At 39.2% G+C, this 144,179-nt stretch overlaps 1 protein-coding gene and 1 pseudogene across 1 annotated transcript; both read right to left on the reverse strand.

Moving 5' to 3' along the window:
- Positions 1-17,996: 17,996 nt before the first annotated feature.
- Positions 17,997-22,296, reverse strand: LOC149144439 (acetate--CoA ligase CCL3 pseudogene; annotated as a pseudogene).
- A 593-nt stretch (positions 22,297-22,889) lies between these two features.
- Positions 22,890-116,871, reverse strand: LOC149144440 (protein Iojap, chloroplastic-like). Its single transcript, XM_089449470.1, has 5 exons — positions 116,457-116,871; positions 86,665-86,782; positions 86,011-86,149; positions 85,816-85,904; positions 22,890-23,656 (listed from the first exon to the last, which is right to left on the reverse strand). The coding sequence occupies exons 1-5, from the start codon at positions 116,670-116,672 to the stop codon at positions 23,535-23,537; spliced, it is 684 nt and encodes a 227-aa protein (XP_089305596.1). The 5' UTR covers positions 116,673-116,871; the 3' UTR covers positions 22,890-23,534.
- Positions 116,872-144,179: the final 27,308 nt, after the last annotated feature.

Here is a 144,179-nt window from a genome sequence, read left to right on the forward strand (position 1 = left end):
AGTTAGCTTATGAATTTGACATGAATGATTTTGTCTTAATGCATTATTATTTGAGACTGAAAGTATGGCAGAAGCCCAATGAAGTCGTCCTTGGTAAAGGAAAGTATGTTAATGAGATCCTTTACAAGTTTGGCATGATGGAATGTAAATCCATGGCAACTCCCATGGTGACTAATTTGAAGAAGTTGAGAGACTAAAAGCAATTTGGTGGATCCATCCATGTAACCGCAATTGATTGGCACATTGATGTATTTAATTTAATACCAAGTCATACATTTTCTTTGTAGTGAACAAGTTGAGTTATTTCTAGGTGGAACCAATACATGAGCATTGGATTGCACCAAAGTACATATTGAGATATCTACAAAGTACTATAAATTATAGTTTGAGATATGTCTCAAACAGTATTGTACAGTTGCGGGGATATACATATTCTAATTAGAAAGCGAGTGCAAACAACAAGAAGATTACTTTAGGAGTATGCTTCAGTTTGGGATCTACTATAATATCTTAGATGAGCAGGACGTAGAGACCTGTCGCACTCAGTACTCAAAAGTAGAGTATATCGTAGCCAATGAAACTTGTATCGAAGCAACGTGGCTTCAGAATTTGTTTGTTAGATTATTTGACTAGGAGTTGGAACCTAAAGTGATATATTGTGACATTTAAAGTTTTCTGAAGCTTTCATAGAATCTCGTGTTCCATGAAAAGTCAAAGCACATCGAAATCAAGTACCACTACATTTGTGACATGGTGCAGAGAAGAGCAATAAGGCTCTATTATATCTCCTCTAACGAATATACAATAGATATTTTGACAAAGCCATTGTCCATATTGAAGTTTGTATACTTTAGGGACAAGTAAGGGCTTGTGGAGATTACCCCTCTCATTGAGAGGGAGTGTTGATATGATAGCATCATGGACATTTATTCTCCCTGTGTTAAACATGTTGACCAATTGGGGAGAAAATTCCTAGAAGCCCAAGTTCACTCAATTGAGTGTGTGGTTTTCCAGCTTCAGGCTCAATCTTTCCAGTTTGAATGAGGAACTCATTTAGCATCAGGCCCAGTTTCTCAAATGGAGTGTGGCCTTTGGATTTTTAACCAGGTTTGTGAACCAAGACTAGTTTAGGTCAAGTGTACCAATCAGTTGGGTTAGTGGTACTGACCAGAGTTATGATGACTAGTTGATGCTAAATGTTGTGCCATGTGTCAGGAGTACCGACCAGATGGGTCAGTGGTACCAACCAGTGGTGGCTACTAGTTGATGCTAACTATGAGAATCCAACTAGTTGATGTTGATGGCAATGATGATGTTGATGATATTAGAGATGCTGACAAGATGTTGAAGATGATTTTGTTATAACATTTTCATAGCAAAATTTGGTAACTTGAGAACACCTATGATGATCCGGATCTTGGGGAGGGCCCCAAGATCTGGGTAATTGCCACACCTAGAAAAGAACAAAATTAAACCAAACCAAAAAATAATTCATGAACTAACTTTTATTAGACCAGAAAATGATAATTGCGACTACATTGTGGACCCCCTGTCCTCTTACAAAAAGAGACTCGTTATTTATAACAATTTTGAGTGACATTACCATGGGTAAATACCATGGCCATATTTCCATTTGGTTCATTATCATGGGTAAATACCATAGGCAGATTTCCATCCAGATCATTCCTTACTCCTTAGGAAATAATGGTCCCCGTTGTATGAAGTTCCCTCCGAACAAGCTTTTGTCAAAGATGATTTGTGGATGACCAAGTGTTGTTGAAGACAAGGGTTTTGCGTGGTTGACCCATAACCGAGGGTTTGTGGATGACCTGTAACCATGATGCACGAAGATCCAAGGATAGAGATACCCTATAATGCTTGTGAGCCAACTATGATATTGACAATGTGTGGCCAAGAAAATGGATTTCGCTGGCAAGGGTTTTTCATGGCTGACCCATAACCATGACGAACAAAGAGCTAAGGATAGAGATACCCTGTAATGTTGGTGGTCCAACTGTGAGGTGGATAGTGTTAATCTAGGTTGTCATTGATGTCAATATAGTAGTGTTTGTGATGGCAAATTCTTTAATACATGGTTGCCCGTTGATCATAATGCTCATAGTGATGAAAGTTTGATATATGATGATATGATGAGATGGAGGACCCAAGTGGAAGCAATGGTCCCCATTGTGTGAAGTTCCCTTCAAAGAAGCTTTTGTCAAAGATGAGTTGTGGATGACCAAGTGTTGTCGAAGACAAGGGTTTTGCGTGGTTGACCCATAATCGAGGGTTTGTGGATGACCTATAACCATGATGCACGAAGATCCAAGGATAGAGATACCCTATAATGCTTGTGAGCCAACTGTGATATTGACAATGTGTGGCCAAGAAAATGGATTTCGCTGGCAAGGGTTTTTCATGGCTGACCCATAACCACGACGAACAAAGAGCTGAGGATAGAGATACCATGTAATTTTGGTGGTCCAACTGTGAAGTGGATAGTGTTAATCTAGGTTGTCATTGATGTCAATATGGCAGTGTTTGTGATGGCAAATTCTTTGATACATGATTGCCCATTGATCATAATGCTCATAGTGATGAAAGTTTGATATATGATGATATGATGAGATGGAGGACCCAAGTGGATTGAATATATATATATATATATATAGACAGAATAGAAGCAGTAGATCCGTGAAGCAATAGGAGCAAGAAGCCAAAGAGGAGAATCCATCGTGAAGCCAAAGAGTAAGATGAAGAGTTTATCGAAATCCATCAAAGAAGCAAGTCATCGGAGCAAGAGAAGCAAGTTATCGCATATGCCCAAGGGTAAGTGTTATTGAAAGAACAAAGAGCAACAACGATAACAGAGTAAAGAAGAAAACATCGGAGGAGCCATATCGGAAGAGCGGAAGAGTGAAGAGAAGTCACAGGAACAACAGTTATCAGAAGAGCGGAGGTTTGGAGTGTACGGATTTTTTTATCGTGGTTAAAGGCCCGCGCTAAAGCCGTCGATCTCAGCCTGTGCTAAATCCTAGCCATCGATCTCATCACGTCACACTCAACGGCGAGGGTTAGGCCTGTTTTTAACCCGTGTACTAGTTGAAGACCCGCAGGCCGTAGATTTGATGACCTCGTGTATCCAATGGATATCGGGTCATAAACTGATCAGACGTTAATCTCAAACTGGACCCGAACTTTTATAGATCAAGAATTCATAATCCTTATCGGCTCCGTAAAGGTGGTTAAGTGTCGCGTAAGTTCCCCAGCCGATATCGTTGTGAACCATTGGATCCAGCATGCCTTCATCAAACAGTGGAGGACTGGTGATTGGGTTTGTTGATTAGGTGGATCAACAACCATCGAATTAATGATGAGATCAACGATGGAGAATTAATATGATAAGACTTGGGACTGAGTGGACCTGAGAAGTTTATGAACACAGGTTTATTTTATTTGGGGTCCAGTCTTGTGCATTTAGGTGGGACCGACGTTCATTTGCGGGATTAAAGTAATAACTCCAATTTTTTCATGAAGTTGTGATTGCGATTAAAGGTGATGACATGGCATGTGGGACCTCCATGTGGGTATAACAGCTCTTATATGGTTTCCGTGAATAATCAAGTCTATGGATAAAAGACTCTCCGATATATATTTTTAATATACAAGTCGGCCTCCCTCCAATAGACGTGTCCTTTGGTCATTGGTGAAACTCATATAAAAATGAGTTAAAACACTTCAGTTCTGAGTATCTATCTCGGGCACAAAAATATAGCATAAAGAAGTTCACAACTCATGAACTTGAAGAGACAGAGGAAGTCGAAGGAACAGTAGAAAGAAAGAAGCCAAAAGGTTCAGCGGAAGAAAAAGGAAGCCGAAAGGTCCAACAGAAGAAGATGAAGCCGAAAGGTCCAGCGAAAGAAGATAAAGCCGAAGGTCTAGCTAACGCAGAAGAAAATGTAGAAGATGAAGGCCAAGCTAAGAAGGAAGCTGAAGACAGAGTGGGAGGACAATCTTTTGACCTGATTCATCTTGAAAGATAGGGTCGGAGCCCTTGGGGTTGATGCCTCAGAATTGGAAGGATTGGTGTCCTTGGAGTTGGTGCTCCTAAATCCAAGGTTGGTGCCTTGATAAGATAGGGTCGAAGCCCTAGAGGTTGGAGCCTCATCAAAACCAAGTTGGAGCTTGGAACACATTTATATTGTATTTATTATTTTATTCAATAAAATTATACTTATACATTTCTCTATTTAAATTGTGAAGAATTAAACTAGTAATAATAACAATTGAAAGAAAATATTGATTCACCCCCCCCTCTCAGTATTTCCAACAATTGGTATCAGAGCAGGCTTCTTCATATTAGCCTAACAGCTAGAAGAAGGATTCTTAGTCACAATGAGAAATCAAGAAGTGTCAAGAAGGCCTCCTCTGTTCGATGACACAAATTTTGGTTTTTGGAAAAAAGAATGTCCTACTACTGAATGTCCCTTGGACCTGAAGTTTGGCATTCGGTTTTAAATGAGTACACAGCTCCTTCCACTCTTCCAACAGATCAAGATGAAAGGAAAGCTTACATTGAAAATGCAAAAGCCTTAAATTCCATCACTATTTGAATCATTGATTCTGAATTTACAAAAGTCATGAATTGTGACTCGACTAATGAAGTATGGGATAAGTTAGTTAGCTTATACGATGGGGACTCCAAAGTTAAGAAGGCCAAGCTTCAAACTCATAGAAGGCAATTTGAAAGTCTAAAAATGGATGATGAAGAAGATATTCCATCATACTTTCTCTGAGTAGTTGAAGTGGTCAACTCTCTTAAAGGATTGGGAGAAAACATTGAAGAAAGCACTATTGTTCAAAAGGTCTTAAGATCTCTCCCAGACAGATTTGACTCCAAAGTAAGTGTTATAGAAGAAATGAAGGACCTAGATACTCTCAAGATGGATGAACTTCATGGAATCCTCATTGCCTATGAGATGAGAAAAGGAAGCCCAAGTTCCAAAGATGTAGCATTCAAGGCCTCAAAATCAAAAAAGGGGAAAGAATGGAATACCAGTAGTGATGACTCCGAAGTTGAATCCGAATTGGCACAATTTGTACGAAGACTAAAGAAAGGATCTAAGCTAAAAAGTAAGTACCCTCTTATTTGTTTCAAATGTGGAAGAATAAGTCATTATGCTGCAAAATGTTCTCTTAAGCATGATAGTGATGGTGAGGAAAATTCTAAAAGGATGGTATACAAAAAGAAATGGTTCAATAAGAAGAATTTCTTCTCTAAGCAAGATGAGTCTGATGAAGGTGAATTTGTAGTCATCAAAAAGAAATCAACTAATCAATTCCCTCACCACAAAGGAGGTAATGATGAATCAGATGAAGAAAATGACCATGCTACAAGCTAAGAAGTATTATTCATGGCATTCACAAATGATGATGATTTAGGTCTAGAAGGAAATGTAGATGAGTTGTTAATGAGTGCCATTGAAGAAAATGAGAAATTACAAAATAAAATCATCTCTTTCAAGGTAGAAAACAAGGAAACAAAAAGAAAGGAATACCTCTTGAAAAATAAGCTAAAAGAAAAAGAAGAAATTTGTGAAGAACGTGAAACCAAAATAGTATCTCTAAGGAAGGAATTGGAGAAAGTCAAAAAGGGTTGGGAAAGCTCTCAAATACTTGACATTATCCTAAATAATCAAAAACCTCAACATGACAAATCTGGAATAGGTTTTAAAGGAGAATCATCAAGTACTAAGAATAAAGTGAACAGTTATGCCGACATACTTTCAAGCAACCCAAAAGAAGAAAGATTATTTCATCAAAGGCCCATCTCAAATCCAAAGAATGAAGAGAGAGTAACTCTAAGGAAGAATGTTGATTCAAATCATGGCTATTACAACAGGTACAAAACTATCTTTTTTGGGCATTGTTTTTATTGTAAAAATTTTGGTCATCAAGCTAGACATTGCATGGCCTGTAAGAATGAAACACCAAAATTGAAGGATCAAACAAACAAATCATATGGTCTCAAAGGGCAAGGACAAATCAAGACCTACAACTCTTTTGATCCCTTGGCCAAATTTGATCCAATTTTCTCATTATGTAATGATTATGGACATAATGAACAAAATTGCCCCCTCAAAAGAAGAAAAGAAAAAAATGAGAATTCCAACACGGATAAATGTGGCCTAGCTCTATGTGCTCACAGTGATTAAAATCATTGGTTTGTGGATAATGGGTGCTCCAGACATATGACAGGGGGCAAAAGGAAGTTTGTCTCATTGAACAAAAAGGAAGAAAATGTATCCTTTGGAAGTGGATCTGCCAAAATTGTTGGAAAAGGAACTGCTACCCTTATTAATGGAAAAGGAAAGGCTCAAAATGATTTGCTCGTAAACGGGCTCAAACACAATCTCATGAGTGTTAGCCAAATATGTGATCAAGGACATAATGTTGTCTTTAGCACTAAATATTGTGAAATAAGGAACTCTTCCTCAGGGGAACTTGTGGCAAAAGGAGTTAGAACATCAGATAACGTCTACATTCTAAACGAAATTTAAGAAGATAAATGTTACTTAAGTCAAACATATGAAAGTTGGTTGTGGCACAAGAGACTTGGACATACAAGTTTCAATAATTTGATCAATATCATCAAGATTAATGCAGTACGAGACATCCAAAAGTTATTCAAGCCAAATCAAGGAGTATGTAGTCCATGTAAACATGGAAAGAAAACTAGAACCAGCGACAAGACCAAGGAGTTTTCTACATCAAAACCTTTGGAGATCATCCATTTTGATTTATGTAGACCGACTAGAACTCGGGCACTCCAAGGAGAAAGGTAGTTTGCTTTATTTGTTGATGACTATACTAGAATAATGTGGATATATTTCATAAAATATAAATCCGAAGCATTTGAGTGTTTTAATAATCGTAAAGCTCTTGTAGAAAATGAAAAGGATTCTAAGATTAAATGTCTTAGAACAGATAGAGGGGGAGAATTCACATCAAAAGAATTTGATGAATTCTGTAAAGTACATGGAATCGAAAGAGAACTCTCTGTTGCCAGAACACCCAAGCAAAATGGGGTAGTTGAAAGAAGAAACCAAATAGTTCAAGAAATGGCAAGAACAATGTTAATAGCAGCTAACTTGCAGCCAAAATTCTGGAGAGAAGCAGTCAGGACAGCTGTTTATACCTTGAATCGAACTCAACTAAGACCAAATAATGTGAAGACTCCTTATGAATTATGGAAAGGAAGACCTGCCTCAGTAAAATACTTCAAGATTTTTTGAAGAAAGTGCTTCATAAAAATCAATGATGACTCACCAAGAAAGTTTGGTTCTCGAGTGGACAAAGGAATATTCCTTGGATATTCTACAAGAATTTTATAACTGATATAAAACTGGTAATTACAAGAACACTTAAAGAGTCATCTCTCTCCCGAGAAATTACAAGATTTAGAATGACTACATGATCCTTACTGAAATTGACTGCTGTGGCATTTAACAAATAAATATCCTTGCATAGCAAGAGAAATCTGTAGGCTACCTAGCACACAAAGCAGACTCAGTCTAAAGATCGACACAGACAGAAACACTCATCCTAAAAGATCCTGCCACTTTAGGTTCTTCCCTATGCTCGCACATAGAGACGCGGGCTTCTCAGATCCTTACTCTAGACTTGACCTGAATGCCTTCATCTGGGCATTCATCTTCTTTATATAGCCAATTCCTTGAGAAAAATCTTCCCTCGTGAAATCCATGACTTCAAAAGTAAGATTCCTTCATATCGATTATCCGTGCAAGGAAATCGTCCGAAAAAGAAGGATTTTATAGTCCCGTGCAAGGGTATCAAAATCCTTACAATTATTAAGTGACATAAAGAAATTAAAATGTCAGGAATCATTGCTTTCGATTAACCTTGGAAGGACATCTGCACAAAGATTCTCAGACATATCTAGTATTATGTGCTGGTGTGTACAAAATGGAGATTCTTTTACGAAGAACCCATGAAAGAAACGTCTAACACCATTGTCGGTTAGAAAGACTTTACAGTACAAAAAATGACACTTGTGGGTGGGTATAGTAACTATGTCGGAAATGATCTATGAGACTTGTGGAAAAGAATTGGACCGTAACTTCTTTTTCAGATTCCCAAATCTGATCTTCATGATTTTCTGGAGGTTGAAGAAAATTAATTTCTTCAAAAGGATTATCGTCTGGATCTGATTGATGATGAAAGTCATTGTATTCCATTCTGGTCCCATCAGTGCTTGAGGCAAGTTGTCTCGCACAAATCCTTTGGCTTATGAACCAGTGAGTATGACCACATCTCCTTATTGCATTTAGGAAAGTGATATCTTCTATTTCCATGACATCTTTAAGACTTTTATACAAAACTCTAGTATGGAGTGAGCCGGGTATAGAAAAACCATCAATTTTCAACCATGTGAACTGATAGGGCATGGTGAGGATAGCACTGAGACCATAGATTTTCCACCAATCTATAAACCAATCTGGGAGAGGATCTTCTTGATTCATTCTTTCTGTTGGCCAGTCTTCATAGCTGAAATCAAATTGGAGATGATAGAAGAAATTGGATGAGATATTTTCTAAATTCATCATTTGGAAGAAAGCAGACTTTTGTCTTTCTGGATCAAAATTAGTCCTTCTAAGAGGATTGTTTAATTGTGAGTCTGCAATTTCCAATTTTGTTATCATCTTCATAGTAAATTTCATAAGGGATGTTTCCAATATGAGCCAAATAATCAAGTTCTTGAATGGCCAAATCATTTTCAACTTCTTGATCATCCCAAGTCCAAAGATTGGGAATACCTTCTCTCCACCTTATCTCTTTTACTGGGTACCATTCATCATCATGATCAAATAGCATGGTACGACTGATATTGGGATACCTGACCCATCCATAAGGGGTTTCTATTTCAACACAATCTTTGACTCTTCCTATGAAATTGTAGGCTAAAGAATGAATAGAATTCTTTTCTAAGAATTCCCTAGATAGCATATCAGCAAAAGAATTCTTGTGGCCAGGAATGAATTCAATTTCAAAATTATATTGACTGAGTGTCATCATCCATCTTACCATTGCAGCATCTTCAAAATCACATTTTTGGATGGTGAATTTTAATGCCTGACAATCAGTTTTTACTAAAAATTTTGTATAGATAACAAAATCTTTGAATTTTTCAATTCCCAGACAAACTGCTCTGAGTTCTTTCTTGAGTCTTGCCCAGTTTGTCTGAGTTGTAGACCATAATCTAGATGCGTATTGGCAGATTTCTAGAGGTTCTTTCTTTTTCTCTGGATTTTCTTGACAAAGAACAGCTCCCCATCCAATATTACTAGCATCTGTCATGATTACCTTGTTCCAGTTTTCTTGTATTGGACTTAAAGACTGGATTCTGCGGATCCTTTCTTTGATTCTCCGGATAGCTTTGGTTCAAAAGTTTTCTTTCTTGGGCACAATGCTGAAGAAATTTAGATACATAATTAAGGCTTCCTAGAAACCTCTGCAGCTGTGTTTTATCTAAAATTTCATTAGGAAATTTATCAATAAAATCCAGACTCCTCTGGATTACTTGGTAGGAGCCAAACTGTGTATTGTATCCCAGAAAGTCTATCATTGTCTTAAATAATTTCATCTTTGATTCAGAAAGAACTATTCTTTTTTCTTTTACTCTCCGGAGGAACATCTTCAAATGCTTGATATGAGCAAGAATATCTTATGAATGAATTAAAATATCATCAATATACTTTTTAAGAAAATCTTCCATACCTACAAAGGTTTCATCCATGATGCACTGAAAGGCCAAAGGGGCATTTATCAATCCAAAAGGCATTATGTTCCACTCAAAATGGCCTTCTGGTACTGAAAAAGCAGATTCCATTTGTCTGATTCTTTGATCCCTACCTGCCAAAATCCTGATTTTAAGTCAAATTTAGAAAAAATATTTGACTTAGAGATTTGTGCCAAGATGGTAGATGGTTTTGGAAGAGGATAGGCATCATAGTCAAGTAGATTATTCAGAGGTTTATAATTTACTACTAATTTGGGCTTTCCTCTGGCTACTTCAGCATGCTTGTTAACATAGAATGCAAAGCAAGCTATTGGACTCTTACTTTTCCTAATCAAACCTTTTTGTAAGAGTTCTTTGATCTCTTTTTTGCAGAGGGTTAACTGCTCTTGATTCATTGGAATGGCCTTTGATCTTCTGAGTTTTCCATTAAAATCCTTTTTTAATGGTAGCTCAACTTCATGCTTATGTACATGCCAGAAAGCATTAGGATCCTCTGAGCAACATTCGAGAAACTTATTTCTGAGATTCATTATTTCTTTATCAAACTTTCCTTGTTCCATATTTTCATCTATCCTTAGGATTTCTTTCTTCTTTTCCATCTTTGCCAACAAATTCTCCAATCTTTCAATTTGTTTTATCCTATTAGGTGAGCTTGAATTTATGAAAGGGAAAAATAATTCCTTACCTTCCAATTCCAGAAAATAGCCGAACCTCTTTGTTTGTTGGTCAAACTTTGCACCATGTTTCTGGAAATTTTGAAAGAAAGGTGTTCCCAAGTACATAGCACAATCCATACCTGTGACAATTGGACAAACAACTTTGATTCCAATGGATTCTGTAAGAAATATATCCACTGAAACTTCTGAAGTGGCCTTGATATCTCCACTAGTCGTTGTGACTTTTGGACAACTTGTAGGTCTTAAGAGATGAGATTCTACAGCTGAATTATTTACAATATTATGCCTGGAATTAGTATCCATGAGGACTTCCCAGTATGCAAATCTGGTACCAATTCTACCTTTGATCTTAATGCAATACATCACATCTCTAGTAATTTGATTGCATCCTAGACCAGTCTGATATGTTTCTTCATCAGAATCATGCTCATGAATTTCTACTCCTTTAAATGGTTTCTGATGATAAGTATAATTTTGTGTTTGGGCTGAGAAAACGGGTTGTTTTGAACTGGATCCTTGTTCATTTTCGGCTTTCATTCTTCTGAGTTGACAGTCCTGATGACTTTCAATACAAATCCTTTGGTTCTCCTTCACTATCTTTCTCAATTCCTTTATTGTTCTATGGATGCTAAGCAAGGTTTGTGGTAGATCTTCACCAAAATCTTCTTGCCTGAATTGCCTTGTCAAATATTCTACTGAGAAAAGAGATGCTGGTGGCACATATCCTCTGTTAGGATTATTCTGCTTTGCTGGTTTTGAACTTGACTGATTTACCAGCAATTCTTTATACATTTCTTTCAACTGGGGATCTGTGGCTGCCATCATTTGTGCAAACAAATTTCTTGTTTGTTCTTCTGTCTCGCGTTGTTTCATCATATTTAGAGAATGACACTGGCAAAAATCTGGATCACTGCAATCACAACTATCTTTAAAACATTCTACACAGTGGGGATCATTACAATATTCATCCTCAGAATCAGAAGTGTTAGAGTCAGAATTAAATCTATTTACATAATCTGATTCTTCTTCACTAGTGATTTCTTCACAACTTTCAGGAAAATTCAAATAATTTACCTTTCCAGATTTATTTCTGTAGAATATTTTCTTCTTACCTTTCTCTGATTTATCTTTCTTTCTGTATTTTTGTAAGTCTGGACAATTTGGGGAAATATGTCCTTTCTGGTTACAATGGTAACACTTGACTTCCTTCTGTCTAGAGTATAGTTGTGTCTTTTTGTAATCCTTTGGTTTTTTCTGATGGATGATTCTTTTGCCAGAAAAATTCCTTCTAGAGTGCTTCTTTTTCTTGTAAGCACTTTGTTCTCTCCCCCCTGAATTTTTAGGGGCAAAAAGATGCCATCGTTTGCATAGTTGTTGATAACCATGCGGATTTCTTGGATTTGTCGCTGCTCGAGCAGTTTTCATTTGTGAGCAGAGTTCAACAATTATTGCTTTCACTGCTTGCCGAATAACTCCAAATTTGTAGGCACCAATCTTTCCAGGTAATTTGGTGACTATGGCTTGTGAAACCCATAATGGTAAAGAAGATATGTATATTTCTTTCCATTTTGGTTCAAGAATGAGTTCAGGAGATAAAGTATGCAACCTGTGTAGGAACTCATTAAAATATTCATCAAAATGTTGCATATTATGGAGTTTCATAGCAACCAAAGTAATCGCAGTTAAATCATTGTTAATCTATGGAAACCCAATGAAATTTACAGTGATGCCATAAAGTAAACAACCAATCATATTGTTTATAGGGAGTGATGTTGTCAGATCCATGTATACACTTCCATCTGCATTCAAAACTTGTGAATTTTCCCATGTTAATAGAGCGAGATCTTTCAATGTTTCAGCTTTTAACCATGAGTCTAAAGATCCTTCGAACCCACCAATAATTCTTCTGGTAGAATTAATGGGTCCAATATTGTCAGCGAAATAAGTTCTATAACAAACAAGCATAGAATGCATAACTGACAAAACTTTTGCCTCAGTGCAATTGTCTATATTCCACGAATATGTGGAAGATGCAGACCAATCTTTATGATATTCAGATTTCATCAAATCTCCTATGTCTGGGGCAAGGCTCCAGGTAGAGTTCCAGGTAGATCTGGATGTGGTTGCATGGACCATATGATCTTCAGGAATGTTAAACTGAGCTTTGCCTTGAAGAGAAAAATTTTGTACATACTCCTCAAGTTTTTCTAGGGAAGGTTCCTCATCATCTATCTCTATCTTATGCAACCTATTATCTTCTTTGTCTTCCTCATCATACCACTGTTTCCTTCCTGTTTCTTCTTCTTTTACATTTTCCTCCTTTGCTTTCTTCATTTTGATCCATTCTATCAGAGAGGAACTGGTTGATGTACTAGAATGTGAGGATGTTATGGGATTTGATTTTAGATGTCCAAAATAACTTGGGGCAGCAAAAAGACTGTATGGATAAGAGGTTCCTGGTTTGGGAAACTCTATTTCTACAGGCTGCTTTATAAGACTTGATATTGAACCAGAGATAGTGTAGGGCATCTGTGATGAAGGTTCACTGAACAAGGTAGTGGATTTGTAAGAGTCTGATGAAGGCTTCTTCTTCAATAATTCAACAGAATTGGAAACATTCAAAACTTGCTTCTTTATAACATCAAGACTGGAATTTACTCTAACAATTTCTTTTCCATGAACTATAGCTGCATCAACTATCTTCTTTTCTGTGGATATTCTGAGTTTATCCAAACTTTTAGCTATATGTTTATCATTTTCTGCTAAAGTCTTGACATTATCATTCAAACAAACCAAAGCATAATCCTACTTTTGCAACATTCTATTCATTAAGTCTTTCAAAATGTTATTCATTTCTTCTGTGGATTTATTCCAGTTTCTCAAATATTTTTCCAAATTGGAAAGAGCAAGATTAGTCTAGTTTGTGGCAAGGACAGAGCCTTTCACTGAGTCCTCTGTCTGGATTGGGAAAAATTTGAAGATTTTCCCATCATTTTTTCTGATGACAAAATTTTTCCAAGGTGGAAAATCATTGTCAATTTCATAGATCTGTCCATCAAAAAGTTCCCATTTATGTTTTGCAGGGGAACCAGATCTAATCATGTTTACCTGCAAGCAGCTGCAGATATATTTTATCAATTTTTCTCCTTTCACCCTTATGGCCTACAAATCTCTGGGAAAGTTGGGTTTGGATAACATGCTTTGTATTTTTGGAGAAAATTCTGGAGTCACAAGGGGAGATGGAATAGTAACAGGATTGGATTCCATCTTTTCTGCTACAAAATTATCAACATTCAGAAAAATGAGGAATGGAAAAAATGGATGAAATCCAACAATCAGGAGCAAAGCCTACAAGTGCTACAATAATCGACTAAGGAAAATAGTGGAAAGCATTGATGTGAAGATTGATGAAGACCTTCCAGAAAAAGAAATTGAAGATCATGAAGTTGACCCTCTCATTGAAGAAGAACCTGAAAAAGATCAAGAAAAACACAAGGAAAAAAAAACCATCTCAAACCCCTTCAAAGATGAAGTTTCTCCAAAAACATCACCCAGAGGAGCAGATTATTGGCAATATAGATGAAGGGATGAAAACCCGAAGAAGGATGACAAGTACACCAAAGAAAAATGATGTTGCTCTCCTATCTATGATAAAACCATGAACATTTAATCAAGCAAGTAAGAATCCTCATTGGGTAAAAACCATGGAAGAAGAAATGTCTCAAATCGAGAAGAATGAGACATGGGCACTGGTACCTCGTCCAAAGGATAAAAATATAATTGGAACCATGTGGGTATTCAAAAACAAAATGAATGAAGATGGACAAATCATCATAAATAAGGCAAGTCTTGTTTGTAAAGTTTATTCACAAATTGAAGGAATCGACTTTGAAGAAACCTTTGCACCAGTGGCTCGTGTGGAAGCTATAAGGATGTTCTTGGCATTTTCTCAAAATGATTTAAAATCTATGAAATGGACATAAAATCAGCATTTCTGAATGGGGAACTCAAGGAAGAAGTCTACATGGAGCAACCACAAGGGTTTAATCTAGCAGAAGGAAAAGACTTTGTTTGTAAGTTGAAAAAGGCATTATATGGCTTGAAACAAGCTCCTAGAGCTTGGTACGCAAGATTGGATCACTATCTACAAAAACAAGGCTTCAAGAAGGGGGTGGCAGGAAGTAATCTTTACATAAAGATGGATGAGGATAAGTTACTAGTCACTCTTGTCTATGTTGATGATCTGATTTTTGCTAGTAACAATGATGAAATGAGCCATGATTTTGCTCAAAATATGTCAAAAGAGTTCGAAATGTCGATGATAGGAGAGTTATCATACTTCCTTGGACTACAAGTATCTCAAACCATGGCAGGCATGTTCATATCTCAAGCAAAATATCTTAAAGACATGCTTAAAAGATATGGAATGGAAGACTGTGCACCCATGAGCACACCTATGACCAGAGATTGCAAATTAAGCAAAGATGTTACACTCCTCCGATAGATGCAACTCATTACAGGTCAATAATTGGAGCCCTCCTATACTTCACTGCTACAAGACCTAACATTATGAAAGCAGTAGGAATGGTGGGAATATTTCAATCAGCTCCTTAAAAATCCCATTTGTTGGTTGTAAAAAGAATTTTTAGATACTTAAAAGGAACTCCTGATTTTGGTCTTTGGTACCCTAAGAGCTCAACTCTATTGCGACTGCATACACCGATGCTGATTAGGCCAGAAGTGTCGATGATCGAAAAAGTACTAGTGGAAATGCATTCTTCCTGGGAGATTGTCTAGTATCTTAGCTCAGCGAAAAACAAACATCCATATCACTATCTACAGCCGAAGCCGAGTATATAGTTGCTGCAGATTGTTGTACTCAAATATTATGGATGAAGGAAGCTCTAAAAGATGTCAACATATGTACCAATCAACAAATCACCATCTATTGTGATAACACAAGTGCTATCAGTCTCAGCAAAAATCTAGTGATGCACTTAAAGACCAAACATATACCAATCAAGTATCATTTCCTTCGTGAACAAGTAGCTGAACAAAACATCAACCTGGAATATATCAATACTAAGGAGCAGATAGCTGATATTTTCACAAAACCTCTTCCTCGAGAAGCATTTGAACATCTTCGCCAAAGAATGGGGGTTATTTCTCTAGCATCATATTAAGTTGATTCACAAATATGTTGCATGACAGGGAGAGTAGTGCAACAGGGGGAGCCCTTGTGCACTCCTTTGCCATTGATGTCAAAGGGGGAGAGAAAAAGAATATTGTCATCAATGACAAAGGGGGAGATTGTTAATCTAGGTTGTCATTGATGTCAATATAGCAGTGTTTGTGATGGCAAATTCTTTGATACATGATTGCCCATTGATGCCCATTGATCATAATGCTCATAGTGATGAAAGTTTGATATATGATGATATGATGAGATGGAGGACCCAAGTGGATTGAATATATATATATATATATATATATATATATAATAGAAGCAATAGAATCGTGAAGCAACAGGAGCAAGAAGCCAAAGAGGAGAAGCCATCGTGAAGCCAAAGAGTAAGATGAAGAGTTTATCGAGAGCCATCAAAGAAGCAAGTCATAGGAGCAAGAGAAGCAGGTTATTGCATATGCCCAAGGGTAAGTGTTATCGAAAAAAGAGCAACAGCGATAACAGAGGAGTAAAGAAGAAAACATCGGAGGAGCCATATCGGAAGAGCAGAAGAGTGAAGAGAAGTCACAGGAGCAATAGTTATCGGAAGAGCGGAGGTTAGGAGTGTACGTATGTTTTGATCGTGGTTGAAGGCCCGCGCTAAAGCCGTCGATCTCATCATGTCACAGTCAACGGCGAGGGTTAGGCCTGTTTTTAACCCGTGTGCTAGTTGAAGACCTGCAGGCCATAGATTTGATGACCTCATATATCCAATGGATATCGGGTCATAAAGTGATCGGACATTAATCTCAAAACGGACCCGAACTTTTATAGATCAAGGATTTATAATCCTTATCGGCTCCGTAAAGGCGGTTAAGCGTCACGCAAGTTCCCCGGCCGATATCATTGTGAACCATTGGATCGAGCGCGCCTTGATCAAACGGTGGAGGATCAGCGATTGGGTTTGTTGATCGGGTGAATCAACAACCGTCAGATTAATGATGAAATCAACGACAAAGAATTAATCCGATAAGACTTGGGACTGAGTGGACCCGAGAAGTTTATGGACACGAGTTTATTTTATTTGGGGTCCGGTCTTGTGCATTCAGGTGGGACCAACATTTGTTTGCGAGATTAAAGGAATAACTCTGATTTTTTCATGAAGTTGCGATTGCGATTAAAGGTGATGACGTGGCATGTGGGACCTCCATGTGGGTATAGTAGCTCTTATATGGTTTCCGTGAATAATCAAGTCTATGGATAAAAGACTCTCCAATATATATTTTTAATATACAAGTCGGCCTCCCTCCAATAGACATGTCCTTTGGTCATTGGTGAAACTCGTATAAAAATGAGTTAAAACGCTTCAGTTCTGAGTATCTATCTCGGGCACAAAAATAGAGCATAAAGAAGTTCACAACTCATGAACTTGAAGAGACAGAGGAAGCCGAAGGAACAGTAGAAAGAAGGAAGACGAAAGGTTCAGCGGAAGAAAAAGGAAGCCGAAAGGTCCAGCAGAAGAAGATGAAGCCGAAAGGTCCAACAGAAGAAGATAAAGCCGAAGGTCTGGCTAACGCAGAAGAAAATGTAGAAGACGAAGGCCGCGCTAAGCAAGAAGCTGAAGATAGTGGGAGGACAATCTTGTGACCTGATTCATCTTGAAAGATAGGGTCAAAGCCCTTGGGGTTGATGCCTTAGAATGGAAGGATTGGTGTCCTTGGTGTTGGTGCTCCTAAATCCGAGGTTGGTGCCTTGATAAGATAGGGTCAAAGCCTTAGAGGTCGGAGCCTCATCAAAACAAAGTTGGAGCTTGGAACACATTTATATTGTGTTTATTATTTTATTCAATAAAATTATGCTTATACATTTCTTTATTTAAATTGTGAAGAATTAAATTGGTAATAATAATAATTAAAAGAAAATATTGATTCACCCCCCCTCCCATCTCAATATTTCCAATAAACATTGTGTGGCCGAGAAAATGGACTTCGTTGGCAAAGGGTCTTGTGTGGTTGACCCATAACCATAATGAACAAGGGTTCTAGGATAGAGATACCCCGTAATGAACCTTGAGATCACTTGTTGATCTATCTGGTAGAGATCTGGTGGCTTATCTTTGTAAATTCTCACCATCCAATGAGATGATGTAAATATTTCATTTCCACAACCTATCTCTCTCCAAAGATATATCCAGCCTCTACATTTACATCTTCCTTTGTTGAAAAAAATAATGAGGCATTCCTTGTTCTTAAAAAGATACATCAATAATATAGTGCTTTTGTTCGACAAAATTGGCAGATTCCAAAACAGAATGGGAAGGGAAACAAGAGGAAAAAGAATTGGATGAATCTGTGACTGAAGGTGGGGTGCAAAACTATTTAAAGAGGTAGTATTTGTCCTCGTCAAAGGAAATGTCACATGGCCAAGGATAGTACCATTAACCGAAGAAGTCCCATTTGCACCAACATTGCCTTGGAAAATACAAGAACCATGACTTGGATCAGTAGTGGTTACAGTGGCGACTCTGTTGAAGTCACAGGACCCAGAGGCCCTGTTCATCTTGTGGTAATAACTGTCAAAGGCATAATAGGCATGGTCTACAACGGTATCCAAATTATAATAGCTATGACTGGCCTGAATAGCAGAGCAATCAGCCTACCCAGAACCGCAGGCCAATCCAAAGCCACCTAGAGGAGTTAAGTATCGGCCCCGGACATGGCTACATAGAAGGTATGGGCGGGAAGTGTCGTTGGTCAAAGTCAATCCCACACCATTGAGGTGGAGGACATACACGGGCATAGAATTGGCACTAAAGAGCCCCTAGTTTCCTCCGAAGTCCCACCAGGCCTGAGGTCCTCATTAAAGAGCTCGTAGATGTAGGCGGGAAGTGTCGTTGGGATCACCTAGCACCTTTTAGGGCTACGAAGGCAAACGAAGACTCACCCCAACATTCATCGGGCCTTGCGACCACTAAGGCTTCCAAAACCCTGGGATGACCATACAGCACATTCTCCACCTCCACGCTACTGATATTCTCCCCGCCGGAGATAATGATGTCCTTGGACCGGTCCTTGATTTCGATATACCCATCTAGGTGCTTGACCACCAAGTTGTCGGAGTGATACCACCCGCCGCGAAAGCTCTCCCGGTTGGCCTTCGGGTTCCTGAGGTAGCCCTTCATCATCATGTTGCCCCAAAACACAATTTCCCCGATGGTGATACCATCGGCCGGGAAGGGTGCCATGTTGTCTGGATTCACCACATCCAACCCCTCCAGCAAGGCATAGCGCACGCCCTATCGGGCCTTCAGTCTGGCTCGATCTCGCGGAGGAAGCGAGTCCCACTTATCCTTCCATGCGCACACAACAGACAGCCCATAGGTCTCACTAAGGTCGTATGTGTGTGTCACACGGAAACCCTGCTCTTCCATCTTCTCTAGGACGGCCAACGAGGGCGTCGATCCAGTGGTCATGACGTTGACGCCGCGCGGAATGGGGACTCAATCTAGGGGGTCGCAGTTAACTATCGAGTTCAAGACCACCGGCGCAGCGGCGAAGTGGGTCACCTTATGTTTGGCTATGGCAGCAAAGATCGCCCGAGCAGTTACCTGACGCACGCAGATATTTGTATCGGAGAATGTTGTCATACCCCATGTGTAGCACCAACCGTTGCAATGGAACATTGGCAGAGTCCACAGGTAAACGACATCGTCCTTCATTTCGCAGGTTTGAGAAGCGTCGAGCGCCGCAACATACGCGCCTTGGTGGCTCAACACCACGCCCTTGGGACTCGTCGTGGTCCCTGAAGTATACCCCGACAAGATACTCTGCCACTCACCATCGGGTGGTTGCCACTTGAACCTAGGATCTCCTTCCTGCAAGAAGTCCTCATACTCCATGGCTCCACTAAGTAGGGCCCGCATCAAATTCCCCTCGTCACAGGTCTCATACTCGTACACAACCAGTAATGGAGCTTTGAATCCACTCCGTTTCTTTTTTGCTATCAACCCCGACGCCTCTTGCAAAAGCGTAAAGAAATCACGATCCACTAGTATAGCCACGACCCTGGAATGTTCAAGCAGGAAAGCGATCGTGTGGGTGTTGAGGCGGATGTTGATGTTGTTCAGCATGGACCCCGCCATGGGGATCCCGAAATGGGCCTCGTAGGCGACCGGCACATTAGGTGCGAGCACCCCAACCGTAGTGCCAGGGCCAATGGAGCGCTGGGCCAAGGCGAATGCGAGGCACCTGCATCTTTCATACGTCAGATCTCACATATATTGTCGAGCGTCATGGATGATCGATTTGCGCTTCGAGTGCACGAGAGCTACATGCTCTAGGAACCAGAGCAGCATCAGAGCCGTGTAATTTGCAGGGTTCCTGGACAGATCGTCGATATCCTTACCTTCCAGGTGTGCCATGATTCTTCACAGAATCCAAGAAGTTATGACACTTTTAGCCACAGACAAAATTTCTAGCCGAAACTTGACATCAAACAACTAGATCTGCATATCATGAACTCATCAAGAACTCATTCAAAGTCTACATTAAATCGAAACCATCATCACCAAATTAGATCTGTAGATCTGGAGAAACTTAGGTCAGGAAACGCCTGCTCTGATACGACTGACCTGGATCTTGGGGAGGACCCAAGATCTAGGTAATTGCCACCCAGAAAAGAACAAAAGTAAACCAAACTAGAAAATAATTCATGAACTAACTTTTATTAGACCAGAAAATGATAATTGCAACTACATTGTGCTGGACCCCCTGTCCTCTTTACAAAAAGAGACTCGTTATTTACAACATTTTTGGGTTACATTACCATGTGTAAATATCATGGGTAGATTTCCATTCAGTTCATTAACATGGGTAAATACCATATGTGGATTTCCATTCGAATCATATGAAGATCATTATGAATACCTCCCTAGTTAATAGAGAGTGTTGAATTTATTACGTTTTTTTAGTCATGTCCATTCAGAGTTTTTAAAAGTAGAAAATTTGAATTTTTAAATTTGAAATTTTAGTTCCAAAATTTGTCAAGTCGGCCTCCCTCCAAGTCAAGTCGGCCCAAGCAGAGTCACGCCCAATTGACCTAGGCATATCACTATATAAAGGTAGTTCAACCTCCCTCCTCATGGCACCAATCCGCACTCTCTCAAGCAAGACATTTTTTGGGCATTCAAGTGAAGGACAAGAAGGACAAAGAGGACGAAAAGAAGGATGAAAATCATCTCTCTTTTCTAGCTCGCATGTGTGGAAGGATTCTCTCTCTCTAGTTTGCACTTTTTCTAGGCAATTTATGTTGCAAGGACTGAAATTTTGCGAGCAACTACAAGGGTCGAAATTCTGGGTTTTTGGGCAAAACAAGGAGGTTGAAATTCAACCTAGGGAAAATCATAAGAGCAAGTTGTTGGATCAAATTGGAAGGCTTGACCTGGAGGGTTTGACCAAATTTTACCATATATTTGTTGAAGGTCATTTTGACCTAGTTGTTGACTAGAAGTCTAGGTGTGTCTCTTGTTGAACAAAAGAATCTCTATTGAAAAGGTTGTTGGGTTTTTCCCCTTAGTGGGTTTTCCTAGGGTAAGTCTTGCTCTCTTTGTGCATTGTGGTCTCTATTGTTCTATTGTTTTTGTATGGTTGAATATCTACAATATAATTGCTTAATCATTTACTAGAAAATTTTAAAACATATCAACATCATTAGGAGTAATTATTAGATTTCAGGTATATTGTGTTTGTATCTATTGCACTTGAAAAATCAGCGTTCACCAGCACACAGGATATTCTTGTTAGTAGGTGGAACAAGAATTGCACACATTTGCATTACCTGATTCACTCATTGAATCCTAAATACTACAGCAACATGTGGCTCATAGGGAACCTTGAAGCAGAGTCCTTCACATGGATATTGAGATTTCACAAGGGAAGAAGGATGCATTTAAATAGATATTCCAGGATAGAGCATACCATGATGCAGTGGAGGATGTTTTCGTGGAGTTGCCACTGGCATTGGGAGATTTGCAGGTTGTAATGTGACTAGAGACGAGGGAGCTAAGAAGCTCTATGCTTGGTGGGAAACTTATGGGGCAACATGCCCTCTTCTACGATAATTAGCCATGAGGATCCTCTCTCAGGTTACTTCATCCTCATGTTGCGAGAAGAATTGGAACACATATGGGAATCTATATAGTTTGAAGAAGAACAGACTTGAGCAATCCAGGGTACAAACAATGGTGTATGTGCACACCAACCTTCGTCTTATTTACAAATAGAGGGAGTGGTTGAAGGGAAAAACAAAGATGTGGGATGTGTTTCATGATAATATGGGTTTGGAAAATAGTGTTCAGTTGGCATTGGCCAACATGGATCTTAATGAGCCAGTGCAAAAGCCTATCACTTTGATGATGGTGATCCTCTTGAGGGGTCATCCTCCACACCAGCAAATACAGAGATTAGATTAAATATAGAGGAGGATGTAGGGGAAAGTAATGGTGGTATTGTTATTGATTTTGATGTTGATGAGCTACAGCCAATGAGATTATTCTGTCCTTATCTACGGTCTATCCTATTTTGTATTTATTATTTCCATTTGGCATTCCCACCTATAGTAGCAGTGACTCAGGACTCAATCCCTATGTAATACATTTTGATTTTGATGATTTAATGAGAAAACTGCAGTTTATGGTTCATTTCTGTGTTTGTCAATTTATTGTTATTGATATAGTAAGCACCAGTTGTATCATTGATGATTGTATGTATAATGTATGATTGAATTTGTATCATCATCATGTAAATGTTTTAGTTTCTAAATTGAATCTGTCATATATATATATATATATATATATATATATATAACGTGTGCTCAGTGTCATGTTCCGGGGATTCACTGTCACATGTTGGATACTCATGTGCCACGTGTCCTCATGTCATGTGACATAGCATACAAGCAGGATTTAGCCTCTTATATAAGTCAGATGAACAAATTTTCTGTACATTCAAATCAAAATTAAAAAGGAGCCTTTGTTCACAAATAAAATGAAACAAATAGCCATTGGTCAAATAAAACAAGTGCTGAATTCTTAGTTTTACAAGACCAGCAATAGAAAATCTCAAGCCTACATGTTTTAAATTTATAAAGCTTGATGTCAATTTAACAGTCTTCTTCAGATGCAACATTGGGGAATTAAAAAATCATTTGTAAGTCATCGTTTGTCCAGAGATTATTAAAAATCCAGAATTTCCAATAAAATTGTGGAAATGCCTCAAATGTTTATTGATAATTTGACCGCAAAAGCAATGGTGGAGAAAATGTAAAATCACAGAAACGCTCATCATCAATGATCAGTCTCAGAGAGCTTCCTGAAATGTACTTATCAATTACAATTTGACCACAAAAGAAATGGAGAAGAACATTGAAAATCACAGAAATGCTCCTCATCAATGATCAGTCTCAGAGAGCTTCCTGTAATGTACTTATCACTGACTTAGACTGGTACATATCAATTACAATAACAGATTGTGCATACAAAATACATTGATGGATGTTTTCATTACTTGCAACCATCTCTGTTCTACTATGATGAATGCTAGAGAGATTGCATCACCTGTTCACAAAACATTGATATGACTATTAACATGGTCAAACCAAATGAACACAACCAACATTGTTCACTAGTGAACAATGTCATCAATATATTGTAAGCCAGATTCTTTTCCCACATCAATCATTTCCATCATCTAGACAAGTAGAACAACCTTGATGTCAGGCATTATATAAATGGCATGTGCTGAAAATAAAGGAAGCTTTTGATCATCAATTCCGTAACAAAATACATTTAAATCCAAGTGTCTGTCAAGTCCAAGTGTCATCCTTGACGAGTCGTCTGTGTCTCAAACGGCAGTTCTACAAGGGTAGCATTGCCATAAAACTCTTCCAAATTATAATACGCACGTTGTGGAGGAAGGAAAATGTGTACAACTACATCACCTGCAATATCCAAAACATTTCCAATTCATTTTTCTGTAAAACAGAGAACTATTTTAATCAAATATGAATAAATCTTCAATAATAACTACAATCTTAGCTTTGCATAGAAAACCAAGGCAGTGATAGGAACAAAAACAAAACGCTCCTTTCAAGTTGAAGAGGGAAAGAAAAAAAATAAAACACCAAAGTTCCTAAGCATAAGAAAAGTTCTTAAAGCCCAATCAACAGTAAAATGGTCCACAAGATCAAAACAAACCCATAATAAGCTGTGTTCTTTCATGCATAATGCAAGAATATACCTAAATTTGATTAGCTAACACATGGAAAGGGAAGGCATATGTTTTCCTTTAAATAGTTAAGGGTCAGAAGGCATGGATAACACGATATAGAATGGCATATACGCTGCAGAAATAGATGAGAGATGAATGCATCCAAACATACTCAAGTCAGTTGGGTGAATTACTTATCTCAGTTAAAAGTAGCATGAAGACTGGAAAACGCTTTTGACACTTTAAAGAACATGAAAGGCTATACTGATCCATACAAACTTCCTTCAAGAAAATAACATTGCCCAGAATTATTGTTTTATCATATATTTAGTATGGGTTTATCAAAACAAACCCATAATAAGCTGTGTTCTTTCATGCATAATGCAAGAATATACCTAAATTTGATTAGCTAACACATGGAAAGGGAAGGCATATGTTTTCCTTTAAATAGTTAAGGGTCAGAAGGCATGGATAACACAATATAGGATGGCATATACGCTGCAGAAATAGATGAGAGATGAATGCATCCAAACATACTCAAGTCAGTTGGGTGAATTACTTATCTCAGTTAAAAGTAGCATGAAGACCGGAAAAAGCTTTTGACACTTTAAAGAACATGAAAGGCTATACTGATCCATACAAACTTCCTTCAAGAAAATAACATTGCCCAGAATTATTGTTTTATCATATATTTAGTATACATACCTTGTTTTCTTAAGCTATTACATACACATGACTCATCTATATTCAGAAAATTAATAAATTTACAAATCTGTAATGAAATAAAAAAACACAACTGAATTTAAGCACAAGTACCCATTGCACACTCGGATATGGTCATGTAGAATAAGAACATAACCAATGAAAAATAAATGCAGAAATATAGGACAAGATAACCAATTCCTATAGATAAGATGATCATGTGTAGAACTATAAATTGCAGTGAGAAGGCAGAGTCCATCCTATTATCACCAAATCCAGCACCTTAATGCACAGCCATCATCTTGGCAACAACCTCCCTCATTTTAATGAAGGATAAATACAACAAAATGGAGGCTTCCCTACTAAGACTTGGAACTCCAAAGGGAAGACACAATCAAGTCTAAGGCCTCGTAAATATCTACCCAATCCACCATCAAAAAGATGCATAAAGCAAATCAAGGATAAGATAGCTACTCAAAGTAAATTCAAATTTGGTTTAAAATGTTCTATGATTAATTTAGGAGTTTATCAAGTAGAAATCTCATGCAAAACAATCCCCAAACTACTTAAATACGAAAATCACAAATGGATGTTGTAAAGCTTGCATAAAAGACATGAAATTTGTCATGTCCCTTCTCAAATATATTAGTCACCGGGTGCAGCGACACAATTTTGGCATCATTTTTGGCTTAGGAGGAAGACCCCACACGCAGAACTTAGGAACTATAGGCAATTCGACTTTATTTCTGGCAGCTAGTGGAATGTGGGAGCTGTTAGGGTCTTATAATTTATAGGATCTCAAGGTGATTGAGTATTTTATCTCAGAAATCTTATATTGTAAATAATTGTCAATCTGCAAATGATTTCCAAATAAAAGAAAAATAGAATAAAAATGAAAAGAGGGTATAAATAAAAAAGAGGAAAACAAAAACATTGAAAAAAAGAAAAAAGATTGAACCCCATCAAAAGAAAGAGAAACAAAAAGAAATAATATTGAAAGTGTTGCAAGTCTAAATGCCACTACTGATAGATAGTTTTCTTCATCATTGATAAATAAAGGTTGTGTGTAGCTTGTTTAAAATGCCACAATGACTAGTTATTTGTTTAATCATACAGTATAATCATGGTTAAACATGTTTAAATTTCTGTAAATTAGACTAGAGAATAAAGATTTGCCAAACAGTTTAATCTTGGTAAATCAGTAGTTAGGTAGAAAATGACATTGATTCAATTGTTTAATCTGAATCAATAGGAGAAATAAGTGATAAGATTTAGATAGTTTTTCATTTTTCATTAAAAAAAAAATATGGATTTGCTAGTCTAAGTGCACCCTTTAGAAGAATAAAAATGTTAGTTTAGCTAAAGGGCAGGCAGAAATAGTTGATTTATAAATATGCTTATGTGCCCTTTTATCCTACGTTTTAATCACATTGTAAAAGGGGCATGATGGGATAAAGTGTTTTTACATGTTTTATATTTCTAACCTTTATCCTAAGTTCAAAAGCAAGAAATAAAGGCGCATATGGACAAAGCTTTGTTTTGTCATATTTGGTTAAAGGACGCTATTGTTATAACGTCAGGATCCTCTTCCCCTCATGATCCACGGCCCTCATTTGCTTTCGGCCCCCCCTCTCCATCCTACCTTTACCGTTGGGGGGTGGGGGGGTCTGAAAAGGCAGTTTTCCCCCACCTGGCCCCATTCTAACGTGGCACTTTCTCCTCAATTCGCACCCCCCCAGCCGATACTACGTACCACCCTCGGAAACCACCTTCCCCTCCTTCGCTTTACCGTGTCCCTACTTTGCCACCTCCGCCACGTCACATACTCGTTGCCCAATTAAATGCTCTCCCGGCGAAATTACCGTTCGGCATTCAATTCACCTTCCTGGGTAACCGTTCAAACTTTAACGTTCTCGCGCCACCTCCAACAGAACTTCCCATCTTTGTTTAAAAGCTTTGGAACCATCCTTTTTCTCCTTTCCACTGGCTTATCCCCTGTAATTCAAAGTTTCTTCAAAGCAATCATTTTCAAAGCAGTTGTCGAACCAGACCAAGATCGAAATTGACAACCCTTTGTCTCCTTCCCCTGACAACTCATTACTTCAAACTGTTCCCAGTAAGCTATCCTGTCAATTACTGTTATCTTTCACTGAACTAATCATGCCTCCAAAGAGCAAAACCTAGGAGAAACCTGTCAATCCATTGATCCCTCCCTCCATAGATTTAGATCACATTCCTTTGGCTGACAGGGATTATCGGATCAGTGAAACACAATGCGACTGTGAGATTTTTGAGCTCTACTGTTGGCTGGAGGACAAACATGCCGACAAAACTAGTGAAATTAGACTCTGGGAGTCCAATCTTCCTCATTACGTTTTCCCTCTAACCTTCCATGCCCTTGAATTCACCAGAAAATGTCAACCTTGTTATGTCCCTGACCAAAGAGCTATTATGGCCCCATCCGATGACATCCTGTTTACAATTACTGCCCAATCTATAAACCAAATGATGTTGGCTCCCCCCATGGAAAACAGTACCCCTTTTTCCTTAGAAGCCCTCACCCAGCTTTATTAGAAACTTGATTTCACTACAAGAGCCAAAATCTTCGAGATCTTCTTGTTTAAAAATGCCCAATTACCCAGAAGAACCCTCCATACCCTTCCTCAATCTTCCTTGATCAAGCTAAACAAATTATAACCATAATTTCATACATTTTGGGTTATTATTCTGATCAATGGGTAGATTAACCCATTTTAGGCTTCCTTTCCATCTTTTTCACATAGAGCAAACCATCCATTTTGTTCAATTTCAGTGAATTTTCCGCTGATAGCTTCCATGAGCAGTTTCTGAAATTTCCAATAGAGTAAGTGTTCAATTACATTTCAATTTTAATTTACATGTTTCTTTATTATCAAGCAGACAAGATCAAATTTGCAATGCAGAAGCTAGATGATGAAGGAAACCAACAACCTTTCATATTTTGGACTTCATTGGTCATGAAAGAGCAGCAAGAATTCTCATACAAAAAGTTTATTAAGTTTGTTCACCTAGCTATGAACATCCTTAACAGTTCCATACAGCCCAGAATCAGAGAAGATATCAAAAGGATTTTACATCTAACAGATCAGGCCAAGACTGGAGATTGGTATTTATACCAAAACTATACAGAAATCAGAGTTTATGGATGCGAATTGGCACCATACAGACTCCCAAAATACCTCCCCATGAGGATTTTTGCCCTAGAATACATCAAACAAATGTTAAATTCGGATGATATTCACTTCGTGGTGGCTAAGAAGAAATCACAATTTCGCATAAAGACACAAGTGAGCCCATCCATATGCAATCCCAGCACAGCAGGAGAAGAAGCAAACAAACTTCTTAAAGAAATGAAATTCAGCTTGAGTTTTACATGGTCTTATGACCCTTGGGGTATCATTTTCAAGCTAAGAGTATAAAACAAAACTACTCCCTACATCCATACCTCAAGGCCTAAGATAGAAAAGTATGCAAATCAGTTGGAATGGGCAAAGAATACTTTGCAGGAAGTTGAAGAACAATTGTTTTCTACTTCAAGTTTACAGACTCCCACTCCTCAGGAGAAAACAAGTAAAAGACACAGAGAGGAGGGATCATCATCAACAACAGGTAGTGAGGCCAAAGAGTTCAGGATCAATTACAGGAAAAGGGAAAAAGTGACTCCTAGGACAGATGTTGAAAAGGAGACAAAAGATCATGTTGCCATTATAATTACAGACTCACCACCTACAAGCAGCAGGAAACAAAGTTGGATTCACAGAATGTCCAAGAAGAGAAGGAAAACATTGTTTTTGATAGGTTTCGAGAGATTAAACTTAAGAATGAGATTCTTAAGAACAGTACCTAGGAAGCAGACCTCCAGCTCACAACGCAGATTGTTATCAGTTTTTTATACAGAGCAGGGAAAGATGCAAATGACCTTCCTTGAGGCCCAAATTCCACATGCAAAAACATCAGCAAACTACAAGAGTACTACCTTTGAGTTCGGCGCCAAAGATATCCATCCCATTGATCAAATGGAGATGCATAAGAAGACTGGTGAGATGATTTCTTCTACATTAACTAATACTTCCATGTCATTGTCTAAGTCGCAGGTTTCATATGCCAACTTTCAGTCCCAGTTGAAAATGGAAAAGGTATCCTCCTCAGCAAAGGATAATAGGATCAAAACTTTGAAAGATTTGGTAGTCAAGATAAGATATGATCCTAAAGATGTAAATGTTGCGAAGGAGATCATCAAGAAGAAAAGTTTGGATATTGTTGCATTGAGAAAGCAGCTTAAGCTGCCAGCCACAGAGGATCCCTTGACTAAAGACATTGAAGAAAATGAGGCACAAAAGCTGAAATAATGACGTTGATTATAGAGAAGAATATACAAATCAGGCAGATGGAGGCAGAAATGCAAAAGATGATAAAAGAGAAAGAACAGAGTCAGAAGATGGCCATAGTTCCCCTGGATGCCATACCCATCACTCAACTCCCAGCAACAGGAATAGCAACTGCAACCACTTCTTCCACTCAAACTACAAGTGTTGAACAGGTGACAAAGACACTGGAGAACATGTCAATCTAGTTAGAAGAAATCAAGACATTGCATGGACAACTCAAAGCTCTAGAAGAATAGAAAGCCAGAGTTGAAGCTTCTTGTCTAGCTGAAGTGCAGAAATCACAGAGACTGTTGGAGAGATTGCAGAAATTAGAAAAGGATACATCAATTGGTCAGACCTTGGCCCAAGCCAAGGAAACCATTTGGATGGGTATTCTAAACTCTATGAATGAGATTTGGTCATGCATCCAAATCATTTTTTAACAGAAAAAATTGATAGAAAAGGCCAGAGACCGTCGTTCGGGTAAGGGAAAAGTTGGGAGATATGCCCACAGAAGCCTCCAAGATTATCAGATTCCTAAATTCAAAGAACAAGTATGAACTTGAAGAATTAGGAATTAGTGACAGAGCTGCCACCATCTTGGAAGTCAAGAAGGTTTTGACTAAAAGAAACCTCATTGATCAATTGGAGGAAAGGTGTGAAACACTAGAGCTGGGAGTGAACATGTTTTCCAGTAGAATTGAAACATTAATCCAGAAAGGACTGCCCAGCATATATGTGATTAATGATAAATTGATAACTCAAGAAGATTATGTTCTAAAAATGAAGGAAGTGGCCAGAAGCAGTGTCAAGTTTAGTGGTATAAAAGGCAGTATGACAGCAAGAGCATTTTTAGAAACCATGGCAAATGATTTCTATATCCAGAATGAAGTAAAACATGTTTTTACAGTAAAACCAACATTTGCCAAATATATTGAGGTTGATGAGATTTACCGGAGGGTAATTAAATTAACCATACCAGATGAAAAAAGGTGGGAAGAATTATGTGATTTACTAGATTAAAGGGTAATTCAGATGCAGTAAAACAACAGCCAGCACAACAGTGCAGCACAGTTTTGAGGTTGATTCATCAACCGAATCCACCAAAACAGAGCCACCTTTCCATGCAGCTGTCTACATTGCCTATTTTTATGCTAAAGATAAATTTTATTGTTTAGATAGAATAAGGCTAAAAATACGCTGTCGGTTGAGACAACAATTTTTGTAATGATTTTGTAATTATTTGTATAAATACTTCACTATTTGAAGTATTAAGGGTTGATTTCTAAATATAATTTCCTCTGCAATTGTAATTTTGAAGTTGTTGGAAGCATCAATAATACAGGGACATTTTCATAGGATTCATGTGGTGTACAAAATGGTGATGTTTTTCTTCAGTTTATGTGTTTGATCATTGTTTTCTTTCTCTGTTATTTCTGAAAATCTCAATTACATAACAGAAACTGTGATGAATAGGATATGTTATTTAGAGCACCCTATTCTGGTTGTTAGTAATTTATATGTTTTCTTTTGAAGTCAAATTAAGGAATTCTTCATTGCTCCTTAATTTCTACTGAATCTTACATTTTTGTTATCTCATAATCCATTTAAATTTCTGAAAGATCCAATTAGTGCAACCTAGCTTTCCCTGTGAAACTCCTCTAAAATTTGATGTAGATCCAGTTAATCTTTAGACTCCATAGCCCAATGGAATTATAACAATTTAATCAACCAAGCAATCCAATCAAAAACAATCAGTACAGTAATAACTAGCCTAAAATTCACATCAAACATAGCTAAATTTTACAGAGAGATCCCTCTCTGAAGCTGGCAAGGCTAGATCCCAGCTTCCAAAGTGGTTTTGATGTTGTCTTATGCGTTTACTCCCTCAAACTCAAAAATACAGAACGACAACAGGGGCCACCCACATGAATAATTCGAATTGGCCAAGGGATACGTTCGAGGGAAATAGAACTAGTGGAAAGAGGGGCCCACAAGAGGCTAAGGGGGCACAAAGTGATAAAAGGGGAAGGAGTTCTCATTTTCCAGCATTCTGATCATTTGACAAACAAATTTACCTTTGTACGCTTTGTTGCTTAGCGAGTCTACCAATTGTTTAGCCACGAGTCTTCCGCAAGGAGAATTCAACCTCTACTTCGGGGGGTTGTCCGTGCCCGCCCTACGGAGGTTGTTCTACAGAGATTGCAGGAGTTCCAGCATCGATATACAGTTCACCCAGCCACACAGAGGAGGAGACTGTGTGTTTTTTGGGCAGCCAGAAATACGCAAAAGAGGATTGAGGCAGTCAGGAGGTCCCTAGCTTGCTGGGGGTTCCAGGGGAAGGAAAGGTAGAGGGTTGAGGACATCAAAGTTTTGCAGTCAACCAGTCATTAGTTACAATAGTACGCATTTCTGGGCAGAGGGACTACGCAGTGCCCTCTGGCAGCAATTTCGTGGGGCTTAGGAGAGCAGCCATCCAGGCCAAGGATCATCCGGGGAGCAAGGAGTCAACTCTCACAATTGAAAGCAACATTTTAGGGGTGTTTCCAGGTGGATTTGCATGTTGTTTCTTGCAAATCGAATTTGGCAGTTGTAGCCGAAGAGGGGCTCCAAGGAGGCCGAAAATCCAAATTCAAAATCAGAGAAATTCCCTTCTAGATTTTTTTGGGTTTTGTCCTAGGATTCTAAGGCTGAAAGGACAGAATCTTCTAGGCGGTTTTTGGGCACATTCCAGCAAGTTGAAGTCAACAGATCAGTAGTTTTACTGGGACAGCGAAGTGCAGAGTGGTGCAGCAACTAAACAGCCATCATCTCAGTTATTCCATCACCTGGGTTTAGTCCAACTTGTCCTTGAGACAAGCTCAGGTTCACCACTTCATTTATATATTGTACTTATGCTCTCATATTTCATAATGTATGGCTCAGTGGTTCCAGATTTACAGTGTTTCATGGGTGTTTAATGTTTGTTTTTAATTTTATGTTGTTGCACTGTTTATTTATTTGGAATATCACTTAAATTCCTACTTGGGAACATTACAATGGTATCAGAGCCTAGTTCTTGGCTCAGTTGTGGGGTTGGTTTCCTATGAGAGGAGAAGACCCGGAGAACATCACTTACTGGAGGCAAAGGTACAGGAGCAGAGAAAGGGAGCTGGAAATTACACCAAACACGGAGCAAAAAGGGAAAACAGTGCCCGGAGATGAGGAAATGACAGAGCCCAAGAGCAAGGAGGAGACGACTTTCTATAGCCTCTTGAGGGCTTTGAGCGACTTGGCCAAGGGGCAGAAAGACATGTTGGAGGAGATCAAATCACAAAGCCGAGACAGAGCCACACCTAGAGGGTTTTGTGTGGAGAAACTTTCGGGGCTTCTCAACGTTTCGATCATCCCTCACCAGCAACGCAATGCCCTTCAATGAGTGTGCCCACTAGGGCTACACTACCCTCTTTCATGCCAATAGCACAAACAGAACCAGCAAGGGAGGAAGACACTCCCCAGATGGGGGATTACTTCAGAGAGTGGCAGGCAATGGACAAAGATTTCAAATAATCCCTCTCCTTCAGAGATTACTACAAGCTAAAGCAAAGTGAGAGGAACAAGGGATACAGAGGACAGGGGACCCAAAACTATGAGCTGCAGAGAACTATAGGGAGGATGTACTTCTCTACATTTGATGGCACTGCCAAGTGCACAACCAGGGCTTGGGTTGAAAAGATGGACACATACTTTCAACTCAACCGGATGACGGAGCAGGAAACCATTAAAATGGCAGCGCTGCACTTGGAGGGGGAAGCCCATGACTGGTGGTTTCACGACCTAACCACTTTGGGGCATGCCCAGATAGTTTCATATGAGGACTTCACCAGGAGGGTGGTGGAGCGATTTGATTAGAGGGATCCGGAGGCATCTTTCAGGGAGCTGACACAACTGCGCCGATAGGTAACCCAAAGCAGTACTTTTCCAATTTTTTGAGTGTGTCAATGATAGTCCCGGATCTGTCCGAGGCCAGGAGGGTATACACCTTCATTGAGGGCTTGCTTGAACCTCTGTGTGGACTGGTGAAGTCACGCAGACCTTCTACACTGCAGCAAGCGGTGATGTGTGCCAGAGACTTGCAGGGGGCCATCCCCAAGACCAGAGCGCCATTTCTTGCACTGACCCCTTTCCCACATAAGGGGCATGAGACTAGACCCCCACCACCGAGGACCACACAGGGGAGGGGGAAGCTAGATAAGGAAACACGGAAGGACCTCAAGAGGAGGAAGCTATGCTTCACATGCAGAGAGCCTTAAGCACCAGGCCATAGGTGCACAGCGGGTAGAACACATTACATTGAGGTCTTTTCTAATAGTGACCAGGAGGACGAGGTGGAGCAGGATTGTGGTGGGACAGATGGAGAGAGTTCGGGGGACAGAGGGCCACCACCACCACCACTTCCACAGGGAGGGAGGGGCATCCCTTGCCTCATCAAGGGGATTCCTTGCTTCTCTATGCAGGATTCCTAAGTTTTTGACACTCAGGATCAGAGGTACGGTGCAGGGACAGAGGATGTCGATCCTAGTGGACAGTGGGGCTAGCCACAACCTCATGAGTCATAGTTGCACAGTTGGTCCAAAGGAGGGGCCTCACCACAGCAAAGTTTGAGGGGTTCTCCGTCCTAGTGCCAGGTGACCGTACCATCCAGTGTACCAAATATGTGCCCTCCTTGACAGTAGTTATGGGAAACTACTCGATGACGGACCACTTCTTTGTGGTCGATATGCTAGACACCAACGTGGTGATGGTTGTCCAGTGGTTGTATTCCCTTGGGCGAGTCAAGACAGATTGGAGGAAACCTGATATGGAGTTCATGGGGCCAAATGGCAAACTGGTGGTCTTGAGAGGCATGCAGTCTTATCCGCCTCTGACAGTTTCGGCCCACAGGATGGAGGCAGATCTTCGACACAGGGACATTGCATGGGCAATCGAGTTAAGGATCTCAGAGGTTGGGGGTCAAGCATAGTCGCCACCATGCAACATTCAGGCTCTACTGGACAGGTACGCAATAGCATTCGGGGACATTCCACCAGGTCAGCCACCAGATAGAGGGTTTGGGCACACCATTGAGTTGGATCCGAGTATACAAGCAGTCATCACTACTCCTTACAGGCACCCCAAAGCCTATAAGGACGAGATAGAGAAGACTATTCAGAATCTGCTTGCTTTGGGTCACATCAGGTCTAGTTCCAGTCCTTTCGCTTCTTTTGTAGTGCTGGTGAAGAAGAAGGACACTCGGGATGTGTATCAACTACAGAGCCCTTAACAGGAAGACCCTCAAGAACTGGTACCCCATTCCCCGCATTGATGAGCCGATGGATGAGCTTATAGGGGCCAAGTACTTCTCCAAGATCGACCTACATTCGAGGTACCACTAGATCAGAGTTCAAGATCAAGACATCCCGAAGACAGCATTCCGGTGCCACTATGGGCACTTTGAGTTTCTGGTCATGCCATTTGGGTTGGCCAACGCTACCACCACATTTCAGTCTTGCATGAACTACATCTTTCAGGGGCAGCTGAGGAGGTTCGTGCTAGTATTTTTTTATGACACCCTGATCTATAGTCGGACATGGGAGGAGCACCTCCAACACTTGGAGGAAGTACTGCGCATTCTAGAGGAGCAGCAGTTTTATGCGAAGCTCTCCAAATGCGAGTTTGGATTGACAGAGATACTTTATCTCGGGCATATCATTGGAGCAAACGGGGTGAAGGTTCATGAGGAGAAGATCTGGGCCATCCGGGATTGGCCAATACCCTGAGACGTGACAACGCTGAGAGGTTTCTTGGGCATTTTCACTTACTATAGAAAGTTTGTCAAAGGGTTCTCACAACTGGCAGCACCCTTGACCGCCTTGACCAAGAAAGGGGCCTTCGCATGGACTGAGGGAGCACAAGCCGCCTTCGATCACCTCAAGGAGGTGATGAGAAGTTGCCCTATTATGGCACTTTCGGATTTTTCCCAGCCATTCACGGTGAAGTGTGATGCATCAGGGATAGGAGTTGGAGTCATATTATCACAGGAGGGGCACCCCATAGCTTTCGAGAGTCGGAAGCTCCTACCGCATGAGTTGTCATATTCCATATATGACAAGGAGATGCTGGCCATTATGCATGCATTGGCCAAGTTCTGCCAATACTTGGTGGGCAACCAATTCCGAGTGAAAACTGATCACAACAGTCTTTGACATTTCATGGGGCAGCAGGGCCTCAATGACAAGCAGCAAAGATGGGTCAGCAAGGTGCAGGCCTACGACTTTGATATTGAGTATGTGCCGGGCAAGCACAATGTGGTGGTCAATGCTCTATCCAGGAGATCGGCTGGGTTATCTCTTATGAGCATTTGCCAAGATTGGAAGGCTCAGTTGTTGGTAGAGTACACCAAGGGCAGGAAGGCCTGCGAGGTACTGGAGGGGAAACATGCAGATGAGCGTTACCGTGTGATGGATGAGGTCATCCATTACAAGGGGCGCATTTACTTGTGCCTAACTCGCAGTTGAGGGAGAGGGTACTCCAGGCAACTCACAATTCACCATTGTCTGGACACCAGGGGTTCTGGAAGACTTACATGTCTGTTCGATAGAGGTTCACGTGGAAAGGCCTCAAGGAGGACGTGCCACAACACATAAGGCAGTGTGAGGCCTACCAGCGAAACAAGGGGGGCTGACTCACCCTGTAAGGCTATTACAGCCACTTGCCATTCTAGAGGGGAAATGGGAAAGTATCTCGATGGATTTCATCATTGGGCTCCCCACAGTACAAGGGAAGGATTGCATATATGTGGTGGTCGACAGGCTGGCCAAATTTGCCCATTTTTTCGCCATCCCCACTAGATACACGACTGCCCGGGTTGCCGAGTTGTTCTTCCGAGAGGTTTTCAGACTACATGGACTTCCCAATAACATTGTGATGGACAGAGACAATAGATTTATGGGTGGATTTTGGCAAGAGCTCTTCAGGCTAGTTGGGATGGAGCTCACTCCTAGCACTAGTTATCACCCTCAGACAGACGACCAGACGGAGAGGGTCAACCAGTCGTTGGAGGGGTACCTGAGAAACTATGTGACAGGTTAGCGGAAGACATGGATTCTTTGGTTGCACTTGGGGAGTTCTGCTACAACACCACACACCACATGTCTATCAGTATGACTCCTTTCCGTGCCCTTTATGGTTATGATGCTCTGACTTTTGTTGATGTTATTTTCGGAGACAGCTAGGCCCCAAAGGCCAAAGACTGGGTCCAAGAGAGCCAAGATATCCTCAAAGCTCTCAAGGATAATCTAGCAATAGCCCAGAATCAGCAAAAACTGTATACAGATCGGCACAAGATAGAGAGGTATTTTGAGGAGGAGGACCTAGTGTACCTCCAGTTGCAGCCTTATCGACAGTCTACGCTGAAACAGAAGGGGGCCGAGAAGCTACAGCCACACTTCTATGGGCCCTACCGAGTGGCTAGGTGGGTTGGAGAGGTGGCTTATGCGCTAGAGTTGCCTCCGGGGAGTAGAATCCATAACGTATTTCATGTCTCATGCCTGAAGAAGGTGCTAGGACAACAGGTGACCACAGCAGCTAATCTACCCCCATTGCATGAAGAGGGCCATTTGGTGTTGGAACCAGAGGCCATTCTGGATCACAGGGAGAGGATACTGAGGAGAAGAACCATCGGGAGTTCTTGATACGATGGAAGAACTTGTCGGATGAGGATGCCACCTGGGAGGGTGAGAACATACAGGAGCACCCGACTTTGAGGTTGCTTGAGGGCAAGCAACATTTGAGAGGGGAGGACTGTCATGTCCCTTCTCAAATGTATTAGTCACGGGGTGCAGCGACACAATTTTGGCATCATTTTTGGCTTAGGAGGAGGACCCCACACGAAAAACTTAGGAACTATAGGCAATTCGGCTTTATTTCTGGCAGCTAATGGAATGTGGGGGCCAAATTGGCCAGGGATACATTGGAAGGAAATCGAACTTGTGGAAAGAGGGGCCCACAAGAGGCTAAGCGGGCCCAAAGTGATAAAGGGGAAGGAGCTCTCATTTTCCAGCATTCTTATCATTTGACAAACAAAATTACCTTTGTACGCTCTGCTACTGAGCGAGTCTACTAGCTGTTTAGCCACGAGTTTTCCGCATGGAAGATTCAACCTTTACTTCGAGGGACTATCCATGCCCACCCGAGGGAGGTTGTTCCACAGAGATTGCAAGAGTTCCAGCATTGATTTACAATTCACCCAGCCATGCAGAGGAGGAGACTGCGTGTTTTCTGGGCAGCCAAAAATGCGCAGAAGAGGATTGAGACAACCAGGAGGTCCCTAGCTTGCTAGGGCTTCCGAGAGCAGGAAAGGTAGAGGGCTGAGGACATTTTCTCAGAGTTTTGCTGCCAACCAGTCAATGGTTACAGCAGTACACGTTTCTGGGCAAAGGGACTGCGCAGTGGCCTCTGGCAGCAATTTCGTGGGGCTTAGGAGAGAAGCCACCTGGTCCAAGGATCATCCAGGGAGCAAGGAATAAGCTATCACAGGTGAAAGCAGCATTTGAAGGATGTTTCCAGGTGGATTTGCAGGCCGTTTCCTACAAATTGAATTTGGCAGCAGTAGCCAAAGAGGGGCTCCAAGGAGGCCAAAAATCCAAAATTAAAATCAGAGAAATTCCCTTCTGAGTTTTTCTCGGTTTTGTCCAAGGAGTCTAACGCTGAAAGGACAGAATCTTCTAGGCGGTTTTTGGGCACATTCCAACAGGTCGAAGTCAGCAAATCAACAGTTTTTCTGGGACAGAGCAGTGCAAAGTGGCGCAGCAACTGAACAGCCATCATCTCAGCTATTCCATCATCTGTGTTTAGTCCAGCTTGTCATTGAGACAAGCCCAGGTGCACCACTTCATTTATATATTGTACTTATGCTCTCATATTTCATAATATATGGCTCAGCAATTTCAGATTTACAGTGTTTCATGGATGTTTAATGTTTGTTTCTAATTTTATGTTGTTGCACTGTTTATTTATTTGGAATATCACTTAAATCCCTACTTGGGAACATTACAAAATTACAGCAACAAACAAGTTATAACAACCATACAATTTAACCCTCAAAATGAATTATAAAATAATAGAGAATAGGGATAAAATAATGAATAAATCTAAGATTTAATTAATTTTTAAAATCTAAAAATTACAAGGAATATAATAGCCTACCAAAACAAGACATCTGCCCCTAATTATGCAGCAATATAACTCATGAAGAAAAAATTTATAAAATGATTTAGGTCAAGCATGCAACAAACCCTTGGGATTTTAAGTCAAGATTATGCAAGAAAACCCTAGAATTTTAAGTCAATATTATGCAAGAAAACCCTAAAATTTTAGGTCAAAATGTGCATGAAAACCCTAGACGTCTTGGGATTTTGATGGTTGAAAATTATATGTGAGCTAAACAAAACTTTAAATTTATCCTAAAACAAAATAACATTTCATTTTATAAAATATGATTGACTAGAAGGAAGAAGACTGGTGTCTACAATATTTTTTGGGGACATATGGGGTCAATTAAGGACTCCCTTGAAGATATGTAAATAGATCTAAGGTGATATCTAGGGTTGTCCACTACAAATCCTAGAAAATCTACCTAGTAACTTACAACAAACTTCAAGATGGTTCAAGAGAAGGTACTCCACTGGTCACCTTCCAAAAGTTTTGAAAAGAAGGGTTTGTTCAAGAAGAAACCAAGAGAATGTGCCACCAACACTAGAGAAGCACAATTACACTTGCATTAATTCATAAGCAAAACCACAAGATAACGTGAGACCATTTACTCAAGAAACCTTTCATCCTTCAAAACTCTAGCAATAAGCATCCATGTAGTGAAGCCATCCACAAAACAATCTCCTCGAGAAGTTACTCTGACTAGCCATCCATAGCATGAGACATGACAACCCTTGAAACAAGACACAAAGGACACGTTATATATATATATATATATATATATATATAGAGAGAGAGAGAGAGAGAGAGAGCTACACATACAAAAATGAGATGTAGACAAATTCAATTATTTTTAGAATTTAGAAACTATAACATTTATAATATTACATGATGATGATACAAATGTAGTCATACAACTAGTAATACATGAATGATGATAAAATGACAAACACATAGGAAATTAAAACCATAAATTGTAGTTTTCTCATTAAGTCGTCAAAATCAAAATGTATTACGTAGACACTGAGTCACTACCACTATAGGTGGGAATGCCAATGGCAGATACAAAATCAGGTAGATACTAGAACTGTAGATGCAAGAATCTCATAACTCGTGGTTGTCATCGTCATCATATTCAGCACCACTGCCATTGTGCTCACTTCCATCTAGATCCCCGTCCTTTATATCCAATCCAATCTCTACATCCATTGGTGTGGAAGATGAACCCTCAAGAGGATCATCATCATCTAAAGTGACTAGCTCTAGGGCTAGTTAATTAAGATCCAATTAGCCGATCCAACTTAACATTGTTGTCCAAACCCATATCATCAAGAAACACATCCCACATCTTTGTCTTTCCCTTAAACCACTGCTCCCTCTACCTATAAATAAGACGGGTTGGTGTCCGCATGCACCATTGTCTCTTCTCTCAACTGCTCAAGCTTGATCTTCTTCAAACTATACAAATTCCTATATGTGCTCCAATTCCTCATGCAGCAAGAGGATGAAGTAACCTGAGAGGAACCTTATGGCTAGCTGTTATAGAAGAGGGCATCAAGTTCTGTGAGTTTCCCACCAAGCATAGCACTTCTTAGCCCCACTATACTTTGAGCACATCACAGCTTCCAAGTCTCCTAGTGTTAGTGGAAAAGTCTATGAACACTGCCTCCACCTCATCAAGAAATGCTTTATCTTCATATATCCATCTAAATGCATCCTTCCTCCCCTATGAAATCTCACCATCCATGTGAGGAGGGAATCTACATGAAGGCCCACCATTGAACCAATCATTGTTATAACATTTTGGATTCAATGAATAAGCCAAGAAATGCAAAGGTGTGCAATTCTTATCCTGCCTACTGACAAGAATATCATATATGGTGGTGAAAAAGATCTTTGTTGATGTGCCATAATTAAGGCACTCATTCTGTAAAATAATGATCTTCTCGAACTCGATCATGGAATCCCACGCCTCATAAAACTCTCCTAAGATGGGCTAGTCCATGTTTGCAAACCACAACAAAGAGATTATATGGTCCATGATCTTAATGGTAGGATCTACCCTCTCCCACCAACCATCATCTAACAATGTATCCTTGGCCTTTTTTGAAAAAGTTTGGTCTGCTTTTCTCCGACCAAAACTATGAAATAAACATGGATCCAAGAGTAGTCTTGTCCTCCCTCAACCTCTTAAGCATCATGAATGAGGAAAATCACATATCTTCAATCCTCAACAATGATAGATGTGTGTACTTTTTATAGATTGTGAGGACATTGGTATGGTTTTGTACAAAATTAAGGATATGGTGAAGAATTTTGATCCATGTCACATCCGAAGCAATAAATTTAAGTGATAAACTCAAAGAGTGAACAATGCAAGGCGGCCAAATATTTGTGGATATTTAGCTTCCACAACCATGCCAATAACCTTGCATATAGGTGCATTATCTATAATAATTTACACACAAGAATCAACACCTACATCTTCACTAAATTTAATGAACTACTCACCCGTATATTGTGCATCCTTGTATTTTCCAAGAGCATCCACTACCTTCAAAGAAGACTAGTCCATTCAAGGAAGACACCATGAATTTGATGAGTGGATGGAGTGCTACATTTGTCCATCAACAAAAACAATACTAACCCTAGAGAAGCGTTGTGATGATTTAATAGGCTCTAGCATTTTATCCACCTCCTCATTTCCCCTAACCAACAATGTAGTTCAAAGCTCTTTTGAAGTAGGAGGCACATACCCAGTTGGATCCCCTTTAGCTAGAGCTCTACACATCTCAATAAACAAAGGTGGCCATGCAACATTCAATGAGATGAAGTTGAGATAGAAAAATAAAAAGTAATGGTAAGATTAATCTCATTTCGTCTCTCTCGTCAAAATATCTTGTCAATTGGATTGGTTTCCCTCTTTTTTGTTGCTTGAAATGCACTCCCACTCCCAATGGATAATTGCTATATGATTTCCTCGACAAGGAAGAGAATCTTCCTTCTTTCTTTTTCTAGATTTTGCTGCCACCATCCCAAGCCAACATTAGCCTCTTACCAAATATTTTCATTTGAATGCACTCACTCCTAGACATGCTCTAAGTCCACAAGTTGTGCCCAACAAATGGCCCTGAACTTGAAAGTAGGTGCTTTTAAATTGATTATGGCAAAAATTACATATCCAACAAGCATTCCCTCACCCCTCTCATTTGGCCCCACGCCCTTGATGTCTTGTAACATACTTCTACAATGGATATTTTTTCTCTTGAGCCTAGTGTCTTGCTAAAACTGTGTTTTTACAAAATCCGAAGTTGTTGTTGCAACCCCACTTACAGTAGATGGAGCACTAGCAAACTGTACAGAAAATGGAGGGGCAAAAACATCAGTGGGGCATCCCTCCCTTTCCTTTGACATTTTCCATCTACCCTAATGATTGAGCCATAATTTCTATGAAATGAGGAACACAATGGACTGCTATAGGAAAAAACTTGAAAATTGGTGGGCAAATCCACTTCCCCAACACTTGAAATCCCTTTTAACATTGCACAATAACCCTCAATTGCACTCCAAAACATTTCACACATCCAACCCGTTGCGTGAAATTGTGAAATTTTAAATTATGTTGCAATTACTAATTATTCTCTTATCTTTTCAAATTATTTGTCAGCTGCAAATTATTTGCAGCAAAAGTTGAATAAAACACAACTACAACTTCAATGAAAATTAAATAACCACAATAACTGAGAAAATTATGCACACACGCACAAATAATGGACACCAATATTTTTGGACAAATGTCCCTAGAAAAACCTCAAATGGAAAACTAGTGCAGCATGTTACCCACCACCAGTGGATGACCCATACAGGAGAATTTTTCTCCCAGATTTGTCTTCAGCCCACAGCCCCTTGCACCCACCTAATAGCTCGATGTGCTACAATTCTTCGCCACCTGAGCCAGTTGTTAGGTAACCTCACTCATCTACCATGATCATATGTTTGAAGGTGGGCCATCCAACCCCGAAGGTATGATTTTTCATTATGTAATTGGGTGTTTATGCTTGCTTTTCTTGGGCACACTTGGGCATGATTACTGGGAGACTTGGAAGAAGGAAGGGCTTGGAGTGCACTTTTGTTTCTTTACCTTAGCTTGGGGGGTTAATTTTGTATCCTAGTCCTGTGGGATCTCCTTTATTGGCTACTAGCTTTAGGGGTGGCACTACATGGGAAACCTTGATTTTGGTTGCGTAGTGTCGCTTCCCGATACCATATATCTCACTCTCCTCCGCTCATTACAATCCCTTTTCACATGCTCCCCATCTAGGTCCACATTTGTCCATTGGGTCCACAAGGTGTTAGCCTCCCCCTCCCTTGGTCCACACCTTGGGTTGGGTCAAGAACGATACCCTGGAGGTTGATGCAGCTAAAAAGAAAGATAAAAGCATAATATGGCCACATACAACAGGAAATGTACCACAAAATGCAAAAGATGGTCGGGACAATAAAATTTAGCACGTGGGCAAAAGCCAAACATGAGCTCTACCCCCTATCATTATGGCCATCACCCTAGTTCCTAGGGCCCCTATGAGTGCCCCTTTCATCATTAAGGAACCCATGAATGTCCCAACCTCTGGTAGGCAATGAACTGTCTCACCTTAACGGGGGTAGTCACTGCTATATCTTATACATTCTCATCTCCTTGAGCCCTGAGCAGTAAAATAAAGAAAACTCAATAAAAGGCAAAAGGTAAATGAAGGGTGGAAAAACAAAGGTTGAGGTAACTCATGTACCATGATTGCTCCCTTCTTACATTCATACACCCAAGGTGTGGGCCTCCTTCATCATAGCTACCCTTGTACCATGGCATGTGGCTTAGAGCCTTCCCTTTGTCCCCGCTCCATTCCATCATCATTTCACATGACACCTACCACTTGATGGGTGTACCTTGGACCTGTCATTCCCTTAGAGGTTGAAACCACCTAATAGGGTCCTTCATTAACCTCTCTTGCCAAGGAAGGTAACACCAGGGCATGTCTAAAGCCCCAAATTTGGAAGGGAAACCCACTATGAAGTGTCCACTTCTGCCCTTGATTAGCAAGCTTATTTACTCAATTGCACTAATGAATCATTGTATTGGAAGGTGAGGAGATGCATTGGATCTTATACAGGATTGCAGGTGGGTTTTCATCTTGGACTTGGCCTCCCTATACAGGATCCAAGCCCTTCAGAGGATCACAATGGCATTTATAGGGTGAGCATTGAGAGCCATGGGCCTCTAACCATGCAAAGCATTGATTGCCACACCATGGGCTTCTTCAGCACCACTACTTGTTTGTTCGTGCCCCAGTTATACAAAGATGATGCACTTGGACAATGTTTCCCAGTGGAAAACACATTGCACTCGACACTTGGTAGTTGATCCAGGGCCCAGAGGAGGTTATGTCTTTCCTAGGGAGACATGGGAGGGCATGTGTCATCTTCTAGCCCTCATTGATGGAGCATTGACTTGATTATGAGCCACTTGGAGACCCATGAGACCCATTTGGAGCCCACAAAGCCCAAATAGGGGTTTGGAGATGTTTTGCAGCATTTGGAGGGCATCCCCTCTTATTCATCATTTTTGAGGCCCTCACTCTCATCCTTAGCACATGAGGCCTCAACACTGCCCTTCTAGGCCTCCACGTCAGCCTTGTATGGGCTTAAGAAGGCTTATTCGATTTAATTTTTTAGCCATCATTGTTGGCTTGTAACCTATGTTGCAGGAAACGTGGCATAGAGGTCCGTTTCCGTATGCAAACGGGTACGAAACGTGGAAACGCGTTTGGTACGGCCATGAAACGCGTTTTCGGCCGTACTGCCACGTTTCCCGAAACGGAAACGTGGCCAGTACGGCTGGAAACGCGTTTCAGGGCCGTACGACCCACGTTTCCTCATTAACTTGTGTTTTTTTTATTTTATTTTTTTTAATTTGTTTTTTAATTTACTTTTAGGGTATGTTAGTGACTTCTTGTTGCTTCTAGATGCGTGTCTAAAGTTATAAAAGTGAATTTTTGCCCTAGTGTTGATACGCAGTTCATCAGGAAGTTTGAGGGATATCCAGTTCATGGTAATGGTAAATTCTTAAAGTAAAAGTGATATTCTCCTTTATTTTTCATTTTCATCCTTTTACTTAAATTTTTAACATTACCATGAAATGACTCAGGATGTTTGAGAGTGGTTTCGCCCTCATTGGATTTCATATGGAGAAAGTAGAATTTTAGATCTCACTCAAAATCCAGCAGACTTATTTGTTTTTTAGGATTTCAGGATTGAAGGGATTGCAATGTTTCCATTGGATTTTATCATGTACTAGGGTATGGAACTTGTATTTAATCAAGAGAACCAAGCCCTCTATGCAAGGGAAACTCCCAATAATCAAGATCATGTAGGGCACTAGGGTATGAAACGTGTATTTAATCAAGAGCACTAAGGTCGTTCGACTATGTAGGAGGAGACTCCCAATACAACAGTGGTCCTTCTAAAAAATGGGATGTGGATGCAGAGAATCTTGATTTGGATCTCTCTCTTGCAGCCTTATAGTCTTTATTGTACTTGCAGCCTCATATATTAATATAAATAAAGGCTGATTTTGAGATTTTGATATATAATAAAGGTTGTTTTTGGATATTCCAATATTTTTATTTTCATTATGTGATCATTCATGAGTAAATGTGATGTAAATCTTAATGTTTAAGTGTAATAGATTATAATGTATCATTTATGCTTTATGATTGCACATATCTATATATATATATATATATATATATTCACATTTCCCCGTTTCCAAAATTTGGAGAGGTCTCGTTTCGTATCACTTCCCGTTTCGGAAACTCGTACTCGTTTCCCCGTTTCGTGCAACTTAGCTTGTAACCATGGGTGGGTTACTAGAAATTTTAGGCATTGGAGGGGCTGTCTTTTCATTTTTGAACTCATAACTCATGTATAAATAGATGAGACCTAGTCTCATTCTATCCATCATCACTTGGATCTTCAATCTCTCCCTTGAGAATTTCAGACCTACAATTGGAGGATGAATTTGGATGTTATTGATGAACTTTGATGTTTGGATAATTTCGCTATCTTTCTTGGAGCTTCTCTTTGGCATTTTTGTGGATGGATATATTCTTCATTGTCTTGTAAGTGTTATTTAATGTTATATTTCTGATTTGATAAATGTCTAATGCATGGAATATTTATCTCATGGTTGTTAATGTGCCCTAATTGATGGAAGATTTGTTTAAAAACGTTGAAACTATTGAGAACTTTTGCATGTGTTATGTTGTTACCCTAGAGACAACCTCTCATCGAGAGGAGGTCAGTGCCTAGGATATCTGTACAAAAAGATAGTAAAAAAAAAATTGTTGTCCCATTACGATTATTCAAAGATGAGTTGTATAGGTAATGCAGAGGAAACTTCTTGGAATAAAGATATCTTTCAAGACGACCTCACTGACTATGAAAATGGCTTAAAAGTTGTAGTAGTGTTATAGAAAGAAATAGTGGAAGGTTTAGAACAGAACGCTGCAACTGCAAAATCTTTCATTATAAACCTTAGCAAAACACATGAAAGACTTAGAAAATGAATGCATGGAAAAATTGAGCGCAGTTTTAAGTTTATTTGATTAAAATTTACAGGTACTATGAATTAAGTAAATTTGTATTATAGAAAATAACCAACAGCTTCATTACACTTTTCCAAAAGAAGAAGAAACAATTAATGACTTACAATAGCAAGAACACATATCATATCCAAAAGACAACTTGGAATCATCCAGGAAGCTTTATTTAATCTCCAAGAAAAGATAAAACACATTACACAGGAATTTCTCTCTGAAGTCAAAAATTTGGAACCCAAAAAATGGTTCCTCAATGTCTTTTTGTAGGAACATTACAAAGATGACAGTTATAAAAACTGTTAACTGCCATAAACTTCTTAAACTACTTTTGGAAACTACTCTAAGCCCTATTCGGTCCTTATGAGGACTCAAACTTTAAAACTTAAAATACTTTGATTTAAGATTACAAAATACAATGTCTTTTTAAAACATCTCATTAAATGAAACATGTGGTTAATTTTCACTCAATGACTTGTGATCCTTGTGCAGGCTCGCTTGTAGAAGGTCCAGGTTCAGCTGCTTCAGTTGGTGACATCAATGCTCTGCATTTCTTCCATATTGACAAATTTGAGCTTGGGCATTTGATAAACCTGACATGAGCCATCCTGAAATTTGTAATTCTATTGTAGGTTGGTTTCTCTGTGAAGAGGGTTTTGACCAACCACAATAACTGGAAATCCCTTTGTAAATAATTTACAATGGTGGAGCCTTTAAGTATTGTTGTTTTCTCATGAGAGGAATCAATCTTGCTCTTTGCCTCAACTAACAATGTTTCATAGGTCTCCCATGGGAGAAAATTACCCTGCTGATCCCAACATGAGGGCAATCCTGCTCTCATCCTTTTATCAAAATATGTATTAAATTTTAAAACAGACTCCTTGATTTCCCCCAATTTTGCCTTTGTGTTTTTCTATAAAGGTTTTTTTTGTACCATTTTGTTTATTTCCAGAACAAGAGTTGTTCTGTCTTCAACATCCATAGTTCTCAATTCTTGAGTTGATTTAGAATTAAGGAAATCAATCATTCTTTTTGCTAGTTGGGCACTTTGCTAGGATTTCTCTTTATTAGAGACAATAATCATTTCTAAATCCCTTACAATGGTTTTCTCCTCTACCATAATCAACATGTAATCCCAGATTACCTTCACCTGTTGTATAATATCATTCCAAATAATCTCTTGCTTGTATGAGAGACATATTACCTTTCAATTTCTCCTTCAGCTCTTTGATTTCATCACATGTTGTCTGATAATTTTTCTGATGTTGTGATGCACTTTCCTTTGCCATATTCAGTTGTCTCTCCTTGATCTTTAAATGTTCCTTTGTATCATCCAGACTCTTTTGTATCTTCTTCATTTCATCTTCTGAAATCTTCAGTTCGGTCATGACCCTGGTAAGCTTATTAGTAGGATCTTCGAAATCTGGTTGCACCACAATTGTGCACACATGAGTATCTATTCTTTGTTGCTTGCATTCAGTTCTTTCAAAGTGGTCATCTCCTTATTTCTTTCAACTACAGGCAATTTCAATTTCTTCCTTAATGCCTGAATCTTTGATTCTGCTCCCTGCAAAAGTTTTTGGACAACATATTTGTCCTCAAGGTTTACTCCAAGCTTGACAATCAATTTCTTCAGTTCCTCATTCTAAGTATGCAAAGCTCGAGAATTGGTTTTTTCTAACTTCAGCTGATTTATTACCTTTCCTAATAAAGCTTCTTCTTTGCTTGTTGCTAGTGATGTCTTGCTCAGATCACTATAAATAAGTTCTCTAGTTTGCCTGTGCAAATTGATTTTATCAGGCAAAGGAATATCTTTTGCATCTACAGTTAAGTTCACAGTCTTAAATCTTGTTGCAGAAGAAATTGTCAAAGTAGAAGGATGAGAAAAGGAGAGTTTGAGTTGATTTCTCTCCAATTCCATGGCTGACAATAACCTGGTGTGGTATTCTGACACTGATTGGGCTTCAAGTTGAGAAGCAACATTTTCCCTAATCTTCTTATTCCTTTCTTCAATTTGTTCATGGGATTCCTTCAAAACAGTAACAGAAGTTTTCCCAGCTTCTTCAGGAATAAGAGATGAAGGTATGCATCTCACTTCTCCCAACTGTAATTGGAAACCAACTCTAGAAGAACTTTCCACCAAAGGCTCAAATTCCTTTCCTTCCTATGTAATTTTGATTTTTTAGAACTCTAGCTAGTCTCATCATCCAAATCAATGACATTTGCAATCCCTCTCTTTAATCCTTTCTCTGTAGGGTGAGGAGTTTCAACCTCCATCCCTTTCTGTGCTAGTGATTGACCACCATTAGCCAGTTTTTCAACTTCATGTCTGGATTCATGTACATATGGGGCATAGGAATTCTCCACCCTTCTTGAAATAATTTGATGAGGGTCATAGGACCATTTATCTCCTTGCTGAAACTACATGTCTTGAAGCATTTTTTCCACTTCCTCCATAGCTTCTCTGTTATTAACAATAAAAGGACCAACAGTCTGGGGCAACTTGAATAAGTATCCCTTCTTTGTTGGTACAAAATGGACTTGGTCTACATTCAAACTTTGCCTAATAAACTCCAGTGCAAATAATCTCATTGGTACTATTGACCACTATATGTCAACTACCCTATAGCAGTACACATTTTCGCAAAGGAATTCCATCATGCTCAAGCATTCAAATCATCCAGGACTCCTCATCATCAGTCATCCGTTTTTCAGAGTTATAAACCCATTCTGCAGTTTGTAATGTAAATGATCTTAATAAGACCATATGTATATAACAACCTAGGTAAGCCTACTATTTTGGTGACGATTTCCAACCTATGAGGTTTTTCGTCTCACTGATTCATCTGTGTTTCTAAACACAGATGATCGGCAGAATTTTTCCCTCCATCCTCACCCCCAAGCTAGGGTAGATTTTGTCATCAAAATATTAAATAAGTCCTAACATTCTAATCGAGTCTTCAGTAAAAGTGATTTGAGTATAATTTTAGCTAATTGGCTAAATTTTTTTATTACAAATCACTTGGTCTACTAGATCATATTGAGTCGCAGAATTGGGTAAAATAATTGAAGGTCTATAACGAATGGGCTTCCCCCCTTTGTGGATTAAAATGTAATTATCTTATGTAAATAATATTTTAGCCATGCTACTAATCTATTAGAGTGTTGGAAAATTTTATTAATCCCCTCATGTGTCAATTAATTAAATTTTTTGGCAAAAATAAATTAAAAATGCTAAGCCAGAAATTTAATTAATTAGAGTCAAATTTAAGTCTTAGGAAAAATAAATTCTCCAAAACAAAAAATTTGTGGGTTCTAGAGAAATTAATTTTTGGAGGTCCCCCACCAAGGGAATATTGAAAATTTCAAGAAACTTTGAATCCTTGAGCCTTGGTGGTTAAGTCAAAGTCAATCTTTTGAGAAAATTAGCTCAAAATAGTTAATTTTAAGCTAATTAAAAGAAAAATTCGAAAATTCCTCAAAAAATAAATGTTTCAATGGTGGAGATTAAAAAATAATTAAATCTTTATCAATAGTCGAGATTACCTTGATGGGGATCAAGCCAACTAGCCGTTCGGAGAATTTATCTATCAATTAAAGCTCATTTGTCCACAAAGGATCTGATCTTTGGATTGTGACTAGCTCCTGAAGCTCTCTTATAATTTTTTCTGGAATAATAATAACGCAAAGTCTTTGGGGTTTTCATTGATGGTGGTGTTACTCTTCTGCTGCTTATGGTAATATTGTTCTTAATGTTCTGCTGAATAATATTTTTATAAGTTGTTAATTTTTAGTCTTTGGGAATAATCTATTGCACGGGTATCTTGCTTAGGTTATTGGATCTAAGATAACATTTTAATTGAATTGAATTAGCAGGTATCTCTAATTCTTTAAGATTACATTGTTATTTTATATCTCTATCGATCTGACAACTTGATCTAGTGTGCAGAAATCATTTGTATTCGAAAACTTGGGCGTTAGGGGAAGTCCTCGGTTGGACCAGCCAACTCCCAGGGCATAAGATTTGAAGAGCCTTCTTGATTGAAACCCCAGGATCTATCTAACGAAGTTTCTCCTGCAAAGTTTCTTGGCTAGTGCCTCATCTAAAATTATTTATCTTTCATATAAGGAGTTTAATTGGCAGATTTGGCTAGGACGAGTTTATATCTGCAGATCTGGGAGCGGAGTTGGCCTCATACTATTTCACTTGTATAGATCTGAGATTTTTGTAAAATAGTTTTGAATTTCTAATATCTGGATCTTGGGTTTTTAATTTTATTTTGTAAATATTTGGGATCTGGGGCTTTTCTTTTGTTTTTTGATTTGTGCAAGTGTAGATCTGAAAGTCTTCAAGGAAAATTTGGAGTTTTGAGACAGATCTAGGCCCTAGAAGGCAAGATCTTGTCTTAAATATTGTCTGTAGGGATAAAACGACAAGATCATTCATTGAAAATTTCAGATCTGAGATTTCATAAATTTCTAAGATCGATTTTGCGGCAAAATACATAAATCTAGAAGGGAAGTTTAAATATTTGGGTGAGGGTTTGTGTTTAAAAAAAATAATAATAAGGGCCACGAACAGCCCCAAACCCTCTCATATCCTCAACGGCAGTGTTGTCGCAGCTCCTTCTCTCATTCTACTGCCCTATCCTCCTCGGCAGCCTTCCTTTCTCCTCCTCGGCACCCATGTCCAGGCCTCCACTGCCTTCTTTCCTGCTACCATATCCTCCTTCTCCTTCTCCGTTCCTCCTTCCTTCCTCACGCTGCCGCATTTCCTGCCTGTAGTAGCCCGTATCCTCTGTGGCGGCCCCTTATCCCTCCTCCTTTTTCCTTAACGCTGCTCACAACAGCCTCCTCCTGTTGCTGCAGCAGCCTTATCTCCCTTGCTGCGGCTCCCTCCTTCCCTGCGGCTTCCCTCAAAACCCTCAACGCTCTCCCCTAAAGCCTAACGATAGCCCTACAAAACCCTTCCAATGCCTCCTCTCTTCATTTCCGCAACTCCTTTATTCCCTTGTCCTCCACTCTGCCTCTATTTCTGCCTGTCGCAACTTCCTATTTCCTCCATGATGCCTCCTATAATCTCCTCGGCACCCTTCCTCATCCGCCATCCCTTTCCTTCCTCCTCGCTTCCCCTTCATATCCTCATTCCTAGCCTGTCGCAAGCTCTATAAGGTTTTCTTACCTTCTTTGCTGCCCTTCCAAGGCTTTGATCCCTCATCATTTGCCCTCCAGCCTTCATTGCTCTCTTTCTAACCCTCATTTTAGGCTTATCTTAAGTTGACAGTGATTTCTGGGCACTGTTGATTCGTTTTGCAGATCCTAATCACACTTAATAATCATAATAATCAGTCCTAAAAACACTAAAGAATAATCATAAGAAAATCAAGTAAGCATCCTAGCTCCTATCTCATGCATTTAATCATTGTTCTATTTGTTGTACTCTTCAATTAGCCATTGTCTTGAGTTGTTTCAGAAGTCTGGTATAAATTTCAGTGGTTTTCATTTACAAATTTTGCCATCACAGTTCTGCAAGACTGTTTGGAAAGAGACATTAAGGGCACTGTTCATTGTTGCTCATTTGTATTTAGTTGCAAGGACAGCATTGTTGTTTCAAGACTAATGCTTTGGGGAAGTTATTGATTTCTGGGTTGATCATGGTTACTTGAGCATTGCTCTTTTCTCTTTTAAAAATTCCGCTCAAGCCTAAAAGATAATCAAAACTGATCATACATTGCAGCATGCTAATGTTCAGATATGAAACATTAATTCAGTGGACTGATCTCTCTTGACAGTGATGTATTTTAGGGATTGGATAGTTGAATTGTGTTTTCTTAAGTGTCAAAGATAGCCTAATTAGTCATAGCTGGGAGGATATAAGGATTGCGCTTATTTGTTTTAAGGCTAACAATTGTGGTTGAAGGTTTGTGTTGGTCAATGGAAGAGAAAAACATTTCTAATCTAGCTCATATTCGTTGAAGTATCAGCTATAAATAGTTATCATTGCATGCATTTTTGGATGACTTAATTTCACTGTTAGAAGTCTAACATACTTGTTGCAGAAGTCTGATATATCATCTGACATTACTGTCTCTTTTCATTTGCTCAGTGAAGTGCTTCCTTAGTCACTCATGCTTACACCATTTGATATTTTTTACTTTCTAATTGTTGCATCACATGAGCAAAATCATCCTTAATTAAAGCATTTGAAATTGTCTCCAGCAAATCTGAATTTAATCCTTGTCAATCACCTAATGTTTCATTGAGTAAATGGATCTTGATTCTTTGATTGGTTATTGAAGCATATGGTTGTTGAACAATTTAACCAGGTTTGGTCTTCATAATTGTACTTGAAGTCAAAATGTAATATATTAGTTAAAAGAAAGCAAAAAGAATTTTTATGATTATTTTAATTGACTTGTTAAAGCATGGGTTTCATGCTTGGGTCAATTGTTATAGGTCAAGCCTCCATTGTAGGCTTTAGGATTGTCAAAGTCAATTTTGTTTGAAGACTCCTCCATCCATCAAAGTCTCTTTGCTGTCGAAGGACTCATCATCAAGTCGGATTCCATAAGTAAACTCTATGTTACCAGGATTCGGATACGGATACGGATACGGATCCGGATCCGGATCCGGATCCGCTAGTTTTTTGAAAATCCAAGATCCGGATACGGCAAGGATACGACACGTACAAAAGAATAAAATATAATAATATTTTAAAAAATTTTAAAAACACCTTAGAGTTCAAAAATCAAATACTCCATTGAACCTACAAAGCCAAAGTTAATGGCTGGTATTTAAATTATATATATATATATATATTTCAAATTATATAAACGCTGATAAGTTTAAACTAAACGCTGATAATTTAATAATTTATCAAACTGATAGTAATAATTTATAAACGCTGATAATATATATTTTATAATAAACGCAAACGCTGATAATATTATATATAAACGCTCCCGTGGGTAAACTACTAAACGCTGATAATAATAATATATATATTATAAAATCTATCGGTAAACCGTAAAGTTGTAAATGCTGATAATTAAAAAAAATAACGCGGCTGTCGTAAACCTTAATAATGCTGATAAGTTATAACTATGGTTATTTTAAATAATGCGTCTATCGCAGTCCTGGTAATAACCCTCGAACTGCTACAGGGAGGTTTTAATATTTTATTGTTCTGGTAAAAACCCAAAAATCCAACGCAGATTTTACTTTTTCGCTTTTTTGGGTTTCAAAATTTAGGAAAAAGTTATGCGGGTTCCGGCATTCTACTAGGCATACGTTTCTAGCAAGGAGGAGCCGTTTCCAAAAATTGCCATCCGCCACGTGTCGTATTTTCCACGTATTTCTCCGTATCCGGATCCGGATCCGGATCAGATCCGAGGATACGGAGATCTGTGACCCTCGGCTGCCGGATCCGGTAACGTAGAGTAAACTCAAGTCGGCCTAACCTTATGAAGACACAATTGTTCAAAAGATTCATGTCGGCCTAATACAGTGACAAAACTCTTCATGATCACATGTCGTCCTATTTTCATATGGCAACAACTATATATACAAGTATGAGGACTTCACATAAACCACCACAAAAACTCGGACTAGTTGGAAAAATGAACTCGTGAGACAAGGGTGGAAATCACAGAAGAAAAGTTTGGAATTTCAGAGATGAATTTCAATGTAATCACAGTGAGACAGTGCGGGTATTTCAGAGAAGGAAAAAAGGACCGAGATCAGAGTTTGGGGCAGTCACCACAGGACCCAAGGCAGCATATTTTACAGTGAAGGTATGTGGATTTTGGCATACCTTTCTGAGACACAAATGCGGATTACAGTGAAGTGAAGTGGAGATATTTCAGTGCTCCCACAGCAGGTGATTTCAGTGCTACCACAGTGAATGATTTCGGTGCTAGTGCAAACACAGTGATGAAGTCTCGGTGCAAACACAGTGATAAGGATTCGGTGCAAGCATAGTGATGAGGTTGACTTAATGGATGTAATCTTGAGTCTAAATTGTAAGGGTCATGGTCGCCTGATTTTTGAATCTACTGAAGGAAGAATTTTGACCGGTTTTCCCCTAGAGTGGGGTTTTGCCCTGGCGCATACCTACATCTTGTGTCTTCTTCTATTTATTGGTTGGCATTAGTCTTGATGATAAGAAAAGATAATTCGTAACTAATATTAATAATGAAAACCATCACAAGATAATGTCATAATAAGAGAAATCATTTAACTACCACACTTTGGATTTCTCAACATGGTATCAGAGCTAGGGTCATGATCAAAGACAGTTTGAAGAAGGGCAGTTTTGGGCTAATGAAGCTAATGAAACTAAGAAGGGCAATTCTGGGCTAATGGAATTAAGATTCTGAGGTATCTTGAAAGGTTGGGTAACAAATTTCAGTGAGCTAGTTCAGTCTTCATTCACCATATCAAGACACCTTGAAGAAGAAGGAGAATTTCGATATACCAGAGTAAAGGAATTCGGATCAATTTTCAGGAAATTAGGATCAATGAATTCACAGTCTAGACGAAATATAACTTGCTCAAATTACAGAGAAGGTTTTCGAAATCAAGTGACAGGGTTTCAGTCAGTCAACTTGTGAAATCTCAGAAGCAATTGCAGTGTGATGACCGTGAAGTCACAGTCACAGTCATATATATTTCAGAAGAAGGACTTGGGCTCAGTAATATGTTGAAGCACTAAGTGCTGAAGATAAGGTCAAGGCAGTGACATGTCTATGGGCTGAAGTACTACAAGTTTAATAAAGAAGTACAATCTACATCTTGTTGAAGGAAAGGAACTCGATACAGTTACCTGTGACCAAGGACAAGGCCATCTCCACATAACTGAAGAATCTGAAGTCTGTTCTAATTCAAGTCTTGAGGAAATTCAAGTAAGTATTGTCAAGATGCACATGCAAGTCTAATGAGTTATCAAATCAGAGGTATGTAATCACAAGGTATGTATGTACATAAGCTTTTAGATTTTCAATGATCCTTGTTTATAGCTAGTCTAGGATAAAGATTGTACTCTCTAAAATAACATATTAGAACCTTAATCCTTATCCTCTAGGATTTACAAGCAATCTAGATGTCAAGTGAAAGTCCTGATGTTGATTAAAAGAATGAATAACTTGATCTTTGATATCATAGGATTCCATCCTCCATACATAGAAGATCTAACTTGAAGAAATTAAATCATGTTCCTGGTATCACATGTTTTGCTTGTAAGTATGTACTACAGGTATAAAAGATCATGGCTTAATACAAAGAAGACACTTCAAAGAATTCTTCCAAGGTTTGTCAAGGAACATCTCCAGGTATGTCTTAGACTATACACCTTATGAAATTCTCTTAAAAATACGTTCATCCTATTTTTGAAATTTGTGTTACATTATTAACATCATTATGTCTAGCTGTCTTGAATCATAAAGATTCTTGTTTAGGGTGATTCATCTTTTGATTAATCTACCCTCCCTACATCATCGATTGCTCTTATAGAACCCTATACAAGTTCTCTGGAAAACCCTAACCTAAGGGTATGTTGACAATGAATGAAACCCTAATCTACTTAGGGTTATTGATGGAGTCTAAAGAAATTGCTATTATGTTTGTTATATTGATGATGTCATGTTTGGGGTTTTGGTATGATCATGAAAACCCTAACTTGTTAGGGTTGAAATGGTGTTGTCTAAAATCCCGAACCTTCGAAATTCTGGTAAAGTAGGGTTTGCAATGTTATGAATTGAAACCCTAGATCCTTAGGGTTTAGTTGTGTCTATAAGCAAAACCCTTGTTGTGTATTTAAAGTCCTAGGAATGAAACCCTAGGTATGTGTTCATTTGGTTGAAACCCTACCTTGATCTAGGTCGATATATGTCTAATATGTTAATATTGCCTAACATATGTTATGCTTATGATGGATGATGAATTCCTAGATATATGTGTTGACCTAATTATTAATGGTCATAAGTGTTGAAGAATCTAGGGCACAAGGTTAATGAGATTCTTCTTTTTATGATAACTATTAATGCTTAGCTTGTTAACATTAGCGTGTCTTCTTTTATTCATTAAATAGCTACCATAACAAAGAGACAAGAACACAATAAGTTGGCATTCTGCCAGGGCCAAAACCTCTCCCTCTTGGAGAGGAAAACCCGCATAAAATTCTTCTTATAGAGATTCCAATTGACAAATGCCAAGACCATGACCCTTGACTAACTGAGCCACTCCAACACCAAACCACCAATACTCTTCTTCATACTGTTGAGATCATTGTCATCTCTGCACCACTGAGACATCCATTACTACTACAACATCACTGAGATATTCATGAGAGCAAGACTGTTGCACCATATCTCTATCTTTACTTAGTTCTTTGCTGCTTACCGAGATCATCATTATGTAGATGAGGTTTTTATGATGAGACATGTATATAGATATATACATGTGACTTCTGCATCGAAGTCCTCATGTTAATCCTTCATGCTTATGATGACACATTAATGTACATTGAGATCCTTCCTTTATATTGAGACTGTGATCATCCTTGTTACCATGACTATGACAACATAGAGAGCTTCATCGAGTATGTGCCTGTGTTTAGAGATTATCCTTGTCTTTGTCCCGTTGTGCCTACACTATTGTGATATTTATGCAGAGAGTGTGTACTCTGGTAATCTGCATCCGAGAACTATAGACCCTTTCCTCAACCGAGATTCTATAATAAAGACTTCCTCCGAGATTCTTGTAACCTTTAACTTGGTCGAGATTTCTGAGATGAATGCGAGGGTATTCATTGTAGTTATCATTGTGACTGCACCTTACTGCCTTCTCCGAAGCCACAGAGTAATGCGAGATTTTGCACCTCCGAAGTTGCAGAGATGTCCGAAAATATATGACTCCTGTAATGCTATTAAGTTTAGGTATGTTCTATGCTAGAGCAATTTATTTAAATTTTCACAGTTAGCAATCACATCAGCATTAAGATAAACTGCAAATAGAACATAAATATAAAACGTAGAAGACAAGCCAAGACAAGAGGACACAAGATATGGCACAAGCCAAGGACAAACCCCGCAATGTGTGGGGAAACCCTTGATCAATTCTTCTTTTATTTTCTTCAAAGTTCAACAGAGAAAGAGAGAGAGAGAGATAGTACATTTACAACAAAAGTCAACACTTTGACTTATCTAGATCTAGCATTAGATCACTTCATATAACGATGAGATCAGTTGAAGACATTCTGCTTCAACTGATTCTCAAGATGACTCTTTCACCTATCATCATGCTCCCCATGTCCATGATCTTCTCATGCTGCCCTTCATGTTCATGATCTTATCATGTTGCCCTTCTGATTCCATCATTATTGCTTCATGATGCCCAGATTATATTATTTCTTGCTGAAGCATTAGAACTGCTTCTCCTTATAGACTATGACACTGCTTCGTATGCTGAGACATATAGATCCAAGTCATACTGCTCACTATGAAGTATTCTTGTTCCCATCTATACCACAGTGATTATTACCGAGACTATGGACTATCTGCTACAGGAGTATCCAAAGTTTGTCATCTATCCGAGATAGATATGCCGAGATGCTCAGGCTTCATCCTTTCTTTGCTGCTCTCTCCATACGAGAATACCTTCAATCTACAGGTATGCTGAGAGGGTGACCAACCTTGGTTCTACTACTCCTTTACCCATCCAAGGAGGCAGCTTGAACCCTTAGACATATCTCACCTCAATGTGGATCTGATTGTGGCTTCCTCCTTCGTGACTGCAGCTCTATATGTTGACTGCGGCTGCACCTCAGGATTGCGGCTCTTCTTCGTGACTACAGCTCCATGTGTTGACTGCGGCTGCACCTCAGGACTGCGGCCTTCGTGATTGCAGCTCCATGTGTTGACTGTGGCTGCACCTCAGGACTGCGGCCTTCGTGACTGCAGCTCCATATGTTGACTGTGGCTGCACCTCAGGACTGCGACCTTCGTGACTGCAGCTCCATATGTTGACTGCGGCTACACTCTATGCCCGCGGGCTGCGGCTTGACTGCGGCCTTTTATTACTGTGGCCACCATCTATGTTACAGCGTGTTGTGTATACATATCTTCATGACCTGTGCATATATTGTTGCGTACGCTATCTCAATGACCAGCGTATTAGGCTTCATGTTACTGCGGCTAGGTGTCTTCCATGATGAGCGTATATTTTGCCACCTGTGTGTATATATATTTCCACGCTGTAATATATCATTTCCACGCTGTAATATGTTTATCCATGACCTATGCATCCATTGTATTAGGCCTGTCCTACCAGCGTATACAACATATAAAGTCTCCACCATTTGCTGTTTATATGAGTCTTCTTTAACAGCGTGTAAATGTCTTCCTTGACCTGCGACTAAGTGTCTCCATTACTACGTTGGATTAGGGCATCATCTTAGGGCATCCTTCATTAGTGATTCTCCTTATCCAAAAACCCAAGACGTGGAGAGGAGATCACATGAAGAATGTGTGTCTAAATGACCTCAAATCCTCTTCTATTTATACTAAAACGTATAGGTTGAATAGACATGATGTTTAGGCTTCTTGAGCCTACATCAGATGCTAGTCGGCTGGATAATAAATCATAATCAAAATAAATTCATATCTCCATAAATACTTATCGGAATCGGATGATCTTTGGATCAATCCTACACCTCTCGACAAAAGGGATCCAATAAAAATATCAGCTGCCATAAATAAGCTGACCCACATGGATTTTGGCCCTAGTTGACAATTTAACAAATGCGGATCTTTGTCCTGTACCCATACGAAGATCACCTTATCACAAACCTCTAAAAATCTCAGACAAATTTGAGTTCTTCTCTTGTATTTTACGGATACCCTAGCTAGGTATTTACATTTATAGTGGTTTGTCCTCCATAATTAGGTGACATGATAGTGTGAAGAGGTGTGCCATTGATGCAAGCCGACATGACTTATATTTAACTTGCAGACAGACATGACTGTGTTTGTACATCGTTTATCTTGTAGACTTCTTTGTTGAAGAATGGTGCTTGTCTTGGAGGGCTTCTTGACACTAGCTTGGCCTATGTACATTACATAAATGCTCATAAAGAGCTCTTTAACATAATCTTGACTCTTTGACTTTCCTAGACCTATGGAATGAGCAAGAAACTCATTCATATAATTATATAAAAATAATATTTCTTTTCCTTGACAAGTACAAAGATCAAAATTACATTGACAAACACTGAACCTAGTTACACTTTTCTTCAACACTCCCTCTTAACTAGGGAGGTATTTACAATGGTACTTGGTTATTCTCAATCTGAAGAATTTCTCATAAGAAGAATCGGATTCGTAATCCCATCTGTATAGCATGATATCAATCGGCATTGTCATAGTAAAATGCCTTGACTAACAACTCCATCTCTTCATGAGACCATGAGCTACAATGTTGGTGAGCCCAATGATTTAAGGACACCTTCATCATTGTCTCTCAAGGTACATACCCACCTGAGTGTTAACTAAGTATGGCCTTATAGAACTATTCTTATCTTGGGTTTCCAGCGCTCAAAGAATATCGATCCTCTTGCCTACTCTTATCTTGGATGCCCTACACATCCTCAAAGAGTATCAGATGCCAAATGATTACCCAATCCTCCCATTCTTTCTTCCCAAGTGAAGACAAGAATGTTGTGTCTATCATGTGTCTACATTTCCATTCATGGCCTTCATCTAGACTTACGGTTGTTAGTCCTAGTCTAGTGCATGACACATGACATGGAAAAACACAATTGTCACTCCTTTGTAATTAGGGGTGATCTTAATTCAAACTCCCTCTTGATCAGGGACCTATCAAAGCTCCCTCTTAGCTAGGGACTCTTCTATATATCAACAACTTTTTCTTTGTGGGTCCTTCAGCTACTTAATCAACTTCTCTCGTTGATGTCATGAAATTTAGTTGAGATTCTTCCTTGTAGGGCAACAACCATCGATCACTTTCCTTCTTATTTCGTCATGTCATTCCTTTCTTCATGGAAAGTGGCCTTCCTAGTATATATCTGGAACCTTCTTCATATGGCTACTTCTTTTCTCCCCATGCTCCTTTCAAGAGTTTCCATCAATCACATGAATGTTGGGTGCACTTGTACTTACAAGTCTTGTTCTAGTAGCCTTGCATGAACTCATCCAAATATTATTCAAGAAATTATATTAAATTAAATCATACCTTACGAGATGGCTCTTCATCATGACATCTTCTTGTAGGTATCAGCATCCTGCACACATATTGTCACATCTCCCAAAGATATCCATTATCAAGGGTCTTCATTCTTTTCAGACTTTTATCAGAGTCTTCATATCTTTCTGGGAGATTTCCTAGTCAAATATTCTTGGTCTTTTGGATGTTGATTGCCTTTCATCATGGTTGCATATCTCACGATCTCTTCCTTCCTCACACATTCCATAGCTTTCAATCAGAGTTTCTTTATTGTAGTCAATCACCTCATACTTCATATGAGGACATATTATGTTGATTTCATCTAGTGTGACTTATGCCTTCCTGCATCTTTTCAGAGGAAGAGATCCTTTTTCTCTTGTTCGTGCTTCTCAAGATAGAAGCAATGATCCATGTTACCTGCAACCATATGACATGACATTATAATATTAAACATAAGCATACATACCTTGTTTTACCTTCAGGTCATCGAGGCTTCTTCCAACAGCTTCCTTGATTGAAAAGATTTTCAATCCCTTGATCTGCTTCATGTCATCACATCATCATCTCATGGATTCCATAAGTTGGAGTTCCTATTGAAACACTTGCTTCCTCTCTAGATTAGTGAACCCTACAATGAGGATTCCATCAGAGAATTTTTTGAGGATCTTGTATATCCCCAACTGGCAGATGTTTCCTTTTTGACTTGATGTATGATGAACCTTAGATGACTCCTTTCTTTCCTTCAATGTCCACTGAGGTTCCCAAGAGCTATATATCCTACATGTTGTCTACCATGGATTTTTGTCCTTCATGATCCCTATGGACATGTTATGTGCTCTTGATTCTAATACTTTCATGATGCCATGATGCATCTTATTATCATTGTCATATCTTATAACACAAGATCTAGGAGCTTATGATAGGACCTTTTTGTGAGGGATACTATCTTACTCATACGAGAGATTTGTTACTCCCTCTTTCCTTGGCCCTTTTCTTCAGCTTCCTCCATCTTTCAGTGACATGAGCTTCCAAAATCTTTCTACAGCATTGAATCTTAACTATACTTATTTGTCTTGCTTGAGGACCAACCTTGCCTTCCTTTTTTGCACATGGTTGAGTTCTTTACACTGTTGCCAACTCTGCATTGCACTACAACTAATCTCATGTTGTTGATGTTGATGCAACTACTGTAACTGAAAACCAAAAATTTGAATCACTTGTGTCCCTGTACTGGCTATGCAACTGTCTCTTGAGTCTCTAATTGCTACTAGTCTCTGCATTGCCTTCTGAGTCTATCTACGCCCTGACTAGCTCTGTGCCCCTCAATAACTAACTGCAACTAATACTGCGATTGTCCCTCAAGATCCCACTGCAGCATCCTGACACTAATCCATATGCCACTGAAACATCCTGAGGGCCCCTATAGCAAGGGTGATGATCCAAAAGAAGAGTATACTGCAAATGTTGCTCCTCTTCTATGCACCCTGCCCAAACTCTGCAACTCTAAGAACTAAAGCTCGATGCCACCCCACCTCTCACTTGGAGGTATAGCTACATACAGTGTGAATTCATCCTCCAACCTGGAAGATAAATTATCAATCTTCGTCGAAGTTGTTGCCTGCTACTTCTTTTCCTTCTTGTCCTTCTTCCTCTTCGGTTAATGGGTATTGTAGTGACCCAACTCACCACATCTGAAGCACTTGATCTTCGACAGAACCTTCTTCTTCTTTTCACGTCCTTGTCACCCTTGTCCCTAACTCAGACCTTTCTTTGCCTTCCCTTTCGATGCAAGGGCTACATTTTCCTCCTCTCACACTTTTCGGTGTTTTGCTACTGTTGCCACTGATATTGTTCGCAACCAGAGCAAGCCTCATTTCCTCCTGTGTAAAATCAGACCACAATCGATCCCAACCTGGTAGATTATCTCATCCAGTTATACCTTGGGCCAAGGTAATCCACTCTTGGGTGAAACCATTGAGCGTTATACGCACTAGCTCACTCTCTTGAAGTGCTTCTCCAATGGTTGCAAGCTCATCTCGGACACTCTGAATCCTGGTGACATAAGAAGTGACCCCTTCACCCTTATGCATTATGGTGGTCCTCAACTTCTCTTTCAAGAACATCTTCCGGTTCTCGGAAGGATTCTAGAAAAGTGTAGCAACTACATCCCACATTTCTTTGGTTGTATTCTTGGTCGCTAAATGTAAGACTATATGCATCCCATATTTCTTTGGTTGTATACTTGGTCGCTAAATGTGAGACTATATGATCCCAAACTCCATCAAGGATCAACCACTTTGCCTTGGTCATCTCCTTATTGTAATTCTCTAGTTGTTGTGGATTTCCTGGTACTACTACTACTCTCTCTGCATACGTCTTCAGACCGTGCTCGTCTAGTAGGAAAGACATTTTGGCTTTCCGGATACAATAATTTGATGCTCCATCTAGCCTAATCCTAATTTCAAATTCCTGCGAAGGCAATTTTTTACAAAACTCACAACTAGGAAATAAATAGGAATCTCCTTTCCTGCTTCACTACTTGCACTGCTACTCGCACTCCCTCCTGGAATGTGTAGTTTTTCTTGCTTCTACTTCCACTTGCCACTGGAAATCACTGGTTTCTTCCAAAAAACTGAATCTGGAAACCCTCTGAGAAATTCCTCGGTGTGTCCCTTTTTGCTTCCGATCAACGTTGATTTGCTACTATTGGTGTAGCTGCAAACTAACTGCGCCCATATCTTCTCAACAAATTCTCTAATCTGCTCACCAGAACTACTTCCCGGCAACACCACTGCCTGTTGGGACTGCTACTGAGCGTGTTTGAACTTTTCCTACCCCTGCAACTAGAAATCGAACCCTTTCCCAACAATTCACATTGTCTAGCTGGACCTTTGCGCAGACCTGAAATAAATTCGCTCAAACTCCATTTGAATTGGGAAATTTCTCCCTCTTTGCTACTAAGCTCCTGATCTGTCAAACTTGTTTGTATACCATGTGAAATTTCGTTAAATTGCAGAAACTAGAAATTTATTCTCCTAACTAATTAAATAATGCGGTTTATTTGCTACAGCAAACAACGAATAAATCACACTGCAATTTTTCACAAATAAAATACGCTGCAGAAATAAATTGGAAACTAAGAAAATGATAGCGCACACTAAAATTAACACAGTTATTTTTTGACAAATGTCCCCAGAAAAACCCAATGGGGGAAAACCAATGTGAGAGATGAGGGCTTTATTATTATTATGCGGCAGTTAAATTTTTTAGTACAATCTAGATGCTAAACTAGCTATCCTCAGCAAATAATCTGGCCAAAATTATGAAGGGAATTTTTCCCTTCTCCACAAGCAATCCCAGCACAACCTGCTTCAGAAAACTAGCCCTCCAAGAACCCTTGCACAGGCCTCTACACAGTGCTTGCGCAGACCCTCACATGCACAACCTGAATCTGCCTATAATCAAGTCGTACTACTTATTGTTGCCTCTAGAAGTGATTCTCAAGTCCTCTCGAAAGTGATCCCAGCCTCTGGCAACTGAAACGGCCTCCTTAGCCAAATCGAACTACCTCATTGAAGCTGCCTATGTAGTCCTTGCGCAACCTCTAGTGGAATAAATCGGCCTCTTGTTGCTGCCTCTCCAAAACTAAAAATTCCTCCTGAATTCACTTCTACCACTCACTCTCTTGATCGGAACTACGCCGCGGCTCGACATCCCGCAACATGACTTCATAACAGCGGCGTGACGCCAATATAGGCTAGGCGGGATTGCCTCGCCGAACCATCTAGATCACAGCCACAGCCACAGAAACTGGCTCTACTCACTCTCATGTGACAGTCTCCCATAACCGATAAGGATGGGAGAGGACCCTTCAGGCCCGGGGATGAGCAACAGACTTGACTTATAAAGGATCTAAGGCTTGTCCTCCCGGATATCAACGAGGCCTAAGGTGAACTTATTTTTTAACCGGGTGCACGAACCAAATGGAAGGGCGGAGGCGAATCATTTGGGTACGGACCGTGGGATTGAATGGGAAAGAAATATACAAACTCCCACGGCAGGGGTTCGATTTGGTTTCGTGCGAAAACCCTCTCCGTTGTCGAGAGTTCGTTACCTCACCCTACCGGTCCTTCTCTCTCTGAACCGAACTGGATCCACTCACTCCCTTCTGGCTCAAACTTATCTCCCTTCCTCAATCTCTGCAACTAGGTAGCTTTGATCTACCAAGGAACTCGACCTCTCAAGCATGTTCTCCATCTCCCCATCAAGTTTCTCTTATAATCTTTCGTTGGTGGACCAACAACCATGATTAGATCCCCATCAACGGCTAAGATAATCTCCAACTCGATGCATGTGATTTTCTAGAGAATTCTCACCTTTCTCAATTAATTACTATTAATTAATCACTTTTCCTAAGTTAGACTTAGGAAATATTTAATTATTGATCAATTAACTTAATTGAGCCATCTCTAGGTGTTTTCTCCTGAAACCTTTTCTAGGTTTTGGAGATCTTATGTTTCTTAGCCTCTCTGACCAAAGTCAAGACTAGAACACCTATTCAATGCTACAAAAACTAGCAAGAAGGAATCGTTGAATGCCCTGAAAGGATTTTGGGAGAAAAAGAAGCAGGAGGCTTCCAAAGGCAATGACACTTCCGAGAAGGGCACAGTTCTTAGTTTAGGGTTCGCTAGATTTGTGGGCGCTAGGAGTTGGGCTAGTGCCACCAGCAATGATAGCGATAACGAGTTACTTCCTAGTCTTGGAAGTACCTCCCTTGCTAAGAGGGAGTGTTGAGATTTGTAGCTTGGGAGGTACTCCAAGCCTAGGGTTCTGGTTTTTGGAGGAATGGGCAGCACAAGTAGGAGGCTTCCAAAGGCAATGACACTTCCAAGAAGGGCACAGTCCTTACTTCAGGGTTTGCTAGATTTGTGGGTGCTAGGAGTTGGGCTAGTGCCACTAGCAGTGATAGCGATAACGAGTTATTTCCTAGTCTTGGAAGTACCTCCCTTGCTAAGATGGAGTGTTGAGATTTGTAGCTTGGGAGGTACTCCAAGCCCTAGGGTTCTGGTTTTTGGAGGAATGGGCAGCACCAAAGTGTTTTATGGGCTTAGAACCCAAGGTGTGGGCTTTGCACCCAAGCTTGTGGGTGTGAAACCACAAGGATTTTTGGACATGTAAGCATTGGAGATTGTAGAGGACCCTTAAAGGAGCTAGGAGCCGCAAAGAACACCATGAAAGGACATGTAGAAAGCAAGATATTAATTTTTATGTGTTTTCAAGAGGGCTTGTGGCACAAAGAGCAAGTCGGCTAGGCTTAGAGTGCGCCCTCAAGACAATTCGTTGGAGCCCAAGGAAAGCATATAAATAGAAGGTGTTTGAGAGCTCATTTGCCATCATCCAAAGTGCAAAACACATCAAGATTAATCTCTGAAATAGCCGCAGAAGGAAGAGGACTCCAGCGAAGGTGAAAAGGAGCAAGTTTGGTATATTTTCTAGATTGTTTGGAGGGCCGAGTTCCCTAGGCAGCAGGCCGAGGTTGTACGAAGTAAATCTAGGTCGATTAGGTGCACATCTAAATAGTGTTTTCTATCTGATTTTGGCCGCACACCTTTATGTGGTATTGCGGGGTTTGGATCACTATTTGGAGGAGGCCGAGAGGCCTAGAAGGCAACCCAACCTAGGCCGCATACATAGCAAGGAAGAGCGAGTTGTTTGGACCAATTTTCGAGAGTAAACACAGAGGTTTGCAGCAGTAGGTTAGGGTAGATGTGTGCCCTAACCAGGTCTGTCATAAGTGCATAATTGCTAAAGGCCAAGGGAGCATAAATAAGGTATGTGTGTCTCCTTTTGTTGATGATGTTTTGCTAGTGGATAGAGTCCAGTTTGGACAGATACTGTTGGGAAATCTCAAGGTTATTGGAGGGTAGCAAGGAGGTGCCCAAGGAGGCCTTAAGTGCAATACAAGGAAGGACACTTAGACTGCTAGGTGAGGTAGATTGGTAGGAAGCTCATTGAATGATCTTTGAAGGACTAAAGAAGGAAGTCAAAGGAAGTTGTTTGACTAGCCCAAGTTCATTGAAGAGAAGGACATCTTGCAGTGATAGGTGGTAGCCCTCCGACCCAAAGTTTGTCTTCATTGGAGCAGCGCAGGAAGGCATTAGAGGGAAGAAGTCCCAAAGGAGATGAGGAGCAATAGCGGGCAGTCTAGAGTTGTGAACAACTCAACAGAAGACCCTAAGTGTTGATGCATTGATGGATGAATGATGAGCTAGAGGCCAGATTTATAAGCCGAGTTCAATGACCTAAAGGAGCAGAACCATTGTTAGAGGTAGAGTTGCAGATTGGGAGCAGAAGGACCAGCAATTGTGTTCAAGGTATGATCAAGGTAGTTGTGATTGTGCACTACATCAGCTAGATGATTAGTGTATCTTGTTTAGGGCAGTTTGGTTGTCATAGTTGTTGACAACAAGCCCTAGTTTGTATTCTTGTATCAGTGGATGTATGAGGGCCATTATCCTTGGTACGAGAGCCCTAAACAATTGTATTACAGTTTGTTAATATAACGAAGTTGGGTTGTTGAAAATTGTAAAAAGTTGTCTATTTTATGCACTAGTTAATTTACTATTGTTTATATTTCACTGTGCAAAGAAGTTTGTGGCGGTACTTGGATTGGTAGTGTCAGAGATCTAAGACCCTAACCTAGATTCCCCAATTCCGTGGAAAAACAACACCATCACCTAGTGTTAGCCTTGTAGGGTGCCCCTCTACAAGGCCTAATAGATTTTGCATCAACATTTTTGGCGCCCTTATCAGGGACGAAGCGTATGTTTCATCCCTAATGACAACATAGATCCTTTTCTAGCAACTCCATTGCAAGAATGAAGCCCTTGTTCTTCATTGAACTTCCTGTTCAATGCTTGTAGAGAGCATGATTTTGAAAGTGCACATGTTGAGGATCATGATGAAGATGAAATTGTCAAGAGAGAAATTCAGGCCAGCTTCCCCCATTTCATGGATGTTGAGTTTGGTTGTGTGCCTCCTAAAGACCTTGAAAATAGGAATTTCATTAATTCCCAGGAAGTTGACATTTGTGATTTTCTCCACATAGAGGAAGGAAAGTGCGATATGAACAGCGATCATTTTGATAAGGATCTTGTCTATGACACTGATAATGAGACTAATGATGTCCTTGTCTTGCCCAGTGATGAAAACATCGTGATTAAATCACAATTTTTTCGCCAAAACAATTTAATCGCCGATTTTTTCGATGATTTTTTTTATTTTCAAAAAAATCGCGATTTTTTCGAAAAAATCGTGGGGCCGCAGAATAGCGAGTTTTAAAAGCGATTTTTGGTTTTTTTGCTCTTTTTTCAGACAAAGGGCAAGAGTGAGAGCTAAGGAGGAGGAGAACACATCTACAAGGGGAAAAGAGGAGAAAAGTGAAGGAATTTAGCATCCCAAGCAAAAAAAAATCAAGTTTGGACCAAGTTTCTTCAGCAAAGCATGGTTTTCAGGTATGGGCATCAAATTTGGCCATTTTTTTTGTTTTTTCTTGTTTTTCCTTGGGTTTCTATCACCCATTTATTTTCCATGATTTTTGTTTGGATTTGATTGTGTTTTTTTTCATTTTTGTTGCATTTAGTGGAGAGGGTTTATTTTGGTCAAAAATGCAAAAACTTGATTGTTAGATTTATTTGTTTAATTTCTTCTTGTGCCCTAGTTTTTTTCCATCATTTTTGCTTGGGTTTGAATGTGTATCTTTTGCCATTATTGTTGCATCGCGTTGAGAGTTTTGTTTGGTCAAAAATTCAAAATATTGTATGTAAATTTTATTTTTATTTTTCAACTTGCAATTCTTCTTGGGCCCTAAATTCAAACTTCAAATTTCATCTTACATTAAAACTCCAGAGTTCAACAAAGTTACAAACATGCCAAGGAAATTGGACCCTTTGTGGGAATTTGGTGAACCCGATGGAGGGTTTGACAGATCAAAATTGACTTGCAAGTTATGTGGGCATCATATGATAGGGGGGTATACAGATTGAAGTATCACCTTGCACAAGTTACTGGGCATGAAGTAGGGCCTTGCACAAATACAAATCCAAAAATCATCCGAAGAGCCCTCAAATCATTGGAAGAAATAGAGCAAACCAAATTGTCCAAGTCACCTCTAAAGAGTCAACTAACAGGGAATAGAGTGTCATGATTAGGAGGTGAACATGAGAGTGGTACCGGTTCTACTTCACCATTAGCATCTATAGCCAACCCTATAGATCCCTCGTCATTTTATATTCCTAGAACCACACCTGGTTCACAACTATCTATCTCTTCAGATATTAAAAAAATGGAGAAAGAAGAAGCTGACAAGTTGTTGGTAAGTTTCTTCTTTGGAGTGATATTCGTTTCAGCATTGCAAGGAACAATCCATTTTTCCAGCCCGCGGTTGATGCTATTGCTATTGTTGGCGCAGGGTACAAAGTCCCTCCTTATGATGACTTTAGAGGGCGCATTCTTCAAAATGAAAAGGTTGACTACACTAAAAGATTGGAGGAGTTTAGGGCATCATGGGCACACACAAAATACACTGTGATGTCAGATGGTTGGACCAATCAAAAGGGTAGAAGCCTTATTAACTTCTTGGTTAATTGTCCCAATGGGACAATGTTTATGAAATCTATTGATGTATCTGCACATATCAAATATGCACGGTTATTATGTGATTTGTTGGATGTGTTCATTCAAGAGGTGGGTCCACAACATGTTGTCCAAGTCATAACAGACAATGCTACAAATTATGTTGTTGCTGGCAAGATGCTTATGGAGAGGCATCCTACCTTATTTTGGACACCTTGTGCTGCACACTGCATTGATTTGATGTTGGAGAACATAGGAAAAATTCCTTTTGTCAAGGATATTGTTGAGTCATCAAAAAGCATTACAAATTTATATATAATCATGCATCTGTGCTTCATTTGATGAGAACATTCACCAACAACAAGGAGTTGGTGCGCCTTGCCATTACATGGTTTGCCACCAGTTTCATATCTCTTCAATCCCTCTTGAATTCTATGTGGGATGTGAAGAGAATGTTTCTTTCAAAGGAGTGGCGTGTTTTAGCATTTAGCCGCAAACCAGAGGGAGAGGCCATATGCAAGTTAGTTTCATACCAAGAAAGCTTCTAGGCGGGAGTGCAAGAGGTGTGTAGCATTACTGAACCTTTGGTAAAGGTTCTTCGATTAGTTGATGGAGACAAGCCCACAATGGGCTACTTGTATGAGGCCATGGATAGGGCCAAAGAATCCATTCAGACCTACTATGATGATAAGGGGGATGAGGGGTTTGAGAAACAACAACTCCTATGGGAAGTGATTGATGAGCAATGGAACAATACACTCCATCATCCCATTCATGTTGCAGGGATCTACCTGAACCCCGCATTTGCTTACTCCTGTGGTTTCTTATTTGATGTTGAGGTCATGGATGGATTCTTCACTTGTGTTCAAAGGATGGTGTCATCTCCAGCAGAATGTGCAAAAATTTCCAAAGAAATGGAGATATACAAGATGGCAGGTGGCACATTTAGCTTTGACATGGTTGTTGTGGATAGGAAGACTAAAATGCCAAGTAAGCTTTAGTTTGTTTCAAATTTCATTGTCTCTTCAAGTTCATACTTTGCTTCAACTTTCAAATTTCATTTTTTTCTTATGTTTATCTTATTTGTTGTAGATGCATGGTGGAGAAGCTATGGTGGCAAAGTACCCAATCTCCGAAGGCTTGCCATTTGAGTGCTCAGCCAAACATGTAGCTCCTCGGGATGCGAGCGCAACTGGAGTGTATTTGAAAAAATACACACCAAGAAGCGCAACAAGTTAAAATATTCCAAATTTCCAATTAATTTTTTGAATTCATTAAATAATATTTTTTATAATTATTATTTTATTATTTATAATTTATTAATTTATGACCCTTGTACAGGTTGGAGTCCCAGTGACTTAATGACATTGTCTACGTCTACTACTATCTTCAATTGTGGGTGAGGCAACTTGAGAGGACCCCTGATGTGGAGGCCATCTCACTGGATGGGAATGACACCACTGTTGCATGGAGGGTTGAGGCCAAGAAGCCTATCATGGAGTCGGCCCTTGACTATTCAGAGTTGGAGGTAGTGGAGAGGGTAGAGGAGGAGGAGGAGGAGGAGGTGACACCACCTACCCAAGCTACCCCTGTCACCAGTAGAGGACGTGGTCTACCTCCTATAGCTCCTAGTTCTTCAGCTTCTAGAGCACAGCAGAGTCCACTGCCAGCTCCACCGCCATCTACATCTAGAGGGAAAGTTGTTGCATTTTCTCGCAAGAGGGGCAGAGGAAATCAATAGTATTAGTTATTTGGTTCATTTCATTGTATATGACATTATGACTCATGATATGAGATACATTATTATATTTTTTTGATATTTTGAGGCTGAGTTGGGACTCAGGACTTAGTATTCAGGACATGATTCATTGTTATGTGTGATGTAGCACTAGAAATGATATTACACATCTTATATATTAGTTCTTTTATCATATTTATGTGTCAATGCATTTATTTTATGTTGCGGATGCTTTAGATATTAAAAAAATGAAAAAAAAAAAAAAATATTTTTTTTATTTGCAACTTTTTTGCCGACTTCTACCGATTTTTTCGAATTTCGGATCGTCACCAATTTAATCCTGATTGCAATGTTCGCAACATTGGTCTTGCCTTGTACTCCATATAATCAGGAAGACATGAATGTGTTGATTTTTGTGTAGCATCGGGAGGTATTCCTGGATGACTAAAGGGTCTCCAAGTTGGCCCTAGAAAAATTATGTAAATTGTATTTTTTTTAAGACAAGTCAACCAGGAAAAGATTAAGTCAGCCACCCTTGGGTTATCACACCCCCTGGACGTGTATAAATAAGATGTTAACATGCCTCATTTGGAGACCAACGAATAGCAAGTCGTTCTCTCTCGTCATCACTAAGTTTGACAAGCTTTATTAAGGTTGCACATGTGAGAAATCAAATAAGTGTGACCACAGCTAATCGATCGAAGTTGACCAAGCTTGACAACAGAAGCTTGACCAAATATGACCGGAGGCCTTTGACTGCAATGTTGATTTGGGGTAGCATCAGATGTGCTCTAGCCATGAAAATTGGTGGAGAGGCTAAAGCACATGAGACCTCCAAGACCCATAAATGGTTTGGACATATTGTACCCGGTTTGGAAGATATTAAAATAATTAATATTTTTAATGGACTTCCTAAGTCTAAACTTATGAAAAATAAAATATTAATGGGTATTAATATAAAACTGGGTTAGAAGGTTCCAAAAGTCATGGATCAAACCAAATCTAATCTTAGTCATTGATTAGAGATTTAATCTCGGCCGTTGAAAGACCAACGAGAAAAGTATAAGAGGCTTGAGGGTCAGTTGGAAGATACACCAGAGTGATTAGTCATTCGTTTTGCTAGAGCAGGGTTGCTAAGCAAAGTCGAATCAGTGATCAGCAGCGAGGGGCAGTGAGTACTGGACAGAGAGGCAGAGACAGTGTCAAGAGACCAGCGCAGTGCCCTAGAGGGTTGACGCAGAGAACAGAAGGGCCAGCGCAGAGCTTTAGAGTCGCTAGAGAGGGTTTCGTGGGACAGGTTTTCTGAATACCTGTTTCGGAATAGAGAGGTATTGTTGTCGTGTATTTTTTCTCTGTCAGGTGAGCCGGTTAGGCACCCAGTTGTACTCAACGAAATATTGCATAATAATAAACCCTCAAAATAGCTGCATCAATTTTCTCGCATTGGGTTTTTCCTGGGACATTTGTCCAAAAATAACAGTGTCACTTGTGTGTTTGTTTTCTTTCAGCTAATGATCTATAGATGTTGAGACTGTATTGTGTTTATTTCGTTATTTAAATGTTTTAAATAACTTGTTCATAAGTTACAAGTAGAAGAAATAAACCAACAAAATATAGATTAATTTTCTAACGGATAGATTTAGAAAATTCAAAATGGTATCAGAGCGTGGTTGCAAATCACAGGAAAGTTGAAGGCATCAGCTAAGAAGAGCATTTGCAGTAGAATCAGTTGTCCCAAGTGACATAGGCTGATCCTTGCAGAAGCGACAGAAGAAAGGTTGACGTAGAGGGACTCCGCCATCAATCCGGGCAAAAGAGAGGCCCATGCAGAGCCTGAGGAGCGCAAAACAGGCTCGCGCAGAGCCACGCAGAGACCAGGAGGGTTGACGTAGTTGGCTGAGGAAGTTGTTTGGCCAGTGCCTGGATTGCGCAGAGCCTAGAGGCCCATTCCTTCAGTTGCTGGGGCATAGCAAGCTGTGGGCGGTTTGTGGGAGCGAAGCTAGTGGGGTATTGTGGTCAGAACAATACCTAACAGAGCAAAACCAAGGTAGAGGGAGTTGCTACTGAGGCGGATTTCTAGCCAAGGAATCTGGATCAGTGTTGCAGTTGCACAGATGATCGGAGAGGGGCAACTTGATGATTGGCAGAAGGATTTCCAGGAGGAAAATCGGGACTCAGAGGGAGTCTAGCAGAGAACTTCCAGACGGGAAGTAGAGAGACTCAGTAGGAGTCAAACAGAGAACTTCTAGATGGGAAGTAGACTCAGCAGGAGTCGAACAAAGAACTTCCAGGCAGGAAGTAGAGAGACTCGGAGGAGTCGACAGAGAAGAGCAGAGAGATGGTCGTGAATGGGCTGAGGGATCAAGACAGGCTGGACAGAGCATCCAACTTTGTGGTCTGGAAGGCCAAGGTCCTGTCCATTCTAGACAAACATCGCATCAAGGCCTTCGCCTTGAGAACAGTGGCAATCCCAGTTGACCTGGCTGAAAATGAAAAGTACGAGGAGGCAATGGCCAGGGCGAAGTGCATCATCCTTGATGGGGTCAAGGATCATGTGGTCCAACATATTGCCGAGAAGGACACGACAAATGAAATGTGGGATGCCTTGAAGAAGTTGTACCAGCATACTTCCGTGCAGAGGAAGATGTTACTTGAAAATCAGCTGCGGTCATACCAGATGCAGAAGGGGGAGAAGTTATATCACTTCCTCGGTTGGTTGAAGGAGATCCAGGACCACTTGACTTCCATAGGGGCCACGCCGGATGAGGAGATGTTGGTGAGGACCGCACTTAACGCAATCTCCGAGGAGTGGGAGACATTTGTCCAAAGCATATTGGGCAGGGCGGATCTTCCAGATTGGGAAGAATTATGGGCGGCTCTTCGCCAAGAGGAGATCAAGCGGTCAAACAAGGCAGGAAGCAGCAGCAAGGAGTGAGGATCAAGAAGAAAGAGGAAGAGGATGCAACTCTGGCATCTATGGGAAAGCAAGAGAAGAGGAAGAAGGACCTCTCCAAGGTCAAGTGCTTCCATTGTGGGGAACTGGGTCACTACGCAAACTAGTGTCCGAGGAAGAAGAGTAAAGGAGAGGCTTCTGACTCTAAGGCCAGCAAAGGCAGAGAAGGAGGTCCAGGAGGATGACAATTGTGCAATGAGTGCTCATGTACCTCTAGAGAAGAGGTGGGGAGACATCAAGTTGTAGTCAGGAAGACTACAGGCGATGAGGGGCAGGTCCTTGAGGTACCCAACCTCTTGGATTATACTTTTCTACAGAAGCCCCAAAGAGGAGTAGTAGGCCTGGCGAATGTAGGTAGAGACGGGTGCAAATGAAGCAACGGAGAGTGCTACAGTGCAGGAGTCCCCGGGCAGTGCGAGGCTAGCAGGCTACAACAATGCGACAGGCACGGAAGTGTTGCAACAGTGAAGGAGGGCACAGAGAGGTTTGTAGCTGTACGAGATGCAAGGAGTTGTTGCAGCATCGCAGAGGTCAGTCGAGGGAGCACTTGTTAGCGGCAAAGGGAGCTTCAGCATCAGGAGTGTTTCTAGCCTGACAGGGATGTCAGAAGTTGGGTGGATCAGTTACTTACTTCTCAGTAACTAAGTTGTAGTGCAGTAGTAGTATGCAGTAGCACGATGCAGCATGATGAGAGGGGGATGCAGTGCAGATGCAGTGTTGGGAGGATGGACCAGTAGCAGAATGGATGCAAAGAGAGTTGTCGCACGAATGCAGCAGTGGCAGTGACAGGGCCATGGGCAGCAGTGCAGAGGATGTTGGGCGGGGAGGCCTAGCATCAGCGCAAGTACCAGTGCTAGATAATCATAGTGATGATCAGTGAGGAGTATTACTAAAGCACAGTCCTTGCTAAAAGGGAGTGTTGATTTGGGGTAGCATCGGATGTTCTTTAGCCATGAAAATTGGTGGAGAGGCTAAAGCACATGAGATCTCCAAGCTATGTTGCGGGGGAGCGCTCCCCCCCCTCGCTCCCGCTCCCAATCCGCGCTCCGAGCAGGAGCGCACTCCCGAAATCGCTCCCGAAATGGGAGCAATTTCGGGAGCGTGCTCGCTAAAAAAAAAAATCGCTCCCTGCCTTTTCAGGAGCATTTTGCCTTTTTTGCAATTTTTTTTTTGCAGTAATGTTTGAAATGGAATTTTTTTTGAAAGAAACAAATAATTTTTGAGTGGGGCAGCTTAATGATCAAGTCTAGGCCCTAGTATTGATATGCTATTCATGGTAATGTTAAATTCTTAAAGTAAAAGTGACATTCTCCTTAATATTCATTTTCATCCTTTTACTTAAATTTTTAACATTACCATGAAATGACTCAGGATGTTTGAGAGTGGTTCCGGCCTCATTGGATTTCATATGGAGAAAGTAGAATTGTAGATTTCATTCAAAATCCAGCAGACTTATCAGTTTTTCAGGATTTTAGGATTGGGGGACTGCAATGTTTCCATTGAATTTTGTCATGTATTAGGGTATGGAACTCGTATTTAATCAAGAGCACCAATCCCTCTATGTACCTTGATGTTAGTGACATTGGTTGTCGAACTCCTCTATCATGACCCTCCTAAAAATGTACGCATCACTCAAACAAAATCTTGACTTGACATGCTATGCTTGTTCTATCTTATGTTAATGCTTAGAGGGTGATATTAATGACAAAGATCCCTATACAGATACAGAGGTAATGACAAAGATACCTCTGCATATTAATGCTTAGAGGGTGATAGTAATGACAAAGACCCTGATTTTCCAACAAGACTAAAAAATTAGACATTTCTCGTGGTGGCAAGAGGCCCAAGCATAAGAAATAGATAATAGATTTACTTCTCTTTTCTAGTTTCTAGTAACTTTTATAACTATTGACTCTTTCATATTTATTATGATATTTTTTTAAACAATATATGACAATTTAAGTTTGAAGTTGGCAATTATAACTCATTAGTAATGAATTATGAATATGATGCTTCATGAAAGTTGAAAGTTGTTTCATTTCATTTCATTTTATAACATTTCATTTCATGTTAGATATTATTTGTTGTAATGGTTACACTTAGCTTACAAGTACAACTTTGGAGATCAATGATGATAAATGTTATATATTGAATTTTGAAAGCTTGAAACTTTATGATTGATGAATCATGAGACTCAATATGTTGTATGTTACTATGTAACTAACTTGTGGACGTGGTTGATGAAGATTATAACTTCTAGATGATTGTTGTTGTATGGTTCAATCTATGTTTTTTTATGTTTTTTATATCTAATTCATTATTCTACATGTTTTTGTTGACATATATGTATCAAAATATAAAAAATATATATATTATATAAAAAACGCTCCGGGATTCGCTCCCAAACAGGGAGCTTTTGAAAATGTCGTTTTCGCTCCCACTCCCTGCTTTCGCTCCCGCTCCCAAGTAACATTGTCTCCAAGACCCACAAATGGTTTGGACAGATCGTACCCGGTTTGGGAGATATTAAATTAATTAATATTTTTAATGGAGTTCCTAAGTCTAAACTTAGGAAAAATAAAATATTAATGCGTATTAATATAAAACTAAGTTAGAAGGTTCCAAAAGTCATGGATCAAGCCAAACCTAATATTAGTCGTTGATTAGAGATTTAATCTCGGTCCTTGAAGGACCAACGAGAAAAGTATAAGAGGAGGCTTAAGAGTTAGTTGGAAGATGCACAAGAGTGATCAGTCATTCGTTTTGTTAGAGTGGGGTTGCTAAACAAAGTCGAATCAGTGATCAGCAGCGAGGGGCAATGAGTACTGGACAGAGAGGCAGAGACAGTGCCAAGAGACCAGCGCAGTGCCTCAGAGAGCTGACGCAGACGGGTTTGGGGATGACGCAAAGGCCAGAAGGGCCAACACAAAGCTTCAGAGTCGCTGGAGAGGACTTCGTGGGACAGGTTTTCTGAATACTTGTTTCCGAATAGACGTATTGCTTCCATGTATTTTTTCTCTATCGGGTGAGCTGGTTAGGCACCCAATTGTACTCAAGGAAATACTGCATAATAATAAACCCTCAGAATAGCTGCATTGGTTTTCTCGCATTGGGTTTTTCCGGGGACGTTTGTCCAAAAATAATGGTGTCACTTGTGTGTTTGTTTTCTTTCAGCTAATGATCTGTAGATGTTGAGATTGTATTGTGTTTATTTCGTTATTTATATGTTTTAAATAACTTGTTCAGAAGTTACAAGTAGAAGAAATAAACCAGCAGAATATAGATTAATTTCCTAACGGATAGACTTAGAAAATTCAACATGCAATTGACCGTAGGTTTTGACTACAAACCACAGGGTTGACTATAGTTGTCCTCAAGGCTGAAATTTGACCGTAGACTAGTTTGACCAAGCCGATTTGACCAACATTGAATTTATTATTTTTGGCACGTTTAACCAGTGTTGGGTTTCCCAGGGTAGAAATATTGTCTCTTTTGCGCACGGTTTTCATTTTGTGATCTTTAATGTTTTTGTTGCATTTACTGTTGATATTTTTTGAAGTGTAATTGTTCAATGATAGCAGTGACATAAAATATTGGTTGAAAAACATTAGGAAGTAATTACCTAGCAAAAGATTGTATTCTAGTACACTAGCCTTCGAACTTCATCATAGAATCAAAAATTTGTTGAAAGAGCAGTCATTCAAGTAAGCCTAAGAGACAACAATCAGTAGCTTGATTGGATTTTAGATCTCTTGTCAAAACAGTAACAAGTCTCAAAGTAGAAAACATGTTGGACGGTGCTACAAATTTCAAATCTTGGAAGACCAAGATACTTCTATCTTGAAAGAAAATGACCTTCAAGATCATGTGAAGGAAGTTATTCTAGAGCCAGAGGGAACTAAAGAGAAAGCCAAGCATAAGAAGAATGGAGCCAAGGCTAAGAGAATCTTGATAGATTCTATAAAGGACCACTTGATTGCACATGTTGTTGAGTTGAAGATTGTCAAAGAAGTGTGATGCTTTGGTGGGATTGTTCCAAAGTGACAACACTAGCAGGAATCTAACCTTGAGGCATCAACTTCGTAGTATAATGATGACTAGATCACATTTTGCCGTCTCTTATCCTATGAGTCCCTTAGTTGAGAGATGAACTTGGAGCCATTCGAGACACATTGATGATGCAGAGCTTGTTATAGTGACTCTCAATGGATTTCCCTTCTCATGGAATCCGTTTGTTCAGGGAATTTGTGCACAATATAAGCTACCCATGTTTGATAAGCTATGGACTAATTGTGTCCATGAAGAGGCCAGATTATCATCCAAGGACAACTTGCAAAGACCTCAGGATAAAGAAACTCAAGCCCTTGCAACTCATGTAAGAAAAGGCAAAAGAAGAAGAAAGTTTGGAAAGTTTGATAATAAGAATACAAGTATAAGACCCGCTCCAATTCAAGATCAGAAGAAGAAGGATATGTCAAAGATCAAGTGCTTCATATTGAGTTTTGTAGCTATGGTTGGTCTTCATAATCAATACTTTAGCCCTTGATGTATTTATAATGTTAAATATAAAGCATGTTCTTCATGCTATTGTCAAAAGATAAAATATATGACATGTTCTTCATGTCAGATTTAAAAGAGAAAAGTTGTGAATTTTAAATTTGATTTTGACTCCAAGATGACCTGGTCGGCCCTCCTACAAGAACAAGTCAGCCCAGCTTCTAGATGAACCCATTCGTCCTCTCAAGAGACTATATATACGCACCATTTCTTCCTCCTCCAAGAGAAAGAAACTCAATCTATCCAAGGTAAGTGAAGAAGAGGTCTTAGGCCAGTGAAGAAGAGGTCTAAGGCAAGAAAAGAAGTCTTTCTTAGGCAAGCAAAGAAGTCAAATATGAGGCAAGTGAAGGATGAATATGTGGCAAAGTTTTTGGGGTTATCTAGGTAGCAGAACTGAGTTATCTTCAGAGAAGAAGAAGGCCAAACTTGTTGGACAGCAAGTTGTCTTGTCTAGAGGGTAGTTGATTAGGTTTGACCTAGCTATATTGTTGGTCAGTTTGACCTTGTATATGATTGGATGTATCTTCATTGAACTTAATGGTTTCTCTAAGGAAAAAGGTTGTTGGGTTTTTCCCCCATGCAAGTTTTCCCAAAGTAAACTCTTGTGTTTCTTGATTTGTTGTCTCTCTATGGTATTTTGTTTCTACGGTTGATATCTTTTGTGTAATTGCTTTATGATGAATTTGAACGTAAGAAAAGATTAATGCAAGATATTATAAGAAGTAATTATCAAGCAAGAAGATCCTATGAAAAATAAACATGGTTTCAGAGCTAGGGTATGAGAGCAGCCTTGAAGTAATCAACTTGTTTACCACAGTCTAAGTTTTGAAAAGGAAGGAGTAGATCCAAAAGAGACTATGATTTGTTTGTGCCCTAGAAAATCAAAATCCTTAGTTGATAGCAATGTGAATTCAAGAAGTTCAAGTATCTCGGAAGAGATTGATCAAAGATACATTCTCAAGGCCGAAGTATGCTAGTAAAGGGACCAAGCCCTAATCAAATCTCACAAGGTCGAAAGTCTGTTGAAAAAATTCCTAGTAAAAGGAACAAAGCTAAGTTGCACGAAACGGGGAAACGGAAACGAGTTTCCGAAACGGGAAGCGATACGAAACGCGACCTCCCCAAATTTTGGAAACGGGGAAACGCGAATATATATATTATATATATATATATATATATATATATTAAAAATATTTAAAAATTATTAATATATATATGTGCAATCATAAAGCATTAATGATACATTTACATTATATGATTATAATTTATTACATTTAAACATTAAGATTAAATTTACATCACATTTACTCATGAGTCATGAATGATCACATAATGAAAATAAAAATATAGGAAAATCCAAAATCAGCCTTTATTTATATTAGTATGAGGCTGCAAGTACAATAAAGACTATAAGGCTGCAAGAACTATAGAGACAAGTCACAAAAGACTAATCCTCATCATAACAATCCTCATCAAAAATAGAAGCAGCACAATGCTCAACAGTGGATGGTGGTGCTGAAGAAGATGATGCACCAATTCCACTTCCAGATTCGGCCTCAATATTTAGGGCAGCAAGAGAGAGATCCAAATCAGGATTTTCTGCATCCACATCCCATTCTTTAGAAGGACCACTGTTGTATTCTAGACCCCTACGAGATGCAAGGCGAAGGTTGGAGTGCACATAAACAAGATCCTATGCTTTCTGTGAGCCCAACCTATTGCGCTTCACAGAATGAATAAAACCATAAGTGCTCCAATTCCTTTCTGCCGATGAAGAGCTTGCCACTTGTGAAAGAATACGAATGGCAAGGTTTTGCAAATGTACACCATTTTCTCCATGACAAATCCACCACCTAACTGGATTCATGGTGCTTCTCTCCTCCAAAGCTGATATATCTGCATAATCATCTATTCCTGCAGCAAAACTGGCAAATTCCTCCTTTACCTCCCTATGTAGATGAGAAGGAAACATTCTCATAAGTGCTTTTTTCACCCCAATAGCCACCTCTCTATCCTTATGGGGTGCCTTCCTCTTCCCATTGCTTTTAGCAATAAGCTCCTCATCATAAAATTTGGGGTTCAAAGCATGTGCTAAAGTGTGCAATGGTGTATTGAAATTGTTCCACCTGTCAACAATGATTTTCTTGATCAAACCAGCAAAATGATCATCAACAAACAAAAGTTGTGGAGACTCCTGCGAAATGATTTCCATAGTTTTCTCAACCATGGAATCCATGCCATCATATACCTCTCCCAAGAAAGGTTGGTCAGTGTCAGCACTCCGGAGAAGCTCAAATGCAGGGGTTGTGAACTTTAGCAAGAAATCTACCTTGCTCCACCAATCCTCATCAAGGCACAATCTACGCACCATAGATCCCCGCTCTGAATCTGCTTGTCTCCACTCAATCCAAAGTTGACTCACCACCATAGAAACTAATGCATGCTTAACCTCAACAAGGCGGCGCAACATCACGAAGTTTGAGGCATATCTTGTCTCAGCAACTTTTAACAACTCCAATTTGGAGTACTCTCGAAATATGGCCTGAGACTGGTGGTGGTTCGTGATGAATTTGATAATCTCCCTTGCTTCCCCTGTGAGTTCCTTTATCCAGGAAACTTTGTTGTCGATCTCCTCTAAGATCAGATTCAGATTTTGGACAATGCATGGTGTCCAAAAGATGTGGTCATACCTCCCCTCAATAATTAAACCTGCAGCTTTGCAAACCGGTGCATTATCCGTGATAACTTGCACCACCTTGTTAGGCCCTATTTGTTCAATAGCTTTTATAATAACATCAGCAATGTACTGTGCATCTTTCACCTCTCCTGAGCAGTCTTCTGCCTTGATAAACATTGCTCCTTTGGGGGAAGTGGCAATGATATTTATCAATGGTCTACGCCTCATATCTGTCCAACCATCTGAGACTATGGTAACCCCAGAGCTACTCCAGGAAGAACGAATTGGAGCTAAAATGTCCTCCACAAGGTCCTTCTCATTTTTGAGAAGCTGGGTTCTGACTTTCTCATAGTTGGGCCCCTTGTACCCTTGAGGAGCTTTGTTAACTGCCCTTATCATATCTTGCCAGTAAGGAGAGCGAACAACATTGAATGGGATACCACATGCATAAATGCACCTAGCCACTCTGGAATCAGTTTCTTCTCTTGCTTGCACATTCACCAATCTAGCAATTCTGCTATCCTGAACTGAAGGGGATGCCCCTGGGCCTCTGGTATTTTTGGGTGCTGGTTGTTCATGTTGTTGAGTGTGACTAGCTCTCCTCTTTCTTGCTTCAGCTACAATCCTTGGCTCAATGTTAGATGGAGCTTGAGTAAGCTCATCATGCCTTCTCTTAGTACCATCCGCCTCATCTTGCTCTCTTTGATATGCCCTCCTTGCCAACGGATCTGATGTTTTTGTGCAACCTGAAATCCCCTGTCCTCCTCCATGCAATAGATACGCCTCACTCTTGGGTAGGAGCCCTTGTACGTATTATTGCAAAGATTGCATCGCCATTCCCATGAGCCACCACCTCCACATCTTTGAAACTTCGTCACATGCCTCCAAAGAGAATAATATTCAGCCCTTGGGTTGGCCCTAGGGGTTGCACTTGCAACTGCACTTTGGCTGGAAGCCATTGCTGCAAAAATAAATTAAAAAAACAAATCTGTAAATAATAAAATTTAAAAACGTTTTTCATATTTTTGGCTGTATAAACCCTAGAAAAATTGAAGAAATAGTAAGAAAAAACTAAGAAATGAATGTGGCTTACCCAAATTAATTTCCTGTGGCTGAAACTACCCTAAAATGCCAGAAAAGAGGAGAAATATGGTTGAGGCTGAGCCAAATCTTCTGCAAAAATAAATTTAAAAAACAAATCTATAAATAAAAAACGTTTTTCATATTTTTGGCTACCTAACCCTAGAAAAATTGAAGAAATAGTAAGAAAAAACTAAAAAAATGAATGTGGCTTACCCAAATTAATTTTCTGTGGCTGAGACTACCCTGAAATGCCAGAAAAGAGGAGAAATATGGCTGTAGCTGAGCCAAATCTGCTGCTACTGAAATCTCTTTCTCTTGCTGCTGAAATCTCTTTCTCCTGCTGCTGAAATCTACTTTGCTCACTGCTCAAAACACCCTAGCTGAAACAACTGCCAGTCTCCAAGAGAAACGACTTGCTGAATAGTGTGATGAGAGAATGAGACAAACTGCTCTTTTATAACTTTAGAATAGGTTTCTAGAATTTTCCGGAAACCTAAAAAAAATTTAAAAACCAATTAAAAAAAATAAAAAATAAAAAACAACACATTAAATTAGGGAAACGTGGCTCGTACGGCCTGGAAACGCGTTTCCGGCCGTACTGCCACGTTTCCGTTTCGGGAAACGTGCCAGTACGGCCGGAAACGCGTTTCCAGGCCGTACGGTACGCGTTTCCTGGTTTCGTTTCCGTTTCAGGGGGGAAACGACCCCTACCCCCACGTTTCCTGCAACTTAGGAACAAAGACTTGTATGTTATTTTTGAAAGAAGATCGAAGCCCTAAGCCTTAGTCCATCTACATAAGGGCCAAAGAAGTCTGTCAAATTAGGTAGGCCGAGAGAGTTGGAAGTTAGGCCTCAATCGAAGAAGCCTCAGAACTTATGATAGAAGGCAGAGAAATGCTTCAAATTTTACCTCAATGTTGAGAAATCAATAGGGCTATAATTGAAGTGATTTCTCTTTGATTTGGAAATTTCTTTTACTTTTATTTATTATTAACTTCTTCTCTTATCATTATCTTTTTCTTATCATCAAACAAACTACCAAAACATGAAGATCAATAGTACACAAGAACACAAGATGTAGGCTGCTAACCAAGGCCAAAACCTCTCTTAGAGAGGAAAACCCACAAAAATATCCTCTTCTTATAGATTCTTCAAATGACGAATTCCAAGACCTTTAGACCAAGACCAAGACCCTTCCAAGACCAAGTCAAACCTTCTTAAGGATGTGCTTCTTACCAAGTCAAATCAAGTCAAATCTCTTCCAAATGCACAACTTCGACTCCCAACTACAAAATTCGGCCCTCACTGCAAATCTGAAATCTTCGGCCCCCCTGCAACTTCGCACATGGATGAATTAGGGCTTTTTAGGCTTCCTCCTTCCTTTGCTTGGGCTGCTTCTTCTTCAAAGGCTTGTAGGTGATCAAGTTGACCTTTCTTTGGATTTCGTCCCTTCTTTGCTTCTTGAGAAACTTCAACCTTGTAGTTGCAAAAACCCTAGCCTCTTTCGCACGTGTGAGAGATAGAGAGAGAAAAATCGAAATTCTTGTCTTCCTTCTTCCTTCTAGACCTTCGCTTGTCTTCTTGCTTCTTGTTCTTGCTTCCTTGATCGAATGAGTGAGTGAATGTCCAAATGAGGTCAAATGGTCTCTTATATATAGGCTTCCAAGGAGGACGAATAGCCCTAATTAGGCCAACTTCTTCATTGCTAGGCCGACTTGGTCTTGGAGGGGTATTTTGACAATTTTGACTCAAAATACATTCTTTTGACTTGTTACAAAATGCCTAAAAGGATCTAATACATGTGACAATGACACTTTTGACTTCTTGACTCTATGACAAAACCTAGAAGCACACAATGGGTGCTTTGACCTACAAAAAATTAAACTTGACCTTGAAACCTATGCTATAAAATAATAATAATATCAAATACATAAATCAAGAGTACATAAAGTATTATGAAGACCAGACCTAGTTACGATTTTGAACACTCAGTACACCAAGAAGCCTCAATCACAGCCTTAAAAGCCCGAAATTTTCTCAAAAGCAAAATTTGGGTGCAAGAGGCCGAGAGTCTCAGAATAGTCCTTGGAAAACTAATCAAATGCCATCACAGATCTAATAACTGAAGATCCTTTTCAAGATTGTGATGATATTGTGAGAAGGCCAAAAATCCCTTTTTGATCGAGTTTCCTCAGAACTTGAATCAGATTCGAAAAGTCTAAGAAGCTGGTCAAGAAAATTCTCGACGAGCTGAGAACTAAGTCAATTACTAATTAAAATATTTCAAATCCATATGTCAAGTTATTGATGTCATCTGGATTCTGTCTCTCTTTGGAAAGCTACAAGTAAAGACCTCAAACTTCGATTGAATACGATTTCTTGAACAAGCTATTGCTTTGAGACAGGTTCAAAGGAGTCTTAAACAGTCCTTTGATTTTCTTAAGGAGCTGAGCTGGTGTCACCTTGAAGGAAGCAGCCACAAGGAAGTTTGAAAACATCCCTGTCTGAAGATAAGACATCCTTTGTGCAAGGCACCGTACATAAAATAAGGGATGGGACTGATGTCTAAAGTGTTTCATGAATCTCATGCTACTAGAACTGATATTTTCTAAGGACGGATGCTTTAGCATAAATGACAAGGTTAAAGTAATGAAGATATGTTTTGGTCACCAAGCAAGACTTCGTTCCCATGCAAGCATACTACAGTAAGAAGTTAAACATGGAAATATGGACCTACAAAAAGACCAACAAAGTTACAAGTCTGCGGTTCAACACTTGGAATATAAGGTCTCCTATCAAAGCCGGGATCATAAGAATATATCAAAAGGTCTAATTTGCTAAGGATCCTTGAAGAAACTATCAAGGGCAGTTATGATGACTATTGAAGGAGTCACGTCCCTACAATTTCAGTCATGAAACTCACATATACACCTACTGATCTATATAAGGAAAAGTCATTTCAAATGACAGCATCATAATTTAGGCAAGATAAGGCCAGTACTGAACGTTGATCAAACCTGTGTTTCTCCTGAAAAGATGTTGCATTTTATCAAAAGCAGAATGTTATTAAATTTGTGTTATGGACTTTGCACTAAAATCCTGAAAAATGCATGAATATGCTGCTAACATTGATTGCTGATAAGGTATCTATAATTTAAAGAATGGGACCTATCTTACGAAATGAGGATGCTTAACAGTCTTGAATGCGTTGATTAAGAAATATTATAAGTATGCAGATATTGCCACAACATTATGAATGGAGTTTGACATTGTTTCCTGTTTCAATGTGCCCACATTGTTTCAAATGTTCACCGTCACTTTCCAAATGCCCTTGATCTGGGATTTGAACTGCCCACAAGGATGGGTGATGGGTGCTGTGGGGCTGAAGGTGTACATTTGTGCTACATTGATAATTATCACATATATTTTGGCAACAAATGTCACCCAAGTAAAAGCACATGTGACTTTGTTAATTTCTTATGTTGTTTTTTTAAATCACTAGCATAAAGGTACTATGAAATATATACACCAAAATTAGCTCTATGATATGGCCATTAAACTAAATAAACTATCACATGAAAGGCATCATTAAAGAATCAATAGGTAGCTACTGAAAAAAAAAATCAAACTGCAGTTACAAAGAGAAATAATAAGATACTCAAAAACAATTGCATCCCTAAAGGAGTTCATAGTCATACAAGAGGAATGCACCATGACGCTGCCTGAACAATGTGGAAGAAAATCCCCTTTTTACTTTGGATGTTTAAATTTATTTGTTTCATACATTTTGCATAAATTTTTCAAAGTTGATAGAGCAAACAGAATTTTCATTGTGAATTTTAGTTTAATTTTCCTTAGAGGTGCACTAAGGACAGGAGTTCAAAAGCCAATGTGATCTACTTTTGCCGTTGGTGGCATAAACAAACATGATTTAAGTTTAGGGACAAAGTAAGTACCACGAGATTCCGATATAAATCTGGAAGACATGAAAATAGATGGTTGAAACTCATAAGAGAGCTTACCAAAGTCTAGTAGTGTCCATGAATTAGGTTTAGTATCCCCTCTAGGAGCAATCTTAAACTGTTGTTCTGCTATATCACGAATTTTCGACCTGTGAGATTAGAAAAAGACATAACCAACGTTACAACTTTTGTTGTCTGAGAAAAATATCAGATGTGTTTATCAATTATATAAATGCAGTCATCTGTTCCACTTACCCTATGGCATCAATCTGTGGACGTGAAAATGCTGTGGCAATGATAAAAAAGCGTGTCCAGTATACTAGAGGCTTCACACATAAAACTTGAATATCGACTGCCTTCACATCATTTGCAGCCTTTGCCAGAGCTACAGCAACTGAACAACTACGATTCATCAATCTTTTAGGAAAAACTTTGGTTTAAGCCAACTGGTATAACATATATATGGATGGACTCCATTGAACCATTTTTCTTCATTGTATGTAACTTAATCAGTTTTCCAACAAACAAAAAATAAGGATTATGGTTAAGAAAAATATGAATAACACAATTCAAAAGATATATGGTTAGTCACAAGTGTTTCATCCTATCAGGTCACATGTTCAAACCTAGAGAGGAGTAGAGTATGTACACCTCCATAGACTTTAGCAGTCAAATCACTGCACAGAAGGGGACCCCTTGTCCCACAAACAAGGGGGTTTTATACACCAATTTGGTGTCTAGCTTGGCCGTGACCTTAATATTAGATTATTTATTTAGATAATAAATATAAAATCTAAATAGAAAGTTCATGTATAACATAACTCCCTTTCTCTCACACGGTCTCTACCCATTCTCCTGCATTGATAATGGAGAGAAATACATCACTGCACATGTGAAACTTTGACTTACGTGATAAGCTCTCAGCATCATCATTTGCCTCTGCACTAGGGGAACTCCGATGAGGGTTTGTATAAATAACCTCACCATACTCATCAAGCAGCTTCTCCAAATCTTCCTCATTCATATTCTGGCTTAAGAGAAGGAAAAAGGATGAAGTAAGATTTCAAGTTAGTGAATTTAAATAACATTATGTTGCTTGGGACAAAAAAGTTCTTGAACTAAACACTGAAGCTCTCACATTTATATTATGTTTCTTGAGCTTTGACCTTTGAGAGAGTGCAACGAATGCAGTTCATGCATGCAAACAGACTCTTGATCCTATTACCACAATAAATACATGTAAACAAACAATAATCCATTACATTCAAAAACCCTTGGAATTGAATACAATAATTCAGACTGATGCTTTAATCATGCTCGCAAAAATATTTAGAAAACAGACAGTGCTCTTTCATGATTACATAATGAAAATGCTTGAATGGCATATTCTAAAGTATCACCAGGGTTATTGTCTTTAAATGAACCAAAAGCAAACATTCATTGATGCATTGCATCTCCCCTCTATACAGCCAATAATCAATTGAATCTCCAGATAAAGAATGGACCAGATGCAACATGAAAAAGAAAGGCTTTCGACTAAACTCTTTTCAAATAGAGGATGAAAAAGACAATTTGAAACTCTCAACACAGTACCGTAAGTTAGCATGAAATAAAAAGTTTGTGATCACAATAAATACATGTAAACAAACAATAATCCATTACATTCAAAAACCCTTGGAATTGAATACAATAATTTATACTGATGCTTTAATCATGCTCGCAAAAATATTTAGAAAACAGACAGTGCTCTTTCATGATTACATAATGAAAATGCTTGAATGGCATATTCTAAAGTATCACCAGGGTTATTGTCTTTAAATGAACCAAAAGCAAACATTCATTCATGCATTGCATCTCCCCTCTATACAGCCAATAATCAATTGAATCTCCAGATAAAGAATGGACCAGATGCAACATGAAAAAGAAAGGCTTTCGACTAAACTCTTTTCAAATAGAGGATGAAAAAGACAATTTGAAACTCTCAACACAGTACCGTAAGTTAGCATGAAATAAAAAGTTTGTGATCTTATAATCCCAGAAGACATGCTTAACTGTTTCAGCCTTTCCACAAGCAGGGCATTGATCATCTGTTAATCCACTCTTTATAAACAAGATTGTTATATATCAGAATGAACTTTGAGATAATCTTCAATTGTCGACTTTCTGTTTTACATGACTCTAGTCACTACTTTTAACTTTGGATATCATTCTATCAAGTGGTCAAGACTCTTATTTATGTAGCATAATGCATCACAATCAATGGATGTTTCCCTGGAGATTTTAGTCCATTCAAAATAGTTTGATAGTATTGGCCCCTAATTATAGCCTTCTACATCCTTTGCAATGATGCACAAGGCTAACTAATTGCCAAAAAGGTTGCACGTGGCTAAAATAACAATATTCTATTGCTAGCAAAAAAAATGCCCAGTGGTTGGGTAATGAGCACTTGTCGATCACACTTCATTGGAACTGACAAAACAAGTGAGATAATTTCAAGAATTGATCCGAATTGGATCCATAAAGAATGATCAAAAGAACCATGGTTGTACCAGGTCGGGATAGAGTTCATAGAATTGAGAGCAGCGATCAAAAACACCTCTAAAACAGTGGCAGTTGGCAGCCGACATGGAATGACAAGGACCTCGGTCAAAGCGCGCTGACCAAGGCCCATGGAGACTGCGTAGGAGGCAAAATTAGCCCCTGGAAAGCCCGGATCGGGAAACGGAGGGAGTTTTTGATGCCCAATCGCGCTAAGCGCTGGGCAAAAACCCTCGAAAAGGAGGAGCCCCAAGCGCTCGGTCGCATGGGAACCGGGAAAACCGTGAGGAAAAAGGCTAAATGCTAAGGCGGGAATCACGCTCTAAAAACCGGCGGTATTCATCAGGGGCATCCTTGGGCGGTAAGCAGAATTGGTGAAAACGGAGCGATTCCACTCAACGCCCGACGCGTGGCAAGCAGAGGAGAGAGAAAACCGCCGCTCATCGCGCGCTAACAGTCGAGCAAGTCAACCGCGCGAAATGAGCAGATTGTGTTGGATCTGGGCGATCCCGATCTAACGGTTGATATCGCGTCTGACGGTAAGACCAGATGTAACGAGGGATAAAGCCACAATTCAAAAGAATTTGAGGTCCGCTTTGACCACCAAGGTGGCGGATGACTCATTCCACGACGTAACTGAAGAACCGAACCAACAAAGCAAGCTGGCGCAGTTCGTAGGAGGACAAGTGGCCACTCCCTGTGAGTCTGATGATGACGCCGAGACAGGGAACTCCAAGCGAAGCTGTAGCAGGCGCGAACCGACGGAGTTGGCAGAGGTATCGAACGGCCATGAGCTCGAATGGCTTTAAAGCCATGCACAGACCAGCAGAAGAGACACCCACACCCACACCCACACGGAAGAACAGAGAAAGCAGACAGAGAAAGCAAAAAGCAGTAAGAAGACAGAGGGCCGAGCTGACCAAAGGCAACGTCGAGCACCAGAGGGCTTGAGAAATTCGAGCCATCCCTGAAGGGGATCTATCAGGACCGAGCACCACATTGGGCTCCTTCCATTGTAGACCCGAGAGGTCAAAAAGCTGGTAAGGCCAAGAGTCTGTGTACTCTAGTGGCTTGGGGAATCCAAGAACCACCCTGCCAAGCTATCCTGTGACAAGAGACTCATATTGAGCTCCTTCTTTGTAATTCTCTGCTTTAAGACACAATAAAAGAAGGCCACCATTGAAAGCTGGACCGGAGATGTAGCCCTGGAGGATAGGGTGAACTCCTTATTAATTTCTTGTGTTCTTATATTTTCTTACTGTGTTTCTCTGCTGTCTTCCATTTCAAGTGTCTATGTATTTGCAATCTGATCGATCCGTTGCTTAAATAACCTAGACACACACACCAACACATGAGTCTATAATACCTCCATTTAATAATTCTTAACTGAGATCACTCATAGGGTGATTATCAGATCAAGTGGTATCAGAGCTTTAGGCTGTAAGGTTAGACAAGCTTGCGTTGGTTTAGTTGTTGAATGCTCACTAGATCAAAGCTCAAATTAGGAGAAAGAGAGTTGGTCGAAACTAATCCTGAGATTGGGAGAGTCTATTCTCGGAAAACAATGTCAGAGGAAGGTTCTGTGGGGCCAGACCCTCAATTCATAGAGTGTTTCCTAGCTATAAAGTCTGTGGTAGAAGAAATGTATAGGGACTTTAGAAAGCATAAGGATGAAGATTCATCAGGTTCTAAACAAGATAAAGAAGAAGATGAATCTCACTCCCATGACCACTCAAAAGGAAAAGGGAAAAAGGAAAACTTTCGCACACCTCCTAATAGCCCTACGCATAATAAGAAAGCATCTTTGATCAAGCTAGACGTTAAATTCGACTTACTTATATATGATGGAGAGCTAAATGCTGAAAAGTTGGACAATTGGATTAGACAAATTGATGTGTATTGCAGAGTGCAGAACATCGACTCAGACAAGAGCAAAATTCAGCTGGCAAGCCTACGCCTAGGAGGCACTACCTTGGTTTGGTGGGAAGGCAGAACCCAAGCTGACATGAAAAGACATGGTAAGACTATCTCTGTCTGGAGTGAATTTGTTTCTGCCATCAAGAAGCAATTCTATCCATTGGCCTACATGCAACAAGCCATGATGAGTTGGCAAACTCTTCGGCAATTGAAAGGGCAAAGTGTGCAAGGGTACACTCAAGAATTTAGAAAGAGAGCATTGATTCTAGGGATCTCATTAGACTCACCAGAGACTCTTTTGAAGTACATTGGTGGTCTACACAGCTACATGAGGCATACCATCCTCATGTTTAATCCCACTAGTATAGATGAGGTATCTGTACAAGCTACTCATCTAGAGGCTAGAGGAAAGAATGGAAATCCAGAAGTTGGGGGACCATCCCAACCCACTGCAAGCAAGAGCAAGGAGAAAAGAAAGCAAAAGTGGAAAGCAAGGAAGGCTAACATTGCACAGAAAAGCAAAGCTTCATGCACTCACTGTAAAAAGGATGGGCATGATGATGAGCACTGTTGGATTCTGCATCCAGAGCTAAGACCTAAGAAGTCCGAGGGCAAGAAGAAGAAGACTGCTGCAGCTATTCAGAAAGATTTGGGGTCAGACTCGGGAGATGAAACAATCATTGCAGCCACAGGTATAAAAGGTAAGAATTCTGAAGCATCTACTAGTAATTATGCTCAATCTATTATTGATGAAGAACATGAGAGAAAAAGACATGAGCTTTTCCATATTCGAGTTGTTTCCAAACATCAAAAGATTGATACTTTGTTTGATAGTGGCTCACAAGTAAATTTGATTTCTGAAGCAATTGTAAAGAAATTGGGATTAGCAACTACACCTCACAAGAAACCATACCCATTAAGATGGTTGAATGATAAAGCACAACTACAAGTGACTAGACAGTGCAAACTCAAGTTTTCTTTTGGGTCAGCATTTGTAGATGAAGTCAAGTTAGACATAATTCCTTTAGATATATGTGGAATTGTTTTAGGGAGTCCTTACTTGTATGATAGAAAAGCTATTTTCTATAGAGCTGAGAACAAGTATCTACTTGTTAAAGATGGAATCGAATACTTTGTAAGAGCTCATAAGCTCAAGAATAATTATACTCTCATAAACTCAGGGCAAATGAAAAGAATGATAAATTCATGCAAACAATTCTTACTAATGGTTGTAAAGGAAAAGAAACCTGATAAAACCAATATATTTGAGGGCTGTAATGCTAAGCAGCAAGCTGATATAGAAAAGATTGTTTCAGAGTATGATGTTCTGTTTCAAGAACCTAAAGGTCTGCCACCCAAAAAGGAAATAGTACATGATATTATTTTGCAGCAAGATGTTCCATTGCCTAACATTGGAATGTACAGGTTGTCTGCTTTAGAGAATGTTGAAATCAAGAAGCAGGTGCAGGAGTTGCTCGAGAAGGGGTTCATCAGGCCTAGCACATCACCATGTGGATCACCAATCGTTTTGGTGAGAAAGAAAGATGGCTCGTGGAGAATGTGCATTGACTACCGAGCATTGAATAAGATAACAATCAAAAATCGTTATCCCCTTCCTCGCATAGATGATCTTTTAGATCAATTGAAGGAAGTTGTTTATTTCACCAAGCTGGACTTGCACAGTGGATACCATCAGGTCAGAGTTGCAGAGCAAGATGCATGGAAGACTGCTTTCAAAACAAAGCAGGGATTGTATGAGTGGCTGGTTATGCCTTTTGGCTTGACCAATGCCCTTGCTACTTTCATGAGATTAATGAATGATGTACTTAGACCTTTTCTTGATGATTTTGTTATTGTGTATCTGGATGACATTCTGATTTTTAGTAAAACGTGGGAGGAACACTTAAAGCATGTTAAGCAGACATTAGATGTTTTGAAAAGAGAAAAACTTTATGTTAAACTCTCAAAATGTGAATTTGGCAAAACATCTCTAAATTATTTGGGTCATATAGTAGGGGATGGTGAATTGAAAATAGATCCCTCTAAAGTGGCAGTCATTGTAAACTGGCCTAAACCCAAGTCTGCTACAGAAGTGAGAAGCTTCTTAGGAGCAGCACAATATTGGAGGAAGTTCATCTCTAACTTTTCCTCAATTGCAGCTCCCTTACATGCTTTGACAGGATTGAACAAGGTGTTTCAGTGGGGAGGCAAACATCAGAAAGCCTTCGACACCTTGAAAGAAAAGATTAGTACAGCACCTGTACTATTACTGCCTGAACTACAAAGACCATTTGAGATCCAAACAGATGCCAGTGACTATGCCATGGGAGCAGTGTTGACACAGCACGGTAAACCCATATGTTAACATTATGAGACTTTTAATCCTGCAGTAGTTAACTATCCTGCATATGATAAAGAATTGTATGCATTAGTTCACAGTGTGAAAAAGGGAAACATCACTTAATGGGCAAAGAGACAGTAATACATACTGATCATCAACCACTTCAATATCTACACTCCCAAACTAAATTGCAGCAATCAAGACATTACAAGTGGATGGGTTTTCTACAACAATTTCATTTAGTCATCAGATATAAAAAGGGCATATATAACAAAGTTGCAGACATGTTATCTAGACACATTATAAATGCATCTACTATACCTGAGCATAATTATGTACTACATGAAAGCTACATTGAACAATATGCTCAAGATATAGACTTTACAGATGTATATGCAACTTTGAGTCAAGGAAAAAAGGTAAAAGAATTGGATTATCATGTGAAGGACCGACTCTTATATCATTGCGGGAAACTCTGCATCCCACAAACGGAGAGGGTAAAGATAATCAGAGAGGCACACACTTCTCTGATATCAGGTCAATTTGGGGTAAGTAAAACAGTTGCGCAGCTGCAAAGATTTTGTTATTGGCCAAAAATGAATGAGACAGTTTCTAGATATGTGAGAGGGTGTACTATGTGTGCCAAAAGCAAGCCCAGCAATAGAAAATTAGGCCTGTACACTCCATTACCAGTTCCTTCTCACCCTTGGGAAAGTGTTTCCATGGATTTTGTTGGGGGACTGCCTAAGTCTAGAAAAGGTCATGATTATCTGTATGTGGTTGTGGATAGGTTCAGCAAAATGTGCATTTTGATACCTTGTAATAAGCAGATTACAGTTGAACAAACTGCAAAACTATTCTTTGAACATGTATGGGTTCATTTTGGGTTACCCACTTCTATTGTATCTGATCAAGACACCCGATTTGTGGGGAAGTTTTGGTCAAGTCTGTGGGAGTTGATGGACACCCAACTGAAGAAAAGCACAGCTTTTCATCCACAAACCAATGGCCAGACAGAAGTAGTTAACAGGACAGTGATCCAGCTACTCAGAGGATATTGCAGCAAACATCCTAAGCTTTGGGATGAACACTTGTGTTATGTGCAGCATGCTTACAACAGAGCAAAACATTCTTCTACACAGAGATCTCCTTTTGAAACCTGTTTTGGTTTCACACCAAGGTCTCCTTTGGATTTTGTCTTTGGGTAAAGATGTCACCGTTGATGGACACAGTGATGTGTACAAGGCGACTAGGTTCATTGAACAGATCCAAGAGATCCACCAGGCAATACAAGAACAGCTGGAAAGGAGCCAAGCCAAATACAAGGCAAGGCATGACAAGCATCGGGGGAAGCATAGTTTCCAAGTTAGTGACCAAGTCTGGCTGTATATCAGCAAGGACAGGATGCAAGGTGAAAGTAAAAAGCTAAAGCCTATCAGGTATGGACCCTTCAAGATACTTGAGAGGATCAGTGAAAATGCTTTTCGCCTTGATCTACCAGCTTACATGCATATCTACTCAGTCGTAAATGCAGATTGCTTGAGATTGTTAGAACCTTCAATGATTGAGGATCCTGAAGAGCAAAGTCAATTGCCTTCTATTGATGACCTGCTACCTGAATATCTAAATGAATTGTAGGAAGACACAGTCTTGAACAGGAAGGTGAGGACAACGCGCAGAGGAGATATTGAGTCCCTCAAAATTGGACTCAAAGGTTCGAAGCCGAGCAGTGCAAAATGGATTGAGATTGGACAAGTGAAACAGCAGTACCATCACTTAGTTGATGCTTGAAAAAACCAACTTTTGGTGGTCCAAAAGCTTTTCAGTTGGAAGGCCGTGATCTGAATTGGATCCATAAAGAATGATCAAAAGAACCATGGTTGTACCAGGTCGGGACAGACTTCAAAGAATTGAGAGCAGCGATCAAAAACACCTCTAAAATAGTGGCAGTTGGCAGCCAGCGTGGAACGACGAGGACCTTGGTCAAAGCGTGCTGACCGAGGCCCATGGAGACTGCGCAGGAGGCGAAATTAGCCCCTGGGAAGCCCGGATCGGGAAACGGAGGGAGTTTTTGATGCGCGATTAGCACCCTCGAAAAGGAGGAGCCCCGAGCGCTTGGTCGCATGGGAGCCGGGAAAACCGTGGGGAAAAAGGCTAAAGGCTAAGGTGGGACCCGCGCTCTAAAAACCGGCGGTATTCATCGAGGGCATCCTTGGGCGGTAAGCAGATTTGGTGAAAACGGAGCGATTCCACTCAGCGCCCGACGCGTGGCAAGCGGAGGAGAGAGAAAACCGTTGCTCATCGCGCGCTAACGGTCGAGCAAGTCAACCACGCGAAATGAGCGGATGGCGTTGGATCTGGGGGGTCCCAATCTAACGGTTAATATCGTGTCCGACAGTAAGACTGGATGTAACGAGGGATTAAGTCATGATTCAAAAGAATTTGAGGTTCGCTTTGACCACCAAGGTGGCGGATGACTCATTCCACGACGTAACTGAAGAACCGAACCAACGAAGCAAGCTGGCGCAGTTCGCAGGAGGACAAGTGGCCACTCCCTGTGAGTCTGATGATGACGCCGAGACAGGGAACTCCAAGCGAAGCTGTAGCAGGCGAACCGACGGAGTTGGAAGAGGAATCGAACGGCCATGAGCTCGAATGGCTTTAAAGCCATGCACAAACCAACAGAAGAGACACCCACACCCACACCCACACGGAAGAACAGAGAAAGCAAAAAGCAGTAAGAAGACAGAGGGCCGAGCTGACCAAAGGCAGCGTCGAGCACCAGAGGGCTTGAGAAATTCGAGCCATCCCTGAAGGGGATCTATCAGGACCAAGCACCACATTGGGCTCCTTCCATTGTAGACCCGAGAGGTCAAAAAGCTGGTAAGGCCAAGAGTCTGTGTACTCTAGTGGCTTGGGGAATCCAAGAACCACCCTGCCAAGCTATCCTATGACAGGAGACTCATATTGAGCTCCTTCTTTGTAATTCTCTGCTTTAAGACACAATAAAAGAAAGCTACCACTAAAAGTTGGACCGGAGACGTAACCCTAAAGGATAGGGTGAACTCCTTACTAATTTCTTGTGTTCTTATATTTGCTTACTATGTTTCTCTGTCGTCTTCCATTTCAAGTGTCTATGTATTTGCAATCTGATCGATCCGTTGCTTAAATAATCTAGACAAACACACCAACACGTGAGTCTATAATACCTCCATTTAATAATTCTTAACTGAGATCACTCATATGGTGATTATCAGATCAAGTATCCAAGCTCAATACAAAATCAGAGATTTCACCTCAACATTGAGGTTCCCTGGATACAATTTCCTGTGAACTTTCAGCCTTAAGGTTGAAACTGAAATTAAAATTACAGCAGTATATATTTGACTTATGTCCAACCAAATACTCAAGGCAGCCCAAGAAAATAATAACTGAACAATTGTATTTGAGGGAACTATGTTTCCAGCCCTTAGAGCACAATTCCCAACATATAACAAATATAAAAAAATATTTATTCATGGTAGATTTGTTGAACCCACAAATCTGCCTCCTTAGCTTTTATATGCTTGTCATATCACTCAGCAAAATCAGAGAATATCAGCTCAACATCGGATCAGCAAGTACACAGTTTTGACAGCAAAGTACACTTAATATACATATGAACGAAGTTACAAGTACATAGCACCAGTTTATCACAATCCAGTACAAAATACCCTTTCAATCTTATTACAAGCTATGACTCTCCAATGCCTCCAAAACCTAATCAGGGCATCCACCTTAAATAGAAAACCCTAACAGCAATACAAAGGCCCAATAAAGCACCCCACCAAGCTAATTAGTGACTCCAAAGGCTCCACAACAAGCTAGCATCAACACCAAGAAGTCCACTCTTTAGTCTTTCACCAAGCTTGCCTCACACAAGCTCTGAGGAAAGCATTTTACCATTTCCAAGGTCTACAAACTAGTGCCATTGTCTTCCTTAGAGTTTACAAACCCTAGCCAACCTGCATCACACAATTTCAAGGCTTACAAGATAACTCTAGTGCTAGTCTCCAAGTCTTCACGTCCATCCTAGGAATCAAGTCATCAAACCCTAGGCTTCAAGTCCATCCAAGGAATCAAGTCATCAAACCCTAGGTATTAAACTCTTGCATCAAACAAGCAACAAGACTTCCATGGAACATCAAGTATACAATACACAAATATTATTTCAAGCAAGGTATCACACCAAGCTCAAGACTCCCTCACTCATCAAGCAATGCTACTCATATAGCACTTCAACATCATGCCCCAGCCTCCTGCATTACACAAGAACAAGGCTAAAATATAACTGAAAGTGCTAGCTCTCTTTTTTGTGTCTTCTTTTAGGGTTTGAGCCTGTTGTCGCCCAAGTTGTACACCTAAGTGCGGAAAAAGTTTCCAACCCCACAAGGTATAAACTTTGTGGCGCAACGCTCAAAGTAGGGGTTGTCACTCTAATCCCTACTCACTTCGTTTAAGCTCTCTCCTAGACAAACTAAAGGGGGTAGTCTCTAAAGATGGATGGAAAAGGGGAAAATTGTTAGAACAAGAAGTTCTAGAAAACGAAGGGCAAGGAAATTATTGCTTATGCAACTTGATTAAGATCAATAAGTGAGATTATTGTGTTAAAATTGGCAACTAGGGCCAAATTCCACTTTGGATAGCCCATTTGATGGAGATTATGATTACATTAAATTCCTCTTTTCGAGAGGACCAAAATCGACCTAAAGATTGTCAAATTTAGACAAGGGAAAGTGTGCTTATGAAGAAAAGCCCACAGATGCACATTTGGACAGGTCGACCCTAATGGTAAATTGGTCACCCTTGGAAGCCTATAAATACAAGTGACCTTAAGCTCATTCGGACATTACTAAGCATCTTCTTCTTCTCTTCTTCATTGATTGATTCGCACAGGTATGAGGCTTGGACGACAAAATAAGTTCGCAAAGGTTCGAAATTACAGGGTTTGAAGCTTGCATTTGTTTCTAGGGCATTGGGTTACAGTCACTGGCTCGTCACAAGACAAATCCGGCTGCAGTCGCTGGCTTGCAGGCTCAAGGGAGTGACTGGAAGCCTTCAGTCGCTCGCACAGCACCTCCTCCCTACGACTGGAAAGTTTGACTGAGATTTGGTCGTTGATCGAAGTTGATCGCAAACAGGAAAAGTCGTCTTTGATATATATTGATGCTGGAAACATATTTCTAAATGTTATTGGGTTATTTTGTTGGATGATATTGTATTGGTGTTAATTTTAGATACCAATGGTATGTTCTATGCTTAAGAGCAATTTTACTTCAATTTTCTTATTAGCCCAATATCAATATCCAAATTAGCAATCACATCAACATGATAGTAAAATGCAGATAGAACATAAACAATAACAGTAGAAGACAAGCCAGGACAAGAGGACACAAGATATGGCACCAGCGAGGGATAAACCCCAATGTGGGGAAACCCTTTGATCAATTCTTCTTATTATTCTTCAAAAGTTCAGCACAGAGAGAGAGAGTACAATATGCAATATTCACTTGCCCAATCACAATGAAATCTATCCCAACAAACAGCAGTTACAGAAAGCCCTAACCAGAAAGTCAACGCTGGTCAACAGGGCAGAATTTGACCTCCAAAACAGCTCAGTCAAACTTGGTCAACTCGACCTCCAATAGTAAGTCAAATCAGCCCAAAAACAAGTCCAAAAATATCTAATCAAACCTAGTCAACGAAAGTCAACGTTGCAGTCAAACCCTTCTACAATCAATGTTGGTCAAACAGTACAGTGTACCTCGTTTTTTGTGCCCATAAATGTGTCTTGCCCAAACAGAGATAACCCTCACAAAACCACAGTCAAACAGGTCAACGTTGCTGGTCAAACACCCTTCCTGCAACTTCGGTCAACGCAGGAACAGAACTGCCCTTCTTCGCATGTGTGGAGAGCTGCCTCAGAAATCCGTACCCAATCAATGAAGGAAAGAGAGATATGCGAGTGAGTGAAGTGTCTAAATGAGGAGGAGGCTCCTTCTATTTATATGCAATGTTGAGGATGAATAAACGTGACTGTTGGGCTTCTAAGCCTACATTAGTTTGCTGGCCGACCTTGACAATTTGTCCATAAACAATATAAATTCATAATTCTATTTGTACATGATAGAATGAGATGATCTTTAGATCAATCCTACACCTCTCGGAGAGAGGAATCCAATAAAAATACCAGTTGCCTCATATGAGCTGTCCAAGGTGAAGTTTGGCCCTAGTTTCCAAATTTAACATTCCCTCTCAACTTGGGAGAACTACACCTATCAAACTGTGTGACAATCTGTACCATCCTTGTCTCTGCTCTGCTGAACCATGAAGAAAGAACAAATAATCGAGAATGTATCATACCATTCTCCACTGACCCGAAGTCAGTCTCCAATAATCGAGAATGTGTCATACCACTCTTAACTGACCCAAAGTCAGTTTCCATTGATCCCAGATCAATATCAACATCCTAGCATAGGGAGTACGGTAGTACACGATGCATCCATCGGTAGTACTATGGTCCCTATCCTCATTTTGCTACTCATTGGCCAAATGAGAGGTACTTCCCATGAGTCCCGGACTGCATGGGTAGGATGTACCGGCAGGAGAAGGTGAACCACTCATCCTATGCATATCTCAACATGGGGTATCGCAGGGGAAGGTGAACCACTCACCCTATGGTCGCTCATCGCTCCATGAAGTACCCCAAGCCCCCCGGAGCTCCCAGAGCTCAACATCCATCTCATACGGAACCCTCATAACAGGGTCTCTCCATGACTCCGAGTTGTTCACGGAAAGTTAAGAATTTGACCTTCCCTAGGGGGCTTCATAAGAATATTTGCGCCCTGATCATCAGTCCCAATATGACGGAGCCTTATTGCTCCCCTTTGTGCCATATTCCGGACAAAGTGGTACCTGAAATCAATATGCTTAGAGCAGTCATGAAACACAGGATTCTCAGAAAGACGAATCCCACTTTGGTTGTTGCAATAGATCACAGTGGTATCCATCACATGCCCAAATAGCTCACTAAAGAGCTTCCTCAACCAAACAACTTCATAGGAGGCCATACTAGCAGCAATGTATTCAGCCTCAACGGTGCTCAAAGCAACCAACTTCTGCTTCCTGCTCATCCAAGATATCGAAGCATAACCTAGAGAGAAGCAACATCCAGATGTGCTTTTGCGATCCACCACAATGCCAACCCAGTCTGCATCAAAGTAACCATGGAGCCTCACATTCCCGGCCATGTATCTCAGTTCATAAGTGATTGTGCCCCAGAGATATCTCAAGATATTCTTGGCAGCAATCCAATGTATGTGATGAGGCTTGACCATAAACTGACTCAATGTATTCACTGCAAAACATATGTCCAGACGAGAGTTCACCAAGAACATCAGGGACCCCATGAGTTGACGATACTCAAAAGGATTTCCCAAATCGAGCCCAGCAACACTTCCGCATAACTTCTTGAAGTTAAGTTCCATCAGAGTAGTCATGGACTTGCAGTCCACCATCCCAAATCTTTCAAGTAGCTTCACGATGTATTTTCCTTGAGAAAGGAAAATCTCACCTGGCTTTTGCCAGACCTCCAACCCTAGGAAGTAATGCATCAATCCTAGGTCCTTCATCTCAAATTCGGAAGCCAACTCCCTCTTACATTGATGAATAAGAGGGTATGCACCTGTTAAAAAGAGATTGTCCACATAAAGTACCAAGATGAGAGGTCTGTCATTCTCAACCTTAAAATAAAGGTTCGGATCAGCTTCACTTCTCGTAAATCCCAACTTCATCAGATAGTTGTCGATCCTCTCATACCAAGCTCGGGGAGCTTGCTTCAACCCATAGAGGGCTTTCTTCAACCTGCATACATGTGTCTGACGATCTTGAACTTTGAACCCCTCGAGTTGTTCTACATAGACTTCCTCCTTAATTGAACCATGTAAGAAGGCGGTCTTGACATCCATCTGGTGTAGATTCCATCCTTGCGAGGTAGCAAGGGCTATAATCGAACGGATGGTGGTATATCAGGCAACAAGTGCAAATATCTCATTGTAGTCCACACCTTCCTTTTGAGAGAAGCCTCGAGCAACAAATCTAGCCTTGAACTTTTCAACACTTCCATCAGCTCCATGCTTGATCTTGTAGAGCCATTTCGAGGTTACAACAGATTTATCCTTGGGTCTAGGCACCACATCCCAGACATCACTCTTCATAATCGACTCATACTCTTCATTCATAGCATCCTTCCAAACTTGGTGCTTTACAGCTTCTTCAAATGTGCAAGGCTCAGATTGAACAATGGTGCTCATTGCAGTTAAGTACCCTTGGTACCTATTTGGCTTCTTACTTTCACGAAATGTCCCCCTACGTGCAACATGTCTCTCGGCATCTTCAAGAGTTTCCCTAAGCCATGAGGGTCTCCTTTTTTAAGAGGAGGGCTCATGAAGGGGTGGATCAATGGGATCCATTGGTCCTTTAGCATCAGGCATCGACTCATCCTGCAGTTCTCCCTGCTTTCCTGAATCTGCTTCTTTGTCCTTCCTTGGAATAGGAAGGTTACTAATCTTCCCAAGGGTAGCATCCTCATCGAAGGTGACATCATGACTTATCTCCACTTCTCTTTGACCAGGCACATAGATTCTATATGCCTTAGAAGTTTCACTGTAGCCCACAAATGTTCCTTTCTTCCCAGAAGCATCCAATTTGCTTCTCTTTTCTTTCGGCACATGAAAATATACAAGGCTATCGAAAATTCCAACTAAGAAACATCAGGTTTCTTACTGGTGAAAACTTCTTCAGGAGTTTTGGAGTCCAACGCTTGATGAGGGCATCTATTTTGAACATACACGACAGTGTTTGCAACTTCGGCCCATAAGAACTTCGGAAGGCTTTGATCATGAAGCATGGCACAAGTGGCTTCTACGATAGAACGGTTCTTCCTTTCAGCAACACCATTTTGCTCAGGAGTATATGCAGTAGTAGTCTCCCTCTTAATGTCAACTTCTCTACAATAATTATTGAACTCATTTGATTCATATTCGGTTCCATTATCGGTCCTCAATATTTTGATCTTCTTCCCAGTTTGATTTTCGACCAAAGCTTTGAAAGAATGGAACCATGAGAATGCTTTGTCCTTCTTCTTCAAGAAATATATCCAAGTCTTGCAAGAGAAATCATCCATAAAGATAGCATAATATAAATATCCTCCCAAAGAGTTTACGAGCATCATACCAGATAGAGCAAAATGAACCAATCACAATATGTCGGTACTCTTGCTATCAATGGAGGGGATTGGTCCCCTTGTATGCTTTCCTTTGACACACCCTTAACAAATACCTTCATGTTCTACTTTAAATTCGGGCATACCTGTCACCATCTTCCTCACATCGGGTAGAGCCTTATAATGTAGATGGGCAAACCTCCGGTGCCATAATTCGGATTGAAGTGATGTGTCGCAAGACATAGCTCCCAATGGACTTCCTCCAACTTGATATAGGCTATCAACCCTGAATCCAAGTGTAAATGCATCTTTGAAATTTTTATTCCACACACGTACCTTTCCATCGATGAATGCCACCTTGAATCCTTTGTCCTCTATTGTCGAGATAGATACCAGAGTCTTCTTTAGATCAGGTACATATAGTACTTCTTGTAGATGAATGGTGTTACCTTGATTCAATTGAAGAGTAACATTCCCAACTCCCTTCACGAGATAGGTGGCATTGTCTCCAAGGATAATTTCCAAATTTGTATCCTTTTCAATCAAATTTGAAAGAGCTTCCTTATACCCAGTGAAGTGCCTTGAGGCACCACTATCAATCAACCAATTTCCCAAAGTGTCCAGAGGAGATGCAGTAGAAAGGGCAGATATAAGATAAAATTCTTTTTGCTTGTTATCAACAACATTAGATTCATCATACCTGGAGTTTCTTGATCTCTTGAGAGGGCGCCCATTTCCATGTTGAGTAGCGGGGGCATTCCTTTTTCCTTTGTTTTTGAATCTGCCATTCCTTTGATTGTTGTTGCCCCTGAAATTGTTGTTGTTGTGGTTGTCATCATCATGAGGTGTATCCCTTCTATTAGGACACTCCCTAGCATAGTGGCCAAACTTGTTGCAAATGAAGCAACTTCCCTTCCTTCAATTCTTGAAACCTGGTCTTCCTTGACATTGCTTCTTTGAACCTACATTGTTCTTCTTTTTAGCATGAGCAGAGAATGCAGTAGGATCATTCCTATTTGAAGGCATATCTAGTCCCATCATCCTTGTTTCTTCTTGAGAACATCTGGTCAGCGATTCTTCAAAACCTGGAATCCTGTCATTGTGAAGAATAGTAGTGTTGAATACGTGCCATTCACGGGGAGTCCTCCAAGAGCAATGAGAGTAAGCTCCCTATCAGCAATAACTTCTCCAATCAAAAGAAGATCATTTTTTATCTCAGTAATCCTCATGAAGTAGGATTGAATATCTTCACCTCTTCCCTTCTTTATGTCCTTCAATTTGTTCTTGAAAAAGAGAACTTGGTTTGCATTGCTAGCTTTGAACATGCCAACCAACCTATCGTATATCTCCAACTAAATTCTTATGAATAGAATCCTTGATAATCTTCTTTAGGTTGACTTCACCCTTCTTGTACTTTGTCTTAGCAGCAACCAGTGCATTAGAAGGAGGTTCAGTAATCTTTCCCTGCACATAGTCCATAACATCTTGTTCTTCTAAAGTCAAATCAAGAGACATCTTCCATGCATGATAATCAGATTTATCATGAAGCTTGTCATCAGACTTGAAGTAGGATGTGGAGGCCATTGAATCTTGTCCTTGATCAAAGGATCTCAGTGATTGCTCTTTTCACTCTTGCTTGGGCTTTGTCTTCACCTCAACTCTGATACCATGTTAATTTTAGATAACAATGGTATGTTCTATGCTTAAGAGCAATTTTACTTCAATTTTCTTATTAGCCCAATATCAATATCCAGATTAGCAATCACATCAACATGATAGTAAAATGTAGATAGAACATAAACAATAACAGTAGAAGACAAGCCAAGACAAGAGGACACAAGATATGGCACCAGCCAAGGACAAACCCCAATGTGGGGAAACCCTTTGATCAATTCTTCTTATTATTCTTCAAAAGTTCAGCAGAGAGAGAGAGTACAATATGCAATATTCACTTGCCCAATCACAGTGAAATCTGTCCCAACAAATAGCAGTTACAGAAAGCCCTAACCAAAAAATCAACGCTAGTCAACAGGACAGAATTTGACCTCCAAAACAGCTCGGTCAAAATTGGTCAACTCAGCCTCCAACAGCAAGTCAAATCAGCGCAAAAACAGTCCAAAAATATCTAGTCAAACCTAGTCAACAAAATTCAACACTACAGTCAAACCCTTATGTAGTCAACGCTGGTCAAACATTACGGTCTGCCTCATTTTCTATGCCCAGAAATGCGGCCTGCCCAAATAGAGATAACCCTCACAAAACTGCAATCAAACAGTTCAATGTTGCTGGTCAACACTGGTCAAACACCCTTCCTGCAACTTTGGTCAACGCTAGTCAATGCAAGAATAGAACTGCCCTTCTTCACATGTGTGGAGATCTGCCTCAAAAATTCGTACCCAATCAATGAAGGAGAGAGAGATATGTGAGTGAGTGAAGGGTCTAAATGAGGAGGAGGCTCCTATTTATATGCAACGTTGAGGATGAATAGACGTGCGTATTGAGCTTCTGAGCCTACATTAGTTTGGTGGCCGACCTTGACAATTTGTCCGTAGACAAAATAAATTCATAATTCCATTTGTACGTGTCAAAATGAGATGATCTTTAGATCAATCCCACACCTCTCGAAGAGAGGAATCCAATAAAAATATTAGTTGACTCATAAGAGTTGTCCAAGGTGAAGTTTGGCCCTAGTTGCCAAATTTAACAATTGGGCTCATTGTACTCTCTGCTAAACATTTTATGACAATCTAATAGAAGAAGAATTTCAAAGTGTTTTCCCCTTAGTGGGGTTTTTCCCTAGTCTTTGGGGTTTTTCCCTAGTCTTTGACCAAACCAGGTGTCTCTTGTTGATGTGTTGATTGTCTCCTTTGTCATTGCATTTATTGTTTTATCTTCAATTATTGTTGATGATTGGAAAGACTAATTGTTATTGGAAAGATTGCTAATTGAAGTATTGAATTGGGCTAAAGTAATTGATACAGCATAGAACAACCTAAAAAATTAACATGGTATCAGAGCTAAGGTAAAAACAAGCCCAAAAGGAGACAATCATTGAAGCAATCATCTTTGGGAAAGTTGAAGGAGCCAACCTAATCAAGTCAAGATGTCTTCCTTCTTCAAAGAAAATGAGAAGTTGGGTGACTCATCCAATTTTGATGCATGGAAAGTCAGGTTGGAGATCATAGTTGATAACAATGATGTTTTGGAATACATTCAAGGAAAAGTACCTAAGCCTCCAAAGAATGCTTCCACTACTGCCAAGAACAAGTACAAGAAAGGTGAGTTGAAAGCAAATCAAATTATATTTGATGGTTTACAAGATAATTTACTTGCATATGTTGGCAATTTGAGGAAGTCTAAGGACATGTATGATAAGATAGTTGGCATGTACGAAGTCAACAATTTGAATGAAATCATCTCCTTGAAAGATCAACTCAAAGGCACGAAGATGAATAAAGGAGAGTTTGTGCAATCCTATATTATGAGGATATCTCGTCTTAGAGATCAATTGCAAAGAGTTGGGGAATTTGTGCCTGACAAGGAATTGGTGATTGTGGCTCTAAGAGGTCCCCCTCCTATTTGGGAAACCTTTATTACTACTATAAGCAACAACAATGTCCTCCCGTTATTTGATGAAATTGTTGGAAAGCTCACTCAAGAAGAATCAAGGATGATATCAAGAGGAAGGATTCAAAAGCATGAATAAGGAGAGCCCGTTGCATTCATCACTCATGACAAGAAGAAGAAGAAAGGAAAAGGAGGTCCATCAAATTCAAGAAAGCCTCCTCCTTGAAATTCAAATAGAAAGAAGGAATTATTGCACATTGAATGCTACAATTGTCATAAGAAAGGCCACTATGCTCGAGATTGCCCCGAGAAGAACAATGGACCACACTACAATACTAGAAGCAACAACAACAAGTTCAATGATCAAAGAAGAAGAGATGACCGAAGGAATGATCGCAATGGAAGAGATGAAAGAAGAAGAAGAAATGCTCCAAGTGATCATGAAGAAGATCGTCGTCCACAAAAGAAGACAAGATTCTTCAGGTATGAAAGTAATGTTGTGAATCAATCTGACTATATTCTCATTTTTGCCCTTACTAGTTCATCTCCTCCGGATTCGTGGAATAGTTGGTTGGTTGATAGTGGGGCCACTCATTACTTCTCTAGTTATAAGGAAGTTCTCTCTAATTTGGTAGAAAGGGATTCAAATTTGAAAATTATTCTTGGAGACAACTCCACTCATCCCGTTAAAGGCTTTGGGTCCGTCAACTTTCATTTGAATTCCAAGAAATCTATTTTGCTCCATGATGTGATGTATGTGTCGGGAAAGTTTCTTACTTGGCCTGTTGGATCACCTATGAGAGATGCATTCACATTGGGATCAAGATATGAAGGACTCTATAGAGTCACTAAAAGACCACTTCTAGCATTGGTCCATGATACTAATCATCTAAGTGAGCTATGGCATCGAAGATTTGCCCATCTACGTTATGATGCTCTTCCAAAATTGGAGAAATTGGTCTCAGGGATTCCCAAGGTTCAAGCCCAACATGATGGAGTATGTCCAAGTTGTGTCAGTGGAAAGAAGACAAGGGGACCATTCCCCTCTAGCGAGAACAAGAAAAATGACATCCTCCATCTCATTCATTCCAACATATGTGGTTCAATGCCTGTGCATTCTATTGGTGGCCATCTCTACTACATCACCTTCATTGATGACTTCTCAAGAAAGTCATAGATATATTGTTTGAAGCACAAGAATAAAGCCTTCGAAATGTTCAAGGAGTTCAAAGCTTTGATCGAAAATCAAACATGGAAGAAAATCAAAATATTCAGGTTTGACAATGGTGGAGAGTACACATCAAAGGAGTTCATTGATTTTTGCAAGAAGGAAGGTATCAAGAAAGAGACAATTGTGCCCTATACTCCCAAACAAAATGGAGTGGTTGAAAGAAAGAACAGGTCCATTATAGAAGTTGCACGTGCCATGCTCCATGATCAAAAGTTGTTGAAGTTCCTTTGGGGAGAAGCAACAAATGTTGTCGTATATGTTCAAAATAGGGTGATCAAGCATTAGACAACAAGACCCCCGAAGAAGTATTCACAGGTGTCAAGCCTGATGTTGGTCATCTCCGTATCTTTGGTTGCCCCGTATACTTTCATGTGTCGAAGGACAAAAGAAACAAGTTGGAGGCCATGGGAAGAAAAGGTATGTTTGTTGGATATTGTGAAAATTCTAAAGCATTTAGAATATATATTCCTGGTCAAAGGAAGGTTGAAATTAGCAAGGGATGTTACATTCAATGAAGATGTCACCCTTGGAAAAGCAAGGGACCTTCCTCTGCCTCCTCCTCTATGGATATGTTAGATGGTCCTTCCGTGCCTGAATCTGAGACAGACATTGTTGATGATCCCATGGAGCCCATGGATCCCTTAGATCCTCCTCCATGTGATCCTCCCACCAGGAAGAGGCCACTTTAGCTTCGAGACACATTACAAGATGATGAGAGACGAGCTCCCATTTGAAGATCATTTAGAGAAAGGAAGAAGCCATGCAAGTACCAAGGATATGTTGCAGCCATGAGCACTATGATTCAAGCCGAACCTCCCACCTTTGAAGAAGTCGTAAAAGAACAAGTTTGGAAAGATGTTATGGCCAAAGAATATGAATCAATCATGAAGAATGACGTATGGGATGTTGTGCCGAGACCAAAGGGGAAATCCGTGGTGACTTCAAAGTGGCTATTCAAGATCAAGCATGGAGTTGATGGTAGCATTGAGAAATACAAGGCAAGGTTCGTGGCCCGAGGATTCTCCTAGAAATAGGGAGAAGATTATGATGATATATTTGCACTTGTGGCTTGATATACAACCATTCGTTCGATAGTTTCCCTTGTCGCAAGTCAAGGATGGACCCTTCATCAAATGGACGTGAACATTGCATTCCTTCATGGCATGTTACAAGAAGAAATGTACGTTGAGCAACCACAGGGATTTGAAGTAGAGGATCAAAAGACACATGTTTGCAGATTGAAGAAGGCATTTTATGGTTTGAAGCAAGCCCCTAGAGCATGGTACGCCTGCATAGACAGTTATTTGGTGAAGTTGGGATTCACAAGAAGCAATGTCAATCCCAACCTCTACTTCAAGGTAGTCCAAGGTATGTCATTGATTTTGGTTTTATATGTTGACGATCTATTCTTGACAGGTAGTGAGCCCCTAATGATTGAGTGTAAGAGGGAGCTAGCCTCTGAATTCGAGATGAAGGACCTTGGACTCATGCACTACTTTCTAGGCCTTGAAGTATGGCAAAGGCTCAATGAGATTTTCCTTTCACAAGGAAAATATGTTGTGAAGCTGTTGGAAAGATTTGGAATGACAAAATGCAAGTCCCTACCCACACAGATAGAAATGAACTTCAAGAAGTTATGTGGAGAGGCTACAGGACTCGATTTGGCGAATCCATCCGAGTATAAACAATTGATTGGGGCTCTAATGTTCTTAGTGAACACTCGTCCGAACATATGTTATGCAATGAATACATTGAGTCAATTCATGACCGAGCCTCTCCATGAACATTGGATTGCCAAACACAATTTGAGATATTTGCATGGGACGATCACACTTGGTTTGCGATATTCTGCTGGAGATGTTAGACGCCATGGATACATCGATGTTGACTGGGCAGGAAACGTTGTCAACAGGAAGAGTACGTCTGGATGTTGTTTTAGCCTTGGATCTGCCATGATATCTTAGATGAGCAGGAAGCAGAAGTCTGTAGCATTGAGTATCGCCAAGGCAGAGTATATTTCCGCTAGCATGGCTAGTTGCGAAGTAGTTTGGTTGAGGAAATTATTTGGAGAGCTATTTGAGCAAGTCCTAGACACTACAGTGATATATTGCAACAACAAGAGTGGGATCCATCTGGCAGAGAATCCTGTATTTCATGACAAGTCCAAGCACATAGAGATCCGATATCACTTCATTCGAGACATGGTGCAAAGAGGAGTCGTTAAACTCCATCACATATCAAAAAATGAGCAAATTGTAGATATTCTCACCAAGGCTTTGCCGAAAGGTAAGTTCTTGGTCTTCAAAGAGAAGATTTAACCAATGTTCCACTAGGTTTCCGGGAAGAGGAGGTGAGGGAGTGGGGATACACAGGAGCGGCCTATGCAAAAGCTCCCCACCAATTTTTAGGAAACATGGGGGGATGTCGGGGTCTTAAAAACTTATAAATATAAAATATAAATCGATGAATCATATAACTGAAACAAATTTAAAACGAAAAGCATGACCATTGATATCATTATCATATAAATTATAATCATACATCATACATGTAAGTTTGTAACTGTACAATGTAACTACTAGTCTACTAACTTACTAACAATGCATAATGAAAATAAATTATAAAATTATAAATGTTTAAACTTTTAAACTTTAAACTTTAAACCATATTGATGTTCCACTTCCAACTATGAACATTGAATACTGAATATTGAAATAAAATTATAAAAGTCAAGTTTGATACATCAAGAGTAAAAAAAATTAATTTTATAGAGTCAAAATAACATAAGAACATATCAAAAGATAAATGAGCATAATTTCTCAAGGTAATTCGTTCAACGAAGGAGCAGACAGAAGGCTGCTTGGCGATGGTGGCAGCGTTCTGTTCAACGAAGGAGCGGACAGAAGGCGGCTTAGCGATGTCGGTAGTGTTCAGTTCAACAAAGGAGCAAACAAAAAATGAAATGTGAAATTAACATAATGTAAACCCTTCCTGGTTGGTCAACAAAAATTAAAAATTACGATTTTTTTTGTTTCATAAAAAAAATTGTGAATTTTTTCTAGGGAAACGACCCCTCAAGACCCCTTTCGCCTTGGAAATGACCCCTTTCAAGTTTCCTTGCGTACCTTGTTTTTTGGGAGCGTGGGGAAACAACCCCCTCTCGTCCCCAAGTCCCCGGAGTGTGAGGGAGCTAGGAAACTCATCCCCCAGGTAGGAGGACGAGACCCCGTGGAACACTGGATTTAATTGATGGATGTGACCCATCCTGATAAGGCACATCGCTGATCGAGGACACTGAGCTAGCTCTTTCCCCCCTGTTTGAGCTCCCAGGGTATGGAATTGTGATGGAGGGCTCCTAGGGTTGAGGGATCTTTGGACAATAGGGTATCACCCCTAGTTGTTACCCATAGGGTTGGAGATGTTGCTCCCCTGTCTTGGTATTTGTAGAGTATACCCAAGTTGGCATCATACCCACAAGTCGAGCATGTTGGGATTGTCCCTCCCCATCTGGCGAACGGGTTGAGGAGGCTTGGGGCATGTGATCTTTACCTTTTGGTAAGTCAGGTATCTAGCTCAAGCTCAGTTTATGATTCAAGTGTTCAACCACATGATCCTTGAGGGTCATTGTTGGGAAGATTGATAAGCAATATGATGGGTTGAGATGTGCTCCCCTATATCACTTATTGCTCGATATGGTGCTAGAGATATTTAGCTTCCCCATGAGATTTTGGGTTGACATGTGCTCCCCGATGTGGTTTCAGGTTGAGATGTGCTCCCTAATATTGTTTTCGAATTGAGATGTGCTCTCTGATGATGTAGAGGGTGGTAGATTTAGCTCCCCGATGATTCTTCTTCTTTAGATTCGAGAATGTTTTAGTAGATAGAGTTGAGCAGAGATGGGACATGATATGACAACAGGATATACATGACATGATGCAGGTGGAATTCCCCCTAGTTGAGAGGGAGTGTTAAAATTGGCAACTAGGGCCAAATTCCACTTTGGACAGCTCATTTGATGGAGATGATGATTGCAATAAATTCCTCTCAAGATGACCAAAATACAAAGATAACAAGTGGCAATATTAGGGTTTTAGGCAACCTTCAAGTGGTTCAACTTCCAGCAATGATGCCCCTTGGTCCCAATGTCCTTCCTCCAACATGGTGTACTATCCAGTAAGTTGTTAGCCCAATACTCCCTGTTACATGTTGGTTTGTTCTTCAACTATCCTCATGCAAGGTTCTCCTCTAGATATGTCCCACATGCCCTCTTGTGTTCAATGCTCCTCAACATGTGTGACAGGGTAATTACTTTCACCAACGCCTCTCCTTACCATGTGTCAGAGTCCACAACTGACCTCCATGATGTATGGTTCTCAACCAAAGCATCCTCAACTCAAGTATCCAACCTCCAAGGAGTATGTCACATGGTCCCATGCCCTTAGGGCTATGTTCCGGGACAGGGAAACGCGGGAGCAGAGATACACACAAGGAGGGCGTATATAAGCAACTCCAAAATTTAGGGAAATTTCGGGGAAATGGGGGGACGTCAGAGTCATAAAAAGTATAAAATTATTAAAAATTTATACATAAAAATAAAATCCCAACAATATGTTAATAACTAAGTTAGTAAATAGTAAATCTTAATAATTATGAAATGTACATCTAAATATGATCATCGTTTCGTATTAGAATATTATGAATCATAATTACCATTTGACATTCTTGCAATCATCAATGTAAAATTGTAAACCTAAAGTAAATTACTAAATTGAATCCATCATTTGACATTATGCAATGTTCCATCTAAATTCATCATTTGACAATGGGCATTAATATTATGCAAGGTACATGTAAATTAAATTAATCATTTGACAATTGAAACTACACAATCCATGTCAAAAGTAAATTCATCATATGACAATGACATTATGCTAAGGTCTAAAATAGCCATAGAATACTAAACTAAAAGTAAACATAGAAAGCAGTGAAAATAATGGTAAATTTCTCAAAAAGTACTAAATAATAAATCATAACTCCAATTGGTAGCTCCAGGGCACAAAATGAAAATTGCAGCTCCAAGTCACAAAATGAAAATCGTAGCTCCAAATGTCTAAGGCCCTCGATCGAAGGTTAATCCAAATGATAGCAAATTGCAAATGGAGAATGTCAAGTGGCGACAATAGGAAAATCTTGGGCGACAATGTAAAATCGTAGGGTTAATGAGAAATGTGAATGATTATGTTTTAAAGTTTTATTTATCCTTTAGATTTTATTTTCGATTTTTTAATTATATTAAAATTTGTAATTTTTGTAATTTTTTATGTTTTTAATTGTTATAAACAAAAACAATTGGGGTGACGTTTTAATTTTTTATGTTTTTAATTGTTATTAGCAAAAAAAATTTGGGGGACGCGGGGGGGGGGGGGCACTTTTCATCACTAGGAAAAAGTCCCCCTAGAGTTTCCCCCAGTTTCCCTAAAAGGGGGACGTGGGGAACGTTTCCCCAAGAGTTTCCCCATCCCGGGAGCATGGGGGAGCAAGAGAGCGCATCCCACACCCTGGGGGGGCGCATCCCCGTGAAACACTGATTAGACATCACGCCACACAGAATAACAACCTCCAAAGTGTGTTATGTTAACACTCTATTTGAATTTTTTTGTAGCATCAGGAGGTACCCCTGCATGCCTAAGTCGGATTAGAAGAATTATGAAAAATTAAATTAAAATTTTGATTTTTAAATGACAAGTCAACCCAAAAAATTCAAGTTAGCCAGAGAGGGAGAAGGGGCATGTACCTTGGGTTAATTCACCCCATTCGACTAGTATAACTAGATGATGTGACATCTCATTTTTCTCCACCAAGCAAGTATGGATTTCTTCTCTCTTCATCATTTTCTGATCTCTCTTGGACAGCCACATGTGTGGAGAGAGCAGGGCAAGTTTGACTGATTTGACTGAGCGTTAAGTTTACCTTTTATTTGACAAAGTTTGACCGCACATGTAAGGGTTGACTGCAGGGGTTGACCACAGGTTTACCAATGTTGATTTTGACTTTTTAACTGCAGTTGACTAATGATGTCTTGCTGAAGATTGACCAAGTTTCACTGGTATTTTTGACTTGGATATTGGCACAAATTTCTAGACAAATTGGATTTGTAAACCTTGTTGAAGAATAATTTCTCCTAAGAAAAGTTGTTGGCTTTTCTCCCAAGGTTGGGTTTCCCAAGATAAACTTTGTTGTCTCTATTGTGCATGGTTGTCTTTCTATGATCTTTATTGTTTCCACTGCATTTACTGTTGATATTTTCATAAGTGTAATTATTCAAAGATAGTAGTGGAATAAACACTAGTTGGAAATCATTAGAAAGTAATTATCAATCAAAAAATTGTATTCTACTATTCATCTTGTAGAAAATTCAACACTCTATCCAAGCTCAATCATCCACTCAAACTAAGACATCCATATGTCTATCAAACATCACTAAGGGACTACGAGACCTAACACTCTCCTAGCTAGGTCAAAACACTTCTGGAGTAACCTCAAAAGCTAAAAATAAGGGTCAACCATAGTCACTGAGATGTATAAAAAAGTGTCTAACTCAAAGATCAACTAGAAAGACTTTGCGATCTAGGCAAAGTCAACAACCATTCCCTAACCAACTTGTAACTTTCAACTAGACATAGATTGAACCAAGACAAATTTTTAAGATCCTCAACATGTCAATTCAACATAATTTGTGGAAAAATAAATTATTGATTTGGTGGAAAAGAAAAATGATTATTGGATAACAAACTACCTAGAAAATTTACAATCTTTAATCAAGGTTCTAAGTTGAAAGAAGGGAACCATTTGAACACTTTGTCCTTCTTCTTCAAGAAATAGATCCATGTTTTGCGAGAGAAGTCATCCACAAAAATTGCATAGTACAAGTATCCTCCTAAAGATGTTACGGGAAACATACCTAATAGATCAAAATGGACCAATTGAAGAATATCAGTAGTTTGACTTTCACTTGAAGGGAATGGTCCCCTTGTATGTTTTCCAGTTGCACAACCCTGACAAAATCCTTCGTGATCTATGTTGAATTCGGGTATTCCTGTGACCATCTTCCTTACATCAGGTAAGGCTTTGTAATGAAGGTGAGCAAATCTTCACTGCCATAATTTGGATTGAAGAGAAGTATCACAAATCATAGCTCCCAAAGGACTTCCTCCAACTTGATGGAGACCTTCAACCCTAAATCCAAGTGTAAATGCATTTTCAAGTTCCTTTGTCAAACACGTACCTTCCCATCAACAAATGTCACCTTGAAACCTTTATCTTCCATCGCAAAAATAGATACCAGGTTCTTTTTCAAATCAAGTACATACAATACTTCTTGTAGATAATGGGTTTGCCCTAGATTTAAGTAAAGAGAGACAGTTCCTATCCCTTTCACAGGGTAGGTGGCATTGTCTCCAAGTATGATCTCCAAATTTGTCAAACACATCACCACACATAGGCATACCCTTGGGCACACAAAATTTATAACTCTAACATAAAGCACAATTAACAACAATTGTTACAATACCAATTACATAGAGAGAAAACAAAAGATTTCAGATAACCTGAAATTGTAACAGGATTTCTAACATGTCCAAATGGTGATCTTGGAAATTGAGCCAATGCAGTTGTCACAGACTTGCAAGTCATTCCAGTTAGTTCAACGAGGCTTGAAATTTTATCTGATCATAGATTTTCCCAGAATACTCCTCTAAATTCTTAGAAATCTAATGTTAAACTAGCTAATGTAGCAGCCACAATATGATGGTCTGCATAGTTCCATGGGAATAGTCTTCAAACCTGTACCACTATTATGACCATTAGATTTGGGTATGTGATTCAAGACCAGAAAATGTAACTGTAACAAATAACCACCATCACATAAGATGATAAGACGCACTCCAAGAGAATGATTATAAACACCGTATCTGGGGTATGCAATTAAAGACCAAAAAATGTGGCTACAGCAGATAATCTCATCAATTAAGAAGCACACCAAGAAAGCAACTCTAGACAGCATATTTTAAAACTAAACGTGAAGGAATACCACAACCAAATGCTGTATTAATCATATATGATGGGAAAAGAGTCGAACAATAAATGCAGACACCCAATAGTGTATTTGCTGCAGGCATCTCCTGCAGGAGACTTATAAAACATAACCCTAGATCAATATAGATTCAAAAGTGAATGCATGATATTTATAACGTGCATACCCCGACTATTGGAACCAAACCCGCTTCAAAACAGTGTTACCAAAATTCCGATAAAATCCCCCAATCTTGAGTTTTTCAATCAGACGAGTTTTTCAACCAGACTATTTTTTGAATTTTCAACCCGCCTTTTTTAATTTTGCAGAGTTTTTGCCGATTTTACCCATTTTCTCCCAACTTTTACGATATTTTCAATTTTCGGACCCTTGCCAATTTATTCCCAAATCCGACTTTTGTAACATTGCTTCAGAACACCGAGCTACCATATCACTCCTGTGACAAGTTTGAAGCACAAAGCTACAGGAAGATTTAGGGCATTGATCCATATAAAACTTAAATGTACATATGCTAATCATACTTTCTATATAAAACTAACGTGCATACACTACTTATTCTTTTTACAAGAACAAGAAGAAGGAGCATGCTACTCCGAGGACTCAGGCGGACCACTGAGGAGGAGCGGAAATACCAAGTGTCAAATCTCGGTCTTGCAGCAGTAAGTCCTCCAATTCCTACCGCCACAATACAGCCCAGACAACACATCCATTACTTAAGACTGGGAGACTGGATCATACCAGGGGGTAATAGTTCTACTTTGGCTGTCCTCCTTCAAAAGACTCACTGCATACACCAAATCATGAACAAAATAACACACTATCATAATTCAAGAAACAGAAATCTCCAACTCCTCACCCACGCATTATATGTTCGAACCTTCCTATCCAGCCTTCTTCAGTCCCATAAACCGACCCAATCCTGAATTATGTGCACTGTGAGAAAGAAATCATATAAATGTCCACTGAAGACCAAATTAGGTCAATGGGACTCGAAAATACAGCAAATAAAAATGGAAATGCTTAGGGCAGCTTCTTCCTAAAGCCGGAAGATAAAATCAGATAAAAAGCATTATAAGACTAAGAGAATGAAGGTAGACCTATAAGGGACAAAGCCTCTGCAGAAAAGAACAAGAGTTACATTAACGTGTCCGAGTCAGAGGATGATCCTGTAGATCCCTCTAACGCTGTGAAGTCGCCAATTAATAATGTCATCAGAGTAGTGGCCCGCACTAAGTGGAATCAGCTCGGCAATCGTAGGCGTCAGCCAAGATTTACTCTCAGGTGTTCTCTTAACATTCAAGTTGATGAACTCCCAGTAGAGGGGTGAAACTGCGTCCACTTAGAATTACATATTTAACATTGTGAAACACCTCTGTAGAGAATTGTAAGAGGGTCGACTTTGTTCTAGCACCCAAAACTAAGAGAAGATACGATGTATTATACAATATATTAAAAATAATCCCATATAGATTAACTTTCAGGTAATTGTTTTAATGCTCATTAGTGTGGCTTAAAAGAAGGATTGTTACACAGTACGATTGTGACTGATACTACACATGATATAAGTCTTGGCTACATAAACATGAACTCTTGTTCAAACAACAAGGAACAGTAGGCCCAGTGACTGGTCAGTGAAAGAACTAGTATTAAACGATAAAGTTTCATAAGCTGCATTCAAAACATGTAAACCAAAATGAAAAGAAAGCCCAATTATACCATTTGAAGTATATTATATAATAGAATCTGCTCTTACATTGATTGGTCCTGGGACAGCTTGTATTTTCGCAGAAATTGGAGCTGGCAGTCGAAAAGTTCTGAATATGTCATGATTAATCACTCCAATACCATGCGGTTGCTTCCCTCTAAATGCTTTGCTTCTGCTTGAAAACCCAGATAGAAGTCCACTTGTCCCTGAGCTATTTTGTATGGAAGGAATTCTCAGATTCTGATGTGCACTGAGTATATACATGTTGGTCAACAAAGAATGCAAAATGTTCTATGCTTCGCAGAAAAGTTGCAGCAGAAGGGCGGCAATCATTGAGGGCGAGGAAGAAAACCCATGTTTTCAAAAGGCCTCAACCGCTCCATTTTCTTTCTTCCATTCAGATTGTGTAGACAGGAGAAATGGGAGTGCCATTTTCCCTCATCAGACCTCCTGATAAGGATACGAGAGGCGTTCAACAGGTGGCGTTCAATAGTTGGTTGGGAGTTTATTTTATTTCAAAAAAAATGCTGTATGGATTTTGTTTTAAGGGGCTTTTCAATTATTATTTTTTTTTATGTTTTTCGAATTTTTTTTTATGTCCAGGGGTACTTTTGCTGGGAGCACTTTTACACGTATTTTTGTTAGTAGCACTTTTATATTTTTGGGAAAGATATTAGCATTTTTATATGGAAATGAAATGATATAATATTTTAAAGTTTATGAGATTAAAAATAGTCTATAGGATTATTAGGTTTTTGTTTTTTGTTTTTTGTAATTTAATTTTTTTTGTTCAAATTGATGATGAGCTGGTCCGATTTTCCAACAATCTTTTTATTGAAAAGACAATTCCAAGAAACTCATGCTAGCATATTACCATAACTTTCTATGATGTTTTTTAATGCATCACATTCTAAAATGAAATGTTTTTCCAATTCCACAGTCTTATACGTGCAAAATGTACACCCTTGTTCTTCCCAAGTTTTTTTAGGCCTTTTCCACCGTCCTGTTTCACACCAAAGTTAATGTGAGTTGGTTCTTAATTGAGCAACAAGAACCTTTGCCCTCCACGGAATGCTAGAGTCAATGAACTCATTTTGTTGTAGATCACATGTAAAGTTGAATTCCTCAATGTAGTACTTTTTCTTTTTACCCAATTCTTTTCCCTATACCCGTTTACAAATTTTTTCCATAACAAAATCCTTTAGCTCCTTGCTATTTGTGGGACATGCATTGAATTAGATATTCCATTTTTGCGTCCCTATGTAGTTTTGTTTCATCCATGTTTTCTTTCTTTCTCTCATACCTTCATTGAAGATAGCATTAAGCCATCTACCTACTCCTATTTGCTCAATTTTTTTTAGATATCTTATGAGCCGTACTTTGCTTCGATGGGAGTTGCTCCTATTTCACTCAACATTATCTCATAAGATACCAAATTTTCTATTTTGAATTTGCTCATGATCAAGCTTTTTAGATTTTCTCAATTTGTTTTTATTTGGTATAACCTAATTTTTAATTTTTTTTAAGTGTAGTGTGATGTATCCCTAGAATGGAGGTTGGGACCAAAAGCATCACATTCGTATTATACATTTAGAGAAGCCTCTTAATGACGAGGAGACGGTTTACTCAAAAATTTTGTTGGTATTTTGGCTTGGGCAAGGGAGCTATGGTTGGTCTTAATCGAATATACGGAATTGGGGGATATATCATACATTTAGAGAAGCCTCTTAATGACGAGGAGACGGTCGACTCACAATTGGTATGTTAAGGGAGCTATGGTTGGTATTAATCGAATATACGGAATGGGGGGATAATAAAAGCTCTCTATCGAGATTATTAATCATCTTTTTGTTGGTACATTGGCTTATGCAGGGGAGTCATGGTTGGTATCCATTAAATATATGGAATTGGGGGAGAACAAAAGCTTCTCGTCGAGATCATCAATCATCTGCAATCCAGGAAAATTAAGGGATGGGATTTGCATAACCAACTCCCCATTTGAAAAGACGTGAGGGATTTAGAATGAAATGAGGATCTTTCAGTCATATGGAACAGGTGCATTCACCTCTTATCCATGGTTGGTATTTCTTTGGAGGGTGAAGATGACAAGTTGTATTGGTTTGATGAACCCACCAAAGAGCATATTTATGTCAAAAGCATATAAAATCACATTTCTTCCTCACGCCGAAGCCCGGAAGAAAGATGTTTGGTTCTTTAGGGCCTGGAAATGGCATCTTTCAAAAAAAAATCCTACTGTTTGGATGGCTTGTTTGCAGGAATCAGATTCTTACATGGGATAACCTTTGCAAAAGGGGTTTCCAGGGCCCTGATAGATGTTATTTATGCCATAAAGCACGAGAGAGTATCATGCATATGTTCATCAAGTGTCCTGTTTCTAAATCTATTTGGATATATGTCTTATAACTGTTGAAGATAAATGTTGAGTGGAACGATGAAAATATTGAGACCTGCTTCGAATTCTGGTTGGAAGCGCCTTCGGAACACAGACCACTTCCCTTCTACAATAATTGGGGTATCTGGAGAGGACAAAATGCCACCATTTTTTAAGAGAGGTCATTTTACATCAAACGCATTGGTACGTACATTTGTGCCTTCTTTATGGAGCATAGGATGCCCTCCGCTCACACGGTTTCAAGACAAATCAATTTTGGGGATGATTTGATTACTTTTACTGGACATTTGATGGGGCAACACAAACACATGATTTGTGAATGCGGGATCGTGATTGATATCAATCCAGATTACAATTTCCTTTTTAATTTGAATGGGGATTTTGGATCAAACAGCAGAGCGAAGATCATTTCTTTCGTCTGTACATGCAATTCATACGAAGTTTTTCTATCAACCTAGTTTCTATGCTCCGCTTATATCTGGTCTTAATTCTCACTTTCGATGTTTTACTTAGCGCCCTATCTATTCTGCATATGTTGTACTGTTTTTTTTTTCAGTACCTGCATATGTTGTAATGTTTGAATGGTCTATGATCGACAGTGCTATGAAAAGGGCCCAAATCCTCTGTTTTCATTTGTCTGATGTTTATCAATCATGGCAGTATATTTATGTGTATATCAATTTATATGTAAACTTGATTTACTACAAATCTGGTTATTTTTTCTTGTGTGAAAACATTAAATTAAAAATAATAAAATATAATAGTGATTCAATCAAAAAAAATTATATATATATATGAATGAAAATAAATTTAAATAATAATAATTTGTATTTATAATTATAATATTTCAAAAAATAATAATAAACATATAATTAAAAAAAAATATTTTTCTCTATATAAATGTAAAATATATAAAATGTAAATCGGCATAGATTTAACTTTCAAATTATCAAGCACGAAGAGGGATCAAATGTCTCAAAGTGCAAAAAAAAATTTAGTGCAAAATTGAAAAAATGTGTGCACCTTGAGAAATTTGATAGACGTGGAGTTAGATAAATCTATGTTATGTTAGTTTTGAGCAATACACTAATACTAGCGATTGCCCCTGATGTTGCAAAGGAAATGTCGGTAAGTGGATAGCCATATGGAAGAAGAGTGTAGGTGAAGAAAGATGTGACATGTTATGTGATTTAATTGTAGCTCAATTTGAGTGAAGGAGAGATCTTAATGTTAAGTGCAATACAATCAAACAATCTACTCAAAATAGAAGCATGTGCAACTTCCTTCCCAAGTGCTCAATCCAAACTCAATACTATTTGGCCCTAGACATTTGATTCATCTTGAAGCATGCAAGGTTCAACAACATCTAACTCGAATACGGGAATTGTGGAATCTATGATGTATTGAATTAAATTGTAACAACCCTGGTCAAAAATCGATGTAATAAAGTTAATAAAGGCAAATGTAAGACCAAGGTCATGGGACATGTATTCCAAGTTGAATGTTGGGAAAAACATCCTAGTGTGGATTTTCATTTGGTTTATTATGGCTAAGGAAATTGGCCAAGGCAAAAAGCAAAAGGCAAAAGCATTAGCAAAGGCAAAGAGACATTACTTGACACTTATTTATGAAAATAATGAAAAATAGGAGAAAAGGAAGGTGAAAGGTCACAGATTTGCATGAGAGGAAAAATGAAAGAAAAATAATGGAAATTGAAGAAAATAGAGGCCTCATTGATAAAAAGGCTTCTAAGGATTAATTCATGGCCATTTGACAGTTTTTGGGTGGATCTCTCTCTCCATTCTCTCTCTCACACACTTAGAGCATTATTGGAGCACTCTAACATTGGAGGAAGGAAGGCAAAGGAAGGACAACAAAGCAAAAGGGAAGCAAGGAAGAGCAGGATCAAGCGGCTATAACGGAATTATTTTCAGGTATCCAGTTGCATGCATGATTTTCTTGCTAATTTTGGCATGCATGGTACATGCATGTGTGTATTTGGTTCTTTTGTTGTCGTTGGCATGGGTTTTTTTAGGTGTGAAAGTGGTTTTCATCCTTGCCTTGCCATTTTCAGATAGCCATGGTGTGATGGGGTTCTCTTATTTGGTTGAGCTGGATTGTCGGATGGATTCAAAACTGAGTGGGGTGATCTCAAGAAAAATCACAAAGCCTAGGAATCCCTTGGCGGGATATACAGTAAATCCCGGTTATGAATACCCTTGTTGGGACTAGGAATCCCTTGATTGGTAATGTTGGGATACACAGTAAAGCCCAGAGGGTGGAGACCTCATTGGGCCTAGGAATTTCTTGAATGGTAATGGCGGGATACACGGTAAAGCCTAGAGGTGGAGACGAACAAATTCCTCACGGTTTAGGTGGAGAGGTCCAGAGGCATCCATGCTTGTTTAGGGCCTAGTGATCCCTTGACTGGTAATGGTGGGATACAAGGTAAAGCCTAGAGGTGGAGAGAGACAAATTCCTCACGGTTTAGGTGGAGAAATCTGGAGGCATCCATGCTTGTCTAGGGCCTAGTGATCCCTCAATCAGTATATGGCAGGATTGCGGTAAAACCTGAAGTGAATGTTTATTATTTGGGCTTAGGAATCCCTTGGTAGGATACATGGTAAAGCCTGAGGAAGTCTTGCTTGGTTTTGTCGTGAGTTCCACATTCATGTTTGGAATATGGCACAAGGGTGATTGCCTGAAAGAAAGATTTGGTTCAGCGTAATCTATGGTCAGGTGGTACATGGAAGTCCTTGACTTGGTTGACTTTTTCATATGTTAATAAGAGTTATTTTCCTCTTGTGTTCTATGTGTAAATGTACTTGTTATTATGTGACTTTAATGGTTGTTCTATCATTGTTATTATGTTGGTTATATGTTGGTTATAAGCATGGTTTCATGACATATTTTAATTATGGCTCTTAACATGTTTTGATTCGTAAATGAATGGTTATTGAATGCATGACCTAATCGATGTTATTGCAGTTATTATGAGAAGGTACTAGACCTTCTTGGTGATTTTCAGATAAGTATTAGACTCTTATGTTCGGATGTGCATTTATAGCGTGTAGGTTACATGTTCACAATGTGTTAGATGAAGTGTCTTTCATGGTTAGGCTTGGTTAGGTCAAATCCTTGATCAAGTTTTGTGTTAGAGGATTTATCTTGGTGTCATGCATTGTCTTGGGAAGTCTCATCAAGTTCTTGGCGTTGGTTTGGAGACCAGCTGTAAAAAAGTGGCTTAAATCTCACAGTCTCTAGCACAAAATTGACTAAAAAAGATTGCAGTCTCTCCCTTGCAAGCTTGTGGGAGCGATTGGAGGGCTTCAGTCGCATGGAGGCCTTGTCATGGGAGTGACTAGGGGTTTAGTTCAGTGAAAGTCTAGGTTAACTCAGGGGTTGGGCACCTTGAGTGGTGGATTAGCTCCTATTGGTCTTGTAGCACCTGAGGGAGGTCTGTAAAGTGTTGGTTCGTCGGTTCCACTTCCTTAACTGCACTTAGGGAGTTCAATAATATCATAGTAACTCTTTGTCACATGTTTACCGTAGTGGACACGTTAGCTTGGGAAAATGTGGGAGGAGGGCATTACAGAGTGGTATTAGAGCATGGTTCAACGGTTAGACTGGATGGGCAGAATGTTTTTCATGCATGCATGTATGTTGTATATGTGCTTGTTATATATGCACGATGAAGGTCATTGTTATAGTTGTGTTGTCATGTAGAAGTTGATGATATTGTTGTTGGGACGTGTTTTGTCATGAATGAATGCCAGTTGTATATGCATTTGTTATGCATGCCAGTGTCTATATGTTGTTATGCATGCATTGTCATAGTTATGGTTATGCATGCATGGTAGGTCAAGCATGCATCATGGTGGTAGTTATGCAATTTATGTCATCATGATATTGTTGGTATGTTATGATGCTAATATGTTGGTTGAGATGAAGTAGGAGAAGCAAATTATCAAATCGAGGTTGCAGCATTGGACCTCGGGGTAAGAGCAAATCGTCATACAAGTTTGTATGTTGGGTATGTAGGTATGTTGGTTAATGGTTGTTATATGCCTTGTGGCTATATGCATGCTTGTCATCTATTGATTTTATCGTTATATATATACATGATAGATGCTAGTTAATCAGTGTAGTCATATGCACGTGTTGAATAGTCATGAACGATAGTAACTTGTTGTTGTATGCATTGTGGTCATATGCATGATGAGTATGGTAATTGTGTTAAGTTCTTGATGTTATGACATCCAGGTATGAGTCGTTATATTTGTGATATTATGTTATACTAATCTGGACTGACTTGTGCAGAAGTGATAGGCCCCCGAGATACATTAAGATATGAGTTTGATTATATCATATATTTGGTGTTTGAGTGTTTGATTATGTCGTCTATTTGGTGTTTGAGTGTTTGGTGTCATATATTTGTTGTTTGAATGTTTGATTAATTGCATGATATGAGTATGTGTCTATAAGATTATCTAAAGGAATGATCTTGTTTCAAGACGGTTGTACTAACATATTATGTGCTAAGACAGCTAATATGTGCTTGAGTGTAAGTAGGTGTTAGTTGTAGTAGTAAGATTAATGACTGTTAGTTGATTATGACATGGTTGTTAGTCTTGGCAAATGTTGGTTTTCAATTAATAGGCATGATGTTTTGATCTTTGGAACATGTGGTTGACATGTGTGAACGGTGGCAGGGCAACATGCTTCGTATTAGCATGACAAGGTAATAGTTGATTTGTTTATATAACTAATCGTTGGGTGATGTGACAATACATATTAAGATTCAATTCTAGCAAGGTAAAAGTAAAAGGAAGGAATGTGGTGAGAATTCCTTTGGCTATGTTCAAAAACCACAATTTCAAACGAATGAGTATTTTGCATGAATACAGGAAGTCTTCTTAACCTTAATTTTGTCTGATGTTATGTGGATATGTGTTATTTTCATGAACATGTATTTGACAGGTATAATATTTGGTCTCCAGTTATGGTTGGATTCGTCAAAGAATTGGAGTCCCTTGAGAGATGATATATGTATGTGTTCAGTTACAAGTCAACGGGATGGATACAACAAGGTAAGGTAATCAGTGTATTGTTATGTTTATTTATGCACTATCAATTGTGTGTTTATGGAAGTGTGATACAAGGAATTGCATGGCAAAAGAGACTGCCATGAAATCTTGAAGAAGGATCAGGTTGAGCTTTCCCTTGTAAGCTTGGGAACCCTTCGAGATTGAGTCAGGGTGTTTCTTGGGAGTTTTGTGCTTTCGTTGTTTTGTGATTTGTTTGCGTCCAATTTGCAGTTTCGCTTATGTCTAGTGTATAGCCATACCACTTAGTTTGTGGTGTCGTATTGCTATTGGTTTTCCATGGTTTTCTTCTTGTTTGTTTCTTGTGTTTGCCTTTTATGTTTTGAGGGTCTTGGGGATTGATTTGGGAAAGAGGAAAGTTAATGGAGCTAGAAAGAGCTAAATGAACTCGACAGGTAATGAAGACTCAACTGAAGCCCAATACATGTATAAGGCAACTAAAGGCAAGAATGTGACAACTAGTTGGGTTGGTTGGGTCCATTGGGATAAACGGATGAGGGCATGATAGGCATGAAAAAGGTAACAAGAAAGGTAAAGTAAATGGATTTGAGGTGTCATATGCCTTGGCTATGTTGGGGCTATTGTTCTCAAGGTTGTGCATGTTGTGCATGGATAAAGGAAATTCTCTTAATTGTGACCTTATGATATCTGGTAATTATGTTGTGATCATGATTATATCGATGTCTATGGATGTATACATGTATGTATGCATGTCGTTGTCTAACAAGGTGTCATTGGGGATCGTGATTGTTTTATGCTAATGTTTATATGTATGTATGTATGTATGTATGTATGTATGTCATTGTTTGTCAGGGTTGTCAGGGATCATTCTTTTGGAGGAATGATTGCTTATGCAAGTGAATGACATGAAGAGGTTCTTGGTATTATGAGGAATTGTGGGAAGAGTAGCCCTGACAGATATTTGAGGTTAATATCATGTAGAAATGAATTGATATTATGTGATTATACTATGTATATGTTTATGCTATAGAAGGAAATGTTGAGGGATACATTAGTTGAATGAAAGCAGTGTGACAAGCATGGATAAGACACTAGAAGCAAGGTTGCAAGGTAAGGACAGTGTGGTCATAGGATGTGCAGTACCGATGTTGCGTACATGTAGCATATGCGGTATTGTGTAACTATGGTGTTGTGCACGTGCTGCGTATATGGTCTTATGTACATGTTGCGTATATGGCGTTGTGTGCATGTTGCATATGCAGTGTTGGGTACAAATGGTGCTATGTATATGTCGTATATGCAGTGCTTTGTGCAAACGGCATTGTGTACATGTTGTATATGCGGTACAGTGTACACGTTGTACATATGGTGTTGTGTATATATGGTGTTGAGTACATGTTGTACATGTGGTGCTATGAACATGTTGTACATGAGGTTTTATGTGTGTGTGGTGTTGTGTACAAGTTGTACATGTTGTGTTGTGTACACATCGTGCAGGGGGTGTTGTGTGTATGTGATGGTGTGTACACGTTGTGCAGGTGGTGTTGTGTACATGTAGTGCTATGTACACATTGTGCAGGTGGTGTTGTATACATGTGGAATTGTGTACACATGGTGCAGGTGGTGTTATGTACAGGTGGAATTGTGTACATGTGGTATTGTGTGCATGTCGTACATGTTGTGTTGTTTACATGTTGTATTGTGTGCATGTCGTATATGTTGTGTTGTGTATATGTGGTATTGTGTGCATGTCGTACATGTTGCGTTATGCACATGTGGTACTGTGTATATGAATTGTGTAGTCCTTGTATCGTGACATGTGTATTCATCGTGTCGTACTCTTTATATGTATGTGTATTGTGTTGTACACCGAGTGTAAATCAATGTGTTGTGTAGTACATCAGGTGTAAGTGTACGTGTCGTGTTGTACACCAAGTCTAGGTGTATGTATTTTGTTGTACATTGGGTGCAGGTGTGTGTCTTATGTGGTACATCGGGTGTAGGTGTGTGTCTTCTGTGGTGTTGTACGCCGTGTGTGGGTGTATGCATGTGATGTACATTGCGTGTGTGTGTACGTGATTAAAGAGAAGAGAAGTACATGATGCTTTTCGGGTGTGAAAACCGAGTCAGTGTGTGTCTGGAAAGGACAAAGAACAAGGGTAGAAGCAAAGAATCATTTAAAGGATTAGTATCAATGTTTTATTTTAGTGTTGATTATGCATGTGATCTATGACTCTGATTTATGATGGTTACATGTGATTCATGATTTTGATATATGATGGTTGTGTTTTGAGCTAACCAAATGTGATATGTTTATTCCTGATGATTTGATTAAACAACTAGTTTGACTTGTTGTGACAGGAAGTGAACAAAATCCTAAGTGTACCTTATTGACGAGCTACCAACAAGGTGTGATGTGAATTTATTTCAGTTTATTTTGAATATAATGGAGATTATGTGCTTGAAATAGGAAAGCATGGAAATGCCTAGTTCAGGTGGCTGAAATTGACTGCAATAATTAGCAACATCAGTGAAAGAAATTGGAACAAGAAACAATATGCTGGTAAAGCACTTCAAGAGCAATGCCATTGTGGGACACTAGTACCCAATAGTGTCTATTGATTTCCATGAGCATGCTATAACCAATATGATGATTTTGAGGTAAGGATATGCCTTGGTTTTTTGCCCTTCTAATGTGAGGAAACCTTGCCAAGGGATGGATCGCCCGAGAAAGGGGATTTCGAGGAACTTGGAAGGTGAGTGACTACACGGAAGGGGGAAACCAGATTGCTTGAGGGATTGTGTAGAAGAGAATGGAAGGCCAGGGACAGATTTGTTTTGGTCATTAGCATTGCCATGTGGAATCAGATGCACATTGGGAGTGTGCCCTGGAACAATGAACCGATAATTATTCACTAAGAGGACAAGTGGCATAGGATTGTAGCGTTGGACATTAGATGCAACTTTTATTTTGGCAATGGATTATGGATTTCCTAGGAAGGAGGTGAATCTTGGTATTACTTTTGAGGGTGGAGGTGTGAGCCTATGGATTCCCTTGTTGTGGATGCAAGCATCGTATCCTTTTATTTGTTGGTTGAGAAAATGTGCATATGTGTATATTATTGTAAATATTGTATCGAGTTAGATTTATAAAGCTCCATGAACAATATGGTTATTTGCTGGTTGAAGCAAATGTGCATAAGTATATGTGGTTGTTATTGTAAATATTGTAATGGGTTGTGTTATAAAGCTCTAGTAAATGATATTTTTGTCATGTTTTCACCAGTGGTCATTGTAAATACTGCAATGAGTTGTGTTATAAAGCTCCATGGGTAGTATTTTTTGTTTTCAGTGGTCTTGTTGGTCGTAGGTGTCATTGAACACCGAGGATAGTGTTCCCCTTAGGGGGAGGGTTCTATAACAACCCTGGTAAAAAATCCATGTAATAAAGTTAACAAAGGCAAAAATAAGACCAAGGTCATGGGACATGTATTCTAAGTTGAATGTTGGGCAAAACATGATAGTGTGAGTATTCATTTGGTTTATTATGGCTAAGGAACTTGGAAAAGGAAAAAGGCAAAGGCATTGGCAAATGAAAAGATACATTAATTGACATTTATTTATGAAAATAATGGAAAATAGGAGAAAAGGAAGGTGAAAAGTCACAGATTTGCATGAGAGGGAAAATGAAGGGAAAATAATGGAAATTGAAGAAAATAGAGGCCTCATTGATAAAAAGGCTTATGAGGATCATTTCATGGTCTTTTGACAGTTTTTGGGTGGATCTCTCTCTCCATTCTCTCTCTCACAAACTTAGAGCATTCTTGGAGCACTCTAGCATTAGATGAAGGAAGGCAAAGGAAGGACAAGAAAGCAAAAAGAATCAAAGATCAAGCAAGGAAGAGTGGGATCAAGAGAATACAATGAGATTACTTGCAGGTATCGAGTTGCATGTATGATTTCTTTACTAGTTCTGGCATGCATGGTACATGCATATGTGTATTTTGTTCTCTTGTTGTTGTTGGCATGGGTTTTTCCAAGTGTGAAAGTGGTTTTCAGCCTTGCCTTGCCACTTCGAGATAGCCATGGTGTGATGGGGTTATCTTACTTGGTTAAGTTGGATTTCCGGATGGATTTGAAACTGAGTGGGGTGGTCTCAGGAAAAATCACAATTCCTAGGAATCCCTTGGCGGGATATACAATAAAGCCTGGTTGTGAATACCCTTATTAGGCCTAGGAATCCATTGATCAATAATGGTGGGATACACGGTAAATCCTAGAGGGTGGAGACCTCGTTGGGCCTAGGAATTCCTTAACCAGTAATGGCAGGATAAACGGTAAATCCTAGAGGTGGAGATAGATAAATTTCTCACGGTTTAAGTGGAGAGATCCGGACGCATCCATGCTTGTTTATGGCCTAGTGATCCCTTAACCGGTAATGGTGGGATACATGGTGAATCCTATAGGTAGAGACAGAAAAATTCCTCACGGTTTAAGTGGAGAGATCGGGAAGCATCCATGCTTGTCTAGGGCCTAGTGATCCCTTGATCGATATATGGCGAGATTGCGGTAAAGCCTAACGTGTATGTTTATTGGTTAGGCCTAGGAATCCCTTGTCAGGATACATGATAAACCTTGAGGAAACCTTGATTAGTTCTATTGTGAGTCCCACATTCATGCTTGGAATATGGCACGGGCGTGATTAGCTAAAAGAAAGATTTGGTTCAACCCAATCTATGGTCAGGTGGTATGTGGAAGTCCCTGACTTGGTTGGCTTTTGCATATGTCAATAAGATCTCTTTTCCTCTTATGTTCTATGTGTAAATATACTTGTTATTATGTGTCTTTAATGGTTGTTCTATCATTGTTATTTTGTTGGTTATAAGCATGGTTTCATGACAGATTTTAGTTATGCCTCTTAACATGTTTTGATTGGTAAATGAATGGATATTGAATGTATGAATTAATAGATGTTATTCCAGTCATTATGAGAAGGCACTAGACCTTCTTGGCGATTTTCAAATAAGTATTAGACCCTTATGTTCATATCTGGATCTATATCCTATAGGTTACATGTTCACAATGTGTTCAACGAAGTGTTTGTCATGGTTAGGCCTAGTTAGGTCAAATCCTTGATAGATTTTTGTGTTAGAGGATTTTTCTTGGTGTCCTTTATTGTCCTCAACAAGTTCTGGGCATTAGTCTGGAGACTATCCCTTGAAAAGTGGCTTAAATCTCGCAGTCTCTGGGCCAGAACTAGCTAAAAAATACTGCAGTCTCTGGGCCAGAACTGGCTGAAAAATATTGCAGTCTCTCCCTTGCAGGCTTGTGGGAACAACTTTATGGTTTTAGTCACACGGAGGCCTTGTCATGGGAGTGACTGGGGGTTTAGTTCAGTGAAAGGCTAGGTTAACTCAGGGGGTGGGCACCTGGAGTGGTGGAGTAGCTCCTGGGGGTCCTGTAGCACCTAAGGAAGGTCTGTAAAGTGTTGGTTCATCGTTTCCACTTCCTTAACTTCACTTAGTGAGTTGAATCATATCATAGTAACTCTTCGTCACATGTTTACCCTGGTGGACTGGTTAGCTTAGGTAAATGTGGGAGGAGGCGTTACATGAATCTTAACCAAAATGAATGTTTTTTTGGTGACCAATGCAAAATCATGTGTTGGAGGAAGCTATGTGCCTGAAGTTGGATTTGAATATCCATTGATTTATGTCTGATTTAAATGAAGCCACTTAGTTGAATGGTGTGTTGGTGACCAAAGCATTGTCCTAGATGGAGTTGTGTGCTTGAAGATAGGTTTCCATTCCAACTCTTGCCTTGAACTACTTGGCATTGGAGGGAACTTGGTTTTTGTTGCTTCGTATCTCTATTCAATAAGGTCTTCAAAATCCAATGTTAAACAATAGAGATATGATGTAATGTAAGTGCTATGATACCTGAACATGTGACAACAGGGAGTTGTTGAGTTAGATTATCTATAAACAAGCTTGGATATTCCAATGGTTAGCTCATCAGAATAGATATTGAAATTACTATTACTACAATGAAGTTATGCTCGACTTAGTGAGTGTTAGCAGAATGATAAATCACAACATACATCCTATGAAATGAATATGGAATGACATTTTTTTCCCACATAGTTTCGAACCGGTGACCATTACACTACGAAGTGCCTTAACATAAAACCATGTCATCATCTACTCTATGTCTCATGGGCATGTTTATAGAATATTTTGAGTGTTAATTAATTCCCTTGATTTTGCATTTTATTGAGGTATGATTAACAACTACTAGATTTTGCATGATAAGTTAATGACTTCGTGGAAGGAAAACCTAAATTCTTTCTCATATTGTATGTTAGGATATGTATGCAAGTAATTTGTATCGAAATAACATATAGAACTAGGATAAATGATTATTCATAATAAATGCCTCTACAGTGAAAAAGGGTATGATTTGAGTTCAAAAGATATGCTCTCTGAAACATGTTTATTCCATATATTTAAGATAGTCCAAAAACATCTAAACTTTTAAGAAAACTTGAAAGGCTTTACCTACCTTTATCAAGATAACCTAAAACTCTAGATTCAAAAAGACATAAATCATTATTAGACAACTAATGAAAACATAATAGGAGTTTTACTCTTATAGTTATCATATTAGTAGAAAATTCCACCTTGGTATTTCACAGAGTGCAAGTTTGATAATCAAATTAAATACACTTAACAATTGCACCAAGGTTTTTTAGCGTTATGCAACCATGCAATAAAATCTATAATCTATCAATAACTGCAATATTTCCTTGTTAATAGTGTTTTCACTATACTAATTCATATGTGCTTCATAATAGTGATAAAGATCCTTGTTGCAGATAGGGTAGTTGAGAACCACCCCATGAAATACTTCATAATGGTAGAATATAGGGCTTCCTCCTTGCATCAAAACAATCCCATAGCATGCCCACTAGCATATGTCTCCACTTCGAAGGGATGCTGCAAATTTGGAAAGACAAAAACGACGCTTGATTGATCTTCTTATTTAATTCCTCAAAGGCTCTTTGTCAACCCTTTCCCCTCCCAAAAATCTTGCCAATCGTTGTTATGATCTGGAGTGGTGTTGTTACTACTGAAAACAAGGCTATGAATTCCGTTGGCTATTGTGTTTCCCCAATGAAACTCTTAATCTCAAAAACATTAGTAGGCATCGACCACTCCATGAAGGACTCCATGTTGGTAATATTTATCTTCAACTCTCCTCCACCTATCACATATTCCAGATACGCTAAATATTGTTGTGAAAACTCACGTCTTGAGATTTTCCATAGTTGGTGCTTCTTTAATGTCTCTAGAATTTGCATCAAATGTGATATGTGCTCCTCCAAGGTAGCATCATATACCAATATATAATCTAAATAAACAATATAAAATGAATCTATAAAAGGGCACAATTATCATTCATTAATCTTGTGAATGTAGATAGTTTGTTTCATAGGAAAAATGGCATGGCTAACCACTCACATAAACATTGTCTGGTTTTGAATGTGGTCTTCCAAGTATCTTCTTCTATGACCTAAACCTGGTGATAGCCTAACTTTAAATCCATCTTGGTGAAGTATTTGGCATGGTGCAACTCATCCAACAATTCATCTATTTTGGGCAGGGGTTACTTGTTCTTAAGTATGATTTTTTTTAATGCCTTGTAAAAATACACATCTACCAAGTCCCATACTTCTCTAGCATAATGATGATGGATGGCCCACATGGTGAGTTACTTGTTTGAATGAATCCTTGTTCTAATAGTTTCTACAACTACTTCTTTACCTCACTTGCCTCTATATAAAATTGCTTGTACAGTCCAATGTTTGACAGTGGAGAATTCAATAATAGTTTCATCGCTTCACTTCCCTCTTCAATGCTAGCTCTTTAGGCTCCTAGAACACACCCATGTATACTTGTAGCAACTCTTGTATCTGTTATTTTTGTTCCTTAGTGCACCCGTCTAGGGATGCCTTAGTTCTCACAAACTCTTCTATAACTTGATTTTCTCCTAAAAATAATAAAGTATACTTCATTCTAGAATTAATCAACATTTTTCCCTGGTTGGCACTTATTAGCAAGATCTTCATCTTTCCCTTTTGCATGTTGATGATGAAGGATTTCCCCATACTTGATGAGGCCATAATAGTTGGCTCTTTGTATGAAGATTGGATCTCATATGTACATATAGAGACTCCCAACCACAACTCCATATACATCAAGTAGAACTGCATCCAACTTTATGTCATCAATAAAATCAACATTAATAGCAAATTTGATCATGCACTATATGTTTACCTTTATCTTTGCCTCATTGTTAACCCAACCCAATGGATATGTAATAGGATGGTCATGAGTCTTCAATCCCATTCCTTGATGAGATCTATATTAATGAGATTCTAATGTAAATTTTTATGAGCCCTCAACAACTCCTCGTAATTTTTAGAAAAAAAAATAAAGGACCCCACATTAAAATTTTGAAAATTGTTATCTTTGTTATAATTTTATCCTACCTTTCTTGATTTTTAAGTATAGTTCTTTTGGTTGGACAACTTTTTTTCCATTAAGATTGTTTAACTCTTTTTATTCTCTTTGGTTTTTCATGATTTTATGATTGATTCTTTTAAGTTTAATAATTTCCCCTTTTAAAGGTTTTTTTCATCTTCTACTCTTAGAGAGTTTTCTAGCTAATATAAAATTTGCCTCATTTCGATTTTCAAATGAAAATTTATGGCCCTTATAAATTTTGTACTATCAATGTATTTTCATGATGTTGCAAATTATGTGTCACTTAAACCCACATGGAAAATCATTCCAATGGATGTACTGACATGGTAACTGATGTGACAAGTGATATGGATTGATGAAATATCCTCCAATCTAGAAATTTTTACTCCCAAATTCGCTGAATTAATAAAGAATGTGAGGACTCCAGTCTTCTTCAGCATGTCCAACAAAGTATCTGTTGATCAGTGGTTGTCATTGATGTCAACCCAAGCAGCACCAGGGGGTACCTAGATCTTGCATGGGCATTTTGACTTGAAAAATTACTCTATTCTAAGTCAAGGATTTTCTATATGGATTCTACTCTTCGATATGTTTCTGTTGATATATGGCAAGCCACGTAATTCTTCACGGTTTGAGAGATATTCGTGTTTGAAGTTAGTAACCCCAATTATTGGGCTGAAACCCTATGGGGTTGTGGCATGGCCCTCATAATTTGTTGTGGTCATTGAATAGTCAATAATTAATAATAAAAAAATTCTCCTACAATCCCTGCAACATTCATTTGTTGAGGACCCTCTCAACTCAAGACATACATATAAATAATGGCCCTCATATCCTCCTCTAGTAGGGATTTTGTGGCTTCAAACAGGTCATCGTGGAATTTTTGCTATAACTTTTTTTTCTGTGAAGCTTAAGAAGCTGAAATTAAAACCCATTTGAGCCAAAATCTTGATGAACCTCGTGAACTAATTTCAAATCTTGGTTCGCTATAATTTCGGATATATGATCTGAGGAAGTTAGGGTTTTTGCAGGCTCCCGAATTCGATGTCAAACAGGAGACGTTGGGAAAATCGTCATAACTTTCTCTCTGAGCATTGGATTCAAATTCCGTAAATAGTCATAGAAAGAGGACAGACTATGGTTTGTTGAGTAACGTTTTCAAGGCCGAAGGTCGCAACAGTGACACGTAGTACTTCGTACAAGTTCACTCTACTGAACTAGTCTATAATCAGGCCATCGTGGGAGATTGAGCATAACTCTTTCTTGAAGAATCAAATCTTGATCAGACCTATGGGGTTGGAAACAAGAATCAGAGGGATACCACAGGACGACATTTCAGACCATGGAGATTTGAAATTACATAGATACAACATATTCAATATCGAGCTCTTAGAAGGCAAGAAAAATCATGCATTCAAGGATCACTGCAATAAGGACCACACATCAACAGTCAAGGGTGAGTATCCTACAACAAGGTACGTATGATTAGTCTTTACATTTTAAATATGAGTATCATCTCTGACATATGTTTTTGCAGGACAATGTAAGTACATACAGGGTCTTGGTTATATCTCTATGTCTCTATATGTCACAGTTAGTTTTGATACCACATTTTAGATGTCCTATTCTTGATACTACACATTTGATGCTACATATTCTTGATGCTACACCAAGTCTGCTAAATCTATATGATGTTGTAAGTTCACGTTACTTGTCTTGTCATAGTTGATAGAATGGTCTCTTTTGTTGTACGTAGAACTTGGTCCATCACAAGTCTAGGGCCTGTTATTAGTTTTTTATTGTATATATCTTTAGGTCAGTTTTGGATATAGTCTTGGATAGATTCCAAGCCTATATCAAGAGTGGGAGTCTTTGTGTACTGTTGAAACAAGTCAACAACAAAAGTAACAAGCACACTTCAGGTACGCATTGTAATTTTAATTTGTATTTATTCATTATTGTGCACTTACATGTGTTTTCCAGGTAGAGGTAAGTTGAAGGGTATTTTGTTTTGTTTTGGGATTGGTTTCGTCGGGAAAATTTTGCATGCAGGTAGAAGAAGCTTAAAGTACAAATTCAAGCAAGAATTCAAGAGCAGAAGTATCAAATCAAAGGAAGCATTGCAGCGGGACATCCTTTGAAGACATGACATCCATTTGTATATTGTGAAGAAGTGTCAAGGCCAAGAGTCATCATTGTAAAGTTGTAAAAGAGTCATTTGTAAAAGTGTCATCATTGGAAGAGTCATTATTGTAAAAGATTCAATTTGCCTAGAGTCGAAAAGGCATTATTGGGAGGTATAGGAGTCTCTGTTGGGATGATGTCATGGTTGGGTTGCAGGTCATAGTGTGATTGGGTGTTTGGTAAAAATCATTGTAAATCATATTGTATCGTGGATCGTTGTCCCTAGTACGAGAATCCACACTCTTGTCTCATTTCAGTCATTATAGGGTGGCAGGGAGGTGCTAGGCTAGTGCATGAAGTCACCTACAGGTTGGAGCCTGTGAACACTTCAGGGTGGTAGGTTGGTCTAGGATGTTGGGGCATCCATTCAGTTGACTACTGAAGAAACCAGGGCATTGGGGCGTCCTTCCAGTGGGAGCTGGAGAAGAATGATTTTCTATAATTCTAGGAAGTTGTTGCTTTCATTTCAGTTGGGGCTGAAGATTAAAGAATTTATTAGAAAAGCGTTCAGTGGTTTTTGACCCAGAGGGGGTTTTCCACCTAAAATTCTTGTGTCTATTGTGTTCTTTTATTTACTGTTATTACTGCATAAACATTAATAATAATTGAATATTAACTAATGCTCTGAAAATATTTAAAAGTGCTAATTGCTAAGGAATACTGATTCACCCCCCCCCCCTCTTAGTATTTCCAACAATTGGTATCAGAGCTTGGTTCCTTCAGTAACAACTTAACTGATGGAAGTCAGTTTTCAGAGCATAGAAATGGGAAAGTCAAAGAAGTAGGTTACAAGCATTTCAAAGGAAGGTACATGTACAACAAAATCTGAAGAAAGTGAGTGTTGTGTACCAACCCCTGATTTTGATGCAGATAATTACTGGATATGGGAATCCATGATGGAAGTACATTGCAGGCATATGGAGTATGGGAATCAATTGTTTCTGGAGACACATCTACCAGCGAAGCTAAAAGGTACAATTCAAAGGCCATGAATGTAATTTTCAATGTTTTTCCAAATTTTGTGAAAACAAAAGTTGGTCAATGTTCAACAACTAAAGCTCTATGGGAAAAGCTTCATAATCTCTATTCAACAAAGCAATTAGGTCAAGATGTTATTGAAAATTAAGATCCTTCTGATTATGATGAATAAATGGGAGAAATGATTAAAATAGAGTTACAAAATCAAGTGATCAAGGTGATAAATGAACTCAAAAGTCAAAAGGAAAAGACAAGACTTTTGGAAGCAGAATTGAAGACAACAACAAAACTCATCAAAGAAAATGAAGAGTCTCAGAAGATGATTAGTAGTCTTAGAACTCAATTGGAAGAAATCAATAATACAAAGACATGAGACCTCAAGAGAGAATTCCAACAGAAGCAACAAAAACTCGACACAACGTTTGCAGAGATTAGCAGGATCACACAATAGATGTAGGAAGCAAAAATTGAAAGGAAGGAATGCGATCAAAGATACATATCCGTTGTTGACCAAAAGCAAAAGGAATTAGAAACATCTTTAGTAGAAATAAGCAGGCTCGGGATTGAAAATGAGAAGCAAAAGGAAGAGATACAGGTTCTCAATAGAGAAGTAGAGAGGACCACTCTTCTCAAGCTACAGGTTGAGGAGGCAGAAAAAAGAAGGAAGATCTTGAAAAGATGGTTTCAAGAATATCTTGCTCAAAATAAAGAAGAACTCGATGCAACCCGTGATGAGATCAACAAACTCAAGGGATCACAAAATGAACACTTGCAAGATAAGACAGATGAAGAAGCAAAAATTAAGGCAATTAAAGACGGTAAAGTTCCAGTTGATGAAGGTACAAGCTCCACATCTTCGTAGGATGATTCTAAGAAGGAAGTTGAGTAAAATGAAAAGCCAAAGAGGCATGTTGCAACTCCAAAGAACAAGACGAAAGCAATCAAGAACAAAGGACCACAACGAACTACAATACCGCCTCTAAAGAAGAATGAAAAATCTTCCAGGCATGTTCGTTTATTTAATGGTTATTGTTTTTCATGCGCTAACTATGGACATATGGCCAAGGATTGTAAAGTTATTGACAGGTACAACTATCAAGGACAATCGCATCTGAATGAACCATTCAGGTACACACATTTATTTAATGGTTATTGTTTTCTGTGTGCTAAGTGCTAACTATGGACATATGGCTAGGGATTGTGAAGTTTTTGACAGGTACAATCATTATCTGCAAAACCCTAGAAGCAAGTTTGCAGGATCACGAGATAGGTTCCACGATGATTTTGTCATAAGAGAATACGTGTTAGATGGGCCAAACATTGAATGTTTCAAATGCCATAACTATGGCCATAGTGGTCGCGGTTACAGATATCAGATGGAATCAACTATAGACAACATTGAATGCTTCAAGTGTCATAACTATGGGCACATGGCTCAAGATTGCAGGAATACGAAGGTCTGGAAAAGGAAACAGGTACATGAAGACAGAGCAGATAACAAGGTTTCAGCAATTATGCTTTCAGAATTTGTAAAAGTAAAAGGTCATGAGAAATTAACAGTTGCTTTAGATAATGACTCAATTCAAGATGTCTTGTTAGGTGACTCACTATTTTGAATGATTTGGCTTGTTGACTCCTTAATGTTTGTAGAGGAGGAGTCTATGCAACAATATATGACACAAGTCTACGATTGATAGGAAGGTAGTTTGAACAAGATGATAGTTTCATTACAGGTTTAGGGGGAACAAAACAGTTGAAGGATTACAGGTTACCAAGAACAAGGAAAGATTAGTCTGCAAAGGATATGCACAGGTTGAACAGATCGATTTTGAAGAAACATTTGCTCCCATTTCCATAAAGGAAGCTATTAGGATGTTTCTCACTAATGCTTGCTCGAGAAAAATCAAGGTCTACCAAATGGATGTTAAGTTAGCTTTTCTAAATGGTGAATTGGAGAAAGAAGTTACATTGAAAAACCTGAAGGTTTCTACTCTCTGACAAAGAAGACTACAATTAAAGAAGGCTCTATATGGTCTCAATCAAGCTCCTAGGGCTTGGTATGCTCGTCTTGATAGGTATATACATCAACAAGGATTCAAGAAAGGAAGCGCTGACAACAATCTCTGTGTGAAAGTGGATCAAGATAACCTAACAATTATAGAGGTATATGTGGATGATATAATATTGGGAAGAAATGATGACAGATTAAGTAAACACTTTGCCACAAAAATGCAAAGTGAGTTTGAAATGTCTATGCTTGGCGAGCTGACATACTTTTTGGGGCTTTAGATTTCTCAGCATGATAAAGGAATATTCATATATCAAACCAAGTACATGAAGGAAATGCTCAAAAACATTCCAGATGGAAGATTGTAAGCCAGTCCTTACCCCCGTGATAACAGGTTGCAAGTTAAGCATAGAAGATTCGTCAAAGGATGTGGACCAACTTCCCGACCTGATGTGATGTAGGCAGTTGGACAAGTAGCAAGATTCCAGGCAACACCAAAAGAATCTCTTATTATTTCCGTCAAAATAATTCTTCGATATCTTAAGGGCACAACAGTGACACGTGGCACTTCGTACAAGTTCGCTCTCCTGAACCAGTCTATAGTTAGGTCATTGTGGGAGATTGGGCATAACTCTTTCTTGAAGAATCCAATCTTGATCATACCTATGGGGTTGGAAAAATCTCTCAAAGGGATACCACAAGATGAAATTTCAAACCCTGGAGATCCAAAATTACATAGATACAACAGATTCAATATCGAGCTCCTAGAAGGCAAGAAAAAGCATGCATTGAAGGATCACTGCAGTAAGGACCACACATCAACAATCAAGGGCAAGTCTAATACAAAAAGGTATGTATGATTAGTGTTTACATTTGAAATATGAGTATCATCTCTGACATATGTTTTTGTAGGACAACGTAAGTACATTCAGGGTCTCGGTTATATCTCTATGTCTCTACATGTCACAGTTAGCTTTGATACCACATTTTGGATGTCCTATTCTTGATACTACAAATTTGATGCTACATATTCTTGATGCTACACCAAGTCTGCTAAATCTATATGATGTTGTAAATTCATGTTACTTGTCTTGTCATAGTTGATAGAATAGTCTCTGTTGTTGTACTTAGAACTTGGTCCATCACAAGTCTAGGGTATGTCATCAGTTTTTATTGTATATATCTTTAGGTCAGTTTTGGATATAGTCTTGCATAGATTCCAAACCTATTTCAAGAGTGGGAGTCTTTGTCTACTACTGCAACAAGTCAACAACAAAAGTGATAAGCACACTTCAGGTAGGCATTGTAATTTTAATTTGTATTTATTCATTATTGTGCACTTACATGTGTTTTGCAGGTAGAGGTAAGTTGAAGGGTATTTTGTTTTGTTTTGGGATTGGTTTCGCCAGATAAATTTTGCATGCAGGTAGAAGAATATTCAAGTACAACTTCAAGCAAGAATTCAAGAGTATAAGTATCAAATAAAAGGAAGCAATGCAGCGGGACATCCTTTGAAGACATGACATCCATCTGTATATTTTGAAGAAGTGTCAAGGCTAAGAGTCATCATTGTAAAGATGTAAAAGTGTCATTTATAAAAGTGTCATCATTGGAAGAGTCATTATTGTAAAAGAGTCAATCTTCCTAGAGTTGAAAAGGCATTATTGGGAGGTATAGGAGTCTCTGTTGGGATGATGTCATTGTTGGGTTCCAGGTCATAGTGTGATTGGGTGTTCAGTCAAAATCATTGTAAATCATATTGTATCGTGGATCGTTGTCCCTGGTATGGGAATCCAAACTCTTGTCTCATTTCAGTCATTATAGGGTGGTAGGGAGGTGCTAGGCTAGTGCATGAATTTGCCTATGGGTTGGAGCTTGTGAACACTTCAGGGTGGTAGGTTGGTCTAGGATGTTTGGGCAACCATTCAGTTGACTACTGAAGAAACCAGGGTGTTGGGACATCCTTCCAGTGGGAGATGGAGAAGAATATTTTTCTAGAATTCTAGGAAGTTTTTGCTTGCATTTCAGTTGGGGCTGAAGATTAAAGAATTTATTAGAAAATCGTTCAATGGTTTTTGACCCAGAGGGGGATTTCGATATAAAATTCTTGTGTCTATTGTGTTCTTTTATTTACTGTTATTATTGCATAAACATTATTAATAATTGAATATTAACTAATGCTCTGAAAATATTTAAAAGTGTTAATTGCTAAGGAATATTGATTCAACCCCCCTCTCAGTATTTCCAATAGTATCCAACTTCCTCAAGTCTCTAATCTTGAATGAGGACTTCAATCCTCAAATATCAATCCAGGTTCCAAGCTGGTCTCTCACAAGGCTCCAACCTTGTATGAGGACTCCAATCCTCAAATATAAATTCAGGTTCCATCTTGATCTCTCACAAGGCTGCAATCTTGTATGAAGACTCCAATCCTATTAGGTCTACTTCAAAATCTTCTTTAAGAAAACTTCAAGACTGGTATAATGTCTACTTCAAGCAAGGCTATATAGTTAGCTCCACATCTCTTCATGTCTACTCAATAGTGTCGCTAAATTTTGTCCTAAAATAACTTTCAAGACTGCTTCAATAGATGGTCAAGAATACTTCCAAGAGAACTTTAATTGGTCTACGAGATCTTCTTCAAGCCAACTATAAAGGAAGACTACAATCTCTATCCAATATCTACTGAAGAGTGCCTTTGATTATACTCCAAAAGTATTATGTGGTCTCATTAAGATCACTATCACAAAAGTATCTCCAAGTATCATCAAGAGCTAGCTTACTATATGCTTCAAAATCAGGCCAAGGTCTGTTAAAATAATTGCTCCTAAGTGTACCAAAATATTCTTCAAGAAGTACTACAAATAATGATCTAAGATTACTCCAGGGACTACTTCAAAATGACTTCAATGATCTTCAAGGACAACTCTCAGACTCAACTTCAAGAATTATTCCAATGGTCTTCATGGAGCTTCAAGATTTTGATAAGAAACAACTTTAAGATAACCTCTAACAAAATCCAACGAATTATGAGCAGGTAGACCAAAATCTAAGGCAAAAGGTAGGTCTGATTTTTTCAAAAAGTTTCATCCTTCACCACAGATCCGAGTCAGAAGTCCAAAATAGGGTTGATTCTATTCAAGATTTGGGTCGAATCTCAAGGTCAAAATAGAGTTGGGTTTGTTCCAAACCAAAGCTAAAACAAAGCCAAAACTTAGAAAAGAAACAAATTCATTTAAACCTACTACAATACTCCTTGCTAAGTTCATGAGATATGAACCTTTTTCTTGCCTCTCCACACATATCTGAATCCTATGCCTGCTTTTACTCCATGAGTTTTCTTGTCATACTCATTGTTTATTGGGTTATGAGTTGTTTTTCCCAAGAGAATATTATTTCATGATGATTATCTTGCATGGGGTGGGTGTAAGACTCAGCACACCAAACAAAGAAACCATCATTGCTTTGCATTAGGGTGCAAAAAGTAATTCAAACATGGAGATAGGTGATGGTGTTTCTGATAAGATGTTCTAAACATATTTGTGCAATCCAAATGAAATCAAAGGAGAGTTATTGAGAAAGGCATAAGATGGTGTAAATGAGAACCTTTTTCTATTAAATAATTGTTTGTTCTATATATTTGTTATGTATCAACCACTTCTATGAGATTTGATGAGAGAGAGAAGATGCACATGTCCCAAATTTTGAAGCTTTACATTGTACATTTTAACCTTGATATGGCATTACTCAAGTTTACATTGTACCTCTATTACAGGCTTGCACTTTACAGGCATGTCTCTATGAAGTTCCACAAAATTTACCACTTGTCAAATTAAACCATGCCATATTTGTGAATGGCTCATTCATTCTTTGACATCAATGAAAATTCTTCCAAAAATATGCCCACTTTTCATTGATGTCAACACTCATGTTCCCCCTGTCTCCATGCTTCACTTCCTTCATCTCTATGTTTCACTTCCTTTTCTATCCTGGGACAGCTTGTATCCTACTTTTACTTGAGTCATAAGACAAAAGTTTGGAAGCTTGGGTTCATAGACACAAGGAATTTTAACGCTAGCTCCAATTCAAGTGATCTTGCACATCTAGGTGAAATAACATAAGAAAAGATTTGATGACAACATTTCAATGTTTCAACTCCACTTTATTTTACTAAATTTGTGTATATAATCCTTTCATCACGTGGTGATTTTCTATTCTCAAATAGTGTGCATAACACAAGCTCCCCGAGATTTTTGTCTAAATGGAATTTCCCCAAATTATGTAATATTCTTTGCAATTCATCCAACTTGATGTAACCAGCTCTATTATGATCAAAATATTGATATTCCTATAGCAATTCCTTAACCATTATTATTTTCTTAATGCCAATATCTAACTTTTCATCCTTCTTGTATGAGTTCTTTTTATTTCCCTGCATATCTTGATGAGATGGTGATTCCTCCCTATTTGATAGAGATTTACCTTCCAGGGTCAGGGTTCTACACATAGTGGAATTGATACATAATCTTCATCTTGGTTGTCATTACCTCTATCACAGAAATGCGATGCTATGGAATGCATCCCATGTAACCATTTCTCATAGTTGGAGATGATACACACTAAATATCGTTATAGTCATTCTAGCTCTCCATTTTCTATGACTTCATACCTCTCGGGATACCCACTAAATCTTGTTATAACCATTCTAGCTCTCCATTTTCTATGAATTAATACCTCTCAAATATGTTCACTTATGTCTCAGGAAAGACATTGTTTTCAATATCCATATGATCTTTGCTATCCCTCTTGTTTTATTTATGTGACCATTTTAAGGTTAAGAGACTTCATCATTAGCCATTTATGTGGATTTTTTTGTAGACACATATTGATATTAAGATTTATATGGTTTATGTCTTCAAATGGTGCTACCATCGTTGCTCCACCTCTAAGTTGATCTCTTTGATATGTCATCGAAGTCTTGGAAGGGTGTATCCAAAGGTTGATTCCTGACAAAATGTTGTTCCTTGCCTGGCAGTTTACTCTCTAACTTATTGTAGAACCTCTATTTTACACCCATTTGTCTACCATTTTCCTCCACTTTTCCTTATCTTTCCTTCACTTTTGCCTCATTTTCACCATAAAACCTCTCAGATCATTACATTCAGTGTCAATAAGCATGATCAAGCAAGTTTTGCTAATGGATGACTATTTGTTTAGTTTTTGACTTACTTGCAGGAATCCCGAAGCTATCTGATGATCCCGCAGCTATCTGAAGATCCTGCAGCCTTTTTGTTAAACACTATGATCCACGTGTCAGTTTGCTAGACGGGCCACATGGGCACTCAGGTATCAGTGTGGTCGAGGTTCCTATCCTATTGTTCCAACCATCCACGTCACTTTCATCCATGGTCAAAGCTGGTTTAACCACGGTCAACTCAAAGTGGTTTAACGGTGTTTGAAAGCTATTTGGTCACGTCATCTCCAATGGTGATTTGTCCAGGTTCTAAAGACGGCAGGGGACGCAATCCAACAGGGATTTATTATCCATGATGACAGGAACCACCAAACTCGTTTATGCAACCGTGATGTGTCAAAGAGCCATTTAATACGCATGACTGTTATCGTTTTTCTGTTAACTAGTTGTACGCGTAGGATAACTTAGAAGCTCCTATAAATTGATGCGTCTGCGTACGCTCAAAGAACTTTTGATTAGTTGTATTTTGCTGCACTCGTGTTGAATTTAGAAGCGTTTGTGAACTCTGTTTTCTAGTGCTATTCCAGCACTCTGTTTTGTAAACTTTTTGCAAATGGAGAAATCAATATAGCACTGTTTTGAAGTTTCCAGATCTTTGAGTTCTCTTGTGGCTGAATGAACAGAGGGCCCCTGCTCATCTCAGCCTTTGTAAAGTATTTCATGTGCAGCATTTCATTATTTTCTCATTTGTTTCCTTAAGCATGTATAGTTTTATTTACTTGTTTTCCTTTATTTTCAGCTGATCAGTGTTATTTCTTTGCAGGTTTCTTTTAGCCCGGGATTTATTTTTATAGGTGTTGTGTTTGCTTTACAGCTAATGGTATTTGAAGTTGACAATTCAAGTGCTGCCTTTGTCTTTATAGTTAGTTTTTAATCTTATTTCTCAAAGAGCTGTTAACATACATGAATGATCTTCATCATAAACTACTATCTTTTAAGATCAAAATATCACTAACTTGCAGCTTGTTTGGGTGCTTTTTGGACTGTTCTTAAGCTACTTTCTTTCCTTACTTTACACAGTACATGTGCTTTGAAGTATTGAGTTAGAAAGAGTAAATCATTACCACTAGTCTTTAAAGTAAAAGTTTTGATTTTAAAGTGTTTCCTAGACTATTTCCTCACTACTTTCTAATCATGCTTCCCATAGTACATATGGCTGAAGTAGAGTATTAGAAATAGCAAATTATTATCATTAGTCTTTCAAGCATATTTTTCTCACTTTTATAATTCCACTTAAGCTACTTTCTTTCCGTGCTTTACACAGTACATGTGCTTTGAGGCATTGAGTTAGAGAGAGATAATCTTCATTCTTGGGTTTTAAA

This window comes from Pinus tabuliformis, chromosome X (assembly GCF_031772625.1).
Source record: "Pinus tabuliformis cultivar Carrire ecotype Pingquan chromosome X, CPIR1, whole genome shotgun sequence".
NCBI classification, from domain to species: Eukaryota; Viridiplantae; Streptophyta; class Pinopsida; order Pinales; family Pinaceae; genus Pinus; species Pinus tabuliformis.

Bases quoted from the DNA above. Each gene is read 5' to 3' on its own strand.
- LOC149144440 (XM_089449470.1), bottom strand. From the start codon at position 116,672: ATGTATATACTCAGTGCACATCAGAATCTGAGAATTCCTTCCATACAA. The intron at 86,783-116,456 runs GTAAGAGCAGAT...CTCTTAAGCCAG, and splicing joins CTGTCCCAGGACCAATCAAT to AATATGAATGAGGAAGATTT. The intron at 85,905-86,010 runs GTAAGTGGAACA...CTAATCTCACAG, and splicing joins CCACAGATTGATGCCATAGG to GTCGAAAATTCGTGATATAG.